The sequence below is a fragment of the Pimephales promelas genome, chromosome 10 (assembly GCF_988280905.1).
Source record: "Pimephales promelas chromosome 10, fPimPro1.hap1.1, whole genome shotgun sequence".
Lineage (NCBI taxonomy): Eukaryota > Metazoa > Chordata > Actinopteri > Cypriniformes > Leuciscidae > Pimephales > Pimephales promelas.
The window spans coordinates 26254376-26378510 of NC_142778.1; the positions used below are offsets into that span (position 1 = coordinate 26254376).

Here is a 124135-nt window from a genome sequence, read left to right on the forward strand (position 1 = left end):
CAAATCAATGCCTTATATATATGAGAGTGTTGATAATGTACGAGTATTTTTACATTTAGAGTAACATGGTGGGTTAGAAATGTTCATACTCAGTGTGTGGCAACTGCTATGTAAACTAATGTAATTATGTAAAGTATGTTAACCTTACAAACAGTAAAGCTATTTACAGGCATTGTTCGTGGTTAGTTCATGTTAACTAATGCATTAAAGGATAGTTCACTTTAAAAAAAAAAAAAACTTTTGCTGATAATTTACTCACTCTTATGTCATCCAAGATGTCCATGTCTTTCTTTCTTCAGTCGAAAAGAAATTAAGGTTTTTGATGAAAGCATTCCAGGATTTTCTCCATATAATGGACTTCATTGGGAACCAAACGGTTCAAGGTCCAAATGAGAGTTTCAGTGCAGCTTCAAAGGGCTTTAAACGACACCAGATGATGAATAAGGGTCTTATCTAGGACCCTTTGAGTTATTACTCGAAAAAAGATTTGTTCATTTTGATGAACGAGTTTGAACAGGAGAGTCACGACCGCTTATCACAGAACAGAGCAAGGCGAGCATTTGTGCTTATAAAACTTAAACTTTTTTTATTTATTTTCGAAATGCCCAATCGTTTCACTACATAGAAAAGAAAAAGAAAAGACCCTTATTCAAGAAAAGACCCTTAGTCCATTATATGGAGAAAATTCTGAAATGTTTTCAACAAAAACCTTAATTGATTTTCGACTGAAGAAAGAAAGACGTGGACATCTTGGATTCATGACTCGAAGGGTCCTAAATAAGACCCTTAAAGCCCTTTGAAGCTGCACTGAAACTCTCATTTGGACCTTGAACCATTTAGTTCCCAATGAAGTCCATTATATGGAGAAAATCCTGGAATTTAATTTATTAATTAAATTATTTTTTTATATTCGACTGAAGGATGACATGTGGGTGAGTAAATTATCAGCAATTTTTTTTTTTTTTTAAGTGAACTACTCCTTTAACTAAACATGCCGTTAATCTGAATCGATGCATTAGTACATGTGTGAGTTACATTAACAAATATGAACTAATGCTGAACAGAGATGTTGTTCATGGTTAGTTCATGTTAACTAACGCATTAACTCATGTTAACTAATGGAATCTTATTGTAAAGTGTTATATATTTTTATAATAGTCTTTGAAGGTGTACTGTGGGTCGGGGCCCATAAGAAAGATTCTGCATAGCTTAAGGCCCCCATTTGGCCATGTTTGCCTCTGTATTAAGCTGAGCTAGGAGAAAGTGTTTTTTTTTTTTTTTTTTACAAAGCTTCAGCGTTAACAGCCTTCCCAGTGCATTAGATACACCTTTCATCATTCTTGTTATAAGAGGACTGGAAGTTTTTAGCATCTGATGAGCAGACAATTTCTGTTTCTCTGGTTTTCATGTCCTTGACTAAGCAAGGTGACAGAGAATATATTCAGCTAAAACGAACCTGTGTGAGCATGTTTATGACCTGCCTGTCGGTGTGTGCACTTAGCAGAAAATTAAATTAGTTCACAAAGTGTAATCAAACAAACACACACACACACAAAAGCTCCGGGCTAAAAGCACATGATTTTGTGGACTCATAAATCATTATGTAAGTCTCTTAGTCTCAGTGTGTGACACAACATTATGGATACGACTGGTACCCTGGGTGAAAAATAACTTAGAGCAGTGGGCCTCTCCGAAAGATGATGACTGAAAATGAATTTAATCGGCATCCAGCAGAGAGATCGCTCGTCTGTTATATACCCCCACCCCCACCCCGCTCGCATAACATTGGTGTCCCTTTTGGCCCCTAGAGAAACCGAATAGGTGTGGAGGAGTCTGGAATGTGCGTTTCTATGGTTACATGTGGCAGTAGAAAAGAGAGGTTTTAGCCGAAGGGAAATGGTCAGGATGCAGGACGCAACCTCCTTTCACACTCCTTTTCCATAGAACTTTCACCTCAATTTTTGCAGCAGGAGACCAGAGGGAGGAACAGGCAAAGGTCACTTCACTGAATGCCTACTGTGTCTCTCAGTGTTCCTGCATCCTCTCAGCATCCACTGCACAGTTTTAACTTGTTCTCGGCTAGGTCTGAAAATGTTTCACAGCTAATTCGTAACAATAAGGGGGCAAACATGCTTTCGAAAACAGACAGCAAAGCACTCTGGAATAGAACACAAGGGCATTGAGGTGTTTTAATCTATTTTAAACTTTAACAAGCCTGAAAGAACTGAGACAGGGGCCAAAAGAAAGAAAAGAAAAGAAAAAAATCTGTCCAGAATTCTTTAAGTAATTGGCCAACACTTTGCAAATGTCAGTTGTTAAGTTTGATAGAGTTATCTTCGAATAACTGCATTATTAAATGTGACATTATTCAGAGATAGCTATACAGAAGTTTAATTTGTTCGGCAAGGGCAAAAAACACTAATTGACTTGGAAGAGAAACCCGGCTTTAGAAGACATTTTACTGTAATGGCTGCATCTGAAGGACATAGACAAAGGAATTTGTAGTGATTATTTATTTATTTTTTATTTTTTTGCTCAAACAGAAAAATGTTGAGGAACGCAAGGGCAAAGCTGCCACAGTGCTCAGGGCGCCTACACACTTGAGTTTTCATTATGTGTGCGAGTTGGGGATAGTGTGTTAAGTGGACATTTGCAAAAGTGACACTTTGTAAACAACAGCAACAACAAAAAAAAAGCCTTTTTTGTGGTGCCATTGACCAATGAAATCAAAAGATTTGTTTTACTTATAATAAATTAGTTCATTATATATATAGTAAGGGCACATTAAATTGATCAAAAGTGACAGTTAAGAATATTTTTAATTATAACAAAAGATTTAGATTTTTAAACATTTTTACTTTTTCTTTATATGAGGTGGAGTTACGAAATCGACCAGCAGGTGCTAATTTGATAGCTAACTTTAGCGTCATATGTGACGCTATATGACAAAACGCCGAAATACTATGCATTGCACCCTTTATCGTTAATATAACACACCAACCCAAAGCGTCATAAATCCTTTAGCTTAATATGAGACTACTCTACCCTACCCCACGCCTAAACCTACCCATCACAGCGTGTGTTATATTAACGATAACGGGTGCCAAGTGCGTAGTGTTTGTACGTAGTGCTACGTAGTGCGTAGAACTATGCTGATAACGACGGAACTTGCGACCATAGTTGGCTAACAATGCTTTCAGGAAACGCACGCCAGACCTGTCCACTTTGTAAATCTTTTATTTTATTTTATTTTATTTTTTTTATTACAGTCTATGGTAAATACCCTAAAAAGTTCTAATGCATTTTTATGACATTAGCTAGTATTGTCTAAATATTGGTAGGCCTATATTCTAATATTAATATTACTACTTTTCCATCATCAGAAAAGTGTACTTAATTTTAATGCGTAGTATAAGTATGCAAATTGGCGCATATAGCCGCTCTCCGAAATTTCAGCCTAATGTCCATCACTCTCCGTCTCTCTGTGTTAATTACTGAGATCAATAGGGCTCTTTCTCAGGCACACTAACCTTGAGAACTCGGGAAATGACTAATTAAATCTTTGCTGCCCACCGTGTGTGTGTGTGTGAAGAAGAAGGTATATAATTTAAAAGAGGAGCAGTTGGTCACGCCTTTAGGAGCGCCCCCCTTTTCCCTGGTTGAAAGTGTACAACCCAGACAGGCACATTACATCTTTAAATGCCTTTCATTTATTCAGCAGGTCACAGCAACAACAAAGTTTAAAGAATGATACGTGAAACTGCAGTTTAAGTATATATATATATATATATATATATATACTTTTTCCAAAAGTATATATTACTTTTGGAAAAAGTATGTATTAGTATATATATATATATATATATATATATATATATATACTTTTTCCAAAAGTATATATTACTTTTGGAAAATTATGATTGCCAACTTCACCATCTATTTTATTTGTATTTTTATTTATTTATTGTAATTTGTTTTAAAAAAACAACCTCTGGAGGTCAAACTAAATATTATGATCTTTTTTTGATGGTGTTGTTGCCATTTTTGTGAAATGTTAAAAGAAAAAAATATTTTTCCGAACAATAAACAAATCAACATTGGCTAAAATTAAGTCAAATGAATTCTGTGCAAATAAGAGCTAGCTTGTTATAGATCAGTGTGTATTTGAAACTTTATTTCCCAGCTATTTTTCCATATAATAGCTCAGCAGTTGCTGTTAGCACTATCATTTTTTAAAAATAGAATTATGTAAAATTAACATAGAATGATAATTTACTTGTCATTCCACCATTCAATAGAATAGTTATAAATTATGGTCAAAATGATGATAATCACAAAGTTTTTATTTTATTTTTTTTAATTTTTTTTTAATACTGTAAATATTACAATAATGTAAATATCAATATATCAATATAAATTCAGTTGCCTGTCAAAAAAATGACAGCATGTTCCTGGATCATCTCTGTTGGATCCAGGATGTTAAAGTGGAGAAATGAGCATCAGTTGCAGAGTTAGTATCTAGTGTTGAGAGCCGATCAGATGGAGGAAGTGTGGATGAGACCAGAGAGGAAAGGTGAGAGGGTGAAAGTGAAAGGTGACCTGTGGAGGAGTGTGTGTTGTGTTCTGAGGCAGGTTGAGAGGTGTGGAGTGAAGTGACCAGTGTATTGTCCATAGAGCAGTTGCATGTATAAGGTCCAATTGGTTACCTGATTTGTGAGTAGCCAGTAGGTACTCGTTTGAGGTCAAATGATGCAAGCAGGGTGTGGAAATTGGCAGCCTGAGGTTTTTCTAGGTGGATGTTGAAGTCTCCAAGTATTACAAGAGGAGTACCATCTTCAGGGAAGGATGAGAGTAGCATGTCAAGCTCCTCCAAGAAACTGCCAAATTGAACTGGGGGACGATATACAACTACGAAATGGATTTTAATAGGACTGGTGATGGTAATTGAATGTGATTCAAATGAGCTGTTGTCAAATTTAGGTTGACTTATGGGTAAGTTTAGGTTTAGGGGTGTGGATAGGGTTAAGACTACATGTTCAAACAGGATTGTTGTTCCAGGATCAACAAAATATTATCCCAGGAACATGCCTTACTTAGCAAAATCACGGTGAGCATGTGATTTAAATTGCTGGCTGCTTTTGACACGATATATAATAAGTATATTTTTATAGAACGTATAGCTCTTACAACAATAAAAAAACATGCAATGTATTTCTCTAACGCTCTAAGAGAGAGAGAGAGAGAGAAAAAGTAATGGGCAAAGTGGAGTGCAGTATAACTCCTTAAAGGGATACTCCACTTTTTTTTTTTGGAAATAGGCTCATTTTACCACTCCATCAGAGTTAAACAGTTGAGTTTTACCATTTTCGAATCCATTCAGCCGATTTTCTGATATTTAGAAGAATATCAGTAACCAGACAGTTTCAGGTCTCATTTACTTCCATAGTAGGAAAATAATATACTATGGAAGTCAATGAGACCAGAAACGGTCTGTTTACTGATATTCTTCTAAATATCAGAAAATCGGCTGAATAGATCTGAAAACGGTTAAACTCAACTGTTTAACTCAGTGGGGGAGTGGTAAAATGAGCCTATTTCCAAAAAAAGTGGAGTATCCCTTTAATATCTGTTGAGTTGACATTAGGGTCAGTTCTAGTGTTCAATTTAAATCTTCCCTCAATAAAAGTTAATGAGTAAGGAGTTAAATTGATTTGTAAATCTAGTTCATTGGCTGTAATTATAGGATTCTGTTGTTCTGTTGAATCAAACGCTTGTGCTCCAGTGTTGCTCCAGTGTTTTCCCAGTGAATTGGTTTATGGTGGTAAACATGTCAATCTCTGAATCATCACGTCAAGACCTCTTGTTGTTGTGACCTTATGCATTTTTGAGCAGTGCATGTTTGAAAAAGAACACAGGAATATGTTCCCTATATATGTGGGGTTTAAAAAATACAACATCTTTACTTATTGATGGTGTATTGTGTTTGTGTTTATTTATTTTTAACAGACGAACCATCTCAGCCGGCGTAATATCCACCGAAATGGTTTATGGTGAAACACTGACACAGAAACCAATGTATACAGGGTTAAAACAATCAAATTGCCAGTGAATGTTTTAGTCAGTATTTATAATGGAAATCCAATTGAATCAAATTTTCTAAAAGAAAGTATGTGGTGTTTGTCCAAAGCAAAGGTGGAGGTGAAAGAGATGAGGGAAAAGACTCTTGTTTGCTTTGGATCGACTTTGGAGCTCTGACATTGACGGCTGCTCTCTCTGGCACTCTGGCCTGTAATTTGCACAGATCAGCCCTTGGTGTGACAAAACCCAGCAATCACCAGATCCAATTAGACAAGCAAGAGGGCCAGAACAGAACCCGCAGAGGAGCACAGGGGGCATTACAGAGCGAAGTGACGTGCATAGAGAATGCTAAACTGAATGCTTCCCGTTCTTGACATTAGCCACCGCAGCACGGCGTATAAGCTCCGTACACAACCTCTCAAATGGTGTCTATCGATGAATCGATTCTTCCATTTATCCTCTCATTCATCTTTATTTCAAAGCAATGAGATGTGTAGTTTTAATTGTGCTTTTTGTTCTTTTTTTCCAACACAATCCGAACAGACTCGCTTTGTATTTTGCTCCCGGAGGCCTGCAGCACAATTATGTGAAAAATGTTCAGAGTGAACGTTTTTTTTTTTTTGTTTTTTTTTTTGTAGCATTGCTTTGTTTTTATTGTTCGCTCATGTTGATGAGGTTCACAGATGTTGTAATGATTTGAAATGATTTTTAAAACGGCAATCAATACAGCACATCCTCTTAGTTAATTCAAGAGCAGTTAGCTGACCTCTGGCAGTCAGGGGAAAACAACGCATTTCAGTAAAAGCTCCCATTGTTGAAAAGACTACAAATATATTTACCTTGCAACATCTCACTTGCTAGACAGATTTTTGAGTTAACATACGTTATTGCTACTTATTGTGGCCAGGAAACGGCCACTGTTAAGCAAATGACCACTGTAAAGTTATCAATTGTTTTTTCAGCCTAATCTAGAAAAATAACTACTGAAAAATACATTTGTTTATATACAGAATTCTGAACATAATCCTTTAGAAATCAATTTAAAGGGATTATATGTAGTTGTTTTAGTGTTTTTTTAGCTTAACTAAACAGCTTCAGAGTTATATGACTTCTTTCGGGTTGAATGATGGGTGTCTGAATGGTGGAGGCCTCAGCGTCAGGAAGTATCGCGTGATATTAGCTCTTGCGATGTAACGTATTCCTTTACAGCACTCCACACATACACACCCCAATCCAGGAAAAAAGGTAGAGAGGTATGGAGTTTGTCACACTTATCGTCATGGCTGAGCAGGAATATAAGAAGCAGAAAGCTAGGAAGAGAGGAAACGGCAGACTGACCGAGCGAGGAGTCAGACACGAGCATAGGCGTAATTTGCGGGTGTGAACTGCCCCCATTGAAACATCTCGCGGCACGGATGAACCAATATACCAATCTCCAGTTAACTCTAGTAGAGCATTAATTTCGTTTGTTTGTTAAATAAGAGGTGATCTGAAATGTGTTGTTTTTGAAATCAAGTTACCAAAGTGCTTGCCACTGCAATCAGGGGCGCGGATACAGTGTTCTGTTGTGACGCGCACAGTCTTCACACGGACGCACTTCTAGCCGTTGCGGATACTGAGAGACTCTCTATATTTGTTACGGTGAAATCAAAATACCTATTGCACGAAAAATATGTCCCTGCTTGGTATACATCTACTAATAAACAATCGATTTTGATGAGGAAAATAAACTATACAACTAGTATGGACCCTATGAACCCTATGTATTTAATCACGTGAAAATTCTCACCACTAACAACATACTGTATATTAGATCTCATTAAATGACAAATTATTGTATACTATGTACTATGTATTGGTATTATGACAGTAACGTTAAATACAAGTACTCCCCAGTGACTCTAGGGGTCGCTGTTTCACAAAAACGGAATATCCTGCTTAAAGGGATAGTTAACTTTGAAATAAATTTGTTGATATGTTTTAGCTTACCTCAAGGGCATCCAAGATGTAGGTGTCTTTGTTTCCACAGTATTTTAATTTTTTTTTAATATTTTTAGGTCAAACCGTTCTTGTCTGTCCGTCATATAATGGAGGTATATGGGGTCCACTTCCGGGGCTTTCCAACAGAAGTGCCCTCGGCCTCAGAGTACTTGGACGTGACTGTGATTACAAGAGGTAAAAACGATATAAATACTGTTCGTTTTCTCACACAAACCGCTCGTCTCGTGTCTTAGGCCATCAATTACATTTACGAGTCATTAAATCATGTTTAATTTGGACTTCTCTGTGCATGCTCTTTGAGGAGGACCCCATATACCTCGATTATATGACTGACAGACAAGAACGCTTTGACCTAAAAATATCAAAATTGAAAATACTGTGGAAACAAAGACACCTACATCTTGGATGCCCTTGAGGTAAGCTAAATAATTAATTTCAAAGTGAACTATCCGTTTAATAGTCCTTGATTCGGTTTTGTTGTTTTGTCAAGTATTTTGATAAATATATATAATATTCTATTAACTTAAAAGATTCATAAACATTTGTACATCTCTAAATTTCTTTATATGCAAAATGCTAACATTTCAGATGCTGAAAAATGTATGAAAAAGCATTTGTTAGAGCCACACTTTAAATATAAATATCTACAATACAGTACCATCTGTTAGCAGCTATTCAGAAAACATAAATTAAACTCATTAAGCCAGAACCTTTTCATTTTAAGGCTGAGATGTCATCACTTTGAGCTGGATCATGCATTACATGACAAACAGCATCAAGCATTCTGTTTGTAACTTGTAAGTTGTATTTTGTCGTATCTAAAGAAGACTCGGTTGTCTTTTATTGCAGATGGTGTTTTGTTGTAAATGCACTCCATTGATGCTGCTTATTTGTTTGTATACGTCTCAGAGTCTTTCTCTCTACCCCTCAGCATCACAGCTGGAACACTTCTGGCTGTCTCTCTGAACACTTGAGTGCTCACTCGTCTTGCCCTTTATGAAAAGAGCTCTTCTTCATATTGTTTTTTACCAAGCGAAGGTAAATATGAGGCTAAGTGTTCGTCTTAATACCTTTCTGCTCTCTCTCAGACACTGTCTGTTTGCATGGGGCGGAGAGTGGTGGGCGTTGGGGACTGGGTGAGCTAATTGGCCCTGAGCATAGTGCTTAATCCCCATCTAACTCATTAGACAGAGAAACAAACAGGGCGGCTCAGAGAGAGACTATAATTAAGAGAGATCTGTGACACCAAATCCTGTGTGGCATGAATCTGATGCAAACACATCTGTCAAAACAACCCACAAGGTTTTTTTTTTTCTTCTTCTATCTTCAACTTGATTTCTTTTTATTTTCTTTTTCCTTTATTGTACCACAAAACAATTAAATTATTCCTTAATCTCTCATTTATCTCTCTACACACCAAAAATAATTTTAGAAGATTTGATACCACGAGTGTTAAAATTAATATTTCCCGTATGGATAAACAGTTCAGTAAACACTGATCAAGTGGTTGCTTACAAACACTTGTCAATGTTAAACACCCAGGTACTGAGAAATTAATCTTTCTAAATTCTATCTATCTATCTATCTATCTATCTATCTATCTATCTATCTATCTATCTATCTATCTATCTATCTATCTATCTATCTATCTATCTATCTATCTATCTATCTATCTATCTATCTATCTATCTATATCTATCCATCCATCCATCCATCCATCCATCCATCCATCCATCCATCCATCCATCCATCCATCCATCCATCCATCCATCCATCCATCCATCCATCCATCCATCCATCCATCCATCCATCCATCCATCCATCCATCCATCCATCCATCCATCCATCCATCCATCCATCCATCCATCCATCCATCCATCCATCCATCCATCCATCCATCCATCCATCCATCCATCCATCCATCCATCCATCCATCCATCCATCCATCCATCCATCCATCCATCCATCCATCCATCCATCCATCCATCCATCCATCCATCCATCCATCCATCCATCCATCCATCCATCCATCCATCCATCCATCCATCCATCCATCCATCCATCCATCCATCCATCCATCCATCCATCCATCCATCCATCCATCCATCCATCCATCCATCCATCCATCCATCCATCCATCCATCCATCCATCCATCCATCCATCCATCCATCCATCCATCCATCCATCCATCCATCCATCCATCCATCCATCCATCCATCCATCCATCCATCCATCCATCCATCCATCCATCCATCCATCCATCCATCCATCCATCCATCCATCCATCCATCCATCCATCCATCCATCCATCCATCCATCCATCCATCCATCCATCCATCCATCCATCCATCCATCCATCCATCCATCCATCCATCCATCCATCCATCCATCCATCCATCCATCCATCCATCCATCCATCCATCCATCCATCCATCCATCCATCCATCCATCCATCCATCCATCCATCCATCCATCCATCCATCCATCCATCCATCCATCCATCCATCCATCCATCCATCCATCCATCCATCCATCCATCCATCCATCCATCCATCCATCCATCCATCCATCCATCCATCCATCCATCCATCCATCCATCCATCCATCCATCCATCCATCCATCCATCCATCCATCCATCCATCCATCCATCCATCCATCCATCCATCCATCCATCCATCCATCCATCCATCCATCCATCCATCCATCCATCCATCCATCCATCCATCCATCCATCCATCCATCCATCCATCCATCCATCCATCCATCCATCCATCCATCCATCCATCCATCCATCCATCCATCCATCCATCCATCCATCCATCCATCCATCCATCCATCCATCCATCCATCCATCCATCCATCCATCCATCCATCCAATGTCAAGGCTTTTTAAGCTTTGTTTGCAAGTTTCCAACTAGCCTTCTTTGTCAACCCAACATTTAAAAATTATTTGACAAACTTTGCCTAGTTAAAAATAAGTTTCATGAATTAATTAAAATCTCGATTAATTTGAATTCTATCTTATTTCATTTAAATACCAATACAAATTGCTGTTCTGCAGCACTGCTACCTCAACAGAAATTATATGCTGTAATTTATTATAATTACATGTTGACAGATTTATCATTTTCAGGTGAATGTTGTTTTATGTTCTTGTTTTCACAAAAAGAGAAAAATACTCATTAAGTAAATTATGGCTAAACCCCCCCCCCCCCCCAAAAAAAAAAAACACACACACACAAAAGTTCTCTCTCTCTCTCTCTCTCTCTCTCTCTCTCTCTCTCTCTCTCTCTCTCTCTCTCTCTCTCTCTCTCTCTCTCTCTCTCTCTCTCTCTCTCTCTCTCTCTCTATTCCGAAGAGTGACATATCGACTAATGCATCCCCAAAGCACTCCACTAATGCCATCTCAAATGTGTAATTTAATGGTTGCACACACACTCTGTCACTTCTCTTCTCCACCATCATAATCCCCTTTTCTTTCACTTATTCTCTTTCTTTTCTCAATTTCAATCGTGCATGATAAGCTCCGGCATTAATCCTGACTGTCGGAGAGACCCACAGGCCCGTTCTGCCCTCCATGATGTGATATTTACACATGGCAATCAGCTCACACACACAGACTCTGTTCTCTTCAGGGCTACAGATTGTATCATTACAGTGCAACATCACACATCCATCAGTTTATGATGCCAAATTATTGTGCGCAAACATCAGTCATGCCCTCTGGTCAAATTTGTACTCTGACAGTTACTGTTTAGAAAGGGATTAAATACACTCACTGATAACAAACACAGGCACACAACACACCTGATCAGGACTTTGTCATTCACTGCCACCGACTAGACTGGTAACACCCAACCCATTTTATTTGATTTCAGCTATAGTGCAATTACCATAAAAGTTTTTTTTATATATATTTAGTGTTAGTTTTAGTTAACGATAATCAGCATCTCCTGAACTCCAAAATGAATGTCAGAATGGGAAAGACAGGTGATTCAAGCCATTTTGAGCGTGGCATGTTTGTTGGTGCCAGACGGGCTGGTCTGAGTATCTGAGTATCACAATCTGCTCAGTTACTGGGATTTTCATGCACAACCATTTATAGGGTTTATAAAGAATGTTGTGAAAAGGGAAAAACATTCAGTATGCGGCAGTCCTGTGGGCGAAAATGCCTTGTTGATGCTAGAGGTCAGAGGAGAATGGGCTGACTGATTCAAGCTGATAGAAGAGCAACCTTGACTGAAATAACCACTCGTTACAACCGAGGTATGCAGAAAAGCATCTGTGAAGCCACAACACCCTTAAGGTGGATGGGCTACAACAGCAGAAGACCCCACCTGGTACCACTCATCTCCACTACAAATAGAGCTCACCAAAATTGGTCAGTTGAAGACTGGGAAAATGTTGCCTGGTCTGATGAGTCTCAATTTCTGTTGAGACATTCAGTTGGTAGAGTCAGAATTTGGCATAAACAGAATGAGAACATGGATCCGTCATGCTTTGTTACCACTGTGCAGGCTGGTGGTGGTGGTGTTGTAATGGGAATGTTTTCTTTTCACACTTTAGGCCCCTTAGTGCCAATTGGGCATCGTTTAAATGCCACGGCCTACCTGAGCATTGTTTCTGACCATGGCCATCCCTTTATGGCCACCATGTACCCATCCCCTGATGGCTACTTCCAGCAGGATAATGTACCATGTCACAAAGCTCGAATCATTTCAAATTGGTTTCTTGAACATGACAATGAGTTCACTGTACTAAAATGGCCCCACAATCACCAGACCCAAACTCAATAGAGCATCTTTGGGATGTGGTGGAATGGGAGCTTTGTGCCCTGGATGTGCATCACATAAATCTCCATCAACTGCAAGATGCTATCCTATCAATATGGGCCAACATTTCTAAAGAGTGCTTTCAGCACCTTGTTGAATCAATGCCATGTAGAATTAAGGCAGTTCTGAAGGTGAAAGGAGGTCAAACACAGTATTAGTATGGTATTCCTAATAATCCTTTAAGTTAATGTGTGTGTGTGTTTTCTCCACTGTATCTTAAAATCAGAGGAAAGAGGCAAAACAGTTTGCTATTGTACAATCTATTGCTATTGAAAAATATTGAGAAATGTATGGTAGTTAATTTTTTTTTTTTTTTTTTTTTATTGTTTATATAAAGTTCAAATGTGTCCAGGCAGCATATCTTGTTCAGAGACAGCACTGGCCTCGGAGAATGGTTGGATGGCATGAATTAATGTTGTATCTTTGGACAGAGGTTGCATCACTGCTACAGGGCTGCGGTCCAGCACTTTCTGCATACAGGCTTGTATTATCTAGCAGAGCATGGGTGGATGACACAGGGATCAAGGCTTGAGCACATTTACTTATTCAGTAGCACTGTAAGAGTAGCCCTGAGATATGCACTCAACTCTCACCTACCTCGTACAGTAACGTTCAAACTAATGATACAGCACCACCCACATGCAAGAGAAGAGAGACTTTTGTATTCAAATAAACATGCAAACTTGAGTATAGCCCTACAATACATATTAATGTGTAGATGTGGAATAAAACCTGGTTTCACCACTTTAAATGTGATTAGATTTGAATATTCGAATTTGTCATTGACCCATTTGGGCCATTCCACCGAATGGGTGACATTTGCTTGTTGTAACTCTTCAAAAATAAACTTTATTTCTAATCTTTTTCAACATTGAATCTAATACTACACATATTTAACTATTCAAAATTTCTATTGGTCAATCTCAGGCAACTTTATACAAGGTTTTTACAAGGTTTAAGCAGAATATGGACGCATGTTTTCTCAATCCAAAAATCATGTGTCATTTAAAAAGCAAGTTTAGAAGCATGTCAATTAATTCCTTAGTTTTCCCCACAAGAAAGTGTTTATTTTAAAGAAACTGTTATATGTTATATACTGTTATATGTTCAAACAGGACTGAAGGTAACAGGATTGAGTTTTTAAGCAAAAAGTTATCAAATATATGACATATGGCCACATAGCATTGATGCTAATAGCGTGAGGACACTGAGCCATTTCTAGTGCCTTACCAAAAGTTAATATTTTTAAAATAAAACAATTCAATCTAAGAAAACGTTTAGGTAACAGGACTGTATGTTGAGATTGACCTTCTCATTCATAGTTACAATTTCATCAAATATATCAAACGAAAATGAGAGGAGTGGCTTATAGTCACCCCATTGCCTTCAGAAGATCCAGATGATGAAACTTACTGTTGAAAATGTGTCTTGTGGAATATTATACGTTATTCAGCAGGGGGATGTAATAGTGTAACAGGACTGAGTGAAAACCTGGGGACTTGACTATAATTTTTATTTTATCTAAAATATTAGATCAAATGTTTTTTTCTTTTTTCATTTTAAAGCAGTTTGGATATAAAGTCACACAACAATGCAAGAAAAATCAGATTTCTGAAGGATTTTAATCATAATATTTCATGGTAAAGTTTAGAGATAGAGAGTTGGGACATGCAGAAAATGCTATTTTTTAGTGTTCTATGTCGTTTTTGTTCATGTTTTTAATTATATATTTTAAATTTGTAGTTAGCTAAATGTGCATGACATTTTGCTTAATAATAAAATGTATTTTAGAGACAATTTTCATGCAATTTTATACATAAATGTCACCCTTTCGGCGGAATGGCTCATTTACAAAAAAATACGACATATAAGAATATTGAATTATGTAAAGCACTAATACTACTTCTAGTCATCATAAACCTAGAACAGTTCACAGACTGAAATCATACCATCCAATGACCAGGTAAGCGCTTTGGCACAGTATAACCTTAATCAGCCTAGGAATGAATAAATTACCAAACCATTTGCCTCCATTAGCCTATGCAGATGAGACTGAGAGGGAAATGACACCTGACCTACACTGGGGAAGCAGCTGCCATTGATGGAGGACAATCCAACCTCATTTAGCTTCAAATTACCCAGGGAACTATAACACCCATGATCACTTTCAACATGGATCATTCCACTCCCACTCAGCCAATCACAAAAGAGCTTTAAACGCAATATATCGGATATCATCTCTCATCGGTTATTCTCTCAATAAGTGCAGTGTTATGGTCAGTTGACTGGTAGTAATGGTATCCTTAAAGACTGATTAAGTTCATTAGTTTCTACACTCAGGACACACAGTGGAGCGTAGAATATCTCCATCCGACCCCGTCCATCTTTATCCAGGTACATTGCTTATATCCTCTCCTCTTGCCAACATCTGCCAGTAGTCATCATGATATGGATAAAAATGAAAGCGCTTTTCAAAATTGAATCTTTTGTTGCAGTTTGCCCTTACAGAGTGAAATGAAGCAAGCGTTATTAATTATACAGCTGAGGCCCCCAATGTTCCAGCCCTGAGAGAGATATGCAGGGAGAAAGAAAGAGAACTTTTTAATACTTTAAAGTTTTCAAGAATGGTTCACCTGCAGATACATTAGTGAGCAATTCATGTAAAGAACATTATTCTATATGATTGAACCAATTATATCCCTGTTCTTAAAGGCCTTTGTTAATGCTCTTTTATATTGCATTGGGGTGTCGACCTGAACAACTGAAATGTGTTTAAAACCAAGTCACGTGACACTTGAAAATTTCACATGCCACATTGTACAATTTCAGACCCTTTTTCTGTATGTTTAAATGAAAAATAAGAGCCAATTTCACTCTTTCCTTTCATTTCCCTTATACACTTGACCAATTCCACAGTCTTATCAAAAGACAGTAAAATCACTTTTTCCCGTCTCGATGCCCAGCTTTTTTTTTGGACTAAGCTGTCTTTCCAAGGTAACCTTTTCAGTGAAATCCTCCACCTCAATGACTTATTGTGCGAATTCAGTGAGGTATTAAACCGCAGATTTGCTCATTTCAGCCCATTCTCATATCCATCGTTTCACATGCATTTTTATGAGCATGCTACAATGCAATAGCTACTGTGTCTCAAATAAAAAATGGTTTGCGAGAAGACCTCAGGTAGCACATCAATGTAAAAATGAGAATTCTCATATTTTCTGCATGTGGAATCCATAAGACTGGCAATCAAACAGCAAGTTGATTAATGTGCTATTGGAAAATTTGGGCAATTGAACATTGTTCAGCATGTGCTTTACTTAACTGTAATGACAAGCTCACAGCCATTAAAAAGGGTGTAAAGTGCCTCCTAATCCATCCAGCCTGTAATTGCGTATTAACAAATGGCCACTAAAATGTTAATGCGCGGTTGGCCGGTAGCTCCGGGTGTGTTGATTAACATATTGTGCTGAATAATATTCTAGGTCACTCTGAAATGCTCTTTGAGGTCTTGAAGGCATGTTTAGATCTAGTCTTGCTATTCTGGTCTGGCAGATCATCAGTGATATTAACAAAGTATCATATTACGCAACTTCGTATTATTAGAAGCCAATATGCAATATAACAGTCCAGCAATACTGAGGCTTTTCACTGTTTGGATCTCTCCGCTTTTCTGTGTTTGAACATTCAAGAGAGTGGTGGACGGTTTTCATTAATTAGCTATTTCTACAGGTTCCATTGTAGGGAGTCATTGAATCATTTACTCAAACGATTTATTCTACATGAAGCGCATGGGTCAAATCATTCGCTGAGTCAAGTCTTTCAACAACACATTCATTTAGTATATGAAACAAGTTTGAATCATTCACTCAAACAATTTGTTTGTGAATCATTGAATAATTCACGCAACACTGATTTGCCTCCTGTGTTTAACAACAGTAATTAAAACAGAATAAAGTTTGTACAAAGCTGAATTAAATCGCGCTGCGGGAAGGCAGCATGGGGAAACCCAGACTACTAAAACCATGCAAATAATGCAAAACAGACACATATTTTTTATTAACCCACAAGCCTCAGATTTGGGAAAAAAAATCTGAAGAGGACAAATGCACTGCATTTGAACCGTGTCGTGGAAGTTACAGGTGTATTCACACCTGCCTTGTTTGGTTTGATTAAATCGAACTCAAGTTCATTTACCCCCTTGGTGTGGATCTTTTGGGCAGGTGTGAACACAGCAATCACACTCGAGTGCGGACCAAACAACCGTACCGAGACCCAGCTGAAGAGGGGGTCTCGGTCTGGTTCCAAACAAACTCTGATACGGTTTGTTTAAAGGATTAGTTCACTTTTCAAAAAACTTTTGCTGATGATTTACTCACCCCCATGTCATCCAAGATGTCCATGTCTTTCTTTCTTCAGTCGAAAAGAAATTAAGGTCTTTGATGAAAACATTCCAGGATTTTTCTCCATATAATGGACTTCAGTGGGAACCAGACGGTTCAAGTTCCAAAAGAAACTTTCAGTACACACTGCAAACTTGTTCAAAGGGCTTTAAACGATTCCAGGCGATAAATAAGGGTCTTATCAAGCGAAACGATCGCAAATTTTTTTAAAAAATAACAAAGTTTAAGTTTTATAAGATCAAACACTCGCCTTGCTCTGTTCTGTGGTGCACGTTCGTGACTCTCCTGTTCGAACTCGTTCAACAAAATGAACAAAATCTTTTTACGAATCAATTCGTTCGTTTCTTTCACCGAATGAACCAAATGACTCGAAAAAAGATTTGTTCATTTTGATGAACGAGTTCGAACAGGAGTGCATTACAGAACAGAGCAAGACGAGCGTTTGAGCTTATAAAACTCAAACTCTGTTATTTATTTATAAAACGAGCGATCGTTTTGCTTGATAAGACCCTTATTCATCGTCTGGAATCGTTTAAAGCCCTTTGTACAAGTTTTCAGTTTGTACTTGGAACTTGAACCGTCTGGTTCCCATTGAAGTCCATTATATGGAGAAAAATCCTGGAATGTTTTCTTCAAAAACCTTAATTTCTTTTTGACTGAAGAAAGAAAGACATGGACATCTTGGATGACATGGGGGTGAGTAAATTATCAGCAAAAGTTTTTTTCAAAAGTGAACTACTCCTTTAAGGTGTGAACATAAACCGACCTATTTGCAGAAAGCACTGCACCTTTTTTCAGGGTCAGATGTTCTCTGACTTTTCTCAAAAAAAAAAAAAAAATCAACATTGTATTTGGTTCGGACCAAGTGAACTAGCGGACTTTCCTGGTCTGAATACACCCTAAGTTGCCCAGCTGTTGCCATGGTAACCTCATGTATTTGCCTCATAGTAAAGCACTTGATGTTTTGAAGAAAGGCCATCCAGCCTTGGGCCTGTGACTACAGATGTGTTTTTCCTCTTAAAAGTAAGGTTACTTCCTCTCTCACTGTGGGAGGAGTTTCTCAAGGGCATCCTTTAAACATTGTCCGCTTTGTTACGTTTCCACCTCATGCTCAGTTTAAGTGAATATCACAAATGTATCATCAATTCATTTTAGCTTTATTTCTCACTTGATTAGATTTTAGGGCACCGCACGGAGAGAGGGGGGAGATGCGTGCCTCCTTTAAGAGTTAAAAATGCAATTTCACAGTCAACTTACACTGCGATACTTTACACAACAATAGAGGGAGAAAAAGACAGGAGGCCTACTTGAACACTGCAGTCTGTTATCAGACACCAGAGTCACGGAGGAATAAAGTGCTTGCTGGAGAGTGCTAAATCTCTTTAAACACCGCCAGTTAAAACGCCATGGAACAGATCTGTTCAAATGTGATAGGATCTGGCCCAACGAGATAGTGTGCTGTCCTCCTGTTAAAAACGTTTGAACATCCTCCATTGCCCAATATCGATCAAACATCCACGATAGCACATCATGTTTAGAATAGAAACAAAAGAAAGAAAATCAGGTAGAATTTTTATATATAAATAAATCATTTTAGCTTGCACACAATTTTGTGCACATTTAGTCACATTTGAATACAGACAGCCATTTCACAGTGAATCAGATCACACTAATGAAGGAATCAAAACATCATTTATTACAGCAGCTTCCACTCAGTCGCGCTGGCACGCTCTCTTATATACACACGCTGAGAAGGCAAAGACATGACAGGGGCTGATAGATTTTTCCTGCTTCATTACCCACAGTCTTTCAAAATGGAGCATAAGTCCACATCAAAATCAGCAACCAGCTAATCAAACTGAAACGCACTGCTGAAAAGGGCCCAGGCAAATAGAATCGTTTGGACAATTATCCTTTTCTTCTCTTGAAATGAAAAAAAAAAATCCACATTTAATATAGTGCACAAATCACATAGACTACTAATGCTTTATCATTATTTTTTGGACACCATATATATGATGGAAGGAAGGAAAAAATTCATACAGGTATTCAGGGTGAGTAAATGTCCCTTTTAAAATGAGATTAAATTGTCTTTCAGAAAGGCAGAGTACAACTGTCCATCTCAACTAAAAATGAAATGTGATATAATCTGGTTTCAGTCGCAGAGCCCAATGGATTTGTAAAAGGCTTGTTTAACCCTCATTACGTTTATCCATCCAGTGCAGATCAGATATTAAAAATTATAACCCTGAATTTAAGTGCATATCATCTTGTTCAAATGCAGAGCCAGAGATTTGATTTAGAGTTTGCTGCTCTTCTGGAATTGCGACACCAGCCCCAGCACCTGCTCCGAGACCTTAATGACTTTATTCTGCATGTAGGCAGCGCTGTTAGTGCTGGTCTCTTGCAAAAAGTAGCGATAATTAACCATTATGCCACAGGAGTTGGCGATGCCCCGCGGGCTGATGTCCGCTTGCCAGTTCAGCCTCCACATGGTGGCACCGTTCTGAAGGTGGAAGTTGGCCACAGGGTTTAGGGCGTAGCCCCGCCGTTTCTCTCCATACAGGTACCAGGCACAGAGCCGCATTAGCGCAGGTTCCAGAGAGCGGAGCAGGCGATCCGAGCGGATCCACTCGCTGGTGCCGATGAGCCTGCGCAGGGCTTCCAGAGCCGGAGCACCGGGAGCAGCTCCCGTCACATCCTCCACCTCCCTCCACTCCTGCTCAGAGAGGAGCTCCGTGGCGCGTCCCTCCTTCTTGTGCTGTCCGAGCACCCCTTGCAGCCATGAGGAGAAGCCAGGGATGGGAGACAGACTGGAGAACTGGGTCAGGTGGGGGAACTCACTCTGCACAGAAAGATAAACAGACAGTTAACTCCCAATCACTCTATCTAGTCTCTGTCTGTAATATCTATACTAACATGCACACATTGCTAAATTATTTACTATCCATCCCTGCCTTTATTTGATCAGAAATATAGTAAAAAATAGTAATGTTGTAAAATACTTAAAGGGATAGTTCACTTTGAAATTCGTTTTTGATATGTTTTAGCTTACCTCAAGGGCATCCAAGATGTAGGTGTCTTTGTTTCCACAGTATTTTCAATTTTGACATTTTTTTGTCTATCAGTCATACACTGGAGGCTAAGGGGGTCCACGTCAAAGAGCATGCACAGAGAAGTCCAAATTAAACACGATTTAATGACTCGTAAATGTAAGTACACATTCATGGCCTAAGACACGAAACGCGCGGTTTGTGTGAGAAAACGAACAGTATTTATATCGTTTTTACCTCGTGTAATCCAAGTGATCTGAATCAGTTGTGCAATGTCCAACTGAACCGAACTGAATCAGTTCAATGTTACGCCGGAAGTGATCGCTTGCGTGTGACGTCACTCAATATTTACACGGAGATTTCGGAAGTTTTACCTTTTACTAAACATATTTAGATATACTGAAATCGTCTTCCATTGCGGTTTCCCGTATATCTAAATATGTTTATTGAAAGGTAAAACTTCCAAAATCTCTGTATAAACAAAGAGTGACGTAGGCGCGCAAGCGATCACTTCCGGCGCATGCGCAGACCGAAGCGACCGTGCCGTCAGATCATTTTGTCATGGCTATGATTACAAGAGGTAAAAACGATATAAATACCGTTCGTTTTCTCACACAAACTGCTCGTTTCGTGTCTTAGGCCATCAACGTGTACTTACATTTACGAGTCATTAAATCATGTTCAATTTTGACTTCTCTGTGCATGCTTTTTGAGGAGGACCCCATATACCTCCATTACATGACTGATAGACAACAGTTTGACTGAAAAATGTCAAAATTGAAAATACTGTGGAAACAAAGACACCTACATCTTGGATGCCCTTAAGCTAAAACATGTCAAAAATTAATTTCAAAGTGAACTATCCCATTAAAGTGTTCAGCAGGCATTACTTTTCAGTGTATCATAATCCTTGACAAATCATTCTAATATGCTGATATGGTGTTGTTTTTATCCTAATTGACTGTTATTATAAATGTTAAAAGCTGTAGGGCTGCTTTTTTGCTTAAAGAAAGTTTGTAAGAACAGCATTTATTTGAAATCTTGGTACATGCTAATAATCATTAGTTAAGCATGAGTAAACAGTTTACAAATACAGCTATAAATGCTTTCTTCTTGATTTAAAAGCATATATAAAATTTGTATTTTCATCCTTTATTAATGATCAATTTATCATTTCATTTAACATGTATTTATGCTGTTATTCAGTAGTTAGAAAGCATTTAGTAATGGTCAGGTAACCATTTTGTGAGCTCATCTAAAGTGAGGACTATTCATGGCCTTGTAAAGCCTTTATAAAGGAGATTTAAAGGCTGTTAAATATTTCTATGTTCTGTATCACTGTGTTGTGTTTGTTACATTTTACTGTTTAGAAGATTGATGCAGCTTTAAATCTCCTTATAAAATGCATGAATAGTCCTCACTTTAGATGAGCTCACAAAATAGTTAACTGACCACTACTAAATGCTTTATAACTACCTGTATTTTACTACATTTACTTACACTTTCTAAGTGATCTTATGAATGACTGACAACTCTTAAATAACTGGTTTGTAAATACTGCTATACTTCATTTAGAAATGATTAATTGATCATTAACAAAGTATGAAAATACAATTATTAAACGCATTATCGATATGCTTATAATCATGAAAAAAGCATTTATAGCTGTATTTATAAACTGCTTATTAATGTCTATTAATGCTTTATAAATGATGAATTACTCATGATTAACACATGATTAATAGCGTACAGTTATTATTAAGAATTACCGAAATCTTTTATAACTTAATAAATGTACTTACTGTCTCTTTTGATCAATTGAATGCATCATTGCTGGATAAAAGTATTAATTTAAAAAAAAAAAAACAACAACTTTTGGACAGTAGTATATCCGCTCTACTTCATCTTTTTTTCTCTCCTTATTTCCTATCCCACACATTCCATTTGTGCTGATTTAAAAACCATGTCGAACAAGTCCACAGTGTCTCTTCTTCACCCACAAGGGCATAGACACACTCATTTTCTCTCTCTCGCTCAAGCCCACATTCAACCAGAAGAAAGCACTGAACAAACCAAACGTGTCAGACTGGCCCCACAGGAGCAGAGATTTTAAGTCCTCCACATCTCAAGTCCATCACACTTCTCTTTTGCTTTCATACTTTGCCATGCATCACTCCTTCAGACAGGCCAGAGAGAAGGAAGATTAAGCATGTCCAAGGGTCACTTTTCATTCATCAGCTCAATTTACTGTAAAACATCGGTCAGCAGGTTTAAAGCTACGGAGAGCGAGAAAGAGAGAAAATGAAGAGTAAGGACAAGAAGAGAGTGAAGACAGAAAGTGAGTGCAAAAGAGCCCTGTGAGGATTCGGCTGAAAGACAAGCAAACCCTCCTCTTCTTCTAAATCATACCATTCTTCACCTCTTTTTTCTGTCTATCATCCATCCATCACGCCAATCACCCCCTTGTGGGATAGTGAGTCACCTTTACTCTTTATTTAGCGGAAGAATGAGCTCAGACACTCAAGTTTCTTTATTGGCATCTATAGATGCTTTCCCACCGTCTAGCCAAATCGTTCTCATTGCTTAACCTTGAAAACTTGAGAAGTGTTTGTCTAAAGTTTATAGACCTTAGTAAGGTAAGATGCCATATTGAATGAAAACGAGGATGTGAGGAATAGATGTACAGTTTTTACAATGGAATTGTAAAATGGTCATGGGTCGTGAAATTTTCACAACTGTTTTATGGAGTTTTTGTATACTGAAAGTTTTTTCAGAAAGACAATTCATCGGATTGTTGTTAAACAACAGTACAATCCATTGAATGCACTGTATTCTATCCCTCACTGCCTCGTTTTCATTCCTGTCAATACTTAAATATGGTGATACCCTGACAAAGGTCTTTATAGTTTGAAAGAATGTATAAAGTAACCGCATGCTTAAAAATAGGTCCCCAAAAGGGGGTATTCGCAATGATATCATAGAAGAACCAATAATAATAATCTTTTTGTGAACAATTCTTAAAGGTGAACTCCGGCGCAAAGTGAACCTTTGGTGTAATAAAACATCGGTTGTTTTCATGATAATCGAATGTAAAGAGTTTTTTCTCTAAAATCGGTTTAGCGTATAATGCTAGTAATGGGGGCATTTAATAAGTAAAAAGAAATCGCTAGTTTATACCACTAACAAGGCTCAAAATAGCCCCACACTAACACAGTAACATAATGAGGGTCCATACATGCAAAACGAAGCATTGAGAACTGTGTAAGTGTACAGACCGTTTAATAAGAAGATACTTTATAAAGACAGTCCACTTCGTGTATACAGGCCTTCGAGTCATCTTGGTAAACAGTTCGTTTTGCATGTATGGACCCTCATTATGTTACTGTGTTGGTGTGGGGCTATTTTGAGCCTTGTTAGTGGTATAAACTAGCGATTTCTTTTTACTTATTAAATGCCCCCATTACTAGCGTTATATACGCTAAACCGATTTTAGAGAAAAAACTCTTTACATTCGATTATCATGACTAGGTACCAATGTTTTATTAGACCAAAGGTTCATTTTGCGCCAGAGTTCTCCTTTAAAAGGTAACAAGATTACACTAACTTTTCCTCAAGTTTAATCAGTGTCAACAATAATGACAAAAGTCCTAAAGTCGCTAAATAAAATAGCTGAAAGTCTTTTTTTGACTTGTTTAAACAGTTAAACTTGACACTGTACTTAAGAAGAAAAAAATCAAAAAAAATCAATCAAGAAAGTAAATTTATAATTTACAATAGTAAAAACTATAACTGGTGGAAAAAAAAATGTATTTTGGTAAGGCTAATGTGAATATTTATAGACTGAGATCTAAATGAGCAAGCTGCACACACACAGACTTCAAAAACAATCTAATTCAAACACCAATCCAGAGCATCAACATGCACAATTTGCATGAAATAAAATCTATCAGCTGTCATTTTCACTCAAATGATGCCTTCAATCTCTCATACGGGTAAATCAGCACTCAGAGAAGCGTAGCCCTCCACAGAGTGCTCTTTACTGGGGTTTACCTCTATTACACAAACAGACACCCGGCACTTTGTTTCACCAACACGCCTGCTGAAGAAAAACTCATCCAAATCTATAAACCTGAGTGCTTCTCGTTTCTTTTCCATTTAATTCCGCCTTCATCTAGTAAAGAGGCAGCTCTGTGACATGCCACGTGTCCCTCCTTCCTCATGTTATTTAGGGTGACAGCTGAAATGTTATTAGTTTTTCTGCTTTTTTCTTCCTTCCAGATAGAAACATTCAATGCATAATGCAAAATACATTTTAGATCTAGTAAAGGTTGGTAACCAGAGCAGCAGTGAGGGAAGACTGCATTATCGCCTGGAGAAAAACAGCTTTTGGTCAGGCTATTTTTTCATAAAGAATGCACAAATATGTCTTGTAGAGAGCCAAACTTGTGGGCACAAATGATTTCTGTGTGCACTTAAACATTATATATTTGTTTTATGTGAATTGTATTTCTTAACCATAGTGTGTTGATGTAATTTTATTTTTGTGATTTTAAACCTGTGCTTATCTTTTAAGGTTGCCTTTTTTTACACCAGGCTGGGAGATTACCGATGAAAATAAGCACTTTTGAGCTAACTGAGGTACATTTACGTTGTTTCCTTGTTGATTAATGTACACAGTCCCCTTTCAAATGAAGAGAAAATGAATGAAATTAAATGAAATGTACAATGCCTGGCACTAGGTGATGCTGTGGGACAAATATATTAAACATATTATAGTATTTAAGGTTGTCAATCAGTTAAAATCTTTATTGAATTGATTACAAAAAGCCATAATATGGCTTAATTAATTGCATTAAATTGCATTTAGTATTTGTTGACAAAATCTAGACAAAGCTATTTTGAGTACATTACATTATAGATTAACAAAGGCCCCATTCACACATTAAACCTGGTAATTTACTGGAAAATTACCATATAAGCATTTTTAGTAAACACACAGAAACCACATATTACCTTTACTATTTCTGCTATAGAAAGATATAGTCAAAATTTTAATTTACCAGTAAAGACTGTAGGCTATTGATTAGACTTTCAACGCGGCTTTAAAACTGGTTTATAAGTTGATATATTGTTTTATTCCTTTTTATTTATATATTGTTTTAAGCATTGTATATAGTATTTTTCAGCTTCTCACACCACGAGTGCCACAATTTAAGATGTTACATTGTATTTTTTAAACCCAATGTAATTAATGTAAATATTAATAATAATATACATTTCTTTAAAAACCTAACTTTATTAGACAGCTAAAAAATATAAAATCCATAGGTAAACTGACATTTCATTTCTTTTTTTTCCCTTTAATAATTTTTGTTTATTTAAAGAAATGTTTAAAATCATTTATTAATTATTTATTAATTCTGTTAGTAATTTATCATCGATTCATTATTATAATAGTTTGTTATATAATTATAGAATTATATATAGGCGGATTTCAAGCATTTATTTTTCATTTACCAAATTTTCGATGCAATCATTCTTAAAACAGCTGTGATGAACATAAGCAGCGCTAACATCTCTTTATGATTTATGTTCTCCTACATTTGCCCACCTGCAGTTCTCGGACTACACTCTTGATGAGGTAATTTCCAAGCTCCACCCCCTGCAGCCCAGCCTGAGTGGAGGAGATGGAGTAGAAGATGGCAGCATTGATCTTGTTCACATCCTCTTCTGCATCTAAAGTGGCAAACTCTCTCACGATTCCCTGGGAAAATAAGAGGCACATAGTAACAGACTCACAGGGGACTCACTGGAGGCATTGGCAGATTTCTGTACATTCTGAGCACATCGTCTTTGTTCTCTGTACATTACTCCACTATTGTCTCTGAATACATTTGCCTGATCCTGCATCATTCATGGACCCAATAACACATTTACACTCAATTTAAATTTTAACCACCCAGCCATCAATTATTCTTTGTGATGAAAAACAAATGCGATTGCCATTTGCATTTACCTGGATGTTATTTGCTATGTCCTCAGTTAAGGCAACATGAAGCACCACCAGTGGTTCTCCAGGCATCGAAGCGTGGGTGAAGGCGTAACATCGACGGTACGGCCCCACTCTGCGTTTGATATCCGTCCAGTTCCGCACAGGGTGCACCGCCTCGTACCTGTAAGATCAGAGAAAAAAGGCTCAACTAGGACATCAAAAAAGGAAAAAGGAAATGTTTGCACGTACGAGAGAGATCTTACTGGCTGATCTTCTGAAGGACCTCGCAAGGGGACTGCCAAGTGATTCTTTCGAGTCGGAGTAACCCAACAGAGAACCATTCTGACAGAAGACTCTTCAGAGTGCTGTTCAGATCCTAACACACCAAGATACACAAACACAGAAGAACTGATAAAGAATGTGAGTAGTGAACATGTAGTTTCATCACCAGCATATACTGTCCTACAGCTTAAAGTCCCCTACTTTTTAAGTTTTTAATTTTTTTTATATAGACCATTTCACAAGATGTAAACAACACTGTTCCAGAAGCACTTCCTGTTTCAATTTTTTAACACTACATAAAAGCTGGGATAAAATACAACCAACAGAACATTTAAAACTGAATCAAAAAGTTAAACAAACATCTTTAAGATGTTTTCTTTACATGTGAAATAAAGAAAACAGTTACAAACTGAAACAGGAAGTGTTTCTGGACCAGTGTTTACATTTTGTGAAATGGTCTATACTATTATTTATGAACTATCATATTTTATGAATAAGGTTCAGGTTTAGTTTTAGTGCTTCAACAAACTTATTTTTAATATAATATTTACATTTTATTTTAATTCAGTTATTTCAATTAACAAAAAATAATAATAAGTTATAAGAAGTTCATTAATAAATAAGTTTTTAATTGTTTTATTTAACCATAATAACCTTGGATTGAACCTGACCCGAATTAAACCAAATCAAATCAGACTCAAATTAAAAGGAATCATTTACTTTTTAAATGTGATTCCAGTCACACTGTAAAAAAATATTGTTGGTTTAACTTAAACTTTTAACTTAAAATTTTAAGTTGATTGAAATGGAAAAAGTGAGTTAAAACAATGGAGATTGATTTTAGCATCAGAAATTCAAAATAATAAGTTATCTGAACTAAATAAATTATTTAAGTTGATTTGACAAAAGAAAAAATGTTGTGATAACAATTTTTTTTATCAACTATATATATATATATATATATATATATATATATTTTTTTTTTTTTTTTTACGGTGTAGGTACAAAGTTATGTGAGTTATGTTCAAATTAAAACTGTTAAATAATGTTTTAAATAATTTTATTTAATATTTTTTTCATTACAAATCCAACACAAACCTAAAGTTACATATGAAAATACTGAATTGGACTGCTTTGAAATGCAAGGTGTGGAATGCAAAACCGGAGCAATTCCAAGAGGGTCCTCGCACCTCTGAAAATGATCATGCAAAACTAAATCATGTGCAAAAACTTGCTGCAAAAGAGTAGATCATTGCTTGTTTGATATTATAATTCATGTGCAATACCCAACAATTTTCAAGAACCGTTCTCAGTACAGCTGCGCTCATAATGGTGCCTAATTATAAAGTGTGCGGCTTCCGTTGGTGGAATTAATATTTCACAGGCGCTTTCACAGATATTGTGAAGCAACCCCAACCAACTCATAGTTGCCATTTCATCTGTCCTGTACAACACGTTCAGAGGAGTCTCATTTCCCTCTGCAGCTCTTAGTGTGTTTATTTGCTCGGGTGGTGTTCTCATTAGAGCGCAGGGATCGGTGTTCGAGGACGCTGAAAGATTTCTGTGGTAAACACAGTTCCATTTCATCAAAGAGCTGTTGCTCTCCACATGAGATATGGTTGTGCACTCTCCCTTGAGGGTCAGATTTCTTTCATAATGGTGATGAGGAACACAGCGTGCATACAAAAATCTAGATCTAGTCGCTGACGGACTCACACAAAGCAGCTTTAAAAATTCTAGGCTAGCCTGTCCCACAGATGCATGCGCTTAAAGGAATTGTGGGCCTGTCAATCAAACATCAACACAGGCCATCTGTGCGTGCTTCGCCCTCATCTATAGGTAGTACACGAAAAATCTGACCTTATTGTAGCACTTTCAGCGGTGCCTGCTAGCGAAAGATCTCGAATTATCATTTCTCAGCACGCTTTTCCCTATAAAGCCGGTTTGCTTAGATCAGCATACATAAGTGCCACTAAGTGATGCATTTGCATGTAGAAAATAACCAGGGGGTGTGAAGGGAAGATGTCTGAAGCTCCCAATAGCACCAAAACAATCTAACAAAGTTCAGATTGCAGTGTTTCTTGAAAACGGGATGGCTGTTCAAGGCAAGCAGGCCATTGGGGACTAAACTGGAGTAGTAGTCTACAGCATTTTGCTTTTCTGTCTGTCTCAGCTTTACTCGGTGCAATCCACAGCCTATGGCTGCCCCAGAAGTCAGCGTTCCACTTAACATTAAACTCATCAAATCCTCTCTGGGCTGGGAAATTACTTCTAAGCATTTATTCGATGTTCTACCTTTAAATTCAAGGCGGCTGAAAGTTTTCACCTCAAAAAGAGTTGTATTTGCTTACACGGCTGAATTTACTCTGGGGCCAAGCTTGCATAAATCCAACTTTGATATGTACCATCGCACTGCAGGCCACGACTTTCAAAAGCGCCGCATTGTTTGGGCCGTTTCATATATTTTCTTGTATGTCTAAGAGAGGGGAAGATATCGAATTCAAACTAAACTAAGCATCAAGGCAGATGCCGAGATCACAAATTATTAATCCCACCGAAGTGCTAGAAAAACCTTTGCCACGCTTTAAATTAAAAGGGCAGAGAACATTTGCTGCGTGTCAATGACGGCACGTGAAATTGGGCCTTTGACATTCTCAGATTTAACCGACATGAATGAAAAGTGGAGAAGGCAGGTGCAAATGGAAGAGATCATGGCATTAGAGCAATACCTGTTCACACATAAAATGAAAGTCTGTTTTACACCGTGAGCATTTCACAAAACTACTTTGTAACACTTTCTATGTAATGCTTTTAAATGCATTAATTACATATGCCCAGTAATGCACCTTGTAATGTATTGTATGGTCTCGTGAATAAATGTAACCACAGTTGTAATGTTTATAATATAATACTAACATTACTATACATTATTATAATACTTATCTATTCAGTGAACTCACCTTTAGAAAGTATAATGCATTAAAACACATGACAAACAAGGAATTGTATATGTAACAAAAATTCTGCAAATGTTATAATGGATTTTGTGTACAATAACTAAACTGATAGTTCAACCAAAAATGAAAATTATTCCCATGATTTACTTATATATATTTACACAGATTGCATTAATCTGAAAGAAGAAGGTCATATACACCTAGGATGGCTTCAGGGTGAGTAAATCATGCGCTAATTTTCTTTTTTGGGTGAACCATCCCTTTAAAGAAAACATATAATGCATTATAACATTCAATATACATATATAAAGACTTTAAGTAAACATTTAAATTAATAAATGTAGCTTTGTAAAATATATAAATGACTTAAAGGGAGAGATCACCCAAAAAATTGAAATTCTGTCATTTACTCGCCCTCTAGTGGTTTAAACCTGTATGATCTTCTTTCATCCATTAAAGGGATAATTCACTTTGAAATTAATTTTTGATATGTTTTAGCTTACCTCAACGGCATCCAAGATGTAGGTGTCTTTGTTTCCACAGTATTTTCAATTTAGATTTTTTTAGGTCAAACCGTTCTTGTCTGTCAGTCATATAATGCCAGTAAATGGGGTCCAACTCAAAGAGCATGCACAGAGAAGTCCAAATTAAACATGTTTTAATGACTCGTAAATGTAAGTACACATTGTTGGCCTAAGACACGAAACAAGTGGTTTGTGTGAGAAAATGAACAGTATTTATATCGTTTTTACCTCTTGTAATCACAGTCACGTCCAAGTGACCTGAGGCCGCGGGCGCATCGGCCTGTACAAGCGCTGGAAAGCGCCGATGATCTCTCGCACGGTTGCGAAAAAAATTCAACGTTGTCTGTTGATATATCGAAATCGTCTTCCATTGCGATTTCCTGTATATCTAAATATGTTTCTTCACAGTGAAAGGTAGCGCTTCCGAAATCTCTATGTAGACAATGTAACTGTTCATTTTCTCACACAAACCACTCGTTTCATGTCTTAGGCCATCAATGTGTACTTACATTTACGAGTCATTAAAACATGTTTAATTTGGACTTCTCTGTGCATGCTCTTTGAGGTGGACCCCATATACCTCCATTATATGACTGACAGACAAGACCTAAAAATATCAAAATTGAAAATACTGTGGAAACAAAGACACCTACATCTTGGATGCCCTTGAGGTAAGCTAAAACATATCAAAAATTAATTTCAAAGTGGGCTATCCTTTTAAAAAACACAAGAATATATATTGAAAGTTATTAGGGTCCAAACAATATTTTTGTGTGAAATCCTAATAGCAAAAAAATAAATAAAAGAAAACTTATTTTCTTATCAACTTAACTGTTTAATAGGCTATTTCTATTTTTTTTTACACCAAAAGAAACACATAAATGTTAACACTTTCAAAATATTAAAATCATAGATGTAGCTTTGTAAAATATGTTGAAAATGGCATGTAGTAGATGTAAATCAAATCAACATATTGCTGTATTTGAGTTTTTTCTTTTTCTGTTTAAAGTGCTTCAGAGAGCAGACCTCTCCTGCTATAATATAAACCTAACGTCAAAACTAATAGACTGAGGATGGACATGTAAATGGCTAACTGACAAGGCACCCACTGTAACTAACTTTCAATCATTAATATTGCAGAGGGGAAATCAGTGCAGTCAATCTAAATTGTTCTGAGGAAAACTGTGGAAAGCTTGCCGAGAGTCCGAAACAATGCAGACTCAGAGGAGATCTGCAGGACACCTGTTTGAGTCCAGACAGACTACATGTTTTTATCGATTATATATCAAGAGATACACCTGCCCAGAGATTTGAACTGACATTTCTTTGGGATCCTGATAATTCTGCTTGGGAGAGTTTGGGATGTGTGATTCAAGTTTACTGCAAAGCTCAGCATCTTAGCTGTTCTCTGTCTTGACCGATTATTGTCGTTTTAATGCATTTTGCCCTTCAGCACTCTGGCTGGTAGGAGGTGAGCTAAATCAGTTCAGGTGCAAGTTCACAGTTTATGGGTTTTGGATCTAGTTTTCAGTCTCTTTGTCGGTGAATCAGAGGTGTTGTAGTCATTTTTAATACTAAGGTATTAAAACAGTTTATTTTTACACCAATCTTGAGAAGTGATTCACAATTACTGGCTAAATAAATGCTAATATATTCCTGATTATTAATTTGAAGCAGTAAGAATGTTGAAGAAAATATGGTTTGCAATGTCACACTTCATTCCAGCCCATGTACTAATAATATCCTATGTATTTTTTTAGCACTTTCTGAAAACATTTTACTGAAAATTGCAATGGTTCAGTTTGGGTAAAAGAAAACCTCCTTACCCTGAATCTGACTGCTATTTCACCCCACTATCACTAACTCAGACATATTAATGACATATAATCTGATTTCTGATATAGGGCCCAGTGGGCTGGAGGTGTGCCAGACGATTTCTCTGAAGCATTCCTTAGGGATATGCTGTAATGCAATATTATTATAGATAGAGAGAAGCAGGGGAAGCCAACGCTGAGAGCTGTGCTAACACTCAGCAACATGTGAAAGGGCTTTTAAATGAAGTGCAGAATACACAATGAATGGTCATGTGACCAAATTATTGCTTGGCTGAATGTCAGCTTGACATCAATTGAGCTTTCAGAAAGTATTCAGATGTCATTGATTATATGTCAAATTACAACATATTTAAATTGAAATTGTATGAGGTAATTATGTATCATACAAATGGTCGAATATAGTGCAAAAGGTTCTTTAAAAATGCAAAGAAAAAGATTTGTTTCTTTTAAAACTGTTGGAAGGTTCCAAAAGAAACCTTCCTTCACATAGAAGGTTTCTTGAGGAACAAAAAGATTATTCTATGTGGATTTAAAGAAAAAAGGCTACTATTTCTTAAAAGTAGTATGTGCAAAAGTACTAAAATTCTGAGTACTTGAGTATTTCAGTACTTTTTCACTTATTACTTTTAAGAAATAGTAGCCAGCGTAGTAAGCAATACACTAATATTCTTTTTTTAGTAATACGGCCAGGGCGCGTATTCATGAAAAATCAAAATGCAAAGAGTAGCTCCTAGTGACAAAATTGGGCATTTACTCTTAAAATTAAAGAATACATTGGAGTTTAGACTGCTTCAAAAATAAGCACCAGGACAAGATATTGTGCAAGTGACCTAGAGGCCGTCTACAACCCCTAAAGGTGATGATACACAGTCACAGGGCAACTTTTTGAGTATTGTTGCTGGGCATTGTTGCCGTCAATGGGCAACCATATGAGACACAGGGCCCACGACCAACCTAAATTATCCAGATAGAAATGTATTGCCCATTTTCAATGGGAAAGTGTCCAAGCAACAATCGCTTGGCAAGATTTCCCAGCAACAGTGCTCAAAAAGTTGCCCTGTGTATCATCTTTAGAGCACATCTCTTTGGCTGAAATGGGGGAAACTGTCCAGACTTCAATGATTTCTTTGCACTTCACAGAAAAGCTCACTTTTGAAAAAGGCAGAGAATATCATACTGATGTTTGAAAAGAACCTGAAATATATATATATATATTGGTCTGATGACCTACTTGGCCTCAAAACACTCAAATCAAATGAAACCCAACATGCAGTAGTTCTTCGTAGATCTTTTTCAAAGTAGATGCCGCATTAAATGGTTCAAATGAAAGCAAGGCTGTCTTTTAAAAATCTGAAGAACCTTCTTACTATAACATTTTGTGTAATGGAAAGGTTGCATGGATACTAAAGGTTCTTTGTGGATTTTTAAAAATAGTATATTTTTAAGAGTATACAGTATGTTGCGTGAAGCATGGCATTTTCTTTTGTATTATTCAAAGAAACAAAAAGCAGGTCCAAGGCACTCAGTCAAGTTTTCAATGAGGAGAAGGATAAAGTTAAAAAAACTTTATTTAGTACTATAAAGGCTTTTTAACTTTATCCTCTCTCTTAATTGAAAACTTGAGTGCCTGGGAACTGCGTTTTGTTTCTTTGGATCTTTTCCCAACCCCAAGAGCACCTACCACGGATTTTATAACTTTACCTGAGCGCCTGGTTGAACCTTTTACAGTTCATCTTTCTATGATTGTTGCCATCACGGCTAAGGACATTACAGATGAGGCCAATTACAGACAAATCTTTGAGGAGAAACAGTGTCAATCTGTTGAGTTCAACAGAAAAATTATCCAAAGGACAAGGAAAACCGGTACACAAAAAGGTTTTTTTTTTTTATTCTGAAAAGGAGTAAAAGGAGTTTGTTTTTATTCTGCAATGGCCCAACCAGACTTGAATACTAATGAATGGTTTATTCTCAGATAGACTATTTTCACATTTTCTACACTGATTTTGAGGTAAAAGACGTCCGGGATTCTGTAGAAAGGATTTTAAACACGGTAAATGTGTAAAATGAAGCTGAAAGCATGCTTGCCGATAGCTGAAAGCATAATCAAATTAATTTGCCAAAATATTTAACACACAAACACGCAAGGGGATTTGTTGCATTTCGGGAATGGCAAGAAGTGTTACAATACTGCAGAATTCTGCAGGGAAAAAGGGATACAAATCATACATTTTTAAAAGCATAAGGTTCATAATAAATTATTCTTGATTTCTGAACAAATCATTCAAAACATTGTATGAAATTGTGTCAATTTAGCCAAATTTAGAGGAGCTAAAACAGTAACAAAATGTTGGCCACTGAAGACTTTTTCACTTGTGTACACAGACATGTGTCCATGTGACGTTGTGACTTAAATTAAAACAGCATGCCATGAATTCAAACATATGGCACCAAAACATTACAAACTATGTCACAGCTGAAGCCTGTGACGTTCACAAATGTGGGACTAAGGTCATCTGGCACCAAACACCACCACCAATGTGAAATCAGAGACCACCAGGATCTAAAGTAGGGGAAAGGGCAAATCACAAGTTTCCATACCATGTCATAACCAAAGCCTTTTTTTAGGAATGCAGTATTCACTGACACCATCTGAAAAGCCAAAAGGTCATTCCATGCCAGCAGAAAATTATGACATTTCTACATTTATATCACATTTTCGATAGCAAGTTTACTGTACAAAATCACAGAAACAGAGAGAGGAAATAAGAAACTGTTAATGGTTAAAAGAAAAAAAAAAGGTTGAGAGACAGCCTAGGGAGGGGACACAACTCAACTTTATTGTGGACACAACTCAACTTTATATAGTGCTGGGGTGACGCATTACAAGCAAAAAGAGTTACGTAATCAGACGATTTTTTCAAGTATTAAAGTAACAAATTACTTTCAAATTAAAATGAATACATAAAAAATGTTACTTTTTCAAATAAGTAAAGCAAGTTACTTTGTTTTCTAATTTATAGAGAATTTTAGAGTAAGGTTTATTTTTATTTATTTATTTTTTTTCGTGTATTTTAGAGTAAGGTGCAGAGCCTGTGTGTGTGGTGGATCGTCTCAATTTTGGTGTGAAATATGAAATAATAATTTCACTTTAGGTGTGTGAATGAGACTTTTTTGCCAAAAATGTTTTAGCCATTATTTTTGGTATTAAAAAAAAAAAAAGCAAGCCCAACCCAGGTGAGAAAAAGTAACCTGTACTTTCCCTAAAATGAAACAATTAGTGACTTTTTTTAAAGGAGTAACCCAGTATTGCAACATTACTTTTAAACCACAACACTGCATGAAGGACATGCACTTTTTCTCTTAGAATGACCCCAAAAACAATTACATTTTATACATAAAACGATGAAATATTTGAGTATGATGAGTATTTACCCTCATATGTGGGCTGTCACTAATTTTTGAAGAAGCGAACTCGATGAGATCTGCCCTGAGGTCCACCAGAAACTTCACCCCTCCCTGAACCTTGCTGATGTGGGTTAGGAGCTGTCGGTACCGAGGTGTTAAACTGTACCGTAACCTGTCCTCCACCTGGAGGATCGTGGCCACATCCCGCAACTGAGTGTCCTGCAACTTCGCAGCCAGATCCAAAGCCCATTTGTGATCTACCCCGAAATCATGAGACAACCTCGCGAGAAACTCCAGTCTTTGCTCTTTCTCTAAACTCTTGTAGAAGAACATAAACTCCAGACTGTTGGATTCAGGTGGAGGTGGAGATTTGTCTCTCATCTCATAGGTGGGCAATGGGACCACTGTCTTTTTCAGGATCTCCTCCATGCTTTTGTGCTCTGCGATGGAAGTGCATGGATACATGTTTCTGAACTCCCACGCTCTGAGTCCCGGGACCGTTTTTAAAACAGCTCTGTGTCGATAATACTTTAGCAAAGAGCGCGCGGCTGTAGTTATATAGAAAGGTGTCATTGCGCGCTTGACAGATTCGCACCAGAAATAAACCTACCTAGTATACAATGTTGAACTTCCGGGATCTCTTAAAGGGAACGCGCACAATTCTATGTCAAATGCATGCCAGTACAAAGTGCAATTTATTCTGTGTGATGATTATCCTAAAAACTCACAAATTTGAACTAAAAAAAAAAAACGCTATAAAAAAAATTATAACACTAGTAACCATTACCCAGTTGTTCAAAAAGTTTAGTCTGGAACCCCATGTTGTGCTATACAGGATCAGGTCATATTTTTCCCAATTTTTGATGGTTTTTCAAAACAAAATTGGATTGAATCACCCCCAAAAACAACTTCAAATTAAATATAATATTTTTATTTGATATTTACATGTGTTTGATTATTTATGGCACCAAAATCTCATGTTTACTTTACCAAAAGATTTGATAGCATGTCTACTTCTAATTTATTACTTTTACAGGTAAATTTAGGCTATCAAGAGTAAAAAAAATAAAAATAAAAATAAAAATGTGTGTGTATTACTTTATAAAAATGTTATTTTTGACCAGTTTAAAATCCACCCTTCTGCTGGGATAATCTTCATTGGAACAAAGGTATCCCAATTAAAAACCTTTTGAACACAAACTGGTGATTTGATTTGATCCAGATCAAAACCAAGATTGGATTTAGCGTTCTAATCTGATTTCAGAATCATTTTTTTAAACAATTTATTTTCCAAATTTGATCCAATCTGATCCGATAATGTTTGAAAACCTGCACCCAGGGGATTAAATTGATATTTTGAAGGGTAGAAACCCCTGTTTCCCACTCCCCAGATAAATTTATTTTAGTAAAAGTAAAAATAAAAGTAAAAAGTAGGCTATGTAAAGCAAAAATAAGTAAATAAATGAAAATATAAACAAATACATTATTCTATAAAGTTATAAATTAGAAATTGCCTTGTTTGATTATTAATTCATTATTAAACATTATTGTAAAAGTTATTGTCCGGAGAAATCACTCTTATCTTTCTCTGAAGAGTGTTTTCTTGCGGAATCGTGTTGTTCGTCTATGGCAGAGCCATCTCAATACATGGCTCTGGTCTATGCCTATTTTCCTGTCACAGAAACAACACCATAGAGTCTATGGTGTTGTTTCTGTGACAGGAAAATAACCGCGGTGTATTAGCCAATTAGAAAACGTAGAGACGGCTCTCTAACAAAATCAACCAATGGCGTGATCTTGAGGCGGGAATACCTTTTTGTCCGACCAATGGCATGGCAGACGCATTTGGGGAAACCTGTTTGGAAAGTTTTTTTTTTTTTGGCGCTAACGCTTGCAGTTGCTGTATACTCCGAGTCCGAGACCTTTCAAATTCACATGCGACTTTTTTTTAAACGATTTTAAATTATTATTTGTTGAACCAGGTAATTTTACAACGACATTTTAAAGATAGGATAAACTGGATTAAAAAATACCCACGACATCAAAACCTCAAACCAGTGGATCGTCTGTATGATTAGGAACCACGCGGACTCACAACAACTGCACAATCTACGGATTTTCTGGTTGTAAAGTTACATTAATGTTTACTGATTTGATTCCATTAGTGCATTTTATCTTTTGTGTAACGTTAGTTTGTGAACCAGTTAAGACACCTGATTGGCTTTCATATCAGGTTTATATTGTAAAATTGTTGCATTTCTGATTTTCATCAACATTTTAGGAATGGCGGAGAACTCAAGCTCTGTGAAAGCCATGGAAAAAGAGTTGAATGACAATCCATGCTCGAGTGAAGATGCATTTGCGTGAGTACAGCTGTTATTAAAATTACATCGCACCACTAGGCCCTTTATACAACATCAGCAACAAATGTTGCACTGCGTGTCTAATCACATCACATCCCCAAACACTTGTCCAAATATTCTGTGGGCTAGAGAAACTCTTGTTCTTGACTTCCTCCTGACATCCTGTAATTGTGCTCTTCAAATTCACACATCACCTCTAATGCATCAATGAAGTCTGCATATGAGTGTACGGCTAGGCTAAACATTTGTTAGTCAACTGAGAATAAGCGCTATTTAATGGCAACACAAACAACAGCTGCACATTATTATACACAGCGCTGCACTTTGCAGCACGAAACGCCTTTCGTGTTACTGCGAAAGATGGAGACAAATTGAGCCCCCCAAACAAATGATGTGCACCAGAAATCGTAAATCTAACCAAGTGTGAACTGAGTGCCAGAGAGCTTGCATTCATTATTCAGAGAGTTGTACTCATCTTCTTTATGAATAAATTATACTTACTTGATATCTACCGCATTATATGAGCGCGCTAACACCGGGGACATCCATCCGTCTCTGGCATTTGTAATTAATCTGATGAAAGACTTGAACACCTGTAAGTGTTGCTGACAGCAGCCTGTTGTGACGAAGCCTGCTGGCACACTGTCAAACACTCCAGTGAAGGGAGAAGTTTATTTTTAAAGCCGTTATATGGATTCGGCTCTCATTTATTCCCAACCATATATGCTTGTCTTTTGTCTCATATTCCCTACCTCATCCTTTGTGTTCCTCCGCAGAGTAAACCCAAAGAAAAAGAAATCAAGGGCTAAAGGAAAGGTGAAGTCTCAGCGTGAAGGGAAGGAGAAAACGCACAGGAAGGTAGTTCTTCAATGTCACCATTAATTTTCTTTCGTCATGCCCCTGGGATTCTCTCAAGTCCAGCTTAATTAAGTGGCCCTGTTAGCTTTGCTATAAAGGAATATTTATGCAGTCGTATCATTCAGAGCTTTCAGTCTGTTTCATAGGTTACAGGGACCCAAATATAACAAGAACGGACTGCTACGCAGAGCATAGCCTAAAAGCGTTTAGTCAGCGAGCAATCGAGTCTGTGATCTGGATGACAGATCCATAGGTTACGAAAACAGATATGTAACGAATCGACTGTTGCGCAAGGCAAACAACGCAATATTCCCTTTTCAGGTCGGTTGGACCAAACCACTCATTATCTGTGAACCTACTTCCAGCCATGCAGATATTTTTGTAGTGGAATATGATTCTCGTTGACAGCTTCGGGCGTGGGTTTGGCCTCAAGTGATCTAGATGGCTTTCCCTTATAGCAGGCTGTAAGCCATTGATTAGACTGGGCTTCCATGTGGTGCGTCAAACCTACCAAATCCCCTTTTTCCCTCTGCACCTTTACATTTGCATAATGTGGCTCCTTCATCTATTTCCATGTATTGCCTCTTCTTTATTTATTACCTGCCACCTTAATACTATGTTTTACTGGTTCTTGCACAGTGGAATGAGATGGAATTGTAAAGGAATGTCCTTGTCAAGTCAGTAAGTAGGTTGCTTGGAACTTATTTTTGAATTTTATTATTCAATTTGTTGGGATGTACGAACACGTGTGTTAAAGAGTAACTAAACCAACTTTTTTTTTAGTTAATGATCTGTAAGATGGATCTTTATTAATACCAGTCATTAATTCGAGTAACTTTTTTGACATTCGTGTATAAAGTGTTTTATTTCTACAATATTTAGTGTAAAAACGTCTTAGTGCTGCCCTCTTCAGGTTGAACGGTGGCTACTGCAGTTGAATTTTCCTATTGGTTGTTCTGCATTTCGTGACGTACGCAGGTTTCAGCTCACCACTCTCTTGGTACGAGCTAAGCACTTGGCAGTATAAAAACCAGCTTGTTTCGTCAAAACCACTATAGCGAGTCACGGAGTTGGAATTGCGAGTATTGATCAGGATAGAGTGTTTTAGCATTTCGTCCCCTGTATCTCTGCTGGGGTCTGCCCACTTTTTCAGCATTTTCAAATATGGCCAGTGGGTGGAGTCCATAGACATGTACACTAGACCTCACCTTGGCTACGGCAGTTCATTGGAACGAATGCGTCAATAGAGCCGCCATCTTGAAACAGGGGAGCCCCTCCACTTTAATGCATCAGCGTCAATGTAGTAGACACAGGTCTAACGGAAATAAAATCATCATGAATGCGATTTTTCTTGTTTTTTTGGTTTGTTCCAACGGTCAGACATGTATTTATCATTGATTCCAGAAAGAAAAAAATATATAGATTTTTTTTTTTTTTTTTAAAACATTCTTCCTAGTTCAGATTTCATCCGTGAAAATCATACGCTGCACAAAAGTCCTCCACCATCAATGAATTCGAAGTAAAGGCAGAGATAGCAGCGTTACCTAGCTACATCCTATAGATACAGTCGGTTGGTCTGGGAACGCCCCCGGGAACGCCCCGTCACGTGGTGTGAATTTAGCCCGTGGGGGAAAACATTGCCTTGGCGCTCATTGAAATACACGGGACAATCATGCTGAAGAGTTGCTGTGTCGTTTTCTGTACCACCAATAAACTAACAAATTATAAATTGAAGTTCTACAGCCTTTCTTACATGCATACAGAACCGGATAGGAGGACAAAATGGCAAAATTAATCATATCTTATTAGATTAGTGAGTAGAGGTCCCTGTGTGATAGGTGATATAGTAGTAGATGTTTAACTCGTATTAGGCAGTGGGCCAGATTTGTCTGACGTTACATCCCTTACGAAAAAGAACTATAGTAATCCTATGGCTATTATTCTATAGTAGTGTATAACTTTTGTGATGTTCTTTAATACCTCTATACTTCGAGGCTATGTCCCAAAATACTATAGTATTCCTATAGGATTAACGTACTATAATATTTTGTCCTAAAATACTACAATATTCCTTTAGTTGTTTTTAATAAGGGATGTCTCAGTCACATTAGCGTTATCAGCTGAAGGTTATCAGACTGCAATCTGTGAGAATTCGGATAACTGTCAGCAAAGTCCCTCTGCAACTTCGTAGCTACTAACTGATCACCGGATTTACAAAAGGATTAATAGTTTGGAGTGAAGCATACGTACAATTGGTAAGTGACATGGTTTTATGGACTTATAGTAACTTATACGCAAGTTGATTGAGTAATAGGCTTGTGTTGCCGGTAGCTTCCGCGATGTCTTACCTGGAGATTCAACCAGATAACAATAGTCTGGAAACGACACCTTCGGCCATTTGGTTGGGTCATTGACCCTGTTTTTAATTAAATAAGGGCAATCATAACCTATTACAGTTAATTTTGCAACGTACCGTTGCCGGTCGGCAGGCATAAATGACTCGCAATATGACATTTTTGTCATTCAAATACATAGGATGGTCGCGCTGCTTTCCCCCACGCCCCCCAACTATGACGCGTTGCCGACTGTATGTATGACAAGACCCCTGTTCCAAGATGGCGGCGGTTTTGACGCATGGTTAGAACCCCAAGGTGAGGTCTAGTGTATATGTCTATGGGTGGAGTCAGGCTCTGACCGGGGGTTTAAGCTATGTTTACACGGAAACGATTCTGAAGAGAAAACGTGAAAGTGGCGTTGTGTTATCACTTTTTATTCTGCGTTAGACAAGCGTTTTGGGTGGGCAATCCGCGCGCATATGGTGACGCAAAAGTGCTTGAAATTCAATGCAGTATGCACTCCAGGCGGCTAGGTGGCAATGTGGAGCACTACCACACAACAATACCAAGTCCGTGCGCCTCCGTACAACCTTCGCTGTCTAGCAGACTTTTGTGTTTTTTCCCTTTACACGGGAATGCGACGGTTGAGCGTTTTTAAGATTTCCACTCTGGAGGGTGGTTTCACTTTTGCGTTCACGCCGTCACCGTGTAAACGAAAGGCACATCCGATAATATATTTTTACGTTTTTACCCGCAAGTGTTCTCGTGTAAACAGGGCCTTAGTTACTCTTTAAAGAAATGTACTTTTTTTCTGCATGGATGCATTGAATTTGATCAAATGTGGCTATAAGAAAAACTTCACAAAAAAAGTCACTGTTAAAATATATTAGGCATAGCAATTATGTTCAATGTTGATTATAAGAAGGAATGTTTTCTTCATCACTAAATCAACATATTGCAATGATTACAAATGATCATGTGACAGTGACACTATACAACAGTAAAACAATAATAAATTATGAAACGGGTATTTTAAATTGTAATGATCTTTTACTGTTTTTACTGTTGCCTTGCAGGGGTTAAAAACGGTTTATTTAAATTAATTATTAATTTAATGAACATTTTATTTATATTATTTCAAATCCATAGTTGCATTAAACCCTGCTGTTTAACTCGGCGTCCATTGTTATTGATCGCCGTCCAGACGATCAAGGCAATAGTGCTACCATAATTAGGAAAAGCAAAAGAGAAGTTACCATCAGCTAGATGTCATGTTTTTTTTCTTCTTTTTTTAATCTTTCAGATGAAATCACCTAAAGAGGAGTGCATGGACTTTGATGAAAGAAGGTACAGTAAGACCACTGTGTCACATGTGAGGGTATTTTTAGTAGCTAGCAGCACCGCACATCGTATCGCAGATCCAGACTTTTGATTTAGAGAAATGGCATCAGCAGCCAGCAGCTGCACTTGGAAATGAGTTTTAATCCATTTACAATTCAAATATGCAATCATATTTTTTTTTCTCTTTCCTTTAGAGTTGATGAAAATTAATTCTGATGATTTGAAAGTGCGCAGTTCTGGACAATATCCATTCCGATTTTCTCGCTACATTGGCTGTCTTTCAGGAAATTAATTTATTTATTAGAAAGAAAGATGTGGCATGTCAGAAAAGTAATAAGTGAAAAGCATTCAGATCAAAATGGGCGGTGGGGGGGGTGGGTAGATTGGTGCCTGAGGCTCAAGTCTGGGAAAGCAAACGATTAACACAAAGCTGTATTTCATATACAGATATAATTTAATATGTAGGATTTGCAGATATAAAAGTTAGACCATCTCAAATTTCTCGTTGACTGTTTCTGTCTCGGTAGATAAGAACGGTAGATCTCTAATCAAGGACTTTGACAATCAGACGCTTGGTAAATCAATTCCCGCTGGTGATTGCAGGTGGGAGGTTGATTTACACGACAGAGGTCAGACTTTAAAACTGCTGAAGGTGTCCGAGTGTTCTTTTACACTTAACCTTTCCTGGAAAGTTCTTTGCTGAATTGAACCATTTGTAATTGTGATTGTAATTAATTGATTTGGTCTGCTCACCTCCCACCACATCTGAATCATGCTTTATGGAAATTGAAGCTTGCATCTCTTTGCAATTATCCTTGGACTTAATTACTGTAATTATGTAATTATCATCAGTGGCCATTAAGCATTATTGTGTAATCACCATAATTTAGTCATTGTCATTGGTCAATCTGTTTTTGTCCTTTGGTTTTTTTTTTTCTTTATTTGACTGAAGTTCTCACAGCCTTATAAAGTGTTATTGGCTGTTTGTCTCGTTTAGGTCTCAAGTGACTGTGAAGGAAGAGCCAGACAAAGATCCAGACTTTGTAACAGAAGGGAAAGGGAAAAAGAGGAAAAGAAAAGCGGATAAAACAGATGCTCCCTCTTCTACCTCAGAAGCACCTTTGTAAGTTGTTTTGTTTTTTCCTGGGTGTAGCAATGAAAAAGCCAATAAGTTAACACATCCCTTTGTTTATATATATATATATATATATATAATTTTTATTTATTATAGGTAAGCTGTGCCACTTTTTACTTAAAAGAGTCGTTCACTTTAAAAAAAAAACTTTTGCTGACTTTTGAACTTTTGATTTACTTTTGATTTACTCACCCCATGGCATTTGTGACATCACATAATAGGCAATTACGTTGAAAAGGTCTCACAGAACAGAGCAAGACGGGCATTAGTGCTTATAAAACTTAAACTTTTTTTTTAAATGACTGCTCTTTTTCGCTTATCCCTTTTTTTTTGGGTGAATTATCCCTTAAATGAAAATGATTCCATAATTTACTCACCCTCAAGCCTTCTTAGGTGTATATGACTTTCTTTTTTCAGACAAATACAATCAGAGTTATATTAAAAAACGCCCTGTTCTTTTCAAGCTTTATAATAGCATTGAATGGAGGATGATATTTTGTAGCCCAAAAAAAGTGCATCTATCGTTGATAAAAGTAATCCATTCGGCTCTATTGGGTTAATAAAGGCCTTCTCAAGCAATGCGTTTGTGTAAGAGAAATATCCATGTTTAAAACTTTATTGACTAAAATAAGTAGTTTCCACCAGACGACCTACGCAAGTCGACTTGCGCACAAAGAGGAACATTTGATGCGATGTATGACGTAGGAGTATAGTAAGCTTAAACGGCTCTCGTGGTTCAGACAAAGAGGGCTGGGCAACAAACTCAAACTCCTCCGATATTTATAATTTTTTTAATTTATAAAATGTATTAAATGTTTAAAAATTCTCGTTTTACACTCCTTTGTGACCCGTGTTTTGTTTAGCTCTTCTGTGTTCGTCAATGCGCCATGTGTTAGGTCAAGGGTTAGTCTTACGCTGTAAATCAGTCGTAAGCTAGTTATTTTAGTTGATGAAGTTTTAAATATGGATTTTTTTTTCTTTATGAAAAACGCATTATTTCGCTTCAGAAGACCGGAGTACTTTTATTAAGAATGGGTTCACTTTTTTGGCATTCAAAATCATATCCTCCATTCACTGCCAATATAAAGCTTGAAAGAGGTGGGACAACTCAGATTATATTCGTCTGAAAGAAGAAAGTCATATACACCTAGGTTAGCTTGAGGGTCAGTAAATCGTTGGGTAATTTTCATTTTTCATTTCAACTTTTTACCAAAAAAAAGATAATTTGCATCAATCACAGATACCTGTATATCATGCACTTGTATATGATGGGGTTGGTATTATTTTTTTGAAAGTCTCTTATGCTCACCCAGGCTGCATTTATTTTATTCAAAATCCAGTAAAAAGTAATATTGTAAATGACTCTTCTATTTTAAAATGTAGTTTAGTCCTGTGATTGCAAAGCTAAATTTTAGCAGCCATTACCCCAGTCTTAAATTGGGTATCACGTGGTCCTTAAACAGAAATTATACTAATATGTTGATTTGGTGCACAAGAAACATTTCTTGTCATCAGGAAATTAAGAGATGGAAAAGCTTTACATGTATTGACTGCTTACTGTATGTCCCTGAAAGGCCAAAGAAGAAGAAGAAGAAAGTTGCAGAAGAGGGACAGGGAAACTCTGCAACAGCAAAGAAGAAAAAAAATAAGGACAAAAAAGAAAAGGTGCGCTTTACACAGAGTGCATTAGTGGTACATTGATTATAGAGAGAAAAACTTACGGCGCTTTTCCATTATCAGTACCAGCTTGGCTCGGCTCGCCTTGACTCGCTATGACGACCGGGTACCGCCACAAATAGTACCCGGTCGTCATAGCGACGCCTTTTTGTTTCCTCTTTGCCCCATCAAGCTCTCGCTGGATCCTCTCTTCGGCAACCAAACAGAGGAAAGTCTGCACCTCCTCGTTTGACCACGGCGTATTCTTCCGAGTTGCTATAATACTAGTAGTAAGTTTAGTAACTGTCTCTGGCCAAACTATTTAAACATGACGGGGTTATTCTGGATACTCCATCTGCAATGATAACGTAGTGAATGGTGACGATTCTCTCTCACCAATCAGCAATGGGCATTGTTTTCACGTCACATTTTAGTATCGCTTTAGCTCGCCTTAGCTCGCTCAGAAAAAAGTACCCGAAAGCAGGTACAGGTACAAATTTTACACAGTGGAAAACCAAACAAAGGCGAGTTGAGCTGGAACTGTGTAGTGGAAAAGCGTCATTAGTGACTCTGTGCTGAAATGCTAGTAATTGTAGTATTGAAATCCAAAAATCTTTAAAAAGGACACATGCTGAGATGAGTTACATAAAGGCACAGTTGGAAAGTTCTGAGGTACTGTACATTAGTGATTTTTGCATTATTATTAATTTATTTTATATTAATGCCTCCACCAGGTTATTTTTTGTGTAAAACTATGACAAAAAAAAGAAAGAAAATAAAATAGTCTTCATTGAAACTTAAAGGGATACTCCAGTTTTTTTAAAAAATAGGCTCATTTTACAACTCCCCCAGAGTTAAACAGTTGAGTTTTACCGTTTTCGAATTCATTCAGCCGATTTTCTGATATTTAGAAGAATATCAGTAACCAGACAGTTTCTGGTCGGATTGACTACCATAGTAGGAAAAAAATATACTATGGAAGTCAATGAGACCAGAAACTGTCTGTTAACTAATATTCTTCTAAATATCAGAAAAGTCAATGAGATCAGAAACTGTCTGTTAACTAATATTCTACTAAATATCAGAAAATCGGCTGAATACATTCAAAAACGGTAAAACTCAACTGTTTAACTCTGGGGGAGTGGTAAAATGAGCCTATTTCCAAAAAAAAGTGGAGTATCCCTTTAAGTTCACATGGTGAAAAGGCATGTTAGCACTTTCCTTTTTTTCCCCTCAAATCATTTCATTCATCGTTTGCTATTCAGCTAAACTGCAGGGTAACGCAGCTTGTCCTTTGCAATCACCCTAAAATCTGATGGATTTAAAAGACCATGTCGCAAAATCGGTCGCTGTGCTGAAAAGCCATCATTTTGTTCAACAACTGTCTGTTGATAGTCATTTTAGTGCTGCGGAGAGCAGTTTTGAAGAACATTTCTCTCTTGCAGAGCTCAAAATCTTATTCTCAGGAGAAACCGTTTACAGTTTTGTTTTTGGCTTACTGTGAAAAGATGCTGTCCATGTCCACACTGCGCTGCCCCTCAGGAGTTCATTTTGGTCTGGTGTTGTCTATTTTCCCACCGCAGACTTGACTTCTTCTGTGCGCTTAAATTTATCCAAGTATTTTGATCTTTGTAAAAGTAAATGTTTTTTGTCTCCTGTGGGTGCACTAACATTTTAACCAGGAGTGCTTTCTTTATCGGAATAGCCACTATTGACACTATTGTAGAATAGAATAGAATAGAATAGAATAGAATATACTTTATTGTCCCCTAGGGGAAATTTGTCGTGGACTCAAAGTGCGTGGTGCAAAGCGCAAAGTGCAAAGTAGTAGCTGCCATTACAAACTATAATACACATAGTAAAACAAATACCAGCTAAAGACGTACATATAGACTAAACACACACTCATGACACATCTAATGAAAATCCAAAAAAAAAAAAAGTCATGTCTAGAGATTCTCTGAAAGTTTAAAAAAATTATCTCCACACCAAGAACTTGTGACAAAATTGTCAATAGCAGTTTATCATGTTTGCAGGTACATGTATATACATACATACATACATATTATCACTTACATTACAGATTTGGCACATTACATACCAAAAACTAACAGGAGGATTAACACTCTCAGCTCAAGAGGTATGAACTGGGAAACTGTAAATACAGGATGTACGTACAAACATGATTAACTGCTGTTGACAATTTTTTCACGAGTTCTTGGTGGGTTGAGTTTTTTTTTATGTAAATCTTTCATGGCATCTTTGTATAGAAACTTAATTTAATTTAAACTTTTATAGAAACCTAAAGGAGCTGTAGTCAAGATTGTGGCCAAAACTAGGACTATCACTTTCAAATTAGGGTGTATCCCCCCTTTCCCCTTGACTCGAGGTGGCCAGATATGCTGCGGGATCCAGCAGGAACATAGGCTGCTACAAGAAGCTTCCAATGGCATGTGACGAGTCCTACACATTGAGTTTTTTTCTGTTAATTATTTATTTCGGACTTTGTCACAAAGTATTTCGGATTCATATCGTTTTTTTTTTTTTTTTGGAATTGTTTTTTTTTTTATCCAATTCCGACACGTTTGTATCTGCAGCTGTGGTAACTAGAGAAGAGCTGGCGACCCGAATGCCGTAACACTACTGACTCTGTGATTGGTAGATCGGTGGAGGGTGATGCATCAAAACAAAACACAAAATGACAACATCAACACTAGTTGAGGGCTGCAACTGCACTTTTTAATTGACAATATCCTGGCCGGACTTATGTTCAGTGATATACTGTAAATATTTGAAATGAACATGATTTCTTAATGTCTAGTGACATATCAGGGAAAATTTATGATTAATTGAAATAAATTTCTTGCATACAGCTCCTTTATTTTATGAAGAAATGGAAAGTCTCAGTCCTCCATAGGTGGCTTTGAGTCCAGCAGTGCTTGTTTAAACTGGTCATATTTTTGATTTTTTTCCACAAAATGCAGACAAAATGTTCACAAAGTTTGCAGTGATGACCCCTTTTTCCTTTTCAAAGGTGAAAAAAGAAGAAGAAGGAGGGTCTTCTGTCTCCACTAAGAAGAAAAAAACCAAAGAGGAAATCCAGGAAGCCAGGGCTCTCAAGATAAAGATGAAAGAGGAGGAAGAGAAACAAAGATGGCGATGGTAAGCTCTCTGCATGCAACTTCTTGAGACCTTAGCCCTGAAGTTTTGTTTGACACTTTCCTTGACTTTTTTTCCCAGGTGGGAAGAGGAGAAGTATGAGCATGGAATTAAATGGAAGTTTCTTGAACACAAAGGGCCGTATTTCCCCCCTGAGTATCAACCCCTTCCTGATGATGTGAAGTTTTACTATAACGGTATGTGTTCAGACATTATGAAGATCTGGTTGCTTCTGTTTTATTGATGAATCGTGTGGAAGCACTTCACAACAAAATGTGTTAAAGATTTTGTTCAGAGAGGGGGTCAGTTCACTGGTCAATGCTGATGCCATTAATTTTTCTGGTCTGGGCACGCAGCCCAGCCTAAGGTTGACCTGTTCCTCTGTTGGTGTCAGGCCTACTTCAGAGAGCACAGGAAGAGTCTTTAATCTCTTCGCTAAACTTTAAGGTCGGCTTTTTCTATTAATATCCACTCTGCCATTTACCATAGAGAGGTGTTTCTTAAACTATAAGTGCGTTTCGGAAGGCCCAGACTATTAATCTTGGTACAATAGCCCTGAGGGGAAAGTATTTGGATTTTGTACCTGAGACTCCCTGAACGGTAAGCTATAAATGCAGTTTTGATTATATTTGTCCTAGGCCATGATTCTCAGTGATGCATTTAAAATCCTATATTGAGGGGTTTGCTGTCGAGTCTTGTGGGAACGTGTGTCTGAAGACCCATTTTATTGTGGTTAAACCTTTTTTTCTTTTTTCATTGCTCAGTTATTCTGTGGAAATGATATCTTGTTTATCTGTGCTTTCGTTGTCACCAGTTATCTTGTGAGAAAATAAGTTAATAATGTTTATCTACTTTATTTGCAGATAAACTCCAAACTCTTAGTCATTAGTCATGTTGATTATTTACATATTTTGGGTTTGAGGTGTTTTTGGGCTTATAAATTATTAAAGTCACTCAAAAATGGAGGCAGATGAATGTGAGTTTGCTGGGGCAGAGTTTAAACAGACTAAATTATTCTTTAAGAGAAGTCCTGCATATGTTCCCAGAGAGAAGTCTTGTCATTTTTTATCGGAAGATTCAGTTATGACATTTTGATTTAAATTACAAGGCAAAAAATAAAAAAGGAAATTAAAGATATGCATGGATGTTTAAAATAAAATCTTTTTTTCATGCCAAGACTAGATGGTGGCAAATCATATGCATATTTAAATTACATTTTTGATTAAAGGAGCATTGCGGAAGTTCTGAAATTTCTTACCGTTACTGACACCAGTGGCCGTTAGAGAAACTGCAGCCAGTCTCATGCTCGTTCTCGGTTCGCGCGCTCATTATCTGGATTGTAGGGCTGTAGTCAACCAAAGAAATCCTTAGTCGACCAAAGTCTTGTCCTGCACAACGATTAGTCGACTAAAAAAAAAAGTGATGTTTTGATTGAAAATTTTTTAAACAATTGTCATAGAACAACAATGAAAAAAAGATCACAAATAAATAATAATAAAATAACTATAATAATAATACAATTCTTTGAAAATGAAGTGATTTTTATTTTTATTTTTTAACTGCAAAGTGAGGATCTCTGTCCTAGGTCTATAATGACAGTCACAATCGCACACCTGATCACACCACACGCTACAAAAAATATAACTGCTATCTGCCACATTATGAAAAATCCTAACAAAAGCTCTTGTTTTTACAGGCTTTATATTCTTCTTTACTTACAAATCTATGGGTTAACTTTTGTTCAGCCGATCAAGGCGTTTTAAATCAACACACACAAAAACCCAAATAGACTAAAAAACTATCCGAATTATAATAGGCTGTATTGTAGGACGGCATATAGGTTTATTTTCGTTTTGCATTATTTAGGCTATTTTCAAATGCGTCAAGTGTACAAATAAAAACGAAAACATATTAAGAAAACACAATCTATTGAGTCAGCATGATATAGCCGTTAAAAGGACTGCTCACGTCTTTTGCGCGCTCAAGTTCGATTTCAAATGTAGGCGCGCGGCGTGCAGGCTCATAATGGAGCAACGCAGTCGACTCCCTCAACAGTCTTGTCGTCTTTGTTTTAAAATGCAGACAGACAAAAAATGTAGATTTCTTGGACATTTTGTCGACTAAAGCCAAAACAAGCAGCGTTCTAACTGAATGAATACAGCATACTGAGCGCTATCAGCAGCGCAGACGCCCACAGGTGCGGTTCATGAGTGTTTTGTGTGTGTGCGCTAAAAACTGTGGCCCAGTTACAAAAATAGCCTAAATTAAAGGATTTAAATTTGGGGACAAAACATAGCCTAATTATATTTAGAATACAGCAATAAATAACTGCTTCTAAAAGAATAAATATCAAGGAGTAAATCATTAAAAATTATTTCTATTGTTAAAAATAAAAAAATAAAAAATGCAACTGGTCGACCAATAAGAATGTCAGTTGACCAAGACGGCATCGACTGATTAGTCGACTAAAGTTGACAGCCCTACTGGATTGTGCTGGAGGCTTTCCGTCCACAGAGTCCGTTTGAAACACCACTGAAAGCTATTTCCGCTGCTTACTAATGGCTGCCGTATGGATGTAAGCCCAAGTAGACGAGAACACGCACATTTTGTGAATTTTTGCCAATTCGGAAACGACTCCTCCACACACAATTGAGCCAACAAGCTGATAGAGGCAACCGTGGTGGACAGTCAAGGTGTCATTCTTTCTTTTACATTATGGTTGGCTCATAAATGTACAAATGAAGACTCTATCTTAAAGATTTCAGTACAAACCTACACATAGCCCCTTTAACTCTATGAAATGTATGTTGTTCAGTACATACTTGAACCCAGACAACTCATAATTGGTTGTTAGCTGGTTGCTTTTTTCCACACTGATGTCCTTATGCCAAGTGAATGTGTTCTTTTTGTTGTAGGAAAGGCAGTGAAACTCAGCCTGCCAGCTGAGGAAGTGGCACTTTTCTTTGCTCAGATGCTGGATCACGAATACACAACAAAAGAGGTCTTCCGCAATAATTTCTTCAGGGACTGGAGGAAGGTAAACCATTCCTTCACATGTAAGCCTAGCTCGATGTTTAACCAGTAGGTTTTAGAGTGAGGAGGGATGGGTGTCAGGTTATGAGTATGGAACAGTTATGAAGCTTGCAGCATCCCAGAATGCCTCAGGGCGTATCATGCAGAATTAATTTCGTGCTGCTTAGTGCTCAATGCTCTTGAAAATACGATTTGTGTAAAGGCATTGATATGCTAATCCAGACAACTTGCTTCCCGCATATGAACAAATCCAATTTAACTGTTTTATTATAACACGGAAGCCCCTGCTCGCTTCACTGAGCACAGTCTCCGCCCCGTCCCCGACTGTCAATCACGAGAATGAGCGAGAGAGGAATTCGAGACATTGACTCTATTATTACACTGCTTTCGAAAAGTGTTGTATTGAAGAGTGTTTTTGTCTCTACCTGATTGTTGCTCACTATTTTCTTCTGTGTTATCTGCAGCATGTAGCTAAGCAAACCGTTCATATAGATGTTTCATGACCTTTTGACCCATTTAGTGGTCATTAATGGAGACTAAACCTCTGAATACAATTAAGGGTTCAGTGGATAATGAATTTCTTGTGTTTCAGTGTATGGCGACCCACAGTTGTGCCCACATTCTGTGCAGTGCAGATAGCAATTAGAAAAACAAGGTCAATGAAAAGTGTGCTGAGAGGGAGGAGGCGTGTTTATGTACTTCTTAGCATTTGGCAATTACTGCACATTAGAGACCCGCCAGAACTAGGCGCCACAGGATGTAATCGGAGAGCAGCCTAACTCCTGTGGATTCATCTTTGATTGTCTTGAAATTCTAGCTGATACTGATTTTATATATATATATATATATATATAAATTATATATATATATATACCATTATGACAGTAATACTTTAATCAAAAATGAAAAAAATTATTTACTATGTTTTATAATGCACTAAAAGTGGTATGGTAGTGAATTTAGGCATCGAAACAATGTATACATTATGAAAAATAGATAATAAACTATCCATACAATGAAAGCCAATGGACATCAAAACTGTTTGGAAACTCATGTAGGCTTGTTAAACAAAGGAGAGCGAGTAAATGATGATTGAATTTTTATTTTTGGTGAACTACTGTATCCCTTTGAATGAATGTCATCATTATAATTGGGACCTTTGAGCTGCTGGTTATATTGTACCTGAAAAAAAAATCTTTGCAATTTACCACTTAAAAAAAGTGCTAGATGATGGCAAAAGACATTTCAGTTTTAAAACGGACAATTAAATGTTCCCCCCAAAAAACAATAACCATTATGGTGCCAATATGTTGAACCTACTAGCTTGACACCAGTGTTGGTAGTGAAATGTGTTTTTGGAAGCTATCATTGAATTATATTGTGGCAAAAATTATTAAAGGGACAATTAGCACTTTTCCACTGCTGGTACGACTCGGCTCGGCTCGCTTTAGCCCGGTTTGCTTTTCCACTACAGTTAGTACTGTTTCAAAGTGGGTGGGATTATAGACTGACTGTTATAGCTTTTGAGATAAAAGAGAACTAATGTGCACACTCACAGAATAAGACAATACTGCTATTTATATAGCACATTTCCCGTTATGAATTAACACTAGAAATGCCAGAATTCCAAAACTACTAGAATGGCCACAAACGGTCATTTTGACCGTTAGATTCAAAACAGTGTTTATTTCGTTGACGAATGATTTTCGTAATTATTTTCGTCAACCACATTTTTTCAAAGACGAAAACGAGACGATAACTAAATAAAAACTAGGTTTGAATGACAAACAATGACAAAAATGTCAAATAATAGGACTAGCAGAACTAGTGAACAGCCCATGCAGCAAAACAAGCGCAGGACAGGGCAGCAGAGCTCACCAATCTGGATCCAACTCATCTGATAATAGCAGCCGTCTCTTTTTCCTTGATGTGGAGTCTGACTCTGAATCACTCTCTGATGAGGAGGAAATGAAAAAAATACCGCGAAATTCAGTGCGGTCAATATGACCGACTATGGCCGAAATAGGTAAATATGTTCTTTTTTTTTTTTTTTTTTGCCTTGCGTTTATGTAACTTAATTTATATGAAAAGCATTTTAAATGAAAATACAGACAATTTTAGGAAAAGTCAGGTACCAGCAGGATTTTATTATTTTTTTCAACAAAGTTATTGTAGATATAAAATTCAATGGCCGTTCTAGTGTTAAAATACAATTTGGCTTGGTGGTCTGTTAGGTTGGATTGCTTTCACACCTCAAACAAACCGCCCGGTTCAGGCGGTCTTGGAGCGATTGTTTAGTTGCGGATCCGAGGGCGAAAATGTACCAGGTTCCGAAACAAACTCTCAGGTGTGAAAGCACCCGTAGGCTTATATTGGAGGGACCCATACCACAACTATAGATCTGAATGTCATAAGACTTTAGGTCTGTTAGTAACCACTCTGAACATGCTAGCTTTAGTATAGCAACACAACACTTCAGTTGTGTTCTAACTGTCCACTTTGTACTATGCACTATGTACTCTACCATCTAGTCTATCTATCAATGTTATAGAGTCTGATAGACTCTCAAATTTAAATCTTTTATAAACATTATATTTGGGGTCAGTAAAGTTTTTTTTAATTGATCAAATGTGACAGTAAAGACTTACATCGTTTCAAAATGTTGTCTATTTTAAATGAATACTGTTTAGAGCTCTATACATCAAAGAATCCTAGAAAAAAAATGTATTACAGTATCCACAAGAATATTTTTTCTGCACAACTATTTTCCATGTTGATAAGGTGGAATGTTTCTTGAGTGCCAATTCCTAAACAATGTAGTTGATTTGTGAGTAAGTTTTGTGAGTGTCTGTCTTTGGGGGGCATGCTTTTCCTTTCCCTCTCATTTGACTCTTTTCCTTCTCAGTGCTCTGGGCTCTGCTCCCTGGCTAATAGCCCAGGGGTGCCATTTATGGTTGAGGGTGCGTGTTTTTGTGACTGAATGGGGAGATGGAGGGGGGCAGGTCAGATGAAATTGCTTGTGTGAGGTCCCGTGGCACAGGTTCTCTTCACCAGCCCCAGGAGGAGAGATTAGAGTGAATCAGTGTTAGTGTGACATTTAGCACCGCAAAAGTGCAAGAATAAATCATAAGCCGACAAAAGGGAAACGCGTATGTCAGTCCTCTGTGACCCCTCCATCTGATACTTACTTTTCTCTCCTCTCATTTTTTTCGTTGTCCCAATTCTTTATCTCCTTTCCTGTGCTCCATGGGGAAACTGTGATAATCACAGGTGAGAGGATCTCGGTCCTCCAGTGTTATTTTGATGATCTTTAGTATCTTCTGATGTAGGAAGTGCTTGTTGTTATCGAATGCCATGAAACAGACCATATCCCGAAGCAATATCAGTGCAAAGGATCAGAAGGCACCCTTTTCATTGAGATGTATAAAACTGCTTAAAAAACATCAGAAGGGGCTCACTTAAAAAGACTTAACTTTGAAGTAAGGCTGTTTCACATGATATATCAGTTAATTAGTGACATATTTCAGTATTAACCAATTTTGACTTGACATAAATATTGCTAGCAAAAAAACAGTGTAGACATATGATCAGACAGCCATCGTTTGATCAATTTACCCTTCAGAATTGCTGCTATGCGTCACAAAAGCTCAAGCATTTCCACTGAACTGAATATTTTGCCTAGCCTGAAGTAAAATGTATGCTATTCCTAGTTACAGTTCATGACAGGACTGCCAATTCGAATCAACCTGAATGCAAGGTCAACTCAATAACTTGCTGTAAATGCTCAAGATCTGGACCCCTATGCAAAGTCAAAGTCAAATTTCAGCCTTTCCCCAAAATTTAGAGGGATGTAAACAAAGGTTTAGAAGTTTGAAGTCTGTAAGATTTTATTTATTTATTCTGAAAAAGAAGTCTCTTGTGCTCACCAAGGCTGCATTTATTTGATCAAAAATTTATTTTATTACAATTTAAAATAACTGCTTTGTTTTAATATATTTTAAAATCGATTTTAGCATAATTACAGTCTTCTGTATCACATAATCCTTCATAAATTATTCTAATATTCTGATTTGGTGCTAAAGAAACTTTAGAAAACAACTACCTTTGAAAGATGAGGTCATGTTAAAAGTTTCTCCAAAGTAGTAGCTTTCTCATGGAAGATGTATTAACCTGAAGATGGACTGATTGCTGTCATGAATTGTTTTCGTCCATCATTCTACTCCGAGTGTGATGATTCAAAGCCTTTTATTACATGATAATTTGGATAATGTTTTATTGATTCTCTCTAGAGCCCGACCGCTAAAGAATTTTGAAGACCGATACAAATATTTGTTGGTTTTAAAATCCCATATATCGGCCGATATTTTTTTATTTATTTAAGAAACGCGCAACAAAACATTAACAGATTTCCCAAACATTAGTTATTTGTAGTTATTTATGAGTTTTAACTAAAATAATATGATAATGCATTTAAAAAAAAAAAACTTGTTTCTTTTATTGTCACAACAGAACAGACTGACGATAGTGGCATTAGCTAGCTTTGTGGTTAGCTAGTCTATGATGAGCCATAATTTAGCAATGGATTACGTCATACTGCAAATTGTAAAACATACACTTTAAATATAACAGGCCAATATAACGAGGAGAGATGATGCATCTCATTGCTATAACTGTCACGCACTATTAAAGAAATACTTCAGTCACATTGTCAAAAGTTAAAAGTACAGTCAGTCAACTAGACTGTAACAACGTAACGTTACTATTACTAGCTAATTCTGCTTCACTCTCGGCTTATTTAACAGCACCAAAACTGGACATGATGTTCTTTTAATTGTTATTCAAGCAATGTATGTCTCGTGACCAACTCGACGTGGACAGACTATACAACTCCAACACTCATCACATAGTTCAAGCGTGTTTCATCCGTTTTTATTTTATTATTGAAATATTCATTCATCGACCATTATAACTGCCGATACCGATAGTTTGGAAAATGCCTAATATCGGCCGATAATATATCGACCTGCCGATATATCGGTCTGGCTCTGATTCTCTCACATCAATTTCTTTTCACATATTCTTCTTTGTAGCCGTTTTTGCTGCTGTTAGAAAAAGGCAAAGTTCTGAATCTGATATGTGAAAATATTGCAGTCAAGTATGTGTGTTGCTAAAAAAAACATGAGGGTGCGAATCTTTTCTGATCTTCACACATATATATGCTTACCCAAGGTCAGCTAAAGTTCACTCAGTTCAAGAAGTTTGTGCTTGGTCTATCACCCTAAGTGGATACCAAACAGTGCCCACAGCTTCTTTCTTATAAGATGTCTGGTAGATGTATTAACCGAGCAGAAACTATACCCTGCATGGATGGGACTTGTTTTCCCTCAGGAGTAAAGTTAAATTTCTGTTTCACAGCCTTTTATATTGATTTTAATCCTGTCCAAACTGTTTTTTTCTTCACCTATCCGTGGGACAAATTTTGGTGCAAATTGTCTACTGTGTTTCGTCTACCCCGGGGTCCTCTGAGAAATGGTTCTGGCTAGGGATGTCTATGATTGCTGTGTATTATTTTAGCACAGTGATTATCTTAATGTATACCGCATTTACATTACAATTTTCAAGTGGCCCAATTCTGATTTTTTTTTTCTCCCATGTGGCACAATTCATGATTGCATGAATATGTAAGCAGGAAAAAATCACATGGATTCTGATATTCTCAGGTCGGTTTCTCAGCTCTACATTCATATGTGGAAATAAATCAGATATGAATCGGATACGCGCGTTTGCGTCTGCCATGCAAGCTGACAGATTAGTATGCCCCTGTCAAAGCGAGTCTTGCTTAATTGAAAAAGCGATGGTAGCAAATGACGTTGACTCAGGTGGACAGTGGACACCAACCGTTACACAACTCTTTTCAATGCCGCAATGGAGGACGAAGTCTCAACCCAACGTTTTGCTGACTGTTACAACCTCTAAAGATTGTCTAGGAGTTTAGGGGTCTAACATTTAAAATTTACATTAAAGATAAACATATATAATTGTGCTTTACAAAGAACCACCAATCCGAACAACTGGGCAAAACGCCAATACCTTTATTCAGTGCAATAAAGGTTAAAGGCAAGAATTAAATGAGACAAACATATAAAAAAGGGGTGTTACGGTTCACAAAATTCACGGTTGGGTTTGATACGATACACTTGTCACAGTTCAGTACATTTTCGATACAGCAAAAAGAAAGAAATGCCAGAGAAATTTCCTTGATTTAAATTTTTTTTTTTATATTAAATCGTTCCTTTTTACATATAAATCATACATTTGTGGTCTATATAAAGCGAAACTGCAATGCTTGGGTCTGAATTCCTGATTATTATAGCTCCACAGGCCCCTATTTTACCCCTTTTCTGATGTGCGTCTGTGAGCAACTCATTTTGGAGCGGTCTCCTTAAAAGCAAAGGCGATGTGTCATACCCCGCCCGCTCTCCAGGTTGCCAGGTTGACACTCGGTTCAACTCCACCCGTTTCGGCCATTTTTGTAGTTTGATTAGAGATTTACAATTATATAGCGCCGCAGAACATTTTCATTCACATGTTAACAAAATGTCAACAACAAAAGGCTTGTCCATCAAGCCTTACATGTTTGAGCCAGAGCGAGCGAGTTGAAAAAGACCACGAACTTGCAGAACAAGGTGTTCATATGGATTTATTGGATTTATTAACTGTAAAGTCGATTATTTCTCTTGTTAAAACAAGCACACTAACAAGATAAATGACTACGGTCTAATCTTACCACTAAAAATCTGTATTGATAATATGATACGCAAGCATCAGAAAACACAGCAGCTAAATGACCATTGATGAAACTCAAGAACAATAATACTCCAGACGTGTAACGTTACTTCAAAACAAAAACAAAGAAAGACAAAGGTACAGCTAAACCATGACCACCACGTGTTTTAAGAAAGTAAACTACTTTATTTTTATTAACGATATTTACAGCTTATCGAAATGCTCATTTCCTTAATAAATAAAACTCAACTAGGCATTTCAAAGAGGTTTTGATGCTGGGAGACTGTGTAATGAAGCATGTGGGTCACTACATCCAACAACCGAACATTTTGACTTGACCTCTCGTAACTTCTGTATCCTTGAGCTTGGACTACAAAATCAGAGCGAGAAATAAAAATGGCGGATTGCTCGAATTGTTGGGCCTTATTGGAGAGTTCCGCTGCAAATACTGTGACGTAATTGTTCAAAATATGTCATAGAGAACAGAAAAATCAGAACCGGTTGATCTTAACGGTTGATGTTGTTCCAAACCCGTTAGACTTTCAGTAACCTCGGAATACAAATGTATCTTTTTTTCTAATCTTTGGTGAAATCCGAAATTTTCGTATCTTTGAAATCCGAGAGTTTTCTGTCCTTCCATAGACAGCTACGCAAATGACACTTTGACGCCTCAAAAATTGTATAAAGAGATAGTAAACAAATCCATATGAATTGAGAAGTTTAGTTTACATTTTCTGAAGAGACTCTTTTATATACATTTTCATCACTTTATATGATGAACAGTTTGAATTTAGGCTTCGTTTTGAAACCCTTCCTCCTTAGTGGTTTTGATGGTTTATGGATGTTCTTGTGTGCAGGAGATGACTTTGGAGGAGAGACAGCTAATCATGGATCTGAACAAGTGTGATTTTGGGGAGCTCCATACTATGCACAAAGAAAAGGTGGAAGCCAGAAAGAACATGAGCAAAGAGGAGAAGTTGGTGGGTGTCCTTCGTTACATCTAAATGTTTGAAATATAAATCAAAGTTACAATCTTTGAATGGAGTGCCTCATCCCTTACGCCTAGGTAACCAATGTTCCTCTGAATTGATAAATGCTCTCCAGGTTAATAAAGAGGTCAATCAAAAAATTGTTGAGGAGTACGGGTTCTGTGTGTTGGACCACCATCGTGAGCGCATTGGGAACTTTAAGATAGAACCTCCTGGGCTTTTCCGAGGCAGAGGAGATCATCCTAAACAGGGAATGCTGAAGAAGAGGATTCGACCTGAAGATGTCATTATCAACTGCAGCAAGTGAGGCTTTCATGTCGTAACACTCCGCAGCTTTATCGAGCTGTATTATATGTTCAGAAGTGGGATTGTTGCTGTAGCATTGTGGCATGAATGTAAAGACTAACAAAAGCACTTTGCTGATGTATTTGATTGAAAGTTGTTTGCAAATGGGTAAAAGAATTTTTACTCAAGATCTCTTTTGAAAAACCATATAAATGCAGTTTCAAGTGCTATTTCTTTCATCAATCAGTATTTTATATTCAGAGGAAGTATAAGGTATGAATTTAACCCTACAGGGACTCTCGTATACCAGAACCTCCTGCTGGTCACCGCTGGAAGGAAGTTCGTCATGACAACACTGTAACGTGGCTAGCCAGCTGGACTGAGAACGTACAAGGATCTTGCAAATATGTGATGCTCAATGCCAACTCCAAACTTAAGGTATATATTATAGTCTTCACTTCAGATTCAAAGCTTTAGCATTTGCGTATTTATTATTTCTATATATTTATTTTGCTATTTAACTATGCACAATTTTACTGCATTTATATAGTTAATTGCATTTTTTCCCCCTTATCAGAACAGATTTGTTGCAAACCATGATATACCTAGATCAGGGGCTTTCAAACTTTGCAGGGAACCCGTGAATAATTATAAATGTGTGTGAAATATATGGAAAATGATTTAAGTTTAATGGTGTTTAATAATAAGTTTAATAATAATTGTGTTGTTGGAGATCTGACCTCTTGTACTCAAACAACTTCCATACTATTGAAGTAGCGCCCTTTTTAGGAACTAAATCTTGATCTGATCCGGAGGCTGACATGCTGCTGTGTTGTTGTGCACGCGCTAAGTAACGTAAATACGCCATACGTCATCATATCATCAATATCGCGATATGACAATTTTTTATCATGTAAAATTTTATACCGGTATTATCGTGGACTGTATGATATGGCACAGCCCTAATCTATACAAGTCTTTTTTGTGACATTGGGTTGCACAGTTTTCTTTTAGCGACACTTTTTTTTCATACACACACATACAAATGCATCCATTAATAGGCAAGGTCGCATACACCACATGCTAAGATACGTGAAAGAGTAAAGGCCATCAGCTTCCCAAGTTTCATTAAAAAACATCCCAATCCCCTATTCTGCGGTCTACCACTTCTTTTGCCATGTATTTGTTAGTTTCTTTCATTCTTTCCTATCATATCCTTCCTTCCCACTCTGCCGAAAAGTCTACTGTTGGGGCAATTTGAATGGTTTTGATTGTGCAAAAACGGTTGAAGAGTTACGGTACAATGAATACAGCTTGCTGGTCTGTGTCGGCGACGACACAGCCGATTCTAAAGGGTTAAACATGATTATTTAAAGTTGAAATAATGTGAATGTATAGCTTTAACAAAAGCATGCCATTTTACCATCAAATAACAACTTCGGGACTCACAGTAGGTCTGTCTTTAAGGGCCTATAATTATTATTAAAAATGTATTTATTCTATAAGTTGGCGGTTCTTGGTCAGAATTAGCTGCATGCAACTTCATGCTGTTAGTCAAAATTCTGGTGGTGTGATGGCCATATTTCCTTACCATTGACTTGATTAAAATGTACTTATTGCCCTCTCCTTTCTCTCTCTGCTTGTACCTCCCTTCATTTACAACTCATCTTCACGTCCTTTTCACCTCACGACTGTCTGTCACCTTGTTAATAATAGATGTGATTTGATGTTGCCTTTTAGCACCGAGTCCGGGCCAATCAAACCGAGCTGATGTGTATTCTCGCTTTCTGCTGAATCATGCTCACTTATTTTCAGCTCAGCACCTCATCTTCGCCCTTGTTCCACTCACTAACTCTCGCTAAATAAATTAGGAAGAAAAGTGAACCATTTCATCAGAATTAGTGATGGACACCTCTCAAGAAATCTAAAACAAATTCACTACACTGTCTCCCTGCCACCTCATTACTTTGCATTTCTTTCCTAACCGGGTCCATTCATCGGTCTGCTTTCTGTTGCTTTTTATGTACTGAATTAGTGTGTGATTAGGTTAAGTTATTCTACATTATGTTGGTCACTATGCTGTTGCTGTGACAACAAAGTAACTTTTTGTCTGTACAAGTTAAAGTGCTTGTAGCTGGAATCATCCTGTCTGTAACATGCAATAAGGTTTTTTTAAAAGCTGTTTTCAGGATTTATTAGCTTTATTTTCAGGAATATTGCTTCTTGGATTTTAAAAATCAGTATTGGTTCATAAAAAAATCAGAATCAAATCAAGAAATTGAATCTTTTTTTACACAGTGCTAATCTACTACTACTAATAATAATACATTTAATTTTTAGGCGCCTTTCAGACCACCCAAGGTCACCTTACAACAAAAATAGAATTAAAAATAGTATTAGCTATTAAGAAAAAGAAATGTATAATTAAAAGTATAAAAGCATCCAACAGGCTTTACTTTAATACTGTATATTAAAGTAATGTACTTGTAAATGTTAAACATGTAGCTGAAATAGAAGTCCTTAGATGTTCTGACCCAACTTCCTGGATCAGCAAAAAAAAAAAAAAAAAAAAAATTACTGAAAATGTGGGCAAGAAATTTGCATTTGTTTCGAGTCTTTAAGATTTTTTTTTTTCCACATCACCTCAGATTTCAATCAGTTCCTTTAGAATAAGATGGTACTTGAAGACAGATCACTCATGATGTGTCAGGTTGAGCTGCCCCATTGCATGTAATTTAGTTCCTTGCTTTACTTAGTTGATTTATTTTGTTTCCCGTAGGGTGAAAAGGATTGGGAAAAGTATGAGGTGGCTCGTAGACTGAAGACGTGTGTGGATGCCATCCGAACCCAGTACCAGGAGGACCTCAAGTCCAAACAGATGGGCACACGCCAGAGAGCCGTTGCCCTCTACTTTATAGACAAGGTCAGGCCACACAAGCTGCTCAGACATAATTTGTGCACATTAGAGGGCTTTCAATCATGACTGCTTTATTTTGGAATAGACCAAAGGGTTTAAGTGTACTGGTAATCACCTCACGTTAATTAAGCTGGACAAACAGAAAACTGCAATCAAGGCATTTGTCGATCGGAAAGATATTTTTTGCCGTCTTTCCTACATGATTCGGCAAAAGTGTAACTTATCAGCTGGCTCTGACGGTCGCTAAGAAGATGGGACGTAATGAAAAGCCTGTGGTCGTTGTGGTTTCTCCTTTGGTTGCACTCATGGAGGACCAAGTAAAAGAAGCAACACTCGTTATTTTACTTCTAAAATAAGTAAGTTCTATTGATAACTGTGAATACAAAGTAGTTGCCTTTCTGCGTTGCTCTGATTGGTTGTAGGTCTACCGACTATCCAATTGAGTGCAGTTTTTTTTTCTTCCTGGTTCGGTTAAGACGCGCCTCATAATCAAAGCCCTATGAAGCAGTTTCAGACTCATATTCTCACTAGAATATGAGTATGACAAAGTCAGGCTAACCTAGGAGTACATGTTCTGGAAATGTCCCAACCCTCCATAATTTCATAATAGCAAATGTCTCAAATGTGACTTCTATAATTGTGAATTATCTTTCACAATATCACCATTCAACTTCATGTCTCAGAATTAAAATATTTTTGTAAATTTGAGTATTTCATTATATATTAGGGGTGTAACGGTACATGTATTCGTATTGAACCGTTTCGGTTCGAGGCTTCCGGTTCGGTACGCATACAAACCGAACGATTGCTTGGACCATTTTTCCTGCCGGCAAAATTCGTGCTGACGCGGCCAACACAACGTTGCGCAACATCAAATGGCAAGCGTAATGAAAGCAGAACGAAACTGCGCTACTCGTTAGTGCTTCACGGATCGTTTATCAGTTCGGACCAGCAACATCTGTGCAGCGCGAGCCGATCTCGATCAAGCAACACTGTATGTTACCACACCGCGCTAAGAGATCCGGTAAAGAAAACATTTGAATTCGCCACTGAGGTAATAACATCGCTGCGAGATCTAGTGAGATGCATTCACATTTCTCCGTTATTAACCGTAGATCTCTATTAGATCAAACAGCGCTGTCATGGAAACCAGGAGAAACATTGAGCCGTGAATGAACTAGTAATACTTTCGTCCACAGACCAGCAACATTCACCATGGATTTAATATAGTAACACTAACTGGAACCAGTTTGGCTGGAATGGTGAAATGCTTTCAAGTACTTCACACATCTTTTTCCAGCACTTCAAAATTCAAATATTATATAAATATATATTTAAATGTTATTTTTAATGTGATGACCAAAACATTATTTGTTCATTCTTCAAAGATGACCCCCATTTATAAACCTGAAAGTTTCAAGATCTAGGAAAACTCACACTTATTTAAAAATATTTTTTCTTTAAACAAATAGGAAATTTCTCTGGCATTTCTTTCTTTTTGCTGTATCGAAAACGTACCGAACCGTGACTTTAAAACCAAGGTACGTACCGAACCGTGATTTTTGTGTACCGTTACACCCCTATTATATATATATATATATATATATATATATATATATATATATTAGATCTTTTAGACCCCGTTTACACCTGGTATTAAAATGCGATCTGTATCCAGATAAGTTATCCGGATAATAAAAAACGCATGTTAATGCAAGGTGTAAACGCGTTGTGATCGGATCGTGATCGGATCTGCCTGACCACATCTGGAGGTAGTCTGGCTCGCATTGTGTCCGGATCTTTACTAGGTGTAAACGCAATCTGGTTGTTGAAACCATATATGTATATTTTACTCCTCCCAAAAATGCTAAAAAATAAACGAGTGAGAGCGTGTTATATAGGCTATATGTCATGTTATAGCCTAGTCAGATGCGACACGCATCACCGCAGATGAGCAGCTGAGCGTCTATTCAACGTGCAAACATCGCAAATAAAAGTGAAAGTAAGTCACAGACGCAGTTAACACATCTTCAAGTAAAGAAACGAAATTATCTTACCAGGCCTGTTGCCACTCTCTCTTATTGATGTCTCGGATTTGGAAATTAGCTGATGATCAATAAAATGCCGCTCAGATCTGTTGCTTTTGGTGGCGTGCAATCCAATAAATCTGCATATAACGCAGGAGGTGAAGATCGGATTTATATCCGTTTTGCAAAAACACATTTATGTGGCCAGGTGTAAATGGAATCAGTACTTATTATCCGGATAACTTATCTGGATACAGATCGCATTTTAATACCAGGTGTAAACGGGGTCTTAGTGTGACATAAATAACATCTTATGAAACTTCCCCCTTCCTCCTTTTTGGAAGGCAAACATCTTTTCCTCGGTTTATAAAAACGTGCACATATTTAAACGAATCCTAGTTCTGTGTGGAGATACTGGATCAAAGTTTACATCTAGTATCAAAGGGTTTCATAGTCTTTTCTTATTACACTTAATACCATCCTGCAGCTTTCAGTCCACTTTCATGTCCAAACATGTTCACAAGCAGCTGAGCATTCACTCTAAGATGTTCTGAAGATCCAGTGTCATGTCTGTATGAAGCAGGTGTATGTGTCTGTGTGTGTGTTAAACTCTTCAGCTGGCTCTGAGAGCAGGTAATGAAAAGGAAGAGGGTGAGACGGCAGACACCGTGGGTTGTTGCTCACTACGCGTGGAGCACATCACTTTACACGACACACTAGATGGACAGAAGTGTGTGGTAGAGTTCGACTTCCTGGGTAAAGATTGCATCCGCTACTACAACAAGGTTCCTGTGGCCAAAAGGGTAAGAACATTTTAAAAGTAGGCAGATTGTGTTGGCTTACATTTTACATTTCTTACATGTATTAACCCTGGAACAAACACAAGCTTAACTAAAACACTTCCAACTGGAAATGCAAATCTATTGCAAATTGGATTCGTCGCATTTATCAATTACCTCATGTATGATAATTTTAGTCATAACAGGTGGGTTATTGTTATTTTAACACAGTTTCTCCACTGTTCGCTAGCGTGCAGGTCAGGCCAGAGGGAGACGTGTGCTGTACTCAGCCGCTAGATCTTGTTTGCTTGCATAGGTTTCAAAATGTAAATGAGAACATTTGAAAGCAGCTCATCAAGTGAAAATTAATTAGTTTCTGAATATCTTGCAAGTTTATTTGGCGTCAGGCAGACTTTGCGTAAATGTCAGATATAATTGCAGGTATTGTGAAAACCCGACCGCCACTTTTTCATCACCGCTTTACGATATAGTAAATTACAATTAAAGCCTTTGGAACTTGATGATGTGGTCTGGAGCTGCATTACCATCAATAGGCTGCAATTAATTTTCCTTGAATAACAAACTTTTTGTATGATTGTATCTATGTCCTGAAGTCTGAGATCACATGAATTACATGCGATTCAACACTCGATTTTATAAATTAAGGTTACGTGCACATTAATCCAGATGCATATTAAAACAGCGTTTCCGTTTTGTTTCTCTGCCCACACTTCCTGAAGTTGTTTTGGTCCCACTTTATATTAAGTGGCTTTAAGTACTATGTACTTGCATTGAAATTAATAATTTGATACAATGGACTTATTGTGTACATACATGCTTTTACATTGTACTTATATTTTGAAAATACCTGCATGTAATTACAGCTGTAATTAATAAATGTAATTACGTTTGTAATTACACAGTTGACCCTTCCCTTACACCTTAACCCACTCTTAAACCGACCCATACAACCACACCTGACCCTAACCTTACCCGTATCACACCTCAATAGCTGCAAAGGTGTTTTACAATACAACCTGAACAAAATAAGTACATTGTACTTATTTTTCAATGTAAGTACATAGTACTTAAAGCCACTTAAAGGAGAACTCCGGCGAACAATGAACCTTTGGTCTAATAAAACATCGGTACATAGTCAACCGTTCTCTGAGATTTGTTTTGAGACGAAGCATTGAGAACTTTGTAAGTGTACAGACCATTTAATAAGAAGAAACTTTATGAAGACAGTTCACTTCGTGTATACAGACAGGAGCCATCTTAAAAAATAGTCTCGATAAGTCGATCCCAGAACGACGTGCTGAGTGATCTGAGCTGTATGAAGTTCAGCGAACTTCTGAACTGTATGAACGGCGTTCGGGGATCGACTTATCGAGACTATTTTTTAAGATGGCTCCTGTCTGTATACACGAAGTGAACTGTCTTCATAAAGTTTCTTCTTATTAAATGGTCTGTACACTTACAAAGTTCTCAATGCTTCGTTTTGCATGTATGGAGCCTCAGTATGTTTCTGTGTTAGTGTGGGGCTATTTTGAGCCTTGTTAGTGGTATAAAGTAGCGATTTCTTTTTACTTAGTCAATGCCCCCATTACTAGCATTATACGCTAAACAGTTTTTAGAGATAAAACTCTTTACATTCGATTATCATGAAAACAAATATCAGATAACGATTGACTATGTACCGATGTTTTATTAGACCAAAGGTTCATTGTTCGCCGGAGTTCTCCTTTAATATAAAGTGGGACCGTTTTTTTTTTTTTTTTTGGATTGTCTTGAATCACAATCAGAACATGATCATCTGGTTTTTCACAAACGCAAAATGGTGATAAGAGACTATCTGTAATTCACAATTCAATTTCTCTTAAACAATTTTGCTGATAATGTAATTTGTAATGAAAAAAATGTTGAACTATATTAGAAAAATGGCAAAAGAAGCATTTTCGCTAGTGATCTGCGAGCTTTGGACCCGCATTACCTGGTCATATTAGAGTGTGTTGAATATGAGATCATGTTAAATGTTGATCTCTGTGCTTATTAGACAGGAAGTTTAGCATATGAATCAATCATTACTAACATAAGGCCGTGGTAAATTGGGGGAAAATATTCCAGAAATATAAATTCTGTCATTGCTTGGCGAGCGGTCTGTTTACTTTCTTCTTCATGCATTTGGCTCAAGGATAAATTGTTATTCAAATGAGACTGATTTAAAAGCACCACATCTGCTACCATTAATTAGTTCCATGCATATTTTAGCTGGTTTATTTAGTAGGAGTGGAGAAAAACAGGACTTTTGCGAAATGTCAAATATAATTGAGAGTGTCCCTCCATCTCTCTTTCCTTTGCTTTTTTTCCCCTCAATCTCTGTTCTATGCATATGATGAACAAGCAAACATGTGTTTTCTGTTTTAGGTGTTCAAAAACCTTAAGCTTTTCATGGAAAACAAGCAAGGAGGAGACGACCTCTTTGATCGACTCAATGTGAGTGTAATGTTCTGAAACAGCGGCAGACAGTCATAGATTTTTCATTCTGAGGGATACGATTCTCGAGAGGCTTGCGTCATACGAGCTCACACTAAAGGATGGCAGTTTTTCTTTTCAGCTCGTTTTTAAAAAAAAAAAAAATCTTAATTTTTCCAGACAAAGGATTCTGCCCTCGCTTGAAGGACAGAGAGAGAGACAGAGAGAAAATTGGAAAAACTGTGTGTGAGAGTCAGATACAGTGACAGAGAGAGAGAAATGTGCCCCCTCGATGAGGTCAGGTTGGAAATTGTGGGCCATCATGAGTGGGGAAGTTAATCTGTACTTTGGGCTCTTCCGATTGATATGGCGAAAGGCAGAGCAAAGGGGTGAACGAGAGAGGATGCGGCAGAGACTCTAATACTGGCCCTCTTTCACTAAGTGCTGCAAATCTTATTACATGCTACTGTGCTTTTAAGCTCATGTATGCACGTGTGTGTGTGTGTGTGTGCTGCTAAAATAAATGTCTTAAACTTGGCTGAACCATCACCAGTTTTATATTACATACAATCAGGCTAATTTTTCTTGCTACATAATTTGTCATTTTTAATGAGGGGAGCTTGGATTGGATTTTTGGCCTTTTTGCCAACGTCCCCAAAAGTACTTTGTCAGGTTTAGCTTACATTGGAGGACATTGTGCACCAGTTGTGTTCCCTGAAGTAAAGCTTGGGTAAACGCACACACATATAAACATTTACCTGAGTTCCTTTGAGTCACTGGGTGTCTATGGCAAGCCGTTTGGACTTTAAGTCATTCGCAGGATATGAACAATTCAGTGATCTCAACAATTACATTTTCAATAGTGAAATCAATTCAAGGTGACAAAACAAATGTGTTAAAATGCTAATTCTTTATATCAGGAATTTATATTTGTTACAAAGTAATTATTGAAATAAAAAATATGATTTTTACTAGTAAGAATTGTATTTCTAACATGTGAAATTGGAATTTCAACTAGTTAGAATTCAGTTCTTGATATCAACAATTGAATTGGAATGGCAGCCTATGGTGACATTTAACTAGAAATCAAAAATTCACATTTTTACTCATTGAAATGTAATTCCTGATATCATAAATTACCATTGTTACTAGTAAAAATCCAATTTCGGGTATCAGGAATTAGCATTTTAACTAGTGAAAATAGACCGATATGAAAATTTTGGTAGATACTGATAATTCTTTATATTTGAAAGCCGATAACAGATATATTGCCTAATAAATCTAAATCCAAATTTTTATATATTTTTTTAAAAGCCTGATTACACGAACAAAGGTCTCACCATTAAATCTATGCCCCAAACACAATTATAATGATGTTCTGTATTTAGACTTAGCCTTTGACAACATTTTCTTATTGGGCTGATAACGCTAACATTAAAAGTGAAAATATATCGGTCAATATACTGATATGATCGTCCCTAGAAAATGACATTTTATTTTATATCACAGATCCATATCCAGCGAATGATTAAAAGTTAAAACAGCTTGCCATAGGGTGTCCTAACCCAAATGTCACAGTGTTCCTTGGGTGAACAGAACTGAACAGACCAACATGTTCAAAATACTTCAAGCGCCTTGCCATGCGTGTCATCAGACGGCTGCATGTGCTGAACATTAACCGTGGTTGACGTGCGAGAACACAAACTGAAGATATCATCATATCTAGCTTCATTTAGAATACAGATGCGTGTGTGATTGTACTATCACCAAAACCACAGATTCTGAAGTAAATCTTTGTGTTTTCGGTTTAAAAAGTGAGGAAAGATTTTTCAATTTAGATGTTTGAGTCTGATGTATGTGTGCGTGCACTTGTTGGTTGTCTGTGAGTCCTTTTTATGACACTCATCCTTTAAATCTGCTACTACATATTAAAAATATGTTGTTATAAGCTTGCTCTGTTGAGAAGTGAGAACTTCTCTTTTAGACATCTTTTTTTTTGTGTGTGTATTATATTTATTTCTAGACAGTCAAGGCAAAAGCGCCATCTAGAGGTTTGCAGTGCAGGATAGTAAAATATTGTGATTTCTCTGCTTGTGTGTGAATACTACCTTTTATATCTTGTTTTTGTCTGCACAGACTCAAGTGCTGAATAAACACCTGAGTTCCCTCATGCCAGGATTGACTGCAAAGGTTTTTAGGACCTACAACGCATCTATAACCCTGCAGCAACAGCTGAAAGAACTCAGCAACAGTGAGTGCCTTGTTTTTCTGCCGCTTTCACTCTCTCCTTTTCTTCTAGCATTCTATCAGTCAAACTTCAAGTGAATAGTCAGCTTTAAGACATCTTGTACAATTTCCAGATGTTTAGCCATGCTGCCAGTATGGATGTGAATTAGAAACATTTGCTAAAAACACTCAAATATGATGCCAATATGGATTGCTGTCAGTGTTGAAAAACAAAACGTGCGTTTTGACAACCGAGTCCACGGGAACATATGGACATTGTTGGTATAACAGTGTGTCTAAACTCAAGCGAGTGAAATAAACAAACAAGTTTCGAGTCTGCGAGTGTGCCGTGTGAATATTTAATATAAAATTTATATCTAAAATATTTAGCAATTACTTGCAAATGTTTGTTCAAATTTAGTTTGTGTACGATTGGTTTGAACACGTAAAACAACACGGCATTAAAGGGTTAGTTCACCCAAAAAATGAAAATTCTGTCAGTATTTACTCGCCCTCATGTTGTTCCAACCCCGTAAGACCTTCGTTCATCTTCAGAACACAAATTAAGATATTTAAGATATTAAGATCGCTCCTGCATACTAGTCCATAGGCTTCTTGAGGGAATGACACTTGCTGGCATCGAAAAGTCATCAAAGACATCGTTAAAATAGTCCAAGTGACTACAGTGGCTCAATTTTAACTTTATCAAACGACGAGAATACTTTTTGTGCACAAAAACAAACAAAAATAACGACTTTATTTCAACTATTCACTTCCTTCTCCATGGGCCTGTAGTCAGTTAACGTAGTGTGATTGCGAAAAGGGACGTCACACGTAGGCTCACTATTGGCTGGTCATGTGTGTGATGCGTGTTACGTACAATAACAGAAGCTTACGCTATTAAACTAGTAACCTGACTCGAGGCAGAGGGAAAAATAAACGAATAGTTGAAAAAGTCGTTATTTTTGTTGTTTTTGCGCACAAAAAGTGTTCTCGTCGTTTGATAAACTTAAGATTGAGCCCCTGTAGTCACTTGGACTGTTTTAACGATGTCCTTTAATGACTTTTCGAGGCCAGCAAGTCATTCCCTCAAGAAGCCTATGGACTATTTTGCAGGAGCGATCTTAATATCTTAAATATCTTAATTTGTGTTCCGAAGATGAACGAAGGTCTTACGGGGTTGGAACAACATGAGGGTGAGTAAATACTGACAGAATTTTCATTTTTGGTTGAACTAACCCTTTAACCATAAACCCATAAAACTGCACAGCAGGTACAGGTAATACAAAAGCAAATAAATTACCTCATCCGTGATCATGATTCATCAATTCCATAACATCTCTGGATGGTGAAAACGACATATCCTATTGTTCAACTCTCCCTCATAGCGTCATCAAGCTTCGCCTTTGTTATTGTTGATAACTGCGCCCTCATGTGGCGAAAAATTCCTACATATTGTACCTTTTAAAGGAGTAGTTCACTTTTAAAAAAACTTTTGCTGATAATTTACTCACCCCCATGTCATTCTTTCTTCAGTTGAATAGAACTTAAGGTTTTTGATGAAAACATTCCAGGATTTTTCTCCATATAATGGACTTCAATGGGAACAAAACGGTTCAAGGTCCAAAAGAGTTTCAGTGTCATGGAAATAGTTTACTGTCCGTTATCCCAGTTACATTTAGTTTATTTAAAGAAGCTAAACTAGAAATTTTAGCTAGTTAAAAGTAAATATTGTTATTAAATTATTTTGTTTGAGTTTTCTATGGTAGTGCTGCCCATAAGTCAGATGTATGGAGCCCAAACCACACAGTATAAGCTATAAATTGCTCAAACATCTGGATTCAGTCAGACTTGGAAAGTTCTTTCACATTAGAAAATGCTTACTATATATTTGAATCACTAATCTGATTTTTACAATATATAACAACTCATCCAAGTTAGTAACTGTAAAACTAACTGTTAAACAAAGATGAGTTAGTTTTTAATTTATTTATTTTTTAAATCACCTTTTCTTTATATTATAATTTATTTATTTTTTTTTTTACTAAATTATTATATTACTGCCTGGCAAAATGACCTGTTTCTCTTTGTTTGCCATAGTCATAAATTGTTAGAACAAAGACTGGTTATTAACATGGAAGAGATCGCTAGATGACGGACATGTTCTAGTCTGTTGTGCCTCTAGCTGTGTAAATAGGATGCTCATCATTAATTACTGAGTTGTGTTTTTGCGCTAATGAGACTGTTACGTTTGTTTGTGGGTAGTGTAACTATCTGAGTATCTCTAGAGCAAGTGCTGCAGTCTGTGCATGTGATGTGTGTGTAATGCTGGGGTTGGTGTGATGTGTGTGTATTGCTGAGGTGTCTGAGCGCCGCTGAGAGGGAATCTGTTTTCTGCTTCCACTACAAGCTCTAATTAAATCAGCTCAGTGTGTGGCAGGGTCTCGCCCATCAGGTGCCATGTGCTGTGTGTGTAAGTGGTCGGCATGTTGGCTTGTAATTTACACTTTTACGCAATGAAGCTTGTTTAAGGACCTAGAATTATCCATTTGAACCATTTTCAGCTCTATTTCCTTTACGTTGGAAGCATTACAATACTTATTAATATTCTATTAGAATGAAAATGTTACTGTAATGTACCACAAAAAATGCATTTTAAGATTGTGTCGGTGATTATTTTATCCCAAAGTTAAAAGACAAAAATATCTATATTGAAGGGAGCAAAGCATTGTTTAATAGCTATTTAGAATTCATTTATAATTATGATTATTTATTATTTTTACTATAATATGAATATCATTATTATTTTAATGAAAAAAAAAATAATTATATTTAAATTAATACTTTACGTACTGCCTTGTTAAATTTTAATTTGAAAATCAATCAGGGTTATTATTATCCTTAACTAAAACTAATAAAATATTTCTGTTAATTGAAATACATTTTGAATAAAATAAAATATTAGTAAACTAATAATAATAATAAATGAAAATGAGAAATGTTGCCTTGACAATAAACTGAAACGTACATGTTGAAACACTAAAATTATTAAATGGAAATTAATAAAAATAACTGAAATAGAAATCAAATTAATTATACCTATAGCAATATATATTAAAATAATCAAATGATAAAAGCACAACAAAAGTATTAAAAATGAATAACTATTATAAGAAAATCTAAAATGGCACTGATTCGAATAGGATTATTATTACAATATAAAAATAACCTAATTATATATAATTAATATATAAATACATAATTTTATATGTACAGAATTATTATTTTTGGGAAGGGTGAAATATGATAACTTCATATTTTTTGTATAATTCTGGGTTACTTTATTTTAAGGTGGCATAGTTTCATTGCACGGTACTGTAACTTACCTTTTTTAAATTGTTTTTTTTTTTTTTAAGTCATTTTAAATTGTTATTTTGTTGAAATGGATGTGACATGATTGCTCTGAAAGAGGGAATCTAACTCCTGTCAGTTTCCACATTTAAATGAATCTGTGACTGAACGTATCCTCTCTCTCTCTCTCTCTCTCTCTCTCTCTATATATATATATATATATATATACACACACACACCGGTATGTGTGTGTGTTAATGTGTCATTCTTACTACAGTGAAGGATAATGTGGTGGAGAAGTTGCTCTCTTACAACAGGGCAAACCGTGCGGTTGCAATTCTATGTAACCATCAACGGGCGCCGCCAAAGACCTTCGATCAATCCATGGCTAACCTGCAGGCAAAGGTACTGGAGATATGAGACTGATTAGTAAAAGAAGCAGCATATAAAAAACATGAAAGAAATGTTTAAATATGATGCTGTTTTTAATAGGTTTGTTTTTCCTCTCTTCTCTTGCTGCTTTTAGATTGACAGCAGGAAAGAGCAGCTGGACTTGGCAAAGAAAGAGCTAAAGCAAGCCAAGAAAGAAGCCAAAGGGAGCACAGACAACAAGCTGCTCATGTCAGTATCTCATCCCAGAAAAGTGGCGTTTATTTGCTCTTCCAGCCTTTGGAATCGTTTCTACACATGAGTATGGTATACTGTGTTTGTGTTTAGTGTGGTGGAGAAGAAGAAGAAAGCTGTGCAGAGGTGTGAGGAACAGCTGCTGAAGATGGAGGTTCAAGCTACAGACAGAGAGGAGAACAAACAGATCGCCCTGGGCACCTCCAAACTCAACTACCTGGATCCACGCATTACCGTGGCCTGGTGATTATGTCACACTTAAACACACAAACATGCTATACTGACAGTTTTGTTATATCTCAAAATTATTATTTCAGTGTTTTACTTCATTTTCTGCTTCTAGGTGTAAGAACATGGAGGTGAATCTGGACAAAATTTACAACAAAACCCTAAGGGATAAGTTTGCCTGGGCTGTCGACATGACTGATCATGGCTTTGTGTTCTGAGTGGGATTTGTTCATTTTTCGAATCAACCCAATGTTTTATGCAAACTTATATATTTTAATCAAAACGGTTAACTGAATTGTGAAGCCATGTTCTTTGGTGATAATGTTGGTACTAATATATATATATTGTTTTAGTCAAACTATTTTAAGAGTTCAATAAATGTTCATTCCTTGTAGGGAAACCTTTCAAGTCCTTTTTTATGTAAATGACCACAAAAGTTTTTTGGGAGACACGTTTTACATTTGACCTCAAAATATTCAAATATAATTTTTTTTTGTTTTTTTTTTACCATAAGGATTTTTTGTTGTTGGCTTGTAGTGTGACATTATCACAATTATTATAATTATTATGATGTGAAAAATAATACTGGAATGAAAGCCTTCTGGACCAGAATTAACTTTAATAGATGTTCTTATATTATTATTAAAAACTCTGTGAATTAAATTCTATGTTACATATGCTGGCATGTTTGAATACTTTTCAATTTAATGTAAACATTGAATTCAGTTTTTATTTATCATGGGGCAAAATGCCAAGACATATTTTGACAGATTTTTTTTAGACTGATGTTTAAATCCAGTGAAATTCACCAATATATATCACTACAACTCTTTTTACTGATTTAAAATTAAGATATTTCATGAAAAAAAAAATCATATAATGTTGCGACTTTATAATTTCTAATGTGTTACGGCATTAATCATCAACTTACCCAGCTTACATATTGACCAATTATAACAGTCATTTTACTTTTCCAAGAATCAATTCACCCTGTTAGTGTATTTGAGGCATTCACTTTCATTTTGTCATTTGCATGTCAAGATATGTTTCTTTGACATTTAACCTGCCCCTGCCAGTAAATAATTAGAGGTAAAATAGTGTATTGTTTAACCTAACAATATAGAGAGATGAGGCCACAGGTTTTAAGAAACAACTTTAATTCAACAACAAATTTATTTGAACAGGAATGGTGTTAGGTTGGCACTTGGGCTAGTGCTGTTATTACAGTAACGCAGGGTTTGTTTCTACAGTTGGATGTCAAGTTTAAAAAGTTCTTTGTCGTCCATAAAGGAAAAAGGGTAGCATACAGTCACAGCATCAAGACTGACTTGAATTCCTGCTAAATATATATATATTTTTTTTTTAAAAAAGCATCACATCAAACCAAAATATGTTAGTCACCATAGAGAAAATCTTGCTGATCCTGAATAGTGTGTATAGTGTTTTCTCAGCATCCTGTGAAAGATAAGTGCATTTGATTAGAGTATGTCACAATTAAATGCCATTTAGAATCAAAGCTAAAATACTTTTAAGCAATAGAAATAAAATTAAACTACCTCTACTAGGAGGCCTCTCCTCCCTCTTTGACCTTGTTCTCTCCTTCATTCTCTTCCACTCCTGCCTGAGTCATCAGGTCTGCTATGTTCTTCTCTAGATCATCGATGCGGGTGCTCATTTCATCAAGTGAAGCTTGTTAAGGAAGATAGGAACTAGTACAGGTGATAACCCACAATAAGTGAGAGGTTAAAGGAATATTTGCTTAAACAAAAGGGTGTATTCTAAACTTCTAAATCTAATAGTACTGAATTAAAACATTCATTTGTATTTTTTTTTTTTTTTTTTTTTTTTTTTAGAGTTTAGGCGATTGGATTTTAATGATGTGGTTGTCATAAATGTGGTAAATTCTGGTTGTGTGAAAATGTGGAGCTCTCAGCAGAGATTAGCATTAGATGCCAGACTGTCCTGTTCAATAATGGTGGTTGTGGCATTTTAATGGTTAAAGACCTGGGCCCGTATTCAGTCCTCTCAGAAAACTCTTAATTTAGCTTAAAAAATTTTTACGTAGGAGTCTTAGCTTAAGAGCGATTTGGGACCGATCTGAGAGCAACTCTGAGTAAGGAAAAGACAAACTTTCATTTGAGTGAGGAGGCGGGATTGACCCCATTGCAATGTATGAAACTATCTTTTGAAGACGGTGATTGGTTGGTAAACATGTAAGAGGCTGACAAATAGCTGAACATATACTTGTTTAATTAGTGACACTTTATTTGAATATGGCAACGTTTTTAATTTAAAATCATGATGTGGAATTTTGATTTTAAGAGAGTACAATTCGAGGTGACATTTTAGGGTCCAATTCTCACGATAAACTAGTTTACATGCATATTAACATGCATATTACTAGGATATTGGCCCAATACCTAAACTTAGCAACTACCTAACTAACTGTCAATAAGTAGTAATTAGTAGTAATGAGGCAAAAGTAGTAGTTAATAGTCAGTAAATAATGAGAATTGGACCCTAATCTAAAGTGTGACCAAATTGAAAATATGACATTCAAAGTCAATTGTAATCATAACTAGCTAAGTCATATTTGGATTCATTATAACATAATTTAACAGCATCTCAATTATGACTTAGTATGGTAAAATTTCGACATTGTCATTATGATTTACAAATACTTTTTATTTTCTTATGTGGTGTAAATGGACTTTCAATACTACTTAAATAAAATGCAAATCTGCTAATTAAATATGAAGTAATTAACCTCAATTAAGCACTTAATAGCTTGATGTGATCTTAAAATTTAGGGTATATCGGAGGCTACTGGTACTTGGAAAAACTCTATAAAAAACAAGAAAGGATATTTCTCCCGATGATCTGGTCTGACATTGTCTGGAACTTGTCCTGCATTTGCTGCAGCAATGTCTGCACCTGTGAGGGAAAATATGCCTTTAATCTATCGTGTATAATGCACAACGATATTTAAATATGTTCAAATAAAACATTTGAACAAATAAATCTGCTTCTTTAAAACACAACAATAATATCATCCGAAAGATATCTCATTATAAACGTTAACCGAAGTGTATATCGCATCAAAATAATCTAGCTAAGTAGAACAGATAAACATGGCCTAGCATTAGCCTAGCATAGCGAACCACAACAATTTCGTTCATTTTCAAACCTACCACTGCTGTGAGATCCTGAACCGATTTCGGGTCTGTTTCGGCCATTTTTTTGTTTAAATAAATATATTTGTACAACAGCAATATATGTTTAATATTCTTAAAACTGTGTATCCTCCCAGCCCTTTGCTTTCTAAAAATCAGCTGTTGGCCAAATCACGGAGTCTTGTCAAATATCGCGAGATTTTAAAGACCTCTTGGTGAGCGATTCCCTCTGGCAGCTGCAGGCACGCACATCTGATTCTGGCGTGATCAGACAGACGCGCTGGAGCAGGGCAGTGCTGCTGCTCATCCAAAAGATGCCGTTATTGATTTCATCTATTAAAACCAGCGACAAATTACAGCAGGATATGGCAGAATTTATTTAAATGATTCCGCTGGTTTTGTTGCTTACCCAATGATAAAAACAATTGTTTTGTTTATTTAATTGTTTACACATAGGTGTAGTAGGAGAGGCAGTTAGAGATTACCAAAAGTCTTTTTTTAAATAGATATTTTGGCATTTTAGCATTTTAAAGTCACACTTAAGAAGACTATGGGTTCAAATGGCGAAAAACAAAATATAGATTGGACGATATAAAAAAAATGTTGTGGTTTGTCATATTTGTTTCGTTTAAGGATAGGCTATAGCCTAAAAGCGTTGCTGTTAAACTTTACTATCAAAAATCAGCTGGATCATAACCTAGCGCTATATTTGGCTTGATACGAGGTTTTCCCTGTTTATGTTTTTCCCCTCTTCCTCTGTAACATTAGACCGATGAAAGCTGCGCGCGGCCAAGCCCACATCTCCAAACTGCATCAGCCTGATTTAGACTAGATGATGGCTAGATGAGACAGCATGCATATGTGTGCTGCTGCTATACGGCTAAGTTGTCAAACAAGTCTTCGCCCGAAATAAGGTATGCTTGAAATTAGTACGGTTTTTTTCTTTGCAACTTCTTTCTGTTAATCACACTGTTACATTGAAGCGAAACCTGCTGAATTTGCAGAGTTTCGAGTGCTTAAACTTAGCTTCTTTGGCGGTGCATGCCTGAATTGCTGATCTGAGAGTTCTTGAAAGGCGATACTGCATTAATGTTCACTCTGATTCATCAGGTTCACTTTATTGAACAAGACAAAACATGCAGAAGTTGTACACGGAGCTCAGGCAATCCCTGAGTGGTTGTCCATATCCTCGTGATAGTTTAACGAATCGTTCTTTTGAGTCTGATCTTTTTTCGATTAATCGTTTAAACGGATTTTTTTTACGATACGAACTGATTTGGTAAATGTAAAATAAACCTTTCGTAATCCCGATAGCCATATTCGTAATGGAATGAGTGATGTTAAGTGCAGATTATATAGGCTACTGGTAAAGCAAGTTACTTTAAATGGCAGATTAAAATGACTGTTTATTTAGGCTACAACTCGATTGTATGACAACTTGTCAGCATGCATGTGGATCATATTGGTTTAAATAACTTTTACATAACTTTACACCTGATGATGATTTCTTTGTAAAATCAGCCTTTAGGTTCTAATTTATGAGTGGAATAGCTGTGACGATCTTTTAAAAACAATTAAACTCTCATACAGCCAAAACTTAATTCAAAATGTAAACAGCAACGATGACGTAAAAGAACCACTAAGTATTTTTTTTAAACAGATCGGTTGACAAATTTATCAAAAGAATTGACTCGCGGAAATGATTCAGACTTCCCATCACGGTGCGGTTGTCTGCTGCGAGCGCGTGACGGAATTGAATTGCTCTCGACTCTCGAGACGTTTATGGTTGAGCTACTGTCAAAAAGCGCATGACTATACAGAGAAAAAGAAAACATTTTAAAAGCTCCTCAGTGGTGGAACGCAAAAACTGGTTACCGTGAACCGACTCTTCAGGTTGGAACCCCATGAGGAATTTCTCTGCTGTCCCAATGTGCTATCCGGTTTCTAGAAACCATAACATAGACGCGCACATTGCATAAGTGCCTCAAGCATACCAGACGTGTTTTATGGCCATGTTTGCCATCCCAGAAAATGATAGTCTCGTCTTCCTCTTTGACGTTAGGGGTGTGTATGTAAACATCTGCTCATTCAGGACACACAAAAGAGAGAGGTGGAGACAAGTCACGACCCTACCCCCCACCCCCTACATGCAGAATCTATGCAACACATCGACTGTATGTACAGTAGCACTTTTATGGATAGACATTAACTAAGGCACAAGCAATGTGAAAGTTCTAGGTTCCGGTTGATTTTATATAGATTAGGCCTATACATTCCTTACTAATCTGACTAATTAAACCCATAAAACCCACTTTAAAAATTTTGCAGGGCACTTTTTTTTCTTACTGGCTAACAAAATAAAGTTATGATGAAACTGATCAGTAAAATCACTAATGTTTTGCCATGTATGCCATATGTTTTTCCATCAATGTTGTTTATGGATTTAATCCTGTTTTGGAGTTTTTTTTATAACATATCTAAAATGCTGGCAGGTCAAGTAGAAATCTGAATTACGGTTGAAAATAATATTGTATGGGGGTCAAGTGTTCAATAACACAATGTTGGTTTAAAAATTAGCTTATTCCAGGCCGTTAGCATAGATTACACATTCTTCCGTTTTCTACATCCTTTAAAGAATGTTCACCCCCTCAGAAAACATATCTGCACAAGACTGAATAGGGGAAGTTATGCTGCTCAGTCATAACTATTTTGAAACTTCTCAGCAGTGTATTCTAGATCTTGTGACTCAGCCTATATCATTTTGAGGAGATGTTTGTCAGGTCAGAAACAAAGAGTCTTATCTTTTGGTGCACAAACATCCTGTTTAGCTGAGACTGGGTGGCAGCGTGCATAGACGACTGTTACTGTTTCACTGCTATGAAATTGACCCCTCATAGGATTTAATTTCTAGAAAGGCATGCATGAATCTTTTACAATGTGTTTATTGTAAGTATTGTTGATCCTGTAAGATCTTTAAGAATACTGAAGGTGGCACTGTTGCTTTATTGGTACGTTAAGGGCATGTTGCTGCAATATATGCCTCTATTTGCATTGCATTGTACTATATTATATATTGATTCAAATATAAAAGTGTCCTAATCTCTTCTTGCAGGGGATATGAGTGTATAGAGAGTGCTTTTTTAAGGACTAAGTGATGGAGCAGGGGTCAGAAGAGAACATGGAAAGCTCGTGGACTCTGCTATCCTGGCTGGCTTCTGGTGTTTTGGTGTTTGGGGGTGCGGTGCCCTACATCCCCCAGTACCAGGAGATCCAGAGGACCAATAATGCTGAGGGATTCTCCACAAGAGTCTGTCTGGTGCTGCTCATTGCTAATATACTTCGCATTTTCTTCTGGTGAGTGGAGGAGAGTTAATGTTAGAGCGGCAGCAGATAGAGTTCATTGATGGCGAAATGTGCAATGTGTAAATTGATGCAAAATAAACAGGAACAAAGCTTAAGGTTTATTTATTTTTATTTATTTATTTATTTATTTTTTGTATTTTGTGGGCCTGTTCTTTATTTATTAATTTATTTTCAAGCTCCTTTTTTCTTTCTTTTATAAAAAATAAAACATTAAAATTAAAATTATTTTTAAGTCAACACTTGGTATGAAATGGAACCTCACCCTATCTACCCTGTTAAAAACAAAGGTTTCAAAAGAAACCTTCATCAAAGAACCTTTTAGTGAACAGTTCTTACAATATTTGTTTTTTTCCTTAAAACATTTTAATGAAAATATTAAGTATTTAAAATAAAATAAAAATATTATTATATTTTATTGCTAATAAAATATCTTATTGCAAACAATTCTTATTGCAAAAAATGTCATTATTGATTTTTCGGCGAAAAGGCGTATGTTGTTGGCCAGACGTCTCCAGTCATTTAGCCTACTTAAATCTGCCCCATTTTTACAAACGACTACAAGCTATTTTTTATTTATTTTATTTTTTAATAAACCATTTTACTTGAATGTATGTCAAAATGTGGGAGAAAAGTCTGCTTTCATTTCATTGCGACTGAAATATTTAAAGAAAGTCATAAGTTAGCCATTCATATGTTGTATTATCTGAAAAGCATACACATTTTCTACTCTTTGGCTTTAAAAATGGCTTTGTTTGTGTATCTGAACCACCCCAACATAACAGCAATGACTCAACCGATGGTGTGATTTTGGGGCTGGGTTTTCAGTTGTGTTTGGGAATGGGAAGTCCAGTCCAGTTTTCAAATGGGAAATGCAGGACAGTCATGGGAAACCTGTTTGAAAACAGTTGTTATTTGCACAGTTCTGTTTGGTTTATCTAAAAGCACAGCTTTTATACACTTCACCTTTAAATCTATTTGTTGCTTTGTTTTGCAGGATAGGCAAACAGTTTGAGCTGCCATTGCTCCTGCAGAGTGTGGTGATGATTCTCGCCATGTTGGCTATGCTTCATTTGTGCTGTTCCATCCAGAGCAGTAACCGTGTCAGTACCAAAAAACACCACATCACAGGTAATAACATTAAACAACAGTAGTAGTGTGAAACAGTTTTCTTGAAAACTCTGCTCATCTCAATGCAATTTCAATCTTAAAGTGTCCAATATTCTTTGGGATCATATTAAGACATAACTCATTGAAAAGTATATTGATAATCTCTTGGATGAAAGTAGAAATTTGTAAAGTGCCAGTTATGTCGATTGCAACAAGGCCTTGTCGTATCCAAGTGCTATATTTACTCCTGAGGTGATGTGAATGGTATGCAGTATATATGCATAAACATTACTAAACAGATATTGGATCTTTCTCTTGCTGTCATGTAGAGGGGATTCAAAGAGCATGAATGTTACTCATTTCATTGCCTGGGGCACCAGTCTAGTCACACATTAATTTATAATGAAGATGTTAAGTGTCTGAGAATATTGGTATCACATGGACCAGGGTGCAAACTGTGTGTAATTTCCTTTTTTGCTCTTCCGCAGAATTGATTTATGATAAAGTTAGGCTTCAGTTGATTGGCTTTTTCTGGTTTTAAAACTCAATCTCAAGTGAGTTTATGAGATCACTGTCTTGGAGGGAGCTTATATGATAACATTTTGCTATCTTGTAATATTCAGAAAATTTAATGTGAAATCAGACAGAGCCCTAAATCACCTGCCATGTTGATTGATTAAGCCCGGAGGCGATAGCACTTTCTTTCACTGTTATTAAGTGTGTGAAGCCTGTGTGAATGCTGACCACCAACACACATCATTGGACTTTTGTTAAAAAAATTAAATAAAATAGAAAATATATATATATATATATATATATATATATATATAGACAGTCAGAAAACTGTTTTTTTTAATGAGTCTGACGACTTCTCTCTTCTCTATATAATGAGACACCTGAGCTTTGACTGAGAGTTTTGACAGCTGTGGAAGAAACCGTGGTGAAATTCAGAAAGAAACTTTACTAATGGTAAATTAATTTAGTAATGAAAATCAGATGGGATAGGCTATCAAAAAGTAATGTTATTAGTGTCATTGACACTAAAGAATAAATTTAATGTCTTGACAGCCCCAATATCACCCCAGTTTACTAATAATACAGTCACAATTTGTTTTTTATAAGTTTAAAACTTTAACAATGCCTTTGTGATTTTACTTAATTAACTTTACTTTTAGAATGTGCGTAAACGGATACACTATGTCAGTTAGTTTCTGTAAACTAATGTTTTCCAACTGAAAAATAACATTTGGAAATGTTCACGATCACAACATTATTCTTTTTTTTTTTTGGTTTTTGTTTTTGTTTAATAAAGCAGACGGTTCAGTGCTGAACATACAGTTTCACAGAGAACTGTGTGTGTCAGCAGGTTTGGCTTAATGGCAGTTAAGGTGTCCGGTTACAGCAGGAACAGAAGGGAAGGGTGTGTACTGGACCCAGAATAGTACGGACATCGGGTCCTCCCTATGAAAGTTAGACGTCAAATGAGACCCTCTTTAATAACCGGCTGTCCCGCTGGCTATGTGTGACCTACAGCCCACCTGTCCCTGCATAACTTCACACCTACACACACACACACACACACACACAAGCTGTGAATGTGAGGCTACAAAAACAGATAAAACGCACAAACAGACACACACACACACACACACACACACACACACACACACACGTGTACACTTGTTACGGTATGCTCAAAGTGACCAATTAACCTATACTCTTATACATGCTGTATGACATGTCCTCACACTTTCATTTGTCAGTTATGGGTAACATGTAAGGTTATGTTGCGTGTAAAGCTCAGGTCTGTTTAACGCTGCAGGAAATGAATAATTTGCATTGACTCACAATGATTGCCCCCAGGCTGTTCATTAGATTCCCACTGTTGTTGTTGTTGTTTGACAGAAATTCATAGATGTTGAGAGAAGTGTTATGACCTTGAATTAAGAAAGCCAATGTCCCATATTTGTTTCATCTGTTGTTTTGGAGTATGCTTAAAATGCCAGTGAGCTTTGCCCTGGAGTTTGTGTCAGTTCTATTTCATACAGTCTACTTTTTTGTCTAGTGGCCTTTTCAGAGTATATCTGCATATTTAAGCACAACTGTGTCATCACTGCTTCACAATAATTAGCAGTTTTATTACCTTCATAATGACAAAGGGAAAATTACCCTGCGGCTAACGATTAGACACAATTTGGGATTGTAATATATATATATATATATATATATATATATATATATATATATATTACAATCCCAAATTGTGTCCAATATATATATATATATATATATTTCAATTTATATATATATATATATATATATATATATATATATATATATATATATATATAATTGAAATATATATATATATATATATATATATATAATTGAAATATATATATATATATATATATATATATATATAGTTTTTCTGTTCATTAAGGCTGCATTTATTTGATAAAAATAGACCTAGCCTAGTAAAAACAGTATTGTAGCAACTATTGTTACTATTTAAATAACCTTTCTATTATGGTATGTTTTAAAATGCAATTTATTCCTGCATTTAATATCAGTAGCCCTTCTGTGTCGCATGAAGATTAGGTATTGGAGTGAATAGTAACACTTTTAGTGTGCACGCATTTAAAAAAAAAAAAAAAAAAAAACTTAATCAATTAAAATCCAGAACAGCAGAGCCCTCTTGTGGAGACACGTGGTACATGTGCCCCCAAATGTATTTAGCAGTATTAATATTTACGTATTTATTTTAATGGGAAATATATGAAGTTGAAAAGGGAAATGAAGAAACACACTGGTTTAATTTGTTTGATGTCACTTGGTTGGTTTTTCAGTGAATCTCAATTTTTTAAGTGTGATTCGGCTGTTGAAATACTTTTTGGGTCACTGTGAATTAAACCCGGTCATTAAATGTAGTGAAGTGGTTGTTTGAGCATGCTCAGTGAGTTTCTTGTATTATCTGGGCAGAGGAGTGGCAGGTGCCGTTATCTGTGCCTCGCAGACCTGAATTGTGACCGATCAAGTGTGGCCACTGGGGTGTCAGCTCTGATACTCATTGCATTATGCCCTGGTGTGTGTCCAATTGACATTTAAAAAGTACATGTATCCAAGTGCCACCATTTGGCCAATGATGCAATTGAATGAGGTTTATATTTTCAGAATTAATTTGATGAATTTTTATTATATTTTCATTGTGTTAATCATTGTGTGCACTTTTTTAGTTACAGCAGTGTGAACTGAATCATATGTTTATGTGAAAAACATAGCTGGAGCTCCCACTCCCCATACCTTTAAGGTGAAAGCTGAACACTTCTTGTCATTGTACATACCATGTTAGACTTGTTTAGACAACTTATAATTGGATTTGTCCTGCCCTTGCAACCAGAAACCCCATATAAACGCCTTGGAAACCACATACAACATCCTCACACTTGTGCATTGCACCACTCAGTGTCTGATTTTAGTATTTTAAAGGTGCAAATGAGGACTATCGTCCCGGTAAGTTGGAAATAGAAGTCTCGTGAGAAGCGAGAACGAGCGAGAAACACAAACTGCTCTATGGCAATTCGACATAATTCTATGATACTGGCTCCGATAATAACAGAAGCACATGAGCAGCGGTAGAAAGGGGGAGGAAACCTCTGCAAATGAGTGTTTTTATGGCAGTGTTGTGAAATATAGCTACGCCGCACAGCTGTAGGGGGCGCTGCGAAAACATGCCACAACAAAAGTGGAAATCAGCGAAGATAAAACTAGAGTTGCCAAGTTCCCATTTAAATAGTCAAAACCTGCTTCCACTGGACACTGGTTTCGGCCTCATTATCGGCTGCAGTCCAGTCCTCATATCAAATATAAACACCTCTGATTCACAACTACCTGCTAATTCATTCGCATTTGTGTAAAGTAGCATTGCTGAGGAAGGGCAAACTCACAAGATATAGTACCTTCAATGCCCTGCAGATGGTGATATTACTTATTTTGTAGCAGAAATAAACTGCAGAAAAAGTTAGGTGCCATGCAATTTAAAAATTAATAGCATTTCTCATTACAAATGTATTAGAGTAAAGAGTGCACATACTTATTAAAAAAATGTAATCTAGTATAGGAGGTTACTATATATTTGATACAAAAACTACAAAGTTGCCAAAAATATACTTAAGAAGTCACTAATACATTTACTCAAATATTTGACTACTGAAATAAAGCTGTTTTAAGTTATTTTGTGTCTTACTGTGGCTGTATATCTGCTGGTTATGTGTGAGCCGCTTTTATAAATTTACGAGTTCATCTTTGACCCTCGGTTCTCGAGTCTGGTCTCAGCGGGGGCTTCTCACTCACTGAATCAGCAGTGTATTCTGACAGGCACGTCCCCTAACCATCCCTCAATCACTTTGTGCTGTGACAGAACAGTCAATGGCATGTAACAAGGTAAAAGCTAAGTAAAAGGGCACAGTCTTACAGAGTTTGAAACAGTGCTGCAGGGTCATCACATCTAGCTCTTCTGATGATTGCTTTTAAGAACTCTTCATTGACTCTAAATCTCTTTCTTCTTCAATGCACTTTCATTTTCCTGCTGCAACTTTGGCTGTTCTTTTTCAAACCTTATCTCCATAATACCTTTGGATCCTACGCTATCCTTCTCTAAAAAAAAATTCTATCTCTAGATGGATGAATCTCACAAACCCCATGCTTAAATTTCAGGAAAATGGAAGAAAAAAATAGACCTAATTTTCTTCATGTTTTTTTTTTTTTCCTTTTGATTTTGGGGTGAAATGTGACCTTAGGCATGTTTTAATGAGATTCACCCCCCTCTAGTTTTCGCTTTGTAGTGAATTTTTACACTCATTAATGCTTTTAATAGATGCTGCTGCACTGGATATTTCAAGGCTTGCAGCCCACATTGCATGACAACTCATGAGCTCACATCCACAATCAAGTTTCACGGTTCAAAGATGCTTTTGGCAGCATACTGGCACTTATTATGCCTAAACACCATGCAAAATGCAACATGTGTTGTCATGATAAATTCCTGCTTCATCGTTTTGTTTAGTCTGTAGTCATATGCTGCGTCCCAATCCGTCAGAATCTGAAGTGTATATCGATGCACACTCTAATGGCTGATATTGCCCACAACCCATTTCGCGTTGGACGAGGATTCGGTTAAAACTACAAACACAAGTAAAAAACTACAGACATGGAGGGCGTGCGAGTCCCGCGGTTATTTTGAGAGGTTTAGATAAAGAGGTTGAAGTGAATAATTATCAGTATCTAACCTAACGAAAATGAATTTATTCAATGTTGTCCACATTATATTGCATCTGCAGCAGCATTGTGAACTTTTGTAAATATACGTTTGAAATATATCATTATATTCAAATTGCAAACACGAGGAGAGTATCCGCACGAAAGACCCACGACTGGCAGATCAACGTGCTCTCTGAAACGGTAAAAAATCAATTTAGATTGAATGGAGGATTTTAACTGTGACAAGATGATTGACAGGGCAGTTTACGGTGACAGGATGCATGAAGCACACAACATAGCTAAAGATGACGTGATAGTATGTCAGCGAGTATAAGTAAGTGAATTGGGATGCAGGGATAGAGTTCATTGTTAGTTCCATTCATTAGTTGTCATGGTTTCTCATTAGTTCTCACCTGTTTCCTGTTTTGTTGATTGCCGTCCTTCATTGTATTTAAGACCACAGTTCTCCTCTGTGTTTGTCTTGTGGTAAAGTTATGTTACTGTATATTGTTTAGTGTTCTTTAAAAGTGTTTATATCATCTTTCTGCGTCACGCATCTCGCTTTGTCAGGATTAAGCTACACGCAACCCCTGACAGATGTACAGTAGACGGCACAATGGCTCCTAAACTCTCCCTCTTTTTCACACTGTAGATGTGAGAGCTCTGGTGACGGAGTCCAGATGGATGATAGATGAGAGTGCTAGTTAGCCTCCGCTTACCCCCAGAAGCCTCTATTCCACATGCTGCCTGCCTCATTTCTATTATTAATAAGAGTTCACTTAGACCCAGCACTGTCTGTAAGAAAAAAATTCTGTTCAATTTACCGTAAAAAGCTGGCAGCTGTGGGTACCAGAAATCCATTGTAAAAAAAAAAAAAAAAAAAAAAGAAATCCTGTAAAAATGTATAACTATATTTCAAGATTAATGTTAATATACCAAGCTTCCTAGTCCCTTTTTATATTAAAATGTACTGATAATCACCATAATTATGGATCTGACACAATAGAAAGTCACATAAATTTGATTTCATTGTAAGCATGTTGCAGTATAGTCTTTTTATCGCTATATTGTGACGTGTATGAGAACAAATGAACTTGATTTTGCCTATCGGGAATTGATTGGATTGTTGTTGTTGTTTGCTATTGCTGTGTGACCTTGTGTGAGTGACTGACAGGTCGTCCCAGCCTCATGCTAAAAAACACACCAGCAGAGAAGAGATGTTGCTTCAAGTGGATGGGGAAGTTATTTTGATTAGAAATTATGAGGAGACATGAATTTAAAAAAAAAATATATATGAATTTAAAAAAAAATGATGTCCACAGATAAATCATTTAATAAATACTGCAATAAAAAACAATTATTGATTTTAAATAAATGGTGACTTAAATACTTGGCCAAAACATTATATTGGCACGGGGTCATACACACAAAGGCAAAACACCATTAAAGGGTAACTAAACCCCTGGTCAGTGACTCAACCCACTAGCAATATTTGAAAAATGCTGAAAAGCGGGGGGCGTGCACCTGAAACCCGCAGTGAGTGACGAAATTAGATGGTTTTTAAATTGCAGAGGGCGTGGTATGGCTGAAACCTGCGTACATCACAAAGTGCGGAACATCCAAAAGGAAAATTCAACTGTAGTAGCCACTATTCAACCTGAAGAGGGCAGCACTAAGACATTTTTACACCATATATTGTAGAAATAAAACACTTTATACCCAAATGTTAAAAAAGTTACTCAAATCAATGCTCAGCATTTAAAAAGCCCCATTCGTACAGATGATTAACTAAAAAAAAAGTTGGTTAAGGCCGCGTGTCCACCAAAGCGTTTTTAGCCAGCTGAAAACGCTAGACGCTCTGCTGAAGACGCCGTGCTTTGGGCCCTTGAGAGCGTTTTGGCAGCGCAACGTTTTTTCCGTTGAGACTTTTCGTTGTTATGATACAGAATATCCTCAGTAATTGAACGTTGTGACAATTGGTCGGTGTGGTATTATTCTCGCCCCTCCTCCACTGTGATTAGACGGCTGGGTAAAAAGTGACAGTGATGAGCGCTGCGTTTTATCCAAAGTTGAAAATTTTTTTCAACTCCCAGCGACCAGTAAAAAACGCTGTGCGCTCGGCGGTTCAGCGTGAAAAAAAACGCTCAGCGCCTCGGTACGCTCATGGTGTTTAAAAAACGCGTCGCTCCCATTGAAAACATACGCCAGGCGCATGGAAAAACGCTTTGGTGGACACACGGCCTTAGGGTTTAGTTACCCTTTATCAAAAATAATGAAAAAAAATATATTTAAAGTAGCCTAGAAATCTAGACGCACCTTAGCGGCAGCAAAAAAAAAATATTTTGCATCCAGTGTGGTCTAGCAACTCTCCGTTGGCTTTCGAAGCGGAAAAACCAAACTCTGGTCAGGCCAATCACATCGTGTATAGAGTTGGTGGGCGGGCTTAACACAACGACGGCAGAGTTGTGACGGTTCTGTGTGTGATTTCCCTGCTACTTGAAAGATGCTGCTGGCGAACAGCGGTCTTTTGATTTGGCTTTGGCCGCGACTCTGGATCAAGGATAAGAGAACTTTACTTAAAGGTTCTCTGAGCGATCCTGGGTGTTGTTGACGTTCGGAATATTTTGAAACAAATCGGAGGCTAGCTACTGTAGACCCTCCCTCCGCCGCATCTCATCTCATTGTATCCTTGTGTGGGTTTGGCGAACAAAGCGTCAATTTAGAAGAAAAAAAACAACAATTTAACGTTACCCACCTGTCCAGCAAAAACAGAGCAACCTGAATGTCGGACTGGAAGCCCTTCTGCCGCCGGAGTTCTCGCCATCGTTCAAAAGCTTTGCTACCGATGTAAATTTGGAACTTCGCACGTTCTTTATCCGACTCCTTCTTCTTTTTAATTTGTTCTTCAGAACGACGTCTATTTGGTCGTGTGTCGTCCATTTTTCAAACTTCCCTCTGATGCTTCTATCTCCTTCACACACACACCCCCTTCATGTGCACGCGCACTAACCCCCCAGACCCACCCTCAAATACTTCTTGCCAGTGATTGGCTGGAACACTGTTTGTTAGGTTTCGTGGTCCGGGTAAGACATGATTGTTTTTGTTGCCGTTTGTGGAGCCTGTGGTGTCTACAGAGACCGCGTTTTTTTACAGTGTGTTTAGGGGACAGGCAGCTAGCCGATAGTGAGGAGACGTTTGATGTATGTGACAAAAAATGTTTTGGCCCCACATCGCTTAGAGAACCTTTAAGAGAACGTCACTTCAGTCATTCTCAAAAAAGGAAGATGTGTTCAGAGTTTTGACGACCGGATACGGCAAAAGTTATATCAACTAGCTCCGCTGGTGGGAAAACGCATGGGACTCACTCAGCCACAGCCGTTCGTTGCTCTGTTTGGTTACCACTATCCTATGGCGTGCAGAGGGATATTGAAAGACAACCTTTTATCCCGCCCCTCGGATTGAGGTATGCCAATTGTGAGTTCCCAGACCTAACATCTTGATGTAGTTCTGGCTTAGCAGGCTATATTTAAAGTATAATCATGGGGCTTCCGAGAATGCCCTTTTATGTTTTAAATGTAAATGAAATGCAATTCATAGTTTGCTCATGCCATACATCTGACTGTATTTTACAGTAAAATTATAACCAACTTTTCACCATATGGTACGGTAACTTAATTAACTTTCCAACTTTCATTTGGACTTTGTTCTGCCCTGACCATGCATTTCATGCTGTGCTTTCTGGACTTCAGTTCCCTCGCTGCCTCATTAAAAATGACCGGCATCAGATACATCTCTCCAATGCCCACTCGGACCTCGGAGTTGAGTTCTGCCTCACTGTAAGCGCCGCTGCATATTTCTTAATGGATCCCCACTATTCTTCAATTCTTCCTTTTACTTTCTCCAGTGAGTCCCGATTCTTTCATTTTATTGCGCTCTCTCATTCTCACTTCGACTCTAGCTCTCCATCTTTATCTCTCTCTCTCAGCTGTTCCTCTCATTTCCTCACTTGCTCTATCCCTTTCTCATTTTCTTTGCTTTCTCTCGCAAGGCCCATTAAAACCGGATCTGTATCATCCATCAAACGCTTGCAGACAGATTCCACCTATTTCATTAGGTAGGAGATAAAAGATGCCCACTGCTCTGTGCTTCTCTGAGCTATGAGCAGAAGACAACTTTTGTTTGTCTACCATCGACGCTGTTTTAATTGTGTATCTGTGTGTGAAGGCTGTCGTTTGTACTTTGGATCAAATTCTTGTCTTCTTGACTAGTCTCAGCCACTTAATATGGAATTTGTGTTCTACATCAACCATATCTGGGCACTTCGTTTTAAGCATTTTTTTTTTTTATTTTTTTTTTTGTGATATTGACTAAATGAACAATTTTGTTTATTTGATAAGAAATCAAGGTAAATCTCACTTGTGATCAAAATATGTTTCATATAATTGTGAGTACTGTGCATGAAATGTCACCTATGAAATTAGTCTTAGCAAGACATTTATTAAACAGAATACATAATTTGATGTGGTGAAAGTGACTCTTTTGGAATTGTCATGATGAGGAAAAAGGAAGGATATACATGTATATATATATATGAAGAGTTCAGATGCAAAAGCCTCTAAGTGCCATTTGAAATTTTCTTCTAGAATGATCATTTTTATCAAGCTTGTATATTTAAATTCAGTGATTTCATTTAAATGGCAATGATAATTACCTATTAATTGTTATTTAAGTGAAATTACTGAACTTAAATATACAAGTTTGATAAAAATCATCATTCAAGAATATAATTTCAAATGGCATTTAGAGGCTTTTGCATCTGAACTCTTCATATATACTTTATATATACTTTATATTTACATTTTATGTGTTGTATACACACAATTGTACATTGTTAGGAGACATAAACTAGAGTAAAAAAAGTTTTAAGATATTTGATTCTTTTTTTAAAGCCCACAGGGCCAAAAGTGCCCATAATTGGGTGACACTTGATTTTGACATCATTGTGGCATTCTTGAAGACACAAGGTCATCTGTGTCCTCCTTTATACACTTAGGTATAAACATCAAGTTAAAGTGTACACGTGACCTTTCACCCTCTTTGTGGTGAGATGAAGATGACAGTAAAGCATCAACATTAAAAATGAATGACAGACAGGAAGCAAGAGGAGGTTTGCTGAAATGCATTTGCTAAAAAGAGTCCAGCCTGTTAATGCGATGGATTGTTGAAAGTGTGTGTGTGTGTGTGTGTGTGTGTGTGCGTGTGGCCTGCTAACCTTACATTAGATGGCAATATCCAAAATAAAAGATGGCAATATCGAAAAATCATTGTCCTTGTGTGAAAATTGTTGGTCCCCTTGAGAAAAACAGCTTATATACTATGTTATGTTTTTTGAAAATGTTAAAATGCAGAAAGTTTTCTGTGATGGGTAGGGTTAATGTAAAAGGATGGAAAATACACACAGAATACAAATCATTGTATGGAAAGTCCCCATTAAACATGAAAACACAGTGTGTGTGTGTGTGTGTGTGTGTTGCATGACTCAGTAGTCCTGTCCATTTCTTTTTGTGTCTTGTGGGGGCAAATAGCTGACAGTGGTGGGATCTTAGCTCCTACAGGCTGCACTGCAGTATATCTTAATTCAGAGAGAGATGCAGTAAAAGAGACCGTCAAGCTAAATAATTCATTCAAGTCTTGTGGCTGTACATCCTGCTTTTTTATTATGCCGCTCTCTGAAATATTTGAGTCGTGGCATTGAGCGGTCAGATATTTTTGACTAATGACTGCTAAGATGCACTGTTGCCCATGCAGTACTACTTTATATGGCTTTTATCACTCTGCAGTCTCTCTTTTCACAAGAATAATTAATTGGCGTAGATATCAGAAATTGGAGCACTTAGTGGTAAGTCTGTAGACACACTTATTTGGTCAATAATACAAATGTATACACTTTTTAGCATTTTTTTCCTGCCCTTTTATTCATTTACTTTTTGGGCCCTATTTTATAGATCTAAAACGGTCGACAGTTTAACTCTGGGGGAGTTGTAAAATGAGCCTATTTCCAAAAAAAAAGTGGAGTATCCCTTTAAGGCTTGAAGTTAAAAATTAAATGCATTGAGTACATGATTTAATTAAAGGGATACTCCACTTTTTTGGAAATAGGCTCATTTTACCACTCCCCCAGAGTTAAACTGTTGGGTTTTACCATTTTCAAATGTATTCAGCCGATTTTCTGATATTTAGAAGAATATCAGTAACCAGACAGTTTCTGTTCTCATTGACTTCCATAGTATATTTTTTTTCCTACTATGGAAGTCAATGAGACCAGAAACTGTCTGGTTACTGATATTCTTCTAAATATCAGAAAATCAGCTGAATGGATCCCAAAACGGTAAAACTCAAACTCAACTGTTTAACTCTGGAGGAGTTGTAAAATAAGCCTATTTCCAAAAAAAAGTGGAGTATCCCTTTAATAATGAAAGTATAAAATATAAATGTTGAAAGTCATGTTGAGAAATGATTGACCTAACAAAAAGTTTCTTGAAACCTTAAAATCAACCTCACAAAAGATCCCGTATTTGAAGAAACCCACATTTATGAACAGACAGATTCACCTTCCTGCATTATAATCCCACATCCTGCTGTAGTTGTTGATTCATTGTTCTGCTCTGACTTTGAAATGTCTAATCTCTCTTTTTTTTTTCCTTCACACCCACTCTTTCACCTTCATCTGTACATTGTCTGTTTTTGTCTTGGTGGCACTTTTTCCCCCTATCTCGTTAACACGAGTTTCACGCCCTTCCCTTTCAATGTGAATTATGTAATTGAATGAATTGTGCAGCACATCCTGGATCTCTGCAGTCTTTACGCTGTCATGGTGCGGCACAAATGGCTGCATTGTCATAGCAGGTAAATCTTGCATTGGCACAGCTTCGTTGTTTGGGGAATCCCTCCTGCAGTGTCTGTGTGTGTGTGTGTTCTCTTTGCTGTGTCCATGGCTTACTGTCAGTGTGTTGCGTAGTCTTATGTAACCCGTATCTGAGTTGCTTTTAGTCCTCTTCTCTCTCTCTCTCTCTCTCTCTTTCATCTAGCATTTCTCTCCCTCTCCTGCATGCCTAATGCTTCCTCATAACTCCAGAATCCCTGATGAAATACTGGTCAGTGCTGACAAGCTGTCCGTTGTGTTTTTGGCATAATCGTTGACATGAGGGTAAGATTTCATCATACAGCAGAGAATACATCACTTAACATTGATGCGGTGGTGTGGACGCATGTGTTAAGAGTTACTTAATTGGTTCTGAGTGACCTCACACATCCCTTGAAAGTGGACTGTGGCTTCTTATATTGGTTTGACTAGTTTAATACCACATAAATTTCCCTTATGGCGGACGACCTTTAAATAGCTTTGCAATCATTAGTATTTTATATTAAATAAGTAAATGACTATGTTTTATATTATTGTTTTTTAAAGATTAACTTTAAGTGACCGTTTGATGATTGTTACTAATGATCTGATATTTATAGCAGAAATTGGGGAAGGTGTGCACAATTAAATATCTAACATGTATCCAATTTATATTGACTGATACTATATATTAAACATCTTTGCAGATAGTTGAAATGTGTTAAATTGAATTGTATGTATATAAGCCCTAGTGTTTCCTGTGTTCATGGTCAGGTCTTGTTCTTCCGTGGTTGTGTCATTGCTCTCAGTTCTGCTCCTATAGTCTTCCATGTGTTCCCTAAGGTTTGGATGTCACTTTTTATTGTAAACCTGTGGTAAAACATCGATGCTATGGGTTTTAAATCTTTAAGTAAACAGAATAAATGCCAGCAAATGGTCGCTTTTGTCATGTTCGTTTCAGATTCGTTTTATGGTAAAACTTCCATTTATCTGTGAAATGATGGGTCTGTTTGGCCCGACGGTGGAAACACAGCATGGTTTTGTGCTCGGTGCTGCTGGTCCAAGGCTTTTAGCCAAACACGGCCATTTAAGGCCTTGGTTCACACTGGCCTGACAGTGGAAACGCGGCTATTAAATACCTTTATCTGCTTTCCTTCATCTCAGAGTGCACCTGTGTTACAGTACTAGTATATTGTAAATCTTTAATTCAAAGCTGAAGTCCTGACGGTTATGACCGGTTAATCTCTTTGCTTTATAAACATTTGTGTGTCTGTTGCAGGCTCAGGGGGCATGACTGTAGATAAACTTCTGTTTTCTCAGCGCAGCTGGGAAACGTGATAGAGCTTTCTGCATGAGCCCTCCCTCCATTGCCACCTGCACTTACCGCATTTAGCTGGAAGATGACTGAAGGCACAGGTGGACCTAAATAATTGCCTTTGCAAAGCGATCTCGATGTCATTTCCTGAGGTTAGAAAATGGTTAAGGATGACTTGTGAACTCAAACAGAATAGACATTCAGGCTGCAGTCTGATTTCCATTATACGAGAGTAGATGTTAAAACTTCATGCTGATTTGTACTCGGCTTTCGCCAAGATAAGCACAAACTAAGACGTAACTTTACATCAAACTATGCTTCTCTATCCATTTACACTGCTTTCCATATGGTGACTCTCCTTCTGTCTGGGGTTAACGGCAGCAGTGTACTTGGTGCGTTAGCTCACACAATGGCTGCAGCTACAGTGTGGTCTCCCCAGTGGACCAGCACGACAACCGTCTTGATTGAGCCGAGTAGGGAACATCTTTAAGGCCAATTTATACTTCTGCGTAGGGTGCGCGCGGTAGGTACAGCGTAGCATACGCACAGACGCGTCCCATACCGCGTACCCTTCGCCGTAGCCTGACGCGCACCTCCTCAAAAATGTAACTACACGCCGCAACGACACGGACCGCAAGATCTGTGATTGGTCGGCTTGGTAGCATCGCATTTCCTCCTACGCATTTCCACACGTACCATCTCCTCCGATGTCTTCTCTCATTTCTGCCTTTCAGTTTTAGTAATTTCACTAAAGTGAACTGTTTTTCCACCTCAATAAGCTCCAACTCCAACATGATCGGCTCTCTTTCAGTCTTGTAGTAACCTAGCCGCGAGGAATCTAAACACAGTGGAACATTAAAACCCTCCACCGCCAACTAGTGTTTCGGAGCACTACTGCAGAGCAACCAAGACCTGAACGCAGAAGTATAAATGCTCACAACGGCTTCGCCTACGTGCGTAGCCAACACCGTACACTACAGAGTACCCTCGACGCAGAAGTATAAATTGGCCTTTAGGGTCTTCAAGTGGGCACCTTGCATCCTCAATGTTTCGTCGACTAGTCCACGACACCTCAAGAGTCCCAGAGTCAGCCCCCTCCGTCCCCCACTCAACTCAGCACAGCTTACTGACCTCTACATCCCTCCTGCTGCTGAGGTTGCTCCTTCCTCGTAGTTCACATGTGACCTAACCACAATCTCATAATCTCTCCGCAACCCAACCATACGCGCCAACCCGTTTGACTAAGGCTGTCCAGCCCCACTGTCTTCGTTAAAGTAGGTTCAGTGGTAACGGTTCCGTATGGCATACTACCTACCGTAAAACACAAAATCTGCCCAAACACCACCCCTCATTCATGCAATATACACAGGAACGTAATAACTGTAATCACTATGCAAACTGTACAAATAAAGAGACAATGCTTTCACACTCAAACTTTCAAATTTTCCCCTCTGATTTTATGGCCACTTAGATCACTTAGTTTATCACAGAGAACGATTAAGATTTTGTAGGATAATCCAGACACATGCACACACATTGCGCGAAGGTGATCTGTATGACCATCAGTGGCAAAGCAGCTGGACAGGGGCAAAGTGTGATAAGCAGGGATTGTGTGAAGAAAATCGGGCCTCTGTTCAATAATGGCTTCAAATATCGACCAGTATACACCATCAACAAGACAGCTGAGAGGAAGATAGGCAGCTTTAAATGACTGATAATCCCTAGTGTACGTGCTCTCTGATGTGGTTGGGACCATATCATAGTTTGCGATGAACAATGACTGACCTTGTAGCTGAAAACTTGGTGTAGCTAACATGGAATTTATTGTGTGCTAAAAAATAAAGTTAAAACTAAGATGAAAACTATTAATCTAAAAGCTTTTTTGTAATCTCTCACAAGCTCTCCGCAACCCAACCATACGCGCCAACCCGTTTGACGAAGGCCCCGTCCACACTACTGCGTTTTCCTTTAAAAACTGAGACCTTTTTCTACGTTAGCACCTCCCATCCAGACTAAAACGGAAAAGACGAAGACCTAAAACGGAGAAGTTTAGAAACGCTGCAGCTCCGTTTTGCGTTTTGAATCTCCGGAGGGCGTTTTAAGTGTAGATGGGACAAAACGGAGGACTTTACAAGCGATGACGCAGAGGCTCACGCTCGGCTCTATGATTGGGTGTCATCAGTCATGACGTACCCTTCCCCGATTCGTCTACCGCTGTTTACACTGGCACGCGCATGCCCAGTGTTGGTGAATAGTCACGTGATCCGCGTTTTCAGTCGTTTTAATGTGGACGGAGATCAATTCTAATACGCAGATAAAACGCTGGTGTGGACGGAGATCGTATTCGTTTTAATTCTCCGTTTTTAAACGAAAACGCAGTACTGTGGACGGGGCCAAAGGCTGTCGAGCCCCACTGTCTTCGTTAAAGTAGGTTCAGTGGCAAAGTTTCCGTATGGCATACTACCTATTGTAAAACACAATATCTGCCAAAACACCACCCCTCATTCATGCAATATACACAGGAACGTAATAACTGTAATCACTATGCAAACTATACAAATAAAGAGACAATGATTTCACACTCAAACTCTTTTCCCCTCTAGTTAAAGTTATAAAACGACTTATAAAAAGAGCACATTAAAACGACTGATTATTTGGTGAGTCTGCAAACACTGACCCTAATATGTTATTTTCAAGTTTTAGACCGACTGTCAGAAATCTCGGTGTGACTTTTGATAGTAGCCTGAAATTTGACAAACAAATTGATAGTGTGGTAAAAGCAAGTTTTTTTCAGCTACGTCTATTAGCAAAGGTCAAACCTTTTTTAAATCGTTCGGATCTTGAGAAAGCTATTCACGCTTTTATTAGCTCAAGATTAGACTACTGTAACGCACTTTACGTGGGAGTATCACAGTCATCACTCAGGCGCCTTCAGCTGGTACAGAACGCAGCAGCTCGTCTTTTAACTAATACACGCAAGCGTGAGCATATAACCCCAATTCTTTCTTCGCTTCACTGGCTTCCGGTTTCTTTTAGAGTTGATTTTAAGATTTTACTGTTTGTTTTTAAAGCTCTCAATGGGCTTGCTCCACCGTACATGACTGACATGCTAACCTTACGAGAATCAAACAGGACTCTCAGGTCAACAAATCAACTTTTGTTGGTTGTCCCAAGGACAAGGTACAGACGATGGGGTGACCGGGCCTTTTCTGTAGCTGGGCCAAGACTTTGGAACAAGCTACCTGCCGATTTACGAACTATCACGGAATTAGGCCCTTTTAAAGCTAAGCTTAAGACTTATTTATTTAGACTGGCTTTTATATCATAACTTTGTTGACTCATTCTGTGCCATTTTGCATTGTATTATTGTTGTTCTTTTTTTAATTGTTATTTTGGAAAGCACTTTGGTTCACCTTGAAAAAGGGATGTAAAGGGCTATATAAATAAATGTTGATTGATTGATTGATTATACTCTGCTGTATGTAAATGTTGGTCCCTATATTGGTTAAAAAACAAACAAAACTGCATGCAATTTACGTAAGAACAATGTTTTGGCTGTGTTTCGGCTCTACTTGTCTCTGCGGATGAATGTGGAACTTTCTCATAACTAAAAAAAGAGAGATATTATCATACTGCTCAGAACATTCACTACTTGGAGAAATTTAGATGGAAAGGAGCTTAAGCTGAAGGTATTACTGTAGCTTTAATAGACAGGGTACTTCCTTGAAAATATTTTCCAGCACAGCGCTACAACAACCCATAATAATGACCCTACACAATAGATAACGCTTTACAAAGAACTCTGTTAGAGAGCTACATGGCAATTTATCTGTTCAATAAGATGCCTTATGCCGAGTTTACTACACGATTTTAGGCCTGATATTCACTCGCCGACAGATTTTGTGAGATCGCTGACAATCAAAGTGATTCTCTGGAGGTTTGCAATTCCTTGTCAACCTTTCTTGGTCATTGTGACAACTTACCAATACCACAAGCGGATAAAGGGGAAAAGTAGCCGGATTTTATAGATATTAGACGCGCACTGCGCGTGACATTTGTACGTAATTTCCCATGAAACCCCTTGACTGGTCTAAAATATAAATACTTATAATAGGCTTACCATAGTGAATTAGAGTAAGACAAAATATGTTTTGGATGAAGGACTGAAGATGTATTGATTTGTTATTAAAATTTTGTTCATTTTATACATACAACAGTTACATAGTGTACCTTTTAATCACTCTTTTTTTTATTGCTTCAGTACCTCTATCCTAAAGGGGTGATTAACTGAGAAATCAAATTTTCCTTGAGCTTTTGACATCCAAGAGGTCATCATATTATAAGAATATCCTGTAAGTTTCAGAACTGAAAACGTCCTTGTTAGTCCAATAAAAGCTTTATTGACACCAGGCTCAGCAAACGACTCATTTTTCAAAGTGGGGAACTATGACGTCAAAGAGGATACAACACAACCCCCGCAGAAGAAGGTCAATGCCTACTTCAACACGGCCGGTTTAGCCTCCCACCGATTCACGCATTACACGCATAGCTAAATAACATAGATGCCTACCTCGTGATGACAAACCGGATCGAGTTACCGAGCAATACAGAATATTGTGCAGTGCCTGGTTGTGGAAGAAGACAGTCGCTGCATATATGCTTCCTCTGGATTTCAATAGGACTGCATGGATAAACTTTATTTTTAATGACGTTCCAGCTGATGAGGTAAAACGTTGTCCGTCATTTCACTGAGGATTGTTTTGTGAACAAGACTGGATTTGCCGATTAAGAGTAAAGAATAACGGTGCTGTGCCGTCTATATTGGATCTGACCGGAATTGTGCAACACACAGACTCTGGGTCGAACATGTATGGGGGAACCATTCCGGTTGCCATTTTAAAACTTTGGACGTTTTCAAAACAATTTCCCCCAAGAGCATCAACGGGTGAGTTGAAACTCATTATAATATGCAAAACTGTTTTCCACTCACAGCAGTGGGCGTTTTACTTCCAAGTCTTCAGTGCGAGACGTCCATAAAAACCAAGCGTTTTTCAGCTAGGCTCAAAACTAGGGTACAAAATAGCCTATTACTTATTAATCTTGAAGCGAAGCGAACGTCATAAGTTGACCTCAGACAACAATGTAATAACATTTAAAAAGCCAGCTCATGACCCCTTTAATATTCACGAGTTGCAGTACTGCCATTGCATGACATCACAATCAGCGGATTACAGTATCAGCTCTCCTATTTGAAGCATTGCTGTTGGCTACCTAGAGTAATCTTGCTGTGCTGTGATTGCAGTATGCTCTACTTTTGGTTGTTGCGATAAAGTTCCAATGCCGGAAGCTTGTGGACGATGTTAAGAGTTAATCCAAGAGTCGCCACCCTCTTTAACCCAAGGGTGCTTTGTGTGAGAAAAGCATCGACCTTCATGGATCCCAAAAGGCCACACTCTAGTGCTGTGGATTACTAAGGTTAAACTAATCATTCGACTTTGTGTTGTCAGGCAGTCAAACCCCTAGTGACATCTCTCATGGCATCTTCACAGATGTTCAACCTCTTAAGTATTTTCTCAGCGCAAGCTGTTTTAGTCATTCCCCTCGGGGTCAAATGCTTAATTACCACTCCTGGTCCCCTACCTAATTATCTTTTTCATCTAATTTAAAGTCACTTATTGGTAGAATCTCGATCGATTACCTATTTCCAACACGAAATGTTATCCGGCCAAGGGCAAACCTTGGGGCGACCCATCACACTATCATAGTTTTCTCAATGATGCATTGCTGTAAAGTTGCATCAGTCCATCATGGCTGTCAGAGCTCACCAAGGTTACCTGTAGGTTATGGAAACATTTGGGTCAGGGTGTTCGAAGTGGGACTTTTGTGCTTGACCTCTGCCTGTTCCAGATGTTTCCTCATAATCCCATCAAGCTGTTTCACACCAAACTTGACGCATGCATGTAAAAAGCACTTTTCCTAGATACACAGCTTCACTAATTAACCCAGAATGTTGCTAATTAAAATTCAGAGAGCTCCACATGGATGTTAATGTAGATAGACTGGTCACACTTGGCAGGAATTAAGTGCATGCTATGGGTGCACATGCATGAAATCCAATGCAAAGTAGTGTGCGTATCACTGTATTGCATGAATATTCATTAAGTGGATCAGCTCAGAGTAGTTTTGATTGTGTCAGTCAAAAAGACAGAAGGTTCATTAGAACCTTATCGTGGATAAATTGTGTGCGTGAGAGATAGAAAGAACTGCTTAATATAAATAGAATGGTCACACTTGACAGAAAGTATGTTGAACACATGCATACTAATCATCAATGCAGTGTAGTATCACCACGTTGTATAAATATTCATAATGTGCATCAGGTCTGAGTAGTTGTGGTTATGTCGGTCAAAAACACTACGAAAATAAGAGCTGTACTGAATATTTAGGAGGCAGAGGTGGAGTCAAGACTGTAGGTTATTGATAGGTCAACGAGTGTGTGTGTGTGTGTGTGTGTGTGTGTGTGTACTTAACATGCTATTTCTGAACAGTTCTGGGCATCTGTTCTTAAGCATGCCTACTTTAATTAGTGTTCTCAAAACCCAGAAACCCTGTGCAACCACCATAGATGGCATCCACACATTGGCAGGGACATAAAAAAAATAATTCCCAGCACATTATAAATCTCATCAGGCTCTTTTCAAAGTATTAAATGAATACAAGTGCCATTTAAAAGCCTACAATTTTAACTTTTCTCAAATGTATTCATTCTGTCTGAAAAGTTGATTTATTAGGCCTAAAGTATTATTGCAACAAATGTCAATCTAAAATGCATATGAAATGGCTCCGGAACTCTGTCCTGTCTTGGCTGCACTCGAGAAGGTGACGTCACTTGACATGCTTACAGTCCTGTTCACACAGCCAGCAGATGCCAGATTAGCCAGAGCCGATACTATATAGTAGACATACTACACACACATCCATGCATACATACATACTTACTTTTGACTATATTTGCCTATGTATCGGATGCTCACCAGTAATTTTGTGAAATATTACAGTTTTTCAAAAAAAACAAAAACGTTTCTAATTTAATACATTTTAAAAATGTAATTTATTCCTGTGATGAAAACACCTTTTTATGTTTTTAATCAGCCTTTACCTCAGACTTCATTGTCACAATCCTTCAGAAATATTGTGAAATATGATTATAGTTTAGCATATTAGAATGAAAGATAATGTGAATGATCTTATCTCCCCAAACGCTGCATGTATTTACTTATTTTAAAAAATATATATATTTTTAAGCCCATCTAAATCGGTCCAATGGCGGTATCCCATAGAACGGGTGAAGGTCTTAGTTCCAATTTAACTTATCTAACTGCAAGCATATTAGAATGAAAGATAATGTGAATGATCTTATCTCCCCAAACGCTGCATGTATTTACTTATTTTAAAAAATATATATATTTTTAAGCCCATCTAAATCGGTCCAATGGCGGTATCCCATAGAACGGGTGAAGGTCTTAGTTCCAATTTAACTTATCTAACTGCAAATTATCACAACCTAGAGTTTTGGTTAGAATGCCAATTGGTTAATGGTCATTTATATAATAGTTTAGCAGCACATTTGATTATTCTTTTACTTTTCATATTAGAAAGCTATGTTGCTTTGAGGTCCTCATGCCTTCTGTTTAATGCGGGTCTCGGGATCACAAGCTCGTCAGTTTTGGTCAGTAAACAGAGGTAATTGGCTATATATCTGAGATGGTCGCATTCACGCATACAATCAAAGACACAAATTATTACTGTTCACTTCTAATTATCTATATGTTTGTATGTGTCTAATGCTTTGGCAATATTGTGCTATTTTACACATTCATGCCAATAAAGCTAATTTGAATTTGACACTTTGGTATAGCCCCTGTGGTTTTGCATACACTTTAATTTAAAGTAACGTTTACTTCAGGCAGAGGTATGGCCACTACTGCAGATATAAGTAGACCAATCCAGCTTTGGATTGGCCATGCCGTGGTTTCCCACATACACTTATCTAAAGTAAAATTTAATTAAAACAGAGGTAAGATTTAGATTGGTCAAGCAGCATTTTTGGTGTTCTATTCGGAAATTCACTTCTTGTCTTTGCGAACCAAGCACACTTAAATTAGTGCCAAATATTAGTTGTTACTAATCTGACACAGACTTGCTGTAACATACAAATCCGTTTAATCTACTTGGGAAAACAATTTCACAGCCAATCAGGATAAAATCAAATATTTACAATTTATTATGTCAGGTAAATGTATCATGTCAATTTCATAATCAGTTCAAAGATAATAAATACAACACACCAAATGCTCTGGAATAAAGAGAAGAGATGTGAACCTGACAGAAGATACATGATGCTGAGTGTCTTGCCCACACTCCGCAGCACGGGTTAATTTGAGCTATAAATCGTTCTGAGCCTTTAATTGCATTTCTTTTTATAGACATTTCTTTGACATGGAAACATTTGCTAATAATGGGAATTTGTATTCAGAGTTTACACTTTTTGGGCAGGATGCAATTTGCCTGGAAGACACACCCTTCTCTGTGTGCAAGTTATCTCTAAATTCTTAAAAACTTTCTTACGTTTTGGTTTAATTCTTTGGGAATGAGACATTTGTACTAGTCGCGCTGAGGCATTTAAAATGATACCAAACATGTATAATACTGTATAAACCATATAGAATTTTGGTGATCTCGGCATGAGAGAGAGAATGATTGAGGGAAGAGGGAAAGATATGTAAATTAGGATGATTCAGTGGTGAGCCTTAAAAAGTGATGAGTTTATATGTTAATTTCCTGTTTTTTTCTGAGAGTAGCCCTCTCTCATTGAGTGTGCAGCTTATGGGCAGAGCCAGCAAAATTGGACAGGGCCCTTGTTTCAACCTCTACATCCAGCCACGGACAGAATATAAGAAAGGCTTCATCAGGCTACAGACCTTGGGAACAAAGGTTTCCCCAAAGGTTCCTTATGCCTCCCCGCATAAAGCAGTAGGGGGGTAAAACCTCTTGTATCTGCAGATGTTGTGGCCTGAAAGCTTCAATGATGTGAGTTTTTTTTTTTTTTTTTTTTCAGAGAATAATACAAAGGTTAGGCCAAACCTACGACATTGATAGATCCTATTGTAATTGATATGTTTGATCTGTGGACATCTGAGAAGAAAAGGCTCTGCTCTTGTTTTTTGCACCTTTATACTCTGTTTTGAAGTGTGACCGTTCCGTTGAATGCCACCAGTGGATAACAAGACGTTCTGGAGCATGACAGGTTATAGCTTGCACATCAGCCAGGATGAAGGATGATGACATTTTATAAGTGATATCTATGGTGTTCTGGTTGTTTGCAGGTCTAAAAAAAAAAAATCTATGACATTCTGGCCCAAATTATGGTTTGGATGACCTGTTCTGTGTAATTTTTGGTGTGTTGTGTCTTTTATATTGTCTGTCAGTTCATTTGTTTACAAGAATAACAGCAGATCTATCCTCAAGGAACAAGCAGTGATCTGTTAGTTGTGTACATGTGAGAAAGATTTAGGGGTTGCTTTTTCTTGTACTTTCCTTCCTAGCTTAGCACTTAAAGGTGCTATATGTAATTTTCTTCTAAAATGAAACTTTTCTCTAATGTGAAGTGGTTGTCGTTACACATTACAATGATCCACTTGTCGGGTTTTGCTATTATCTCTGAAGGCCAGTATTCCTATATCTATGTGAAGTCTCCGGGTCGGATTTTCTGCGAAATCCATCGGATGTGACGTGCATGCGCGTTCCCGAGCCTCTCTCCTTTTTATATACAGTCTATGCGATGGCACTGCAGCTTACAAAATGAGTCTGATAACATCAGAAAACAACCTGCCTCCAGCACAACACAAACTCCACATAAATATAAAAAACAAAACAAAAATGTATCTGCCGAAGTTCGTCAGGCCAAACATGAATGAAATCGACTTAGGACGAAAACACGGATCAACTTCGGCGGAGCGTTTGAATTATGGAGAGACCTCCGCTATTTTTTTATTGTGATAAATTACAAGTTTTCAGATATGCTGAAATAATGTAACTGTAATGAAATAGCTAAAGTAAAGAAAATCTGAAACATCCCAGATAGAGGCCGCTAAAAAATACATATAGCACCTTTAACTTTTATGTGATTTCCGAGGCTTTCTAATTCCTGATCCTATCTGTACTCCCATTTGAAGCTGTGAGTTTTCTGATAATATGATCCATTAATTACACAACCACACACATTGAGATGTCCTTTACAACACAATCATGCTAATGTTTCCGAACAGCGGATGGCTAGGCAGCCACGCTACAGTACTGGTGCCTGTCAGGTATTTATACAAGTAATCAGAGCATAAAACCTACTAAATGACATCTTGTGCTGTGGGCTCTCTACCACTCAATATGATACTCCAGTCAGAGCTGTAACAAATAGGGCTATTATTTAGCTATCAATTCTCTGGAGCTGATGTCAGCTCATTTAAGGATCCTGTGCTATCAGTATGGGAGAGAGACAGGTAGTCATTGATCTTGTCAGAATGTCTTACATGGTACGTGATCACTAATGTATAGATGGCCAATGTGACAAAGAAGCCTGTCTTCACTATCCTGTGTCTTTTTTGTCTCCTTACTGGTATTTGAGAGACTGGACAGAACAGGTCCTACATTCTGAAAATATTTCTATTTTGATAATAATTAGAGAAGATCACTACACTCTTAAAAGGACATCTATCTATCTATCTATCTATCTATCTATCGATCGATCGATCGATCGATCGATCGATCAATCAATCAATCCATCAATCAATCAATCAATCAATCAAAAGACATCCCACCCCTCCTGGAAGTTCTGGGAGTCTCCCTGATTCCTGCAAATTATAAAACATTTCCCCAAAATCGAGCGTGTGGGACAGTAACACTGTTTCCACTTGGTATTAAGATGGTGATGATCAGCCAACCAAGACAGATTACTATTTTCACATGGTATTACAGTTTTTCTCAGTCGCTTTGGTGCATTTCTCACATCAATATTTACATTTGCACAAAAGTTAATGCAGTTCTCAAAACAATTAGTACAAACTGCAAAACTTAGTTGATAACCTGCAAAAGTGTGTCACTTGCTCAAAATGGATAACTCATTCCTCAAAAGCAAGTATTCATGTCATTGAAAGTGTCAGTGTCGTCAAGATGAAAAGTACATCTGTTTATGAACAAGATAGTCAAATGGCTTTGTCATGTTTTCATTATGACAGTTTACTCTGTAAGTGTTTGCCAATACAAAAAAGTCAGATCTTGGTGACAGTATACCTGGAAATACTCAAGACAGTCCTATAAACTATTTGCACAGGCATTTGAAAACTACAGTAAAGTTTCACATTACTGTATTTACAGTATGTAGTGAGGTACGGTAATTGAGTACAAGACACTGAATATGTATGTTTCAAATTTTTACTGCATGCTCTTTGCAATTCTACAGTAATTTGTTTACAACATTGTGCAAAAGAAAAAAATACACCCTTATTTACAACAAACATACTGTAAACTCCCTTTGGGTAGATCGGTGCACAACTGTAAACAATATCACAGTACATATTGGAACTGAACAAACAACATATACATATACTGTAAATCATTCATGCACATCTCTTCTCATCAGTGAAAGCTGAGGTTCACCTGTGAGAAATTGTTCAATTTAGGATAAAAAAGGTTTTTTTTTAAAGATAAAAAAAATTGCTTGACGGATTTTGACCCACTAGTTCAACATTTTTGTATGTGATGACTCAAGCAATGAAATGAGGACTATTAGTTTTATATGGAATGACTATTCAACATTCACAAGTATAGTTAATTTGGATTGATATGACATAAGCAAATGATAATGCTATAAAACAGCAGTGAGTTGTATGAAAGCAATTGATGCATGTCCAAAAGCATTAGCAATTTGTTGGAAGGAATGAGAAACTGCAACTATGATGTGCACAAATGACTAAATGTTGTGGAGGTTGAACTAACTGTTGTGCAAATGTAAATAGTGATGTGAGAAATGCACCAAAGCGACTGAGAAAAACTGTATCACACATTTCAAATATGTCTCCTGTGACCACTTGCGTTCAGATGTCCTATTATATCTACATCATTTTCACTTTATATACTGTATATGGAGATGTTATATTTCAATGGCGATTCGACATTTTCAGTGGCCATCACTTCAATTTTCAGTGTTTTTTCCAAAACAATAAAAAAAATTAACTTTTGTATATAATACATATTGCAATTACATTCATGGTTTTGTGTCTGTCTTTATTTTATGAGTGCTTAATCTTCACTGCTGAATGTTAGGCTGTCTTCCACTGTAGAACCTGGTCATTTATTTTATGGCTCTCTGGAAAATTGTAAATGAAATGTTGAGTTGTCGTAAATGGGTTTCTTTATATAATGCAGAATTGCAGAGAGAGGCATACAGGTTTCAAAGCTCATTTAACTTTTCATAGCGTGAAAGAGTTTGTGTGAGGTGTTGAGCATTGTGATATGCATACTAATGATAAAATGCTTCAAAGTTTCCCTTTTTTCTTGGGTAGTGTTATAGAGAAGATGCTTGGAGATATCTTTTTGTCTGTAAATGAAATGGAGGATATTTTAATGCATTTTTTTTATTTCTTTGTCTCTCTTTCAGATTTGGACCTTCGGTATTTCTGGAGCTGGAGTTCTTTTGAGGACTATCTGATGTTCTGCTTTGCCTTCATGTTGCTGTGTGCTTTCATAACATTCCTCTTTCTGGACTGGGTCCTATTTGTGGAGGCCCTGGGCTCTTTGGCAGTGATGTTTGAAGCCATGTTGGGCCTGCCTCAGCTGCTGCAGAACTACAACAACCGCTCCACCAGAGGCATGAGGTAAACAAGGGACAAACTATTATTGATCATTCTTTAAAATGCTTAATTTGGCCCCTTTAATTGTTGTGCTTAAAATGTTGCATTAAGGGTGTGTTCTATAGGTCTTTTAAAAAGAAAACCCGACTTGAGGCAAACCCGGTAATATTAGACCAGATTTCGTCCGGACGGCAATTTTTTTCTAACACGATTGGACCCGAAAGTTTGACCTTAACTGCATTTAGATGGTTTTCCACAAACTATCTAGCAACAGTACATTGTTTTTCCAAGTAGATAAAACGTAATCATAAGCATTATGTTTCACCTCAAATTATAAAGAAATGTATATGTATTTTAATATTAAGAAGCAAATCCCCAAACTCATTCTCGGAAATGGCTTGGGTATATGGGAAGTGAGCGCCTCTGATGGAGATCCAGACCTGTTATTTAGTTAAAACTATTTTAGATTGCTTAAGTCATCTGCAACAGCAAGAAAATGATTTATCAAAACTCAAAAGGTAAATACTATGCTGTAGCCTATATTTTCTAGATCATGAATAGTATATATTTATACCATTCACGACTCTCGCAGTGCTCTACGCCATTTTGAAAAGATCAAAGGTTATCTCATCTCGGCAACTCGTTCATCAAAATATTCTACGAGTTGCCCAGTGGAAAATACCGCATGAGGGGGTGTTCATGTGCATTTTACACGTCGGCTTTTGGTATTTACCATAATTACCATAGCACATGAACGCAGCATGAGTACAGGTGAGGAGACAAGAGAATCCTGGGAAGTGTAGTAAAGATAAAGACAGACATGTGCAGACGAGGACTGTGACAACAGAAACATTTCATTTAGCACTGAAATTGTTTGAAGCTACTGGAAAATGTACTATTTGCCCAGTATTGGTGAATATAATAAAATCCAAACTTGTAAAACAATCACTACAACAACACTACCGTCCATGTATGTCAATGAATGTCGATTGTAGCATTCAAAACATGTTACAGCCTATGCTACACAACCTTTTTGTTGTTGTTGCAGTTTTTGCCCATGTTGCCACAATGTGTATTAATGTCATCGGTGCAATGGCAGGTGGAAGGAGAGAAGGTTAAAATTCACACACAGTAATTGTTTGCATGACATGCCTCACTCACATCCCTCATTAAAAGCACATAATGAAGATTATTAAAATTAGACAGCTAATGAGCTTGTTAATTGATGTTACAGCCCACACTGCTCAAATCTGAAGACTCCTTGGTGAAACAAAGTTGACCTTACTGGTACTTTTTGAAAAAAGCCCAAAATGAGAGCAAGGGAGAATTTAGAGTAAAGCTAATATCTTTAGCCTCTGGCTATAGTCAGCATAATAATCACAATATCAGCTCCACCTTAGCTGAAGCCAGCACTTTTTTTTCTCTTTCTTTTTTTAAATAAATAAAGGGGAAAAGCCCTTCATCTCATAGTCTGTTCCACAGAACTTGATTTGACAAGTTCCTCTTTATGAGCCAAATTAAACATTGTAAGCACAGTTTAGGCTGAGAGAGGGAAAATGGAAGCCAATGTAAATGTAGTTTCTCCGGAAATCCATCTTTTTTCTGAACACAATAAATGTTTCAATGCCGTCGTGTGTAATGCCTTTGCCCTTGATGTGATTTCAGCGTCTGCAGGCGCCAAGGGCCTTCGACCAATCACTGTACTAGCATTTTTTTTTTTTTTTTGGCACATATGCATGTGTGAATTTATTGTTGGTGAAGCCTTTGGAAAAATGGTTCAGAGTGTATTTTTGAAGCTGTCCATCAACATATATCCGTGGAAGATAACTGTCACCAAGACAGTATGCCAGTGTTTGTTTGAGTATTTATATCAGCGTTTAAATATGTAATGAACCTTTTAACCTTAGAAGGCAGCACCCAAACATTTTTGGATTTGATCTAAAGTGATTAAATGTGCTACTACTACAGTAGTAACAACAATACTTTTTCATCTTTGACAATGCAAGAGTCATTCTTTAGCACATCCCAATAACTTTCAAAGAATTTAAGGTCTGGACTCAGTGGTGCTAATTCATGTGTGAAAAATTTGAGCCTGATGAATCGTAGCATTGTTGTCCTGGAATGTGGCCATGATGTGTCTTCTTACATGGTTATTTAAGAAAATAAAATATACACACTCCATCAATTAGGGTTAGAAGAACTGTTGCCAAACATAGCTGGACACATAATAATCATTGCAATAATGATCCAGTCATCAACTCTTAAGCATTTGCCTATTTAGATCCAAACAGACAAAAAGTGGCCAGGCACTGCATTTTAGTTTACTATCATGCAATATGGTAAAAGTCTTGAAATAAACGTAAAAAAGGAATGAAAACAGTTCCTTTTCACGTGGTTGTGGAACAGAGCTTGTGTTTGTGTTGTAGTGCCCTTGTAGAGAGAGTTTTATTAGTCTCCACATCAGTACAGTATCTTCACCAATGACACGTGAAGTACTGTCTTTAACAAGACCAACCACCCATACCCCCCTACAGTCCTTAATATGGGCCAGTAAAGCTGGGAGGATACAACAGTGCCCTTGAGCCGGACATTTATTGAACCTGAAGGATTTAAATGGCCCATCTCCCCTTGCTATTTTTTTGATAGCGCCCATCTCTGCTGTTGACCTTTTTTCTCCTTGTTTGAATCCTGTGTCCACTTCTACTGCTGTTTAAATTCATGTGTTCATTTGTGACGGAAGATGCAAGAAGCAGCGTGTGTCTCAGCCTGTGACTGACATTAATGGACCGATACCCAGCGGCACACTGACTCCCCTCTCCCATGAGCCTTTGCCCCATTTTACAACTTCTAAAAGGCCCTCAGAAATCTTGACAGTGGCTTTTTTTTTTTTTTTGTGAGTTCAGATTTGTATTTTTACTGAAATTGATTCCTAGTCTTTTTCAATTTAGATTTTGGACCCTGAGGGAACTGTTTATGTGAGCAAAAGGAGCTCATCCTATTTTATCCTTCACTCTACCATATTCAGTGTGAAATTATATTATGAATATATCATCTTTAGCTTTGGGGTGGACTGTTTGATAATGGTTTTAATTATAGAGATGTAATGACGCAGCGGACATGGACTCTCACCTTGCGAATTCTCTAGTCTCTTACAGACTATAACACTCATTATCCTTGTTTTAAAACATCTCGTCTGATGCAAGAAAAGACCTCAGACACAGGTTGTAAAGGGATGTGAACGATTACTATAAAGTTTTAATAATGATTCTAATTCGAAGAGAAAAGGGAAGAACACACCACAACTATAAGAAATATAGAGGAACGATATCATTGGAATCACTTTCAGAACAATGATAAAAACATGGATAGTCAATCCATACAACTTTACAATGAAATCAAAATGGATTTTTTTTGTGAATATTTCAGAGTTTATTATAAATGATTTATCCATGCACATCATTCTTTAAAGGGATAGTTCATCCAAAAATGAAAATTCTGTCAGTAATTACTCTCCCTCATGTTGTTCCAACCCCGTTAAACTTTAGTTCATCTTCCGAACACGAATTAAGATATTTTTTGATTAAATCTGAGAGCTGTCTCACTCCTCCATAAGCTTTTAAGGGACTGAAACTTGCCGGCCCTGAAAAGTTATTAAAGACATCGTTAAAATAGTCCAAGTGACTACAGTGGCTCAATCCTAAGTTTATCAAGCGACGGGAATACTTTTGAGCGCAAAAACAAACAAAAATAACGACTTTATTTCAACTATTCACTTCCTTCTCTATGGGCCTCTAGTCAGTTAACGTTGTGTGATAGCGTAGAGCTACGTCACACGTAAGCTCACTATTGGCCGACGCTGGTCATGTGTGTGATGCTTGTGACGTACAACAACAGAAGCTTACGCTGTTACACTAGTGAACTCACTCGAGGCCCACAGAAAAGGAAATGAATAGTTGAAATAAAGTCGTTATTTTTGTTTTGTTTGTTTTTTGCGCACAAAAAGTATTCTCGTCGCTTGATAAGCTTAGGATTGAGCCACTGTAGTCACTTGGACTATTTTAACGATGTCTTTTAATAACTTTTTGGGAAATAAGTTTCAATCCCCGAAGAAGTCTATGGAGGAGTGATCCAACTCTCAGATTTCACCAAAAAATATCTTAATTTGTGTTCCGAAGAAGAAGAACGAAACATGAGGGTGAGTAAATACTGACAGAATTTTCATCTTTGTTTGAAGTATCCCTTTAAATTCATGTGCCCTCGTAATCTTTAATCAAAATTGTATCATCTCCCTCTTGCAACGACACCTCTTCTCATCTTTTCTCCGATGACGTGATACGGGGCGAGAGCGGGAAACACGTCACTTACACGAGATTCCAGACAAAATCCTACCCTACATTTTTTTTTCTTGTTTGCGAAGCCATTTCACTCGCATATGTCATTAACTTCCAATTCATGCCGACTCTAAAGAACTTGAGCATTTAAAGTAGTAGATGACGTATAATAAACAAAACATAATCATCTTTCATGTGGACGCTAACATAGTTATCTTTATTGTTTGGAGTTTAATTTTATAAGTCCCAACTATACTCAGATTGCAAACAAGAATCACACTGCTGCCACTGTCTTTCACCTGCTGTCTCTCACCTGATTTCTCTCACTCTCTCAGTTCAGACACCTCCACACAAGCTCTAAAACATTTTTTAAAAAGTTAACCAAAAAAAGTTTGAGCCACTCAGCTCTAATCTTGGCTGAAACCAGTTTCTGGGCTCCATGCTAAGTCGAGAGCGTAGTTAGCATCAGGACCCTGCTGTGTTGATGAAGCCAAGTGCACTGTAATCTGTCTCCCTAACAAGCAGGGACACGCAGCTAGATTCTCCCACGAGACCGAGCTTCGCCATGGGCCTCACTGCTCACACAGAGCCCTGATCGGCCCTGATTACCCCTGGGAGCTTCACACTCATAGGAAATGTTTCCCGTGTTTATAAAAATAAAGAAGCTGTAGATTTAACTTATCTGTACTGGGTATCTGGGGAACGGAAAGTGTCCTCGCTAGTTTAGATGCAGTTCTGTTTTGTTGTGGCTACTGTTATGACAACTGGTGGGAGCTATTTGTCTTTCTTTGGTCTGTTTGTGCATGTGATCTATATGCTTCAAATGGCACTCAGCAAAACACCCAGGTGGCAAAAACTCATTTATCATACGTAGTGAAGCAACATCCATGAAAATGGGCACAAGCAGAGTGAAAGAAATGCTTTATTAACCTTAAACAAGTCAACAATACTGAGGGAACCTGTTTTCTTTTTAAGCATTCAATGTATTATCTCTGAAAAAAATCGTACTTTCGCTTTGCAAGTAAATTTAGGATTGCTTTAGAATTTATTTTTTTGATCATTTTACTGCAAAAGAAGTGAAAAAAATATTGATTAATTAATTTTTTTTTTTTGCAGTGTACACTATAGTTCAAAAGTGTGAATTATATACTTTTTATTTTTGTTTTAGTGTTTTTCAAAGTGGTCTCTTATGTTCACCAAGGCTGCATTTATTTGATTAAAAATAAAGTAAACCCCAAAATTGTGAAATAGCATTACAATTTAAAATAGCAATTTTCAATCTTTTTACGTTTTAAAATTTAAGTTATTTCTGTGATGGCAAAGCTGGATTTTCAGTAGCATTAGTGTCACATGATCTTTCAGAAATCATTCTGATGTTGATTTGCTGCTCAAGAAACTTTTTTATAATTATTATTTCATTTATTTAAACAGAGACAATGCACAAGTTAACATTAACCTTGTATAAAAACAATGAGAGATGCATTGTGCCAGGTTGTAGCACAAGTACCATTTTCCGCCAGTAGTCCCTTGTCAAGTAATATTTCTTCTTTTTTTTCCTATTAATTTTCTATTAATTTTTTTCTACTAATAAAACCAAAAACATTTTTTCTTTAGTCGAATCAACTTAAATCATTCATTTAGTTCAGATAACTTATTATTTTGAGTTTCTGATGATTAAATCAATCTCCTTCATTGTATTAACTCACTTTTTCCAGTTCAATCAACTTAAAATTTTAAGGCTTACTTAATTTTTTAAGTTAAACCAACAATATTTTTTTACAGTGTAGTATTCATGATGCATACTGCAGAAATATGGTAGTATTGCATTCCAAACTTAGTGATGGACTTTCTGAAACCTGAAAGTGATGTTTCACCTCAGCACATATTAACAAGGTATGTTTTGACACATTTCGATCTTTGAGTTGCTATCGCTTAGAGGCACGCAAACATACAGACCTCTGTCAGTAGAGTTGTTGCCCTCACAGTTGTTGGCTGTCATGTCTGGGTTAATTAGAGAAGAAACAGCCAGTGGAGTGAATCCCCACCTGACCCAAGATGAGCGGAGGTACGCCGGCTTCCAGCACAATCCCCATTGATCAGACTGAGCCGTGTGATTGAATTAGATGAGCCGCTGGCAGCCACGGCTTGCCAGGACCAGTACCACAACAGAATTATTCACATCCCCTCCAGGGCAAAGCACAGCGGAGTAGGGGAGGAGACAAAAAAGAAAAATTAAAGAGAGCAGAGTGCCGGCATTCTGGAGGGAAAGACAAAGAAGGGAAAGAGGAAACCATCAGTTTTTTCCAGTTGACATGTATCTTTGTAGGGCATTTGCATTGCTCTTAATGGGTTTGTGCATACAGAAATAGAAATATATAACAGGGGACATTATAATGTCCAACTGAATGAATTTAAAGGCTGCTGGAACACTCCATTTCCATCCAGACCACATCGCAGCTGTGCTGTATGTATTTCTAGATTGGTTTGATCGGCTACATACATTTTGTTTGTAAGACAGTGATCTGTGTGAGCTTGTTTGTTAGCCATATGGTAGAGAAACATGATTCAGTTTTAGGGTTTTAATGTCCCCATCACCCTATCTTTCTCTTGGAGTTTTTTTTTTTTCTTTTGTGTGGACTGTGGAGACTGATCTCTTTTAGAAAATGTGCAAACTCTCCTGTTTTGAGACGGATGGATCGATCTACATACATATTTCATTTTTTTTCTCTCACCAGCCTTTTGAATTCACTGGTCAAAGTTTTGACGAGCCCACTTTTGAGGATTCTTTTGAGTTTTGTTTTGACTTGTCTTTTTCTTTCCATAGGCGAAGAGCAGGACTAGTTTAATCAGCTCTCTTCACTCCCTTTGTGAGCATTTGTACTCAGTGAGGGTTTTTATGTGGGAGCCGTTCTCTCTTTCAGAGGCTTCTCGCTGGTCACGGTTTATCCCTACATCGATGTAAACTCAGTAGAGAGAAACCGGAGAGACTGTGCATAAGAAAGAGCCCGATGTGTCGATACATCTGTCTGGAGCAGATCTTCAGGATGTTACCCCTTCCTTAGATATCTCTGGCAATTGTCAATACGGAATTCTTTTTCATATCCATCTATCCATCTACCCATCTATCTATCTATTCATCCATCCATCCATCTATCTATGGGCTCTATGCACGGCGGTATTTCCGGTGAAGGTGTAAGGATGCTCGATAACTTCCGCCGATCGTAGAGTCCAATGCAATACCGAGAATTTATATTGAATTTTATACTCCATGGTTATACTAAAGAAACGTTAGTCACAACAACAGTTAAAACAGACACCCCTCGTTGTGTTTATACTTCTTTTAAAAATTATATTAAATAAATATAACTATATATAAAATTACATCTACATGTATGTACATTTCGTTTCAAAGACGGGAGGACAGTAAATTTTGAAGACTCTGCCATAATCCTGTTTTTCTCGACATCAATCTCCACAACCGGAAATGGACGAGCATCCTTACGTTAAATGCAGAATTTATGCATGCATAAAATATCCATCCATCCATCCATCCATTGTTCATTCTCATTCTATCATTACGTCTTGGTTGCTGCTGTTCTGTCTTTCTATCATTCTATGTATCATTCCATCATTCTGGCGTTCTAGTTTGTCGTCTTTCTGTTGTTCTATCTATATAGTTTTACCATTCTTTTTTCTATTGTATTATCATTCTAATGTTATATCATTCTATTTTTTTATCATTCTATTTGTATATCATTTGTCTTTTATTCCATCATTCTATTTTTCTGTGTATTTTATGGTTTATTTATTGTTACATTTATTACTGTAGTAATAACTATGAATTATGCATAATTACATGCAACCCATCCATATTCCTAACCCTGTAGTATTGTTCTATCACCCGATTATTGAAGTTGTGTTATATAGTTCTATCTTTTGTTTCCCTGTCTGTCTGTTCTTCTTTAATTCACTTCTAATACTATTTCTTTCTTTCTTTCTTTCTTTCTTTCTTTCTTTCTTTCTTTCTTTCTTTCTTTCTTTCTTTCTTTCTTTCTTTCTTTCTTTCTTTCTTTCTTTCTTTCTTTCTTTCTTTCTTTCTTTCTTTCTTTCTTTCTTTCTTTCTTTCTTTCTTTGGGTTGATAGAGCGTCAGGTGGAAGAGGATCAATTGAAGGCTTGTCAGGGTTGAGTGCAGGGCTGTTCAGTGTGGACGGGAGTGCTGTAACCGTGGCCTCAGTTCTCCTAATCAATGCAATAATCACTTCTACCTCTCTCATAGGCCCTGAAGCGCTGCTCGCTGTTTGCCGAGCATTTCTTTCATCTGCTGTCAATCCGCAAAGTGCTTGGAGGGGAAGTAGAGTGGAGGGAAAGATAGCGGTTTGTTGTTGGGAATGAGAAAGAGCATGTTTGTCTTAGAATGAATATTTGGGAACAATTAGATGAGTTTCTGTTCTCTGAGCGAAAGATGGAGAACCTTTAAGTGTTTTTTAGTGTGTGGCAGTGCTCTTGTACAGATGACCCACCTTACTTAATTACCTCATTAATGTTTCATCCTCATTAATGATGTTTGAGAATGGTCTCTAGAGTAAACTAATGTAGAAGACAAATGAAGGAGGAGAGAAGAGTGGGGTGTAACTTTGAGATCGGATACAGGACACGTTTTCTCTCAACGCACTTTAAACAGGACATTTTAATGGAGATTTACCCTATCTCACGACCAATTCGTACGAATTCGTACGAGTGATTCAAAAGTGGCTAATTTGCACTAATTCATACGACCTCACTCGTACGAATTTGTACGATTTGTCTAAACCCACGTGACTTTTATGTTTATAGGGGCGGGGTCAGGGGTAGGTCATTCATACGAATTCATACGAATTGGCTAATTCGTAAAATATGTACGGTTTAGCAAAATCGTACTAATTCGTACGAGTGAGGTCGTACGAATTGTTACGAATTAGCCACCTCGTAAAATTCATACGAATTCCCGTGAGATCGGGTTGGAGATTTTCAGGATACATAGCCTTTTGAGGTTTATTATCATTTTCACAACCACATCACATAGTACTTTTTAGTTCGCACCAATAATGAGTGTTTTGTCAGCCCGTTCTCATCCCAAGGCGTCATATACTGACACTTTTGACAATGTGTATACATCCATCGCACATGGCACCCTTTAGCATCAATATAAGACGCAGATATACGTATATGGGCGGAGCCTCCTAGTGGTTAAACCCTAACCCTACCCCAGACCTAAACCTATCCATAAGCGAAGCGTGTTATATTGACGCTAAAGGGTGCCATGTGCGTCGGATTTAGACGCATTGTCAAAAGCGTCACTATTTGATGGTGCAGTGGATAAGACACATGCCTGTGGTGTGAGATACCCAGGTTCGAATCCACTGTGAGACACCAATGTGTCCCTGAGCAAGACACTTAACCCCTAGTTGCTCCAGTTGCGTGCGACCTCTGACATATATAGCAATTGTGAGTCGCTCTGGATAAAAGCATCAGCTAAATGAATACTTCCTGCCAGCAAATATTCCTTCATCCTCATTCACAATCTTCCTGTGATACCAAATCAATGCACAAAAAGGAAGGAAGAACATAATCATAGTCAATGTCATGTCTAGACGGATGGGTTTGTATCATCAAGTAGACAAGAAGAATGTACCATTTCATTAGTTATCTGCATTTGCTGCCTCACATTGTGTAAAAGACACATTTCTATTGTCGGGATGACCTTCGGGAGCATAAGAAGTCCAAGTTCTCCGCCCGCTCCATCTGTGACAGCTGATAGTCTGTGCTCATCTTTAGACCACTTTTCTCTCTTTAAGCTTGAATGAAAAGAATGAACTCATTCAGCATAAATTGCGCTGAGAACGCAGCATCGCTCTTTGCTCGAGAACACTTTAGCTGATTCCTGGAAGTTTTCAAAAACTTTTCTCTGCTTTTCAAAAAGGAAGGAGGATTGACATTTACAAAATATCGTGCTTTTGTGGTCCCCCAAGCTTCCTGCAGGTGGTTCGGTCCTTCTCTGACTAATAAAGAGCAGGTTTTGTCCCAGGATGCACTGTTCCTCCTGTCGTTTATCCTCACACAGTCAAATTGACATTTGTAGAATGCAAATTATTCAGCAGAAAATGCTTAAATGGATCTATTTTTAGATTTTATGAGCTGTTACGTACCAGAAGTTAGACCTCACCTCTTCACAATTTTATATTTTATATGAAATAATTGTCTCCTCAGATTCTTATTAAGTGTAGCCCCACTGGACTCAATTGCACATGACTTCAGAGACTTGCAAATGTGTGAGATATACAGATGTATGACTTTATCAAGTGGGAGGACAGGACATTGTGCGATGCATTAGTCTGATGTATTGGTGATGCCTTTAAAAGGTTTCGAATGAGGTTCATTTATCAGAACTTTATAGCTGAATGGGAATCTTTCCAACTGCTGAGACTTTATATATTTCTGAATGCTTTAGTAAAATGTTCTCTTTCTTTGTCTCTCTCCCTCTTTTTCAGCATAAAGATGGTTCTCCTGTGGACCGCTGGTGATATCTTTAAGACCGCGTATTTTGTGATCAATGAAAGCCCCACTCAGTTCTTGGTTTGTGGTGCGGTACAGATCTTAATTGACATTGCCATTCTGCTCCAGGTGGGCTTCTACGGCCAGGACACGAGAATCAAACTGGGCTGAACTCACTACAATAATGATGGTCATCAACACTCCTAAACAAGGACATATTACATGCTGCATACCAAAACTACACACACTTTTTCAGTATTTTTTATTGCTTTGTACAAATACACAGTGGGGTTCAAAAGTCTTAGACTACTATGGAAATGTTTCTATTCTGTTTTTCTTTTATTTAATATAACTTACTAATTTAATAATGATATTAAATAATATATTTATCAATCATTTAAATCATTTACTTTTTTACAAATGCTTTATCATAGCATGAGAATTAAAGTAAAAAGTTCATTTGAAAAATTCTAATGATTTATAAGGAGAAGAAATAATCTGACCTTTTGTCAAAAATTAGTTGACTAGAATTAGAGCAAAATTTTAAATTGTTTTGTATTGGTTTTATCATGATGTGTTTTTAATTGTATTCAAAATACTAAAAAAAATTGAGTTTTAGTTTTGATTTTGTATCCCAGATTTTCCTTTTGGCCTCAGTCTTTTAAACCCCACTGTATATAAATTATTTTATATATAGTTTTCCTGTTTTTTTATCTCTATTTTCAAGTTATTTCACATCTTACCAAACAACAAGTATGTTCAAAGGAGAGTGAAAAGGCCTTAAATGATCCTGCTGAACATTTAACTAATCTAGTATACACATTCACTGAATGAATGACCTTTCACATTGTTATTTTTATAGTATTTGTCTTTTTGCTAGCTTTTGTGAGAGCCAATATGCTCTTAGTGCAATGAAATTGCTTGGAAATGCATGTGCCAAATGCATCTGCTAGAAACTGAATTCAAACCGCTAGCTCATTTGTCAACCATTTGTGGTCCTTTTTCATTTTAGAGCACTTAAATGATTATTACTTGCGTAGTTGCACACGAAAATCCATATTTTAAGCAGCAGATTAATGTTAGACATTTAAACCTGAAGTCAAAACCAGTGCTGATGAATGATTTTATTGCCAAACTTTAATTACCTAACTGTATCAGTGGAACAGCATGAGGGTATACCATAAATATATAATGGGAAAACTGATTTATCACGTATGATTGCATTGCAAACAAGAAAAACAGATGGATTTTGTTCTGTTTAATTATCACAGATCGATAGCCCCTTTTCAGCAAAGTCATTTTGCTAAATTATCACTTTTCTATATTGCTGTCAGCATTTTGCAAATGCAACAACGTTTTACCCAAAGTTTTTGACTCAAAGTAGAATGGTAATGCGTAATGGTCCAGTGGAAAACCAGTTGTAGTTCATCATAACCACACAAAGCCAATGATGGACAATTTTTGAGCCAACTTGGGTTGATAGTCTTCTATGTTCTGTAAATATGGCACTGATTACTTCTCCACATGACCACAACAGTCATATACCGTATCGTCCATGTTTATCCATGCACATCACGCCAGTCTGCCCGCAAATAATTGACATTTGGACTGTTTTTATATGGGAGTTGATAGGACTGGTGGGAGAGAAAAAAAAATGCATTCACCTCAATTCTGCTGCTGCAGTTGATGAGGTATGAGGAGTCTTCATCATAAAAGAGTTCCACTCTATTAAGTTACCATTCACATCAGCTCTGAGTTATGTACTATTTATCACTGCAAAGAAAAGGTCACTATAACTTTAAATCCCACTATAGCGCCAGGCTCTCAGGAGGACTACAGATGTGGCCTTAAAAAAGCACTTTCCAATTCCATCTCAGTTTTGGCTCTCTTTCTACCTCCCGGTCCATGTTTCACTGTAGGGATTTTAACAATGCTATAGACTTATTAAGCCTGGTGGCTCCTTTGGCATTAGTTGAACGTCAAAGTTTAGCCGTTGGTTATTAGAGATGGTCACAAAGCCACTGCCTCTCAGCTGTTTCCATCCTACATAGGCAGGTTTTTTGGCTTTAGTTCCCATTGTGGTGAGACTTTGTTTGCGGTAAATCTTTGTTCTGTTGTGCTGTTAATCACCACGTCAACATATCTGACCCCTGGGCAAAGCCACTGACACATTCATTCGCAGGGAAATACAGATATAATGTATTATTGCTATTTGGGTGTCATTTGGAAATATTTGCGTATAGAATGTACTTTTGTCTCTAGAGACATCTAGAGGAATCTGAGAAGCTGTAATCTTCATTTGCTCTCCATGTCTTCTTATTGCTGTCAAGGAGAAATAACTGATATATGAGAGATTTTCTTTGCTCTTTCTTTCTTTCTTTCGTTCTTTCGGGCTAATTCGTTTAACCATTCTGAACCTCTTAAAATCTTGCTGTAAAAAATGGTTGTTACATCCAAAGACATTCTTGTTATGTTCGATAATCATATGTTTCTATTGTGTCTGTTTGTTTTTTTTCTCCTATGTTAGTTGCACATGACTGGTACAGTAAATAGCTTTGCCAAGCTTTGTAATTCTCTCATCATCAGTGAGGAAATCACACTGAGGAGCAAGATAACGGTCTATTATGTATTTAATGTTGTGTGGTAATGACCGTTTAATGTTGCCTTAATAGTCTGAACATTTTTGGTATTCGTGTCAAAAAGGTGCCTTAAATGGTCACATGACAAGAAATTATTTAACCTGTCATTATGAATACAGGTTAATGAACTTTTTTTTTTTTTTTTTTTCAGGATACTATATGTACCCTTGATTATGGCATTATGATACAGGGCTGACAAAATGACTGAGTTCAGGAAAAATTTAGAGAATTTTCATCTTTTATCCACAGAATAGCCTCAAAATGCTATGCAAAAAAATACATACATAAATATAGTGGGATTTTTTTCTGCATTTATATCGTAAAAATAAAAATTAAATATGTCTTGGCCATTTCAACCACTCATTTATTTGTACCTGAAATGCTATCCTGGTTAGGGTATCGAGAATCGAGTATCGATTGGAACCGAGACTAACTTTTCGTTTTTCCCGGAATCGTTCAAAAGTTAAAATTTGGATTCTAGTTTCGATATTCACAGTTCGCCGAGCGGAAGAAGAAACCGCTGAACAACACCAACGAAGAAGTGTCTACCGGAAGTGTTGGCAGCGAGTCGAACATGAGTACCTTACGTCGCCGATCCAAAGTGTGGCTTTACTTTTTTAAAAATAACGAAATCTCGGCAAAATGCTAAATTTGTGACAAAAGGAGTATTTTTACAGAAGGAGTATTTCCTTCAGAAAGGCCGTTGGTTAGCAAGGTTAGCTAAACTTTTTTGACCCTGCCTCTTAAAAGAATCGGAATCGAAACAAGGAATCGGAATCAGAATCGTTCAAATTCAAACGATACCCAACCCTAATACTGGTGCATTTCGATGAACCCACAATGTCAGCATGTAATGAAACAAATGCTTGTTGAATGATTTAAAAAAAAAAATTATTTACAAAATTATTTGTATTTGCAAAGCTCCAGTAACATACTTGATTTAATAACATCTGATGCATGATTGCACATTCTAAATTATATGTAAATTGCCTGTGTGACCAGTGTAGTGTAAAATTAAAAAAAAACAAGTTCCATCCTTTTCTAATTCTGTACTAAAGTGTGTGTGTGTGTGTGTCAGGAGACAGTGAATGACCATTATGAATAATACAGACAGCATCACTGATTAGAAAGTTTGCGGCTCTACCACACCGCAATGACCCACGGTGCTGAACTTGACAGTACTGCACTCTACATGGCTTTACATTCCTTTGGTGTCAGCAGTGAAAGAGACTCGTTATGAAATATTCATGTTTGTGGGGAAGACTGGATTATAGATGAGCTTAAGCCTGCAAGATACCTGTATTACCTCATACCTCCATTAATCGAAGTTCCATACATTAATGATATGGTACAGGATGTCACATTGATGACGGCGGGAATCAGATGTTCTTGCTCAATCCCAGAAATTCGGACCTTCAGGTGGGTGGAGGAGAAGCCTGATGCAGGGATAGGGAAACACCAGGTTTGTTGTGCCGCTAAAGGCATATATTTCTAGGGCTGCATTAAATAATAACAATAGCCTATAGCAGGCTATAAATTATTAGAAATGAACACTTCAGTGACACAGGGAGTGCAAAAAGCATTTACTGAAGCGACTGAGCTGCCCCAAACTATGATACATTATTTTTACCATATTATACATATCTACGTTTGAGAAGATATCCAAAAACACAGTATTTAACAATTAAACATGGGTCTAAACATTATAATATTCACCATATTTGTCAGGGTTCTGCCCTGACAGCCGCCTTGTCTGTGTTGTCCACACGGACACGGCCATTTTTATAACCCGAGTTAACACATGCTCAGTTTAGTCTACATGTCAAGAGCATGCCACACCAGCAGGCGGCGATATAACCCTAACCGTAAAGCCACGTTTGCTAATCAGAAGCCAAGGGGGTAATCCATCGACCGGAAGTTGAAGCCTCACGGGAGCTGACATCTTGTAGCAGAACTTCACTTGTTAGCATTCCCATTGACTCCCATTCATTTTGGCGTCACTTTGACAGCGAATAACTTTACATCTGAGGCGTTTGAAGACCCCATTTGTCCTTTATTTATTTCTAAAGAAACACAACAATGTATAAAATGCTCCATTACCTTGTAGCTTTTGTTATGGCCCCGTAGAAGCAGTTTTAGTGAAAGTAGGCTAACGATTGCGTCATACCCACCTGACTCTGTCGCACAGTAGAGAGATTACCGTATGGACAGGAGAAGAAGCTCGCTGTGCAATCGGGGAAACGTGGAGGCAAAATAATTAATCAGAATACCTAGCAAAAGTTTCTCCTGCTCCTAGCTCATGGACAGCTCCTACTCACACTCGCCCCCTCTGCGAATTTCGGAAGGGAATGATTCAGATTTCTCATGCCACAGCAACTAGAAGACAAACGGTTTGCCACGTCACATCTACGTCGTCAAGCTCTGTTTGAGTCTGCGCGTCAGGGACGGAAGTGCTAAAAACATCGCCAAAAACGGGCTTCAATCGTCTCAATGGAGTTCCAATGAGATCGCTCTGTCCATTTCTTATACTGTCTATGTCAGAAGCCTAACAAAAAGTTATTACCGGATAACGGCGCACAATCTGACGTCAAACACAGCGGATAACAGCGCACACTTTGACGTCACAAGGTAAAACCCGGTTTTACCAGACGGTTTTACTGGTTTTCGCGTGGACAAACCAC

General features: G+C 37.3%; 4 protein-coding genes across 5 annotated transcripts; 2 read left to right on the forward strand and 2 right to left on the reverse strand.

Annotated features, from left to right (window-relative positions):
• Nucleotides 1-18986: 18986 nt before the first annotated feature.
• On the reverse strand, nt 18987-36003 carry mlycd (malonyl-CoA decarboxylase). The gene is made up of 5 exons (XM_089116366.1): nt 35389-36003; nt 26622-26734; nt 26383-26539; nt 25978-26130; nt 18987-20158 (listed from the first exon to the last, which is right to left on the reverse strand). The coding sequence occupies exons 1-5, from the start codon at nt 35932-35934 to the stop codon at nt 19613-19615; spliced, it is 1515 nt and encodes a 504-aa protein (XP_088972492.1). The 5' UTR covers nt 35935-36003; the 3' UTR covers nt 18987-19612.
• A 1216-nt stretch (nt 36004-37219) lies between these two features.
• On the forward strand, nt 37220-74323 carry LOC120462060 (DNA topoisomerase I, mitochondrial). Of its 2 annotated transcripts, none has more exons than XM_089116364.1 (20): nt 37220-37484; nt 37643-37724; nt 38501-38582; nt 42222-42265; nt 43257-43382; nt 44969-45059; nt 48085-48212; nt 48291-48406; nt 51125-51246; nt 58886-59008; nt 59133-59320; nt 59596-59740; nt 62082-62225; nt 64864-65049; nt 67453-67521; nt 69637-69751; nt 73355-73482; nt 73604-73698; nt 73795-73944; nt 74045-74323. In XM_089116364.1, the coding sequence occupies exons 2-20, from the start codon at nt 37645-37647 to the stop codon at nt 74145-74147; spliced, it is 2235 nt and encodes a 744-aa protein (XP_088972490.1). In that variant the 5' UTR covers nt 37220-37484; nt 37643-37644; the 3' UTR covers nt 74148-74323. The 2 variants fall into 2 exon arrangements, with proteins under 2 accessions (XP_088972490.1, XP_088972491.1); XM_089116365.1 differs by having other exon boundaries at nt 74019-74198.
• Nucleotides 74324-75065: 742 nt separating this feature from the next.
• Nucleotides 75066-77295, reverse strand: hsbp1b (heat shock factor binding protein 1b). Its single transcript, XM_039650501.2, has 4 exons — nt 77121-77295; nt 76797-76863; nt 75486-75612; nt 75066-75384 (listed from the first exon to the last, which is right to left on the reverse strand). The coding sequence occupies exons 1-3, from the start codon at nt 77163-77165 to the stop codon at nt 75491-75493; spliced, it is 234 nt and encodes a 77-aa protein (XP_039506435.1). The 5' UTR covers nt 77166-77295; the 3' UTR covers nt 75066-75384; nt 75486-75490.
• A 595-nt stretch (nt 77296-77890) lies between these two features.
• LOC120462064 (solute carrier family 66 member 2) lies at nt 77891-119119 on the forward strand. Its single transcript, XM_039650500.2, has 5 exons — nt 77891-78016; nt 80215-80456; nt 81460-81593; nt 107760-107976; nt 118812-119119. The coding sequence occupies exons 2-5, from the start codon at nt 80257-80259 to the stop codon at nt 118984-118986; spliced, it is 726 nt and encodes a 241-aa protein (XP_039506434.1). The 5' UTR covers nt 77891-78016; nt 80215-80256; the 3' UTR covers nt 118987-119119.
• The last annotated feature ends 5016 nt before the right edge of the window (nt 119120-124135 follow it).

Bases quoted from the DNA above. Each gene is read 5' to 3' on its own strand.
- mlycd (XM_089116366.1), bottom strand. From the start codon at position 35,934: ATGACACCTTTCTATATAACTACAGCCGCGCGCTCTTTGCTAAAGTAT. The intron at 26,735-35,388 runs GTAAATACTCAT...TTGGTGTGTTAG, and splicing joins GTGACAGCCCACATATGAGG to GATCTGAACAGCACTCTGAA. The intron at 26,131-26,382 runs GTAAATGCAAAT...TTATTTTCCCAG, and splicing joins ACATAGCAAATAACATCCAG to GGAATCGTGAGAGAGTTTGC.
- LOC120462060 (XM_089116364.1), top strand. From the start codon at position 37,645: ATGGCGGAGAACTCAAGCTCTGTGAAAGCCATGGAAAAAGAGTTGAAT. The intron at 45,060-48,084 runs GTGCGCTTTACA...TCCTTTTCAAAG, and splicing joins ATAAGGACAAAAAAGAAAAG to GTGAAAAAAGAAGAAGAAGG. The intron at 67,522-69,636 runs GTGAGTGTAATG...TTGTCTGCACAG, and splicing joins ACCTCTTTGATCGACTCAAT to ACTCAAGTGCTGAATAAACA.
- hsbp1b (XM_039650501.2), bottom strand. From the start codon at position 77,165: ATGGCCGAAACAGACCCGAAATCGGTTCAGGATCTCACAGCAGTG. The intron at 76,864-77,120 runs GTAGGTTTGAAA...TTTCCCTCACAG, and splicing joins TTCAGGATCTCACAGCAGTG to GTGCAGACATTGCTGCAGCA. The intron at 75,613-76,796 runs ATATCCTTTCTT...AACAAGCTTCAC, and splicing joins AGACCAGATCATCGGGAGAA to TTGATGAAATGAGCACCCGC.
- LOC120462064 (XM_039650500.2), top strand. From the start codon at position 80,257: ATGGAGCAGGGGTCAGAAGAGAACATGGAAAGCTCGTGGACTCTGCTA. The intron at 80,457-81,459 runs GTGAGTGGAGGA...TTTGTTTTGCAG, and splicing joins ATACTTCGCATTTTCTTCTG to GATAGGCAAACAGTTTGAGC. The intron at 81,594-107,759 runs GTAATAACATTA...TCTCTCTTTCAG, and splicing joins CAAAAAACACCACATCACAG to ATTTGGACCTTCGGTATTTC.